Source organism: Cetorhinus maximus, chromosome 29, assembly GCF_964194155.1.
Source record: "Cetorhinus maximus chromosome 29, sCetMax3.hap1.1, whole genome shotgun sequence".
In the NCBI taxonomy this organism is placed as follows: domain Eukaryota; kingdom Metazoa; phylum Chordata; class Chondrichthyes; order Lamniformes; family Cetorhinidae; genus Cetorhinus; species Cetorhinus maximus.
Window position 1 is genome coordinate 19,769,594 of NC_135907.1, and position 131,320 is coordinate 19,900,913.

General features: G+C 45.5%; 5 protein-coding genes across 6 annotated transcripts; 1 reads left to right on the forward strand and 4 right to left on the reverse strand.

The window, feature by feature from the left end:
- Positions 1-28,375: 28,375 nt before the first annotated feature.
- LOC144669511 (uncharacterized) lies at positions 28,376-37,668 on the reverse strand. The gene is made up of 4 exons (XM_078531979.1): positions 37,393-37,668; positions 35,983-36,533; positions 32,275-32,445; positions 28,376-28,650 (listed from the first exon to the last, which is right to left on the reverse strand). The coding sequence occupies exons 2-4, from the start codon at positions 36,479-36,481 to the stop codon at positions 28,436-28,438; spliced, it is 885 nt and encodes a 294-aa protein (XP_078388105.1). The 5' UTR covers positions 36,482-36,533; positions 37,393-37,668; the 3' UTR covers positions 28,376-28,435.
- An 8,187-nt stretch (positions 37,669-45,855) lies between these two features.
- On the forward strand, positions 45,856-63,538 carry ruvbl2 (RuvB-like AAA ATPase 2). Of its 2 annotated transcripts, XM_078531754.1 has the most exons (16): positions 45,856-45,942; positions 48,389-48,443; positions 48,993-49,048; positions 49,461-49,602; positions 50,143-50,272; positions 51,374-51,440; positions 53,256-53,362; positions 55,639-55,732; positions 56,337-56,460; positions 57,929-58,023; positions 58,202-58,320; positions 59,072-59,191; positions 60,767-60,896; positions 61,439-61,553; positions 62,624-62,693; positions 63,391-63,538. In XM_078531754.1, the coding sequence occupies exons 1-15, from the start codon at positions 45,934-45,936 to the stop codon at positions 62,653-62,655; spliced, it is 1,395 nt and encodes a 464-aa protein (XP_078387880.1). In that variant the 5' UTR covers positions 45,856-45,933; the 3' UTR covers positions 62,656-62,693; positions 63,391-63,538. The 2 variants fall into 2 exon arrangements, with proteins under 2 accessions (XP_078387880.1, XP_078387881.1); XM_078531755.1 differs by lacking the exon at positions 62,624-62,693.
- A 1,767-nt stretch (positions 63,539-65,305) lies between these two features.
- Positions 65,306-69,882, reverse strand: LOC144669374 (lutropin subunit beta-like). Its single transcript, XM_078531756.1, has 2 exons — positions 69,721-69,882; positions 65,306-65,673 (listed from the first exon to the last, which is right to left on the reverse strand). The coding sequence occupies exons 1-2, from the start codon at positions 69,880-69,882 to the stop codon at positions 65,443-65,445; spliced, it is 393 nt and encodes a 130-aa protein (XP_078387882.1). The 3' UTR covers positions 65,306-65,442.
- A 14,419-nt stretch (positions 69,883-84,301) lies between these two features.
- On the reverse strand, positions 84,302-92,545 carry saxo3 (stabilizer of axonemal microtubules 3). The gene is made up of 5 exons (XM_078531743.1): positions 92,441-92,545; positions 89,102-89,302; positions 88,116-88,277; positions 87,310-87,437; positions 84,302-85,512 (listed from the first exon to the last, which is right to left on the reverse strand). Exons 1-5 carry the CDS (start codon positions 92,537-92,539, stop codon positions 85,104-85,106), a joined length of 999 nt encoding a protein of 332 aa, XP_078387869.1. The 5' UTR covers positions 92,540-92,545; the 3' UTR covers positions 84,302-85,103.
- A 5,197-nt stretch (positions 92,546-97,742) lies between these two features.
- Positions 97,743-121,052, reverse strand: snrnp70 (small nuclear ribonucleoprotein 70 (U1)). The gene is made up of 9 exons (XM_078531742.1): positions 120,458-121,052; positions 116,916-116,978; positions 116,208-116,262; positions 115,531-115,595; positions 114,464-114,526; positions 113,478-113,559; positions 102,109-102,210; positions 100,327-100,414; positions 97,743-99,061 (listed from the first exon to the last, which is right to left on the reverse strand). Exons 1-9 carry the CDS (start codon positions 120,602-120,604, stop codon positions 98,317-98,319), a joined length of 1,410 nt encoding a protein of 469 aa, XP_078387868.1. The 5' UTR covers positions 120,605-121,052; the 3' UTR covers positions 97,743-98,316.
- Between the last annotated feature and the right edge of the window lie 10,268 nt (positions 121,053-131,320).

Below are 131,320 nucleotides of genomic sequence, written 5' to 3' on the forward strand. Positions count from 1 at the left end.
GAGACAACCTGCCGCTGAGCCAGGTTGATACATGATATTGACATGAAGCTGCCACCACACAATACCTCCCTCTCCGCCACAACCCACGCTCAGAAGTGCCAGACAAGCCCAGATGGGTAGCTTTGTCAGTCAGTGGCTTCTCGGAGTGTGAGGCTGGGGAACGACATAGCTCAGAGTGGCCGGGCCGGAGAGGGGAGGAACTCTTTAGAAGTTGCTGTCTTCAGAATGAGGGGGGCACGCTTCCTCAGATCAACTAACTTACCCATTGCCAAAAAAAAAGAAAAGCCCAGAATGGCAGTGCCAAGCACTTAAGCTGAGGGAATGAGCCCTAAATCAGGAGTAAAATCCACATCGCAGAGCAGGCAAGGAGTTAGCCTGGGGAAGGATACAGGACACAAAGGAGCAAATTTAACAATGGCAGCGAGAAGGTGCATTGTGAAAGACAGAGCAATAAAAATAAAGAAATTGGCATTGCTCTTTAGCAGAGCTGAATGACCCGCCACCCCTCAGCCCTTCCCCCCCTCGCCCAACTTACCAACAGATGCCACCCTCTAGCCATATCAAAGTACACTAAATGTTTTTGCTGGGCAAGGGCACTAAGGAATAATGGAATCATGACGGGTAAATGGGGTTGAGACAGAGATCAGCTATGATCTGATGGAATGATGGAACAGGCTCAAGGGGCTGAATGGCCTCCTGTTCCTGGCAGACACAGAACCCTGGTTCTCTTCCACCCTCCTCCTCCTTGATGTGTTTTGACCTCAGCTGTAACGTCATTGTACTGTGTACCACACTTTGCATCTCACCAGTCACCCCGCCGCCAGCAACCAACCCCCCCCTCCATCACAAACCCCCTTTTACCCGAATGCGATTTTCTCCCTTGTTATTATTCACGAATCTTGGAAAAAACAATTGAATAAAAATATCACACAAGGAAATTTTCTTAAAAGTTACTTTTTCATGCCCGTGACAGACGCAAGTCAACGTCTGAACATTGTGAAAGTAGCCGAGGTCAATGGGACACTTGAAAGCGATTTATAAAATATTGGGATATTGGACACACGGGCCGGAATTCTTAGCTCGCCGGGTGGGCGCGCGCCCGACCCAACCGAGAGTGAAAGGACGCGCGATGAAGTCGGCTGTGCGATGGTTCAATCGGCAGGCGCGCACCAGAGCCGGCAGGGCGCCCGCCGACAGTTAAAGGGCCCGTTAAGGCCATCAAGTTGTCAATTGTGCTGAATTTTTCACTGCCCGTTCAACCTAACGGTCAGCGGGCAGGCGAAAAGGCCAAGCGGCCTTTGCATTTTTTTTGGAACCCTCACCCACGGGCGGGATTCCCATTACCTGCTGCTGCGTAATTTCCTTTGGGTTTCCCCCCTCCAGTCGAATCTGGGTGTATGCTTGAAGCAGGCGTAGGCAATGGGTATGCTGAATAATAAGGTGTGAGGGGACCAACGATTCCTGCCTCATTTCCCACGAATACCAGGGCCTATTCCAGGCAGGGTGACCAGATTTTCAAAACTCTAAACCGGGGCACATTGACCAGCTCATGGTAATATTTTTTTTTTATTATTCACTCATGGGATGTGTAGCATTTATTGCCCATCCTTAATTGCCCTTGTTCAGAGACCTTCTCAGTAAGGGGATATGAGAGTCTGTGTGATTGTGCCCCATTCCAGGGTAGCCCCGAGCCATTTCTCCCCAGCACTCCCGACAGCGAGAGCTTTTACCTGGAGATGCACCACCTGCCGCACATCCTCCGCCATCAGCAAGCTCATGGTTGCTAGGAGACCCTGCCAACGCCAGATCCGGGAGGGAGACCTGGACAGATTTCGCAAGAAGCCCCCGAAGCACAAGCCCGGCTGGGGGTGTCTCCCTGGGATCAGCTGACAATCATCCCAGGGTGTTCCCCACCCACCCCACCCCACCCCCTAGCCCAGCTGTATCTCATCGGTTTACATTCTGGTTACATTGGAATTTTGCGGCCATCTTGTTCCCATTGGCATAGTTTAAAGGTTGTCCAGAAAGGGAAAAGCTGAAAACTGGGACACCTGAATGATCTTGAAGGAATTGCTGGGACACCAGGTTGTTTAATGAAAACCCGAGAGTGGTCCAGCAAACCCAGGACACCTAGTCACACTAGTCCCAGAGCTGCCAGTAATTGACTGAAGGCTCCATGGGGGTGCCAGGGAGAGGTTCAAAGAAACCAAAACAAGCACAGGTCGTCATTTTTACTCCCCTCCCAATCAGGGTCAACCTTCTGATTGAGGGTCTCCATCAGCGTCCAGAGGAGCCTGTCCTCAAAAGGCCTGATTCGCGTGTAATAGGCTTGCCGGAGCCTGGAGATTTACTCAGCTGCGGCCCCATTGTTTAGTCGCAAGGCCCAGCTACGGGGGTCAGGCCTGGGACGCTTGACAGGCCGAGAATGGGAAAGGGTTTGGCCCACTGGAATTCAAACAGGGGGTATTCAACAGCAGGGGGTGGGGGGGCAGTTTTATCATTGTAATTCTCTACAGGGGAATTAGGTAGGAAGGGTTTTGGCCCACTGGAGTTCTATGAAATGAGAAATTCTGACAATCTGTTAAGTTTGTTGTAACAACCGCTGCAGAAAACTGATTCTGTCAGATTCTATGGGGGCACCATTGGTCCTGAATATTCCTTTAATGCACCGGACATCAGGCAGTCCACCTCTGCATACACTACTCTGCCTTGTGTTAGTAACTGAAGCCGTGGACAAGAATGCACACCAGTTTTAGCGCTGCCTGATTTTCCCTCGGGGAGGAGGGGGTGGTGGTGAGAGAAAAGAGGGGGGACTTTGAAATCGCTTAAGAGAAGATTTAGTAGGGCCTCGAGAATAAATAATTCAATCGGCTGAGTACTGCAACAAGACATTTTAATGTAATTTCACATATTACAAGCCGTGAAGTGCAATAAATTTCGATGAATTCCTCTTTGTTCCCTGGATGTAGGCCCAAGGTCGAGACTCTGGTGTTCCCAAGAGGTCCATGACAGCAGTAATTACATTGACGATTGATGAGGGCTTCAGTACACATAGACATGATTTATTGATTGGATCCCAGAGATGCCTGATGGCCCCCATGTACAATGCGGCTGAAACACAAGTAGGACATCAAAGGACCTCCTCGGGTGCCCCTGATGTGTGCTTCTGGGATGTGCCTGGGGTTCAAAGTTCAAAGCCAGGGTTCTCCTCTCAGCTGCTCAGTGAATAAAGCTATCCTAACCACCAGGCTTATTAACCTCAGCTTTATTAACCAACCTTTTCATAACAAATCTCACCAGGAATTGTTCTGCGTCATTACTTTTATTTCTTTCGCCCCTCTCTGTTCGTGTTTGCATTTTTTTTTTGCACGGAGCTATGAAAACAGGAGCAGCGGCTGAAGAGGCGAGAGCGTGGGAGGAGTTACAGTGGAGATGGATTAACATCGGTGAAGGTACGGTAACGCACAGCACTGGGTGAGCAGAGTTAGCGAGTCTCACAGTGTGTGGGAACTGCATCAGTGGAGATAGTCAGTAACATAAGGTGACGGCTGCCAGAGCTGCTGAGCACAACAGCACCTTCCATTACCTTAGCTGAGTGAGCAATCTTTATGCCTGAACAGAGCAGCTAATGCCAGAAGTCTGCTTGACTTTGGGAGTCATCACACCTGAATCCAATCTCATCGAATGACCACCCAGATCCAGAGCCCGTCAATAGCCAGAGGGGACTCTGGCTGACTTTTCCCCTCCTTAATAGAAAAGATGAGACCCATCCTACATTTTTTTTTTCCTTTATTCTTTCATGGGACGTGGTCATCGTTGGCAAGGCCAGCATTTGTTTGCCGGCCATAATTGCCCTTCAACTGAGTGGCTTGCTAGGCCATTTCAGAGTCAATCGCATTAAGAGTCACATGGAGTCCAGACCGGGTAAGGATGGAAGATTTGCTCCCTTAAAGGATGTTAGTGAATCAGATGGGTTTTTACAAAACCAACCAATGATAGGTGTCACAGACACCATTATGGAGACCAGATTTATTAATTGAATTTAAACTCAACCAACTACTATGGTGGGATATGAACCAATGCCTCCTGAGCATTTGCCTGTGTCTCTGGAATTACCAGTCCAGTGACATTACCACTACACCACCATCTTCCCCCATGCATTTTTTTTTCATGGGATGTGGGTGTTGTTGGCAAGGCCAACCTTTGTTGCCCATCCCTAATTGCCCTTGCTCAGCCATTGCTGTGGATCTGGAGTCACATGTAGGCCAGATCAGGTAAGGATGGCAGATTTCCTTCTCTAAAAGGCGTTAGTGAACCAGATGGATTTTTATGACGATCGATGGTATTACTGGGACTAACTTTCAATTCCAGATTTATTAATTGAATTTAAATTCCAACCACTGCCATGGTGGGATTTGAACCCATGTCCCCAGAGCATTAGCCTAGGCTTCTAGATTACTAGCCCAGTGACATCACCACTGTGCCACAATCTCCCCCCACCCAACCCTACCCTGCATACAGATAGATAGATGATGGAGAGGTGGCGACAGACAAACAGTCATAAAGGGTGGGAACCCGATGCCCAAATGAATTTAGTGTCCCAACCCCAAGCAAAGGCCCTACTTGGGCAGGAGGTACCCAATTATGGTGCCAGGCATCTCCAGGAGGTGGGAGCTGCCTGCCTGGCGCCATTGACAAAGGCAGACGGAAGCCATGATGGAGCCTGCCGCTGCCTTGCCAAAAAAGAACAGGCAGCTCCTCAGAGAGCCAGCAGCACAGAGGCACGGGAAGAGGCTGCCAAGGGACAAAACTAAAGGAATGCCCATGGTCTGGTGCAAGAGACCAGCAAGGTCAGAAACATCAGGAAAAAAAAACTTTCCCTTTGTCCTGAGGCAAATCCAGACAGCTGTGCGCTAACATGGAGCAGATTGTTCAAGTTTGCCGTATTCTCCTCCGAAAATTACAGTCCTCGCCTTCCCCAGCCCGTTCGTGAGCTCCTAAAAAATCCGGCCATTGATTGGGAGTGAGCAGGTTCTTCATTCCCTTCCCCTCCTCCAAACATCGGGGACATTGCAGACTGTCACCAAAGCATTGGGACCCAGAGATGACCTCTGGGACTGTGATCCTTAAATCGAGCCCACACCAGACCCCCAACCCCACCAGCAATTGAAAACCTGACCCATTCTTAGACAGATAGGTACAGCGTATGGACAGATAAAGAAAGAAAGGACGACAGGATGAAACCTGAGCCAGAGCTAAAAATAAAACAGATAACGATTGACAGCCACCCCTGGCACCATCTACACCCACTGATCAGTCAGATTATCTCGGGAAGGACAAAGTCCCGTTAAACCCCTTCCCCGCGCTGACTGACTGACTGGACCAGATATAGTTTTTATGAGGTTTGTGCTGCGTGAATACATGAGCCAAGTGGAGCTCTCACCCTCCAAGTGGAACATCATGAGCACGAATGGAAAGGAAAGGAGAGAGGCCAGGACTCGAGCAAACCGGGATCTCATCGGATTTAACAGATGACACATCAGGGAAAATTGCAAAGCAAATCCTGTAATCCTTGTGTTTACAGGAGGGGCGGGAGGGTGTGGGGGGAGATACAGCACGCAGTTGCTACAATGCAATGAATAAATTATGGGGAGAACTGAATTCTTGTCAATGCATTGTTCATAGAAACGAGAGGAACCAAGCCATCAGTCCCTCACTTTAGGTTTTGCCAATCCCTCCAGCAGTGCCCTGAAGGCTCCAGGAATTAACGATTAATCTCCACTACACTGCTCTGAGCAACACCCAGGAGAAAAATCATTAGGGACCTTAAAAACATGTGTTCATTTTTGTTCATTTTCTATCATTTATAGGTTGTAGACATGGGTGGAGAAAGGCTGTTTGACGAATAGCCAAGATTAAACTGATTGGGTGAAAAAGAGTCTGCTCGCTTTCCTGTTGGCTAACGCTTTCGGAGGATAGACCAATGGCAGGAATGTGGGGGCAAGGGTGATTCTGAGGCAGTTGGTCATGTGAAGAATCCTCCAGGAATGTGTCCAATCAGAGTTGGCAACCAAAGCTAACATCCAAATGCCATTTTTTTGCAGAACCCCACCCACCCCCACCCACCATGGTGGGGTCTTGCCTGACAGAAGTGTAGGTGAGAGAATTGGGGGTGGGGGTGTGCACAGAGGGCTGACTCTGATTCGCAGGGCCTCTTCTGATCCTCCATTTGTGTGTGTTTTAATCCTTCTCGGCTGGAAAATCTATAACGCTGCCAATCAGAAATTCTCATCGCTGCGTCCATCAAGAGGGGCTTACCAACATTTATGGGGTGATGGTAGCATGGTGGCAATATCACTGGTGCTAAGGCTCCAGAGGTTAATGCTTTGCGGGGAATGGGCTCAAATCCCACAATGGCAGCTGGTGAAATTTAAATTCAATTAGTATATTTTTTTAAATCTGGAATAGAAAGGTATTTTAGGTAATGACAACCATGAAACTATCGTTGATTGTCGTAAAACCCATCTGGTTCACTTTAGGAAAGGAAATCTGATGTCTTTCCCTAGTCTGGCCAACATGTGACTCCAAACGCTACAGCAAAGTGGTTGACTTTTAACTGCCCTCTGAAATGGCTGAACAAGCCACTCAGCTCAAGGATGATTGAGGATTGGCAACAAATGCTGGCCCCTTGCCAGCGACTCCCACATTCCATGAAAAAATAAATTGAAAAAAAAATCTATCTCGGAGGCTTAAAGTCAAAGGGTGCTATCATAGAAATAGATAGCACAGAAGGGGGTCATTCAGCCTATCACACCTCTTCAGTTCCTCCCTTTCCCACGTAGCCTTGCAGTTTTATTTTTCGTGTTCGGGTATTTATCCAATTCCTTTTTGATAGTTACTATTGAATCTGCTTTCATCATCCTTTCAGGCAGTGCATTCCAGATTATAACCCCACACTGCATCAAACAGAAATCCCCTCATTCTCTTCCCTGGCTCTTTTGCCAATTATCTTAAATGGTTACCGAGCCTTCAGCCAGTGTGAGCAGTTTCTCCTTACTTTCTCTGTCAAAACCCTTCATAAGTTAAATCTCCCCTGAACTTTCTCCATTCTGAGGGGAAACAACCTTAGCTTCTCCAGTCTCTCCACATAACTGAAGTCCCTCGACAGCCCTGGTACTATCGCTGTGCAACGCAGGATGGCAAAATAGTCAACACGTGCCAAAACAACAATAAAACACAGAGTTCTTGAGGTTCAGGTCCCAGGAATTTATGAATGGGGTCCTCTCATTTCCCTTTTGGGTCACTAGGTAAATGGAATGTTGGCGTCTATTGCTAGGGGGAATCAGGTATAAAAGTATGGAAGTCTTGCCACAGCTGTACAGGGTCTTGGTTATTCCATTATTATCTAGGGCGCTGTGTACCGTTTTGGTCTCCTTACTAAAGAAAGGATACAATTGCATTAGAAGCAGTTCAGAGAAGGGTCAGCCAACTGATTCCTGGGATGAAGAGGTTGAGGAAAGGTTGAGCAGGTTGGGCCAATACCCACTGGAGTTTCGAGTGCTTATACTCTACACGGGTATCCTATTCCATCCCCTTGTTTTGATTTCGTGGGCAGTAAGAAATTCTTTGATTCCTCTGCGTGGTCACAATTAAAATCATCCCTTGGCACTTCTTAGTGAAATCCTAAGAGCATGGGTGTCGTAGGTTTCGAGGAATGAGAGATGATCTTATTGCAACTTATAAGATCCTGAGGGGGCTTGACAGGGTGGGTGCTGAGAGGGTGTTTCCCTTCATGGGGCAACCTGAATGTAGGGGACACATTTTAAAAATTAGGGGTCTCTCAGGTGAGGAGGAATGCTTTCTCTCAGAGGATCCATTGGTCTGTGAAACGCTCTCCCTCAGAGAGCACCCAATCAGTTTAATCTTGGCTATTAGTTAAACAGCCTTTCTGGTTGGGTGATCGACTATATTCAAGGCTGAGTTGGATAGATTTTTGATCGACAAGGGGGTCAAGGGTTGGGGGGGGGGGAAGACAGGAAAGTGGAGTTGAGCCCACAGTTAGATCAGTCAGTCACCATCTTATCAAATGGCAGAGCAGGCTTGAGGGGCCGAATGGCCTACTCCTGCTCCTAATTCTTGTGTTCTATGGATACAGGCAAGCCCCATAGCCTTAATATGGTGGATTGCTCTGATTACAATTGCTGGAGAAATTATGACACCCATGCTCTTAAGATTTCACTAAAAAGTGCCAAGGGATGATTTCAATTGTGGCCACACGGAGGAATCAAAGAATTTCTTACTGCCCGCGAAATCAAAACAAAGGGGATGGAATAGGTGTAGAGTATAAGCACCAGCAGTGACTAGTTGGGCCAAATGGCCAGTTTCAATGCTGCCTATTCTATATAATTCTCTGTGGATTATGGGTGACTGCAGATCATACTAGGGATAGTCAAACGGCTTTAGCAACCCAAAATGGCAGACGTGGCAATCATGAAATGAGCAATTAGGTAGTAAAAATAATTGCTCGACGGAACAAAAGCCACTGAAATAACTTAAAGTTTTAATTATGATGTTGAACTCATCTGAAAGAGCCCGTCATTTAGATTTCCCCTGGTTGGAGTCCTGCCCTAAGCCTTCCTTCTGTTTAAACAGGGCTTAAGACTTCAAGACAGAGAGAGAAAGAGAGAGAGAGGTAGTGAACAGCTGGGGTCTGGTGTCATCAGCACCGTGAGTCAACATTGCACTAACCCACCCACCCATCCACCCACTCATACACACACACACAACCCAGTCCAGGCCAGACTCTGACACAAGCCTGGTGCGTGCCCTTGACAGCAGTAGCAGGATAATCTGCAGAAGCGCACGGAGACCATCTGTGCCGTGACAGGAGGAAGCAAGAGCTGGCTTTCTGTTTAACTGAAAGCATGCAACCCCTTTCCCTTCCTGGTAGTGGCCGTGTGGGGAGCGACGGCCAAGCGCAGCACATCTCGCATGACCACTTCAGCATAACATGGAAGGGAAAGGGAGAGAAGAAAGGGGAGGTAGCCAGGAAAGAGGGGACGGGGGTTGGATGGAGGGGAAAGGAGGGGAGGAATATAATGACGTGACTTTTGCACCAATGATTAAAACTCTATTTTTTTTAACTGAGGAGGGGGGGTCACATAATTCTTATCAATGCTGGGGATTAGAATACCTGCCCACTTCTGGCAACCCAGGTTAACATCGAGCACTCCCAGATGACCTCTATCGATGGACAAGATGCATAATAAAGCTCCCACCGCCTCACAAGCTGTCTACATTTTATTTGCAGCCATGCCCTGCCCAGTCAGCTGTGGCTCAGTTCATAGCACCCTCGCCTTTGAATCAGAAGGTTGTGGGTTCATGTCCCACTCCCGGAAACCAAGAACTGTGAATGTACTCGAAAGAGTTACATGCGATCTGTCGATAACTCAAAAGAGTTACTCTTCAACCAGCCCAGGTTCCTTCAAAGGCAGCGTGTTACTCTCGCTGCTGCCAGGGGTTGTAGGACCTGCTTAAAGCTACCGTTACCCCTTTTTCATTATGGTACTTGCTGCGTTGGTGCTTTTCCTCCCATGTGCTACCCCAATTAGTTCCGAATTACGACAGATGGGAAGGTAAATAAATCAGATAACGAGCGACAAACACAAGCGGCTAGCAGATTGTGTAGATCACCCCCTCAGGCGGTGCTGGGTGAACTCATGGCAATAAATGTGCAAAAGAGAAAACATGCAAAGATTCCTCGAAGATGTAAAACCCCTTTTGTCGTTGTTGCAAGCAGCTGCCATTCTCTTCAAAACGCACATAGTTATGTACATTATCGGTGGAAAAGCAACAACAACAACTTGCATTTAAATAGCGCCTGGAATGAGGCAAAATGTTCCAAGAAAAGCATGTCAAGAAATGCTCAAAGTGCATGAGTGTGAGTCTGGCTTCTTTTCTCTTCACCTCCTCACGTATCTTTCACGCTTTCCCCAATTCCCTTTTCTTCATCCAGAATTCTACCATTTCCTCACCCATTTTTAAATGTCACTCTCAGTCTTTTACCTGCCTTTATTGAGATTCATTCATTCACTTTCGTCAGCCTTTCTTTCCATCCTACTTTGTTTTCTTCCTCCGTTTTCCATCTCATTTCTTCTCTTTTTTCCCCCCTCTCCCCCCTCCTCTTTCTTTCCTCTCAGGGGAGTGGAAATCTGGAATTCCCTCAACAAGAGCAACTTGTATTTATGTAGCGCCTCGGACGTAACATTAAAATGTCTCCAGGGCGCTTGGTAGAAACGCTGTGAAATAAAATTTCACACCAAGGCAAAGGCAGGTGATCAAAAGCTTATTGTGAAAGCTGTGGAGTGTCTTGAAGGAGGAAAGAGAGGTAAGAGGGGTTTGGGAAGGGAATTTCAGAGGCTGGGGCCTCTGCAGCTGAAGGTGAGCCACCAATGGTACAGCAATTAAAATCGGGTCTACCTAAAATAGCTGTTGGGGCTGGAGGTCAATTGCAAATCTCAAAACTAAGACTGATAGATTTTTGTTAGGCAAAGACAATGAGTCTAACTAGATGGTGCAGTGAAGATATAGATGAGTTGTGATCTAATTGAATGATAGAACAGGTTTGAGGGGCTGAATGGCCCCTGCTGTCCCTGCTGCCCTTATTTCTGTTTCTACTTCTTTCTTACCCGGCACAGTGTTTTTTTTTTTGCTCACTGTGTTCCAAAGACCATGCAGAAGACATTTTACAATACATTAAGAGTTAATTTCCCAATCCAGAGAGAAAGCTTGTGACCAGTGCCCCATCAAACCATGCTGAACATTCCTGTAGGGCAGTGAGACCTCAGCAACAACATTAACTTGCATTAATATAACACCATTAACTTGGTAAAGCTTCCCAAGATGCTTCATAGGAGACAAAATTTGGCACCGAACCACTTAGGAAGGGTAGCCAAAAGCTTGGCCGAAGTGACTGGTTTTAAGGAGTGTCTTAAAGGAGAAGAGAGAGAGGTGGAGAGGTTTAGGGAGAGAATTCCAGAACTTAGGGCCTTGGCCACTGAAAGTTTTATAAAATGAAACATGCAACACTGGTCATGCATTTAGTGCAAAGTCACAATATACCTAATCCCAATGGGAAAGCAGCCAGAGTGTAAAGAAGGTGTAAGAACATCAATTATTAATAAAAGTTGTTACATCAGTCAGATCAACAAGTGAGCTTTCTTTAAGGAGTGGGGTAAGCCCATGGTAATTGGTGATGGTATGTTACAGTTCACTCAGGGAGTCTGGGTTGCTGTGGCAACATGCCCTTTTACATGCATGTTGTAGCCTGGAGCTATGGATAGTGATGGTAGAGGCTCCAACATTCTTTCCATCAGATGGCTGACCAGGAATCTCTCCCGCTCTTACCTCCTGTGTGTGTTGGAAGGATTTACATGTTGATATTCAAGCAGTTTGGCTGCATTATGAACGGACCTTCTTGGCCGTCATGTCCACTCAAACCTGAAGCTTCCGGTTCCGTGGTTGGGACAGTACCCACTGCATCACAAGACCTACCCCACTGTAATTAGAGACATTTAATTAAGAGGTAGGATAAATGAGATCTTTCCAGTCAACAGGCAAGGTGTTAGTATTTTGTGGTCCCCATTGTTCCTTGGCTGTGTCACCTGCTGAGTTGCTAAGTAACCCAGTGCCATCAACAGAGCGGGTTGTCAGTCATGGCTCAATGGATAGCACTCTCGCCTCGTGAGTCAGGATGTCTTGGGTTCGTAGCCCCACTCCAGAGACTCGAGCGTAGAATCTAGGCTGACCGGAATACTGAGGCAGGGCTGCACTGTCAGGGGCGTTGTCTTACAGACGAGGTGCTAAGCCTCTCATGATGGATGTAAAACATCCCATGATGCTATTTCGAAGATAGGCGGGAAGTTCTCCCCAATACCCAGGGCCCAGTATTAATCCCTCAATCAGAAGCACTAACAACAAACCCACCGATCGCCTAGCCATGATCACATTGCAGTTTGTACGGCTTCACTGTGCGCAAATTGACATGTGCATTTCCTACAACACTTGAGGAAGCTAACTTAGGACAAAGAAGAGAAATAGAGACTTTGTTGCCTTTTTTGGAATTATAGATGTATTTATTAATTGTAAATAAGCACCAACCAGCATCTTGAACTGACATGGAACTAAGGAGCCTAAAGAGGACAATCACTCTGTCCCAGAGAAATTCTCTCTCTCGCACAGTTTCATCCTTGAACTTTTGTCCGGCTACCGTCAGTGTGCAAGTAAAAGTGACGCCTCACATCCCAAATTCCCAGAGTGGACTAAAATAATGGTGAAGAGAGAGCCCCACCTCCAGAAGCTGCCTCACATCCAAGTTACCAGCATGGAATCATAGCAAAACCATGCAGTGTGGAATCCTATAACTTCCTTTGGCTAGGCCATAGGTCAATATACAATCTATAGGGTTATGTATACCCAAAATACCCTTCAGATAAACTATAGGGGCAAAAACATCCCATAGGGACCCAAAACATTCTTAAGGTAAACTATAGGGGCATATATACAGCACATAGGGATCCACTGTATGCTTTAGATAGGCTATAGAAGTATTTGTGCTCTATAGGTACCTATAGCATGCATTAGATAAACTATAGGGGCATATATATCCTATAGGAGCCCATAGCATGCTTTAGGAATACATATCTGTATACATACTTTTGAGTAGACTATAGGGACACATCAGACACATGAAAGGTTTTAGAGTAAGAGAGCCAGGAGTTACTCCAGAAACTAACCCTTCAGCTGCCCACAATATATCTTAGACTGGTTTCCATTAGCTTGGGTCAGCAGGGATGCTCATTGACTTGTCCTCACGCTCTCTCTCTTAACACAGCACAGTATTTACCAATAATTGTAGCCACTTCCATCTGCGGGATAGTACATTTGGAAATTGCTGTTGTTGTACACAGGTCCCGTGCGGCTGGAACTGAACCTTGTGGCCGTGATGTTGGACTCCAGGTAGCCGTAGGCGGGCTGGAAGAGGCACTGGGGCCCGTCGCCCGCCATGGGAGGAGGGTTGTTGCCACCACCGACCGGGGTCAGCGGCTTGGGGGGATTCCGCGCGGTGTAGGAATACTCTGGCACAAAGGACCAGTACCCCACCAGGGGCGCGTAGGTGGCACGGATGTACGCCTGCCGCGGAACATACTCCTGCGCCATTTGGCTGTAGTTGTACGGGTTGGTCGGCCGCACGAAGCAGCCAGCTTGCTGGTACGTAGGCTGCTGGTGGGGCATCCGCATGGTGCGCGGCTGGTAAAACGGCTGGTGTTGGGCGTAGCCGGGGGTGGACGGGGCAGCGGGAGGTGCAGCGGGCACCGGAGGGTAGTTCATAAGGGGTGGCCTGCTGGCCATAGGCAAGCTGCCACTGGGGAAGCGGGTAGGGTACATGTTGGCACCGTACTTGCTACCACAGTCGTACGTGGCCCCGGGCAGCTGGAGGTTGGAGCCAGCCGGACTCTTGTCCTGGTAGCTGATGGCCGCGCTTTCCAAGCCAGGAGGCTCGGCCTCCACTTGCGAGGGGAATAAGCTGCCGGCACACCTGCTGTCCCCATCTTTCCCTGCCCCGGGCGCCTGAAGGCTCTGCCCGCAAGCACTGTCCTCCTCCGCGCTGCTTGTCGTGCATTCGGACCCAACCGAGTCTGAGCTGGCATGTCCGGGCCCAGGCTCAGCATCCTGTACGTCAGGTTTCTCCAGCAGCAAACAGTCTCTCTTGGCAGCGGCCATCTTGGCGTCGTCCTCGTTGAGCGTGAAAGCCGCCATCTTGTGACCCGCTTCTTTGCCACCTTCGCCGCCTTTGGCCAAATTGAAATCCTCCTTGTGTTTGACTCCCGCCAGACCGCCTGAAATATCTCTGGCCTTGCCTGGCTCCTTTAGGGCTCCTTTTCTGGTGGAAGAAGCCATTCCTTTCAAGGCGTGGCGTGAGGTGCTGTAGCTATGTTCAGATTTGACGCAAGTGCCACTCTGGGCCTTCTCCTTCGGCTCTGGAGAGTGGGTGTCGGGTGACTCCTGGCCTTCTGGTTCTTTCTGGGCGGCCTCCTTTTGGCCAGTGCAGAGCAGCTTGACCAAGTCATTGCCAGAGTCCAGGATCTCCTGAATCCTGGTGTCCGAGGGGGCCACGTGGCCCGTGGCCTTTGCGGCTGGCTCCTCGCGACGCTCCACGGTCCCGGGCGCCATGACCAGCTGGCGGCTCTCCGGCTTCGGGGCGGGCACCGGCTCCTCACACAGCTTAGCGAAGACGGGCAGCTGCCTCCGGGACTGCTCGTCCTGCGATTCCCCGGAAGTCAGGGGCGGGGGCGACGCCTCCACCTTTTTGTCTCCAGCGGAGCTGAACATGTTGTTCTGGAGGAAATCCTTGATGATCTGAGCCTCCTCCATCACAACCTTGTTGTCGGGGGCCTCGGCCTCGTTGATGTGCTTCAAGGAGAACTGGGCGAGGAGTTGGCAGATCTCTTTGTTCGAGGCCACCGAGCCGCCCGTGTTCGCTTCAAGCTGAAGCAGGTCCTTCGGGCTGCATTTTGCGGGCTTCAATTCGGTTGCCTCTTCCTTGACGAGGTTACTTTTCTTGGACATCGGGCCTGCGCCACTGACAGATTTCAAAATGTTGTTTAAGAAGTTGCCCTTTTCCAGCGGCTCCACACTGCAGCCTTGTAGCTCCACGTCTTTCCTAACGGAGCGCTCCAGGACAGACTCTGCCTGACATTTCTCGCCTGGCTTGGGCTGATGAAGTTCTATGTTGGCGTTTTCGCCCATTATACTCATGTATTCCAAATGCACCAGCAGAGAAACGTCATCTTTACCACAGCTGTCCGGCACCTTCTCTTCCAGAGTTCCCTTGGCGTTTTCGCCGGGGTCCGCCATCTCGAGGTCGACCTCATTTCGGCTCGGCGCGGACTCCCCCGACTCCTTTTGGCTGGAATCGAGCTGGGCGGTGAGCTGCTGGACCCGCTTCCAGATCTCGTAGCAGGTTTTGTCCAGGCCGTCCTCCGGAGTATCCTCGTGGATCCAAGTGTAGCGTGGGTACGGCCCTAGAGGGAAGGAACACTTGGCATCTTTCTGGGCATGGACCAACTCGAGCTTTGCCAGCATAGTGTGGAAGGGGTGGGGGGGAGTTGGGCGGTGGGTGTGGTGTGGGGTTGCGGGGGTGGGTTAGGAGCCGGGCGGATTGCAGCAGTGTGATCCAACTTAGCTCTGCGTTTGCTTAACAACTTTACTGTTACTGAGCAACAGCCTTAAAACTGTAAATAAATAATTACGACCTCACAATATTGCACTCCGATAGAGGATTCCGTGCCTGTAGGGCTCAGAATGTTAATAAACATCTTGTCCTTTGTGACATAGGATAATTTTGTCACTGTAACAACGGTGTTTAAAAGGATACAGTCGGTGAGGTCATAATGTAGTGTTAAAATAAAATGCCCCTTTTAAGAATTTTGAAACCATAAGGCTAGAAGCTGTTTAACACTCCTATGGAATTCCTGTCTCTGCTATTGCAAGGGGTGTCTAATCCATGATCCAATGACCAAATGTAGCTCCTGAGCCTTAGAGATCTGACCCAATATGACAGACAATTTATAGAGTCATTAAGGCGCCAAATGAGGCCATTTGGCCCATCGAGTCCATGCCAACTCTATGTAGAGCAATCCAGTCAGTCCCGTTTCCCCGTTCTGTCCCTGTATCCCTGTAAGTTTATTTCCCTCATCCAATTTCCTTTTGAAATCATTGACCGAATCCTCTTCCACCACACTCATAGGCAGCAAGTTGCATATCTCTACTGCTTGCTGCATAAAAAAGTTCTTCCCCACATCCCCTCCCCTGTATCTATCTCTTGCCTAAAACCTTAAATCTGTGTCCCCCTAGTCCTTGTACCAATGGGAACAGCTTTTCTTTGTCCACCTTATCCAAACCTGTCATGATCTTGTACACCTCGATCAGATCTCCCTCAACCTCCTTTGCTCCAAGGTGGACAACCCTAAGCTTCTCCAACGTACCCTTGTAACTAAAATGCCCCCACCTTCCCATCCCTGGAACCATTCAGGCAAATCTCCTCTGCACACTCTCAAGGACCCTCACATCCTCCCTAAAGTGTCCTGACCAGAACTACATGCAATATAGACCAAGTTGTGGCCTAACCAAAGCTTCATAAAGGTTCAGCATAACTTCCCTGCCTTTGTGCTCAGTGCCCCGATCTTATGAAGTCCATGAACTCATATGAACATAAGAATTTGGCCCCTCGACCCTGCCCCTCTATTGGATAAGATGACGGCTGATCTGTATGTGGCCTTATGTCCAATTTCCTGCCTGCCCCTCCCCTCAAAACCTTTGAGTCCCTTTCAGACCCTTTAATGTCCTATAGGGAAAGAAATCTGCCGTCCTTACCCAGCCTGGCCTACATGTGACTCCAGACCCAGAGCAATATGGTTGACTCCTAACTGCCCTCTGAAATGGCCAAGGCAGCCATTCGTTTCAAGGGCAATTAGGAGCGGGCGACAAATGCTGGTCTTGCCAGCAACAGCCACGTCCCATGAAAAGAATAAAGAAAAAAGATCAAAAGTCTGCCTAACTAAAGTCTTGAATATATTCAGCAGCTACTGAATTATACTTTGCTAACGACTCTCTCAAAATGTCCTGCTATCTTCATCCGCATGAACCTCCAGGTTGCTCTGTCCCTGTATACTCCATAAAACTGGGCCATTAAGTCTATATGGCCTCTCCCTATCCCTACTGCCAAAATGCACCACCTCACACTTCTCTGTATTAAATTCCATCTGCCACTTGTCTGCTAGACTATCTATGTCTTGCTGTCAATGGGTATCATCCTCATTGTCTGAGGCAGCTCCGCGTTTTAGATACCTTCACATTTCTGCTTTGTTCTTGAATCTTTAGAATCACAGAAAGAGGCCCATCATACCTTACTAGCTGTCTGAAGGAGCTTTCCAATTAGTCCCAAGCTACTCATTCTCCATAACCCTGCAGTCTGTTTCCTTTTTGAAGTATTTATCCAATTTCCTGTTGAAAGTTATTAGTGAATCTGCTTCCACCACCCTTTCAGACAGTGAATGAATGAAATGATAGTCACCATAGTCAAAGAGGGCCATAGGCTGCTCTCTCACTAGAGAGAGAGAGAGAGAGAGACGATTGGTGGTGAGTTTAACCTGAGGGTCACCACACCTCAGGCGAGGGGCGAGGTTGAGAAGGCGGGGCCTTCATGGATGACCTCAGCCGGTATGTGTATTGATCCCACACTAAATCACTCTGCATCACAAACCAGCCATCCTGCCAATTGAGTTAACCGACCCCCCACCCCACCCACCCCCCCACCCACTCGGGCAGTGTAATCCGGATCATAACAACTGGCTGCTGTTAAAAATATTCTCCTCACCTCCTCTCTGGCTCTTTTGCCAATTATCTGAAATCTGTGGTCACCAACCCTCCTACCCCAGTGAAAACAATTTCTCCCTACTTGCTCCATCAATTTGGAACACTCCATTAAATCTTTCCTTAACCTGCTCTGCTCTAATGAGAACCATCTTGGTTCCTCTATTCCCTCCATATTGTTAAAGTCTTTCATTCCTGGTATCATCCTAGTAAATCTCCTCCGCACCCTCTCTAAGGTCTTGACAGCCTTCCTAAAGTGTGGTGCCCAGGACTGGACACAATCATGTTATTAGCAGTTAGGCTGAGTCCTAACTAGTTATTTGTTGAGGGTTAACATTACTCCCTTGCTTTTGTACTTGCTACCTCTGTTTACACAGCCAAAATTGATCATGTTTGAATTTTTTTGGAGGGTTGGAAGAGGCCACTTTCCTCTCTAATGTTGCTTATGGTTGACAATAAAGTGGACATCAAAGAAAATCAAAATCCTTTCCTTTGTTAACACGGTCCTATGATTATTTATTCCCTGGGTTGCCTGCCACTGTGACAGTACCCTCACTGAATCCCGCATCCTCAATATTCTGGGGGGCACCATTGACCATAAGCCTAATTGGGCCAGCCATATAAATACTGTTACTACAAGAGCAGGTCAGAGGCTGGGGATTCTGCGCTGAGTAACTCACCTCCTGACTCCCCAAAGCCTGTCAACCATCTACAAACCACAAGTCAGGAGTGTGATGGAATACTCCCCACCAGCCTGGATGAGTGCAGCTCCAAGAACCATCAAGGGCAAAGCAGCCCACTTGATTGGCACCCCATCTACCACCTTCAACATTCACTCCCTCCACCATCGACGCACGGTGGCAGCAGTGTGTACCATCTACAAGATGCACCTCTGCAAGGCTCCTTCAACAGCTTCTTCCAAACCCGCGATCCCTATCCATTAGAAGGACAAGGGCAGAGATGCATGGGAACACCCACCACCTGCAAGTTCCCCTCCAAGCCACACACTATCCTGACTTGGAACTATATCGCCGTTCCTTCACTCTGTCGCTGGGTCAAAATCCTGGAACTCCCTCCCTAACAGCACTGTGGGTGTACCTACACCACCAGGACTGCAGTGGTTCATGCAGCCAGCTCACCACCACCTTCTCGAGGGCACAGAAACAGAAAGTGCTGGGAAAACTCAGCAGGTCTGACTGCACCTGTAGAGAGAAAGGCAGGGTTAACGTTTCGAGTCCGTGTGCCTCTTAGGGCAGTTAGAGATAGGCGATAAATGCTGCCCTAACCACATCCAACATCCCAGGATTAAAAAAAAAATCAGTGTCCAGGGGATTAATCGCTTGATTTCTGGAGACACCGGGACAATCCTGGAGATGTTGGCCATCGATCTGCCCTGAAGTTGTGCAGAAAGTGCAGCAGTCACTGTGTCTGGGAAATGAGTGCAGGCCTTCTTAAGTGAGTAGGTGGGTGTGGGTAGGGCTTGGGTGGTGGAATGGAGTTGGGGGTGGTTGGGGGTGCGTTTGTTGACAGACTGGTGACAGAAGGTTTCATCACTTGCCAGCAGAGTGACAGGTGAGGAATGAGCAGTGAAATGTGAGCACAGTTCCTGGCAGGGGAAAGCACACCCACAGTGCGTGCGTGATGAAACTGGGACGAGACAAGCTGAGAGGAATCTCATTAAAACCTTGAGCCCATGAAGCCTCCAAGAATGTGCCCAACCACCTTTGCGATGCTCACTCTTTATTTTCGAGTCTGCCTCATTGTCGACATGCCATCCTGAGTTGCCTGACCCGCCAGAGTTTGTCCGCTTTCAATCCTGAAGGAAAAAGGGGGTCAGCTTTTGCAGGGGTGGGGAGAGAGTTCCAGCCGTTTGAGGACTCTTTACCATATAATGTCTCTGCCCGCTCACTCAAGAATTGAACCTTTTCCAAATTGTATAATATTTCCTTCCCTTTGATAAATTGACTCCCTGATTCATTCAGCACCATCATGTTGACGTCTTTTCTTCCTAGTTACCATGGCAATGTCAGGGATAATCCTTTTTTTTTTGGAACGAGCTCAAGGACTTCAGAGTGAAGACAGAGACTGGCCTTGTCATGCCAGCGGGAGGGGTGAATTTAATTTTATATCGACAGACCAGTCGGCTGCTAAACCTCACTGGCTTGTGCTGACTTTGATAGCCTTGCAACCATCCTAGTCATTCTGACGGGGGCCGAATTCACCCAGTTGCTGCCTTGAGCCGGTTCAGTTAAGGGCTGTGCATATCTTTCATTGGGGAAGCAAGGATGAAAGCAGCATTGTAAAACTTAACAGCTCAGGAGGCCATTCAGCCCATTGTGCCTCTGCCAATCCTCCCAAAGAGCTACACTATTAGTCCCCTAGCAACATGGGAACTGGAGGTGGGGGGGGCGTGGTGCAGTCAGGTCTTCAACACTGCTCCACCATCAACTCCATTCACCCATCTTAGCTCCATGCTCGTTGATACTGTTACTTGACAAAATAATTATCAATCTCAGTTTTGAAAGTTACAATCGTCCACCAGCGTCCACAGCATTTTGGGAAGAAAGCTCTGGATTTCCACTACCCGTTCTTACAATCAGAGAATTAGAGGATGGTTACAGCACAGAAGGAGGCCATTCAGCCTGTCGTGTCCGTGCTGTCTCTCTGAAAGAGTAACTCAGTCCCACGGCCATGCCATTCTCCTGTAGCCCTGCAATTTTCTTCTCTTCAGATAAGCATCGAATTGCCTTTTGAAAGCTGTAAGTGAATCTGCTCCCACCAACTCTCAGGAAGTGCATTCCAGACCCTAGCCACTCTGCGTGGAAACAGTCTTTTTGATTTTGTTCCTAACGTTCGAACTCTAATTTTAAGCAGTTTCTCCATGTCTACCCCGTTGAGTCCTTTTAACCTTTTAAAGGTGTCGATCGGATCATCACCTCAGTCTTCTAAATTTATGGGAATATAAGCCGTGCTTTGCAACCTTTCCATGTAAGAATGCTCTTAAACCCCGGTATCATTCCCAAATGCTGCACCTCCTCCAAGCTCAGTATATCCTTCCTGAGGTGCAGTGTCCAATTAAAACAGAAGGCAGGTCTGACCAAGGCTCTGAGCAACTCTCCCTCCCCTTTGTATTCCAATCTCCATTCTCTTCTATCTCATTAGTAAAGACAGTTCTTGTTTGAACTTTCCTTCGTGATTTTAAACAGCTCTGTCAGATCTCCTAACTATGGGTTTATCAAAGGTTATGCACATTATTTTCAGTCTTCCAAGGAATTGCTTAGATGTGCGCCTGCCTCTGAAGGTTGCAGGTTCAAATCCGCTCCAGGGACTTGAAGACCTCATCAAGGCTGACACTTTTGTGCAATACTGAGGGCATGCTGCCCTGTCAGAGGTACTGTCTTTCAGTTGAGACATTAATACAATGCCCTGCCGCTCTTCCAGGGCAATGTAAAATATTCCACGCTGCTGGGAGAGTTTGATAGAGCTTTACTCTGTATCTAACCCCATGCTGTACCTGTCCTGGGAGTGTTTGATGGGGACAGTGTAGAGGGAGCTTTACTCTGTATCTAACCCCGTGCTGTACCTGTCCTGGGAGTGTTTGATGGGGACAGTGTAGAGGGAGCTTTACTCTATATCTAACCCCGTGCTGTACCTGTCCTGGGAGTGTTTGATGGGGACAGTGTAGAGGGAGCTTTACTCTGTATCTAACCCCGTGCTGTACCTGTCCTGGGAGTGTTTGATGGGGACAGTGTAGAGGGAGCTTTACTCTGTATCTAACCCCGTGCTGTACCTGTCCTGGGAGTGTTTGATGGGGACAGTGTAGAGGGAGCTTTACTCTGTATCTAACCCCGTGCTGTACCTGTCCTGGGAGAGTTTGATGGGGACAGTGTAGAGGGAGCTTTACTCTGTATCTAACCCCGTGCTGTACCTGTCCTGGGAGTGTTTGATGGGGACAGTGTAGAGGGAGCTTTACTCTGTATCTAACCCCGTGCTGTACCTGTCCTGGGAGTGTTTGATGGGGACAGTGTAGAGGGAGCTTTACTCTGTATCTAACCCCATGCTGTACCTGTCCTGGGAGTGTTTGATGGGGACAGTGTAGAGGGAGCTTTACTCTGTACCTAACCCCGTGCTGTACCTGTCCTGGGAGTGTTTGATGGGGACAGTGTAGAGGGAGCTTTACTCTGTATCTAACCCCGTGCTGTACCTGCCCTGGGAGTGTTTGATGGGGACAGTGTAGAGGGAGCTTTACTCTGTATCTAACCCCATGCTGTACCTGCCCTGGGAGTGTTTGATGGGGACAGTGTAGAGGGAGCTTTACTCTGTATCTAACCCCGTGCTGTACCTGTCCTGGGAGTGTTTGATGGGGACAGTGTAGAGGGAGCTTTACTCTGTATCTAACCCCATGCTGTACCTGCCCTGGGAGTGTTTGATGGGGACAGTGTAGAGGGAGCTTTACTCTGTATCTAACCCCATGCTGTACCTGCCCTGGGAGTGTTTGATGGGGACATTGTAGACGGAGCTTTACTCTGTATCTAACCCCGTGCTGTACCTGTCCTGGGAGTGTTTGATGGGGACAGTGTAGAGGGAGCTTTACTCTGTATCTAACCCATGCTGAACCTGTCCTGGGAGTGTTTGATGGGGACATTGTAGAGGGAGCTTTACTCTGTATTTAACCCTTGCTGCATCTGCCCTGGGAGTGTTTGATGGGGACAGTGTAGAAGGAGCTTTACTTTGTATCTAACCCATGCTGAACCTGTCCTGGGAGTGTTTGATTCTGCCTTTGGATCTCAGCCATTGTTCCATTTCCAGCATTGACATTGCTCACACAGAAAAAGAATTCTCGATTGCAACAGACCAGTGAAGCTGTGTTTCAGGGATGGAGTCACAGTGCAGAATGTCTCACGTACAGAGGTGATGCATTATTCACATCGAGTCTCTTTCAAGCCCTGCAGCCTCAGCTGTAAGGGGATGTGGAGAGCTTTATTTAATTTAATCACGAGGAAGGCAATGTTTAATCTGGTTGACAAAGACCAACTAAGCTTTAGACAAGGGTGGTGGTATAGTGGTATTGTCACTGGACTAACAGTCCAGAAATCCAAGGTAATACTTGGGGGAACCTGGGGATCAAATCCTACCATGGCAGATGGTGAAATCTAGAATTAAATTGTAATTGTTGTTAAAAACTCATCTGGTTTAGGGAAGCCACTGTCCTGGCCTGGCCTCTAGACCCACAGCAATGTGGTTTACTGTTAAATGCCTCCTGGCCAAGAGCAATTAGAGGGGTGGGTAATAAATGCTGGCCTAGGCAGCAATGCTCACATCCAATGAATAAAAGAAATAAGCTGAACTAACACAATAAAAGGATGTCCAGACACAGCAAGAGGCTTTAAAAGCACGGCTTTCAATAAGTTTACCTGATGCCTCCCTTCCAACTGTTGTAGTTCAAGTCATGGATCTGAGATCCATACCTTACATGGATAGGGTTTAACTTAAGGCTGACATTTCTGAATCACGGAATGATACAGCACAGAAGGAAGCCATTTGGCCCATCATGTTTGTGCTGGCTCTATTGACATTTCATAATGAATCTGCTTTCCATCACCCTGTCAGGCAGTGCGTTTCAGATCATAGCAACTTGTAACCGTGTGTGTGTCAGAATTGTTTTCCCACTGACCTTGAGTCCAGGAATCCAAGAGCATAGTCCATTAAGAACAGAAAGTGATTTGTCAACCATAAGTCCAAAGGAATATTCTATGTACCAACTGCTGAATCATCCATTGAATCATTGAGCTGCTACATTTTTAATGAGACTCCAGCTTAGTTCATGCTATTTCAGCTCCAGCTTACCTTGCCAGTTTTGATTTTTCTGTGGTATTACCTCTGTGAGTTTCACTCAGCCCGTACGTCTGCCTCCCTCTCAGGGGTCGAGTGGTGCGAATCACCAGCCGGGCTTCCCACTTCCCCTGCGTGCGAGTGGCCTTCGATGGGAGGTCACGGTCTAGATTCGGCAGCGTGAAGCCTTCCAGAGCCGGACAGCCTGTCAATGCTCAGAGTTCCAAAGTGTCCATTGTGGGGGGGTGGGGGGGGTGGTGGGGGTGGTGGGTGGCTGTAGAGTGGGGATTCTGCCTGTCTCAGAGACCGGGAGAAGCTTGTCCACATGGGGAGACTATCGTCAGCCATCTGCGCTGTTTCTCCGGGAAGAGTCGGCAGAAGCTGAGGAGAACCCATTCGGCCCAACAGGTCCGTGCTGGTCTTTATGCTCCCCATGAGCCTCCTCCCACCCAATTTCATCTCACCTTACCAGAATATCCTTCTATTCCTTTGCCCTGCATGTGTTTATCTATCTTCCCCTTAAATGTACTTCTGTTATTCACCTCAACCACTCACTATGGCAGTGAGTTCCACATTCTCACCATTCTCTGAGTAAAGGCATTTCTGAGTTCATTCATTCTTCCTTCTTTCTTCCTCCCTCCCTCCTTTATCCCTTCCTTTCTTTCTTATTACTTTTTTCCACTCTGCCCCACAACTCTCTATTTCCTTCTCCCTCTGTGTATGTATCAAGCTTTCTCTTCTAGTACTTCAATGCTATCCCCTTCAACCATTCCAATCATTCAGTGTAAAAAAAAAATGTTAACAGGCAAAAGTACTGCATTATATACAGGTCTGGTAATGGTGGTGTTGTGGTAATGTCCCTGGACTAGTAATCTAGGACAAGCCAGGTTAATCAATGTGGGTTCAAATCTCACCATGGTGACTAGTGGAATTTAAACTCAATTAAAACAAAATCAAAGTTGATAGCTAATTATTGATGATCATAAAAACCCATTTGGTTCACTAATGTCCTTTAGGGGAAGGAAATCTGCTGTCCTTACCTGGTCTGGCCTACATGTGACTCCAGACCCACAGCAATGTGGTTGACTCTTAACTGTCTCCTGAAATGGCCCCAGCAAACCACTCAGTTCAAGGGCAATAAACGTTGGCCTTGACATTGTCCACCTAAGAATATAAAAACAGTTTTCTTGAGATAGAAGGGGTAGGGCAATCAATGAATGACACGTTGGTTGGGTCAAAAGTCTGTGCATCCTTTTAAGGTGACGTTTTCAATTCTCCCCTCTTCCTTACAGGGCCATCCCCTCCCCAGCTATGATATGCAGTCACGAACTCTGCTCCCTGTTGAAGCTGTCTGTTCAGAGATCTTGTGAATTTTTAACTAGTGCCTCGAAGGCGTCAGCAGTTACACTTTATAATGATGTCAGCAAAATACGCAAGAGGCATCTTGCCAGTAGAGAAAGATTACTCAAGTGCTATTGGGTCTCAAAGGCCTTGATTTAATAACAGAATGATTCTGACCTATTGTCACGATCACATGCAAACGCCTCTGTCGCTCTGGGATATTTTAGCCCAGGGAAAAGTTACAGCGGATTGCAAGAGATTAGATCTTTCTGCAGTCACCTCGTGCATGACCCTGGGCTGATGCTGCAGTACAGGAATTAGCATGAGCAGTAATCTCCCCAGCCTCCCACATTCTCTTGTGTGTATCCTCTCGCTGTACCAATTGCCCTCTCTCTCCTTCACGCTTTCATTTCTTTCCTTTATTTTTGCCTTTTTTTTTTCATTTTCCCTGTCGGTTATCTTTCTATCTAATCATTTTTTTAAATATTCTTTGTCCTTTTCTCTTTCTAATTTTCTGCCTTCCTCTCTGTCTTTCTGTCCCTTTTCATCTCCCTCTATTTCTTTTGTCTCTCCCTCTCTCTCTTTCTCCATCCCTTTTGTCTCCCCCTCTCTTTCTTCATCTCTTTTTGTCTCTCTCTCTCTCTCTATCTCCATGACTTATTGTCTTCCTCTCTCTATCGCTATCTCTTTTTGTCTTCTGCTTCTCTTTCCTGCCTCTCTCCTTTTTCCGACTCTCTCCTTTTTCTTTTCCTCTCTACCTTTGTCTCTCTCGCTCAGTCACCATTTCTGTTTGTGCGTCTAATTATTTCTCTCCCTTTCTGCCCTCTCTTTCATTCTACCTCATTGTCCTTCTCATCTCTCTCTCTCTCTCTTCTATTTTTCTCTCTCCCTCTAAATCACTATTTCTACGTATTTTGTGTTTCTGTCTTTGACAGTCTGTCCTCTCTTTCTCTACCCCACCTCCCCCTCCCATCTTTCTGGCAGCCCCCGCTACAGGAATACGCCTCCAGTACTCTGCTCGGAGGGCAGAAGCAGTATGCGTCATCCTCCCTTAATTAATGACTGGTGTCTGACAATTACACAGCCAGGGAACATCACGCAGCACCTGAGGACTAACACTCCAGCTGACGCCATCTCCCTCAGGATCTGATACCAGAGCTGTGTGTTTGCGAAGTAAAATCCTTTCCCCTTCGCTTTGATTGTGTGTGGGGCCGTTGCATATTATTTGGCAACACAAAAGCATTGACCTATGCAGAGTTCTGCCTGTGGCCAAGAGTGTCAACGGCAGTGACATTTTCAGCAAGAGACCCAGGCTGTTGTATGTCCCTGGGCCTCCCAAAGACCAGCGAACGTCACAGCGTTCCCTCTCCGAACCATCTTTCTCGTGAGAGTTAGAAAGAGAAAAGAGGGTCAAAGAATAAAATAAGTGATTAGCTGGATGGATAACCAACTAAAATAGCAATAAGGAGAGAATGTACGTAAGAAGGAAAACAAAAAGAATTGGTATAGGGAACAGATACGGGGAGATGGTGGTGTAGTGGTAATCCAGAGGCGCCAAGCTGATACTCTGGGACTATGGGCTCAAATCCCACCACCACCACAGCTGGTGAAGTTTAAATTAAAGTAATAAACTCTGGAATATAAAGCTAGTCTCAATAGCTATTATCAATTTTTGTAAAAGCCCATCTGGCTTACTGATGCTCTTTAGGGAAGGAAATCTGCCATCCTTACCCGATCTGGCCTCCTTGTGAGTCCGGCCTCCACAGTAATGGGGTTGACTCTTAACTGCCCCCTGAAATGGCCGAGCAAGGCACTCAGTTCAAGGGCAACAAATGCTGGACTTGCTGGCGTTGCCCACATCCCATGAATGAATTAAAAAAACAAGAGACTGACCATGGTGACTGAAGACGTTGGCTGGGGTGGGCTACTGAGTGACAGTGTGAGGGAGCTGGATTAACATCAGTAGGGATATCCTCAGTAACACAGTGCGCTGGGGGGGGAGAGGGGTTACTGAGTGACAGTGTGAGGGAGCTGGATTAACGTCAGTAGGGATATCCTCAGTAACACAGGGCGCTGGGGGGAGAGGGGTTACTGAGTGACAGTGTGATGAAGCTGGATTAACATCAGTAGGGATATAGTCAGTAACACAGGGCGCTGGGGGGAGAGGGGTTACTGAGTGACAGTGTGAGGAAGCTGGATTAACACCAGTGGGGAAAGGGTCAGTAACACAAGGCACTGGCTAGGAGAGGTTACTGACCCTCTGCCGAATGGCCTCCTGTGCCAATGAAACCTGTCATTCTATACAGGGAATAACAGGAGCACATTTCAGTCGTGCAGAGCAGCGAGTCCTGGGTTTGATCCACAGCCTGCGCTGATCCTGGCAAGGGACCTGACCTTGGTCCTTCAGATTTAGAGGAGGTACCAATCAGGTCAGGCCCCTTGACTCTGAGCAGTGACACCCCCTCCCCTCTCCACTGGCAAGCGTATGCCTGCAGGAGTCACACAAAGGCAGCATTCGACTGCACTGCGATGGTGACTACAGTTGAATAGCCCACTCCATAGGCTCAGTGCAGAAAGGCTGCACAGACAAGGAGCAATAGGGGATGCCAGTGACCATTGCACAGTACTGCGTTTGCGAGGAGAAGAGGAAAATAACAAGCAAGAGAGGGCTGGCAGCCCCTCTTTCAATAATCAGCGTTCACAAGATATTTAATTTGTAACATCACACATTTGAAAAACCACCCAAGGTCAGTAAATGTGCAACCAGAGCTCCGGGGTGGGGACAGGTTGGACATAATCTGTCAATCAAGCCCCAGGGGAGGAGATGGAAATGGCGGGGGTAGTTAAGGAGACGGGGCATTAAAGTATTATTTTTAAAACCTACGAACCGAACATATGCAGGAAGCAATAAATCAGGATTGATGTGGAACCTTCCCGTTCGAATGCAGCTTCTGAGAAGGTTCATATTCGTTTGCCTGCCCCGCTCGTTTGTTCATTTTATTCCCCAGTTTGCCGACTAAAAGTCGGAGATTTACGATCCTAGGGATGACCAGCTGTTAGCTCTGAAAATTGAAATAAGCTCTGAGATGAGAGTCTTGCGCCATGTGGAGTAACTCCTTAAAAAAGGACCCAAGTGTTTCGGGTCACCTTGAGCAAGATGGGTGGGTGTTTTACACCACCTTGTGTCTGCAGTGAGTTACTGCAAGCCAGGGATGAAAGACGTGCATTTATATTGCGCATCTCACAACCTCAAGGAGTCCCAAAGCGCTTTACAGCCAATGAAGTGCTTTTGTCGTGTAGTCACTGTTGAAATTTAGGAAACGCTGCGACCAATTTGCACACATCCAGCTCCCACAGACAGCAATGTAAGAATCTGCTCTTTTTTTTAAGGGATGTTGGTTGAGGGATAAATCTTGTCCCAGTCAGAACTCCCCTGCTCTCCTCTGAAACAGTGCCATGTAATCATTTACGTCCGCCGGAGAGGGCAGATGGGAGCTCGGTTTAACGTCTCACCTGAAAGACAGCACCTCCAGTAGTGCAGCACTCCCTCAATACAATACCTGGGGGAGTGTCAGCCTTAATGTTTGTTCTTAAGTCTCTGGAGTGGGACTGAAGCCCTCACTCAATCTTCTGACTCCGGGGTAAGAGTGCTTTCTACTGAGTGGTGCAGCAAAAGTCGAAGAAAACTGATGGCGAGGCGGGGAGAGGAGAGACTCAGAGTTCATACCTCAGCCCTCACTAAATATTACACGAGTCACTCTCCATGGATCTATTGTCATAACATTTATTTGCATTATTGCTTCTGAGTGGAAAAAATGTAAAATATATTTTAGAGAAATATCTTCACCGAGCTTTCGGACATGGGTTTCAGCTGAATCTCGTCGCGGGTTTGCGGCTGGGAAACAGGGGCTTTAACCTCCCCCGCTGCCTGGTTCAGGGCTCGCTGTGACGTCACATGGTCTCCCTGACCCACTCGGCCAAGGTCAGGGATCAGGCTGCCGTAGAATCGATCAGCGGGCTCCACCGACACATCAAGGCTGAGAACTGGGAACGAAGCAGTGAGTGTTAAAGGTAAACTCGCTCCGCAATCTAATTCTACCTCCGGTCACCAGCCCCCACCATCAGCTTCACTGGCACAAGGTAAAGGTACCTCTGTGACCTCTGAAACCTGACCTTACAGCCTCCATTTGACACGCTATGGCCTCACCTTGTGACCTCTCAAACCCGGTCTCGGTTACGCATTACTATTGATGATAACTTAGAATCATAGAATGGTCACAGCGCTGAAGGAGGCCATTTGGCCCATCGGTCTGTCCCGGTTCTTTGTAACAGCAACTCAGCTAACGCCACTCCCCTCCCCCGCCCTTTCCCATAGCCCTACAGTTTTGAAACCCACGATTAAACCTGCCTTCACCACACTCTCAGGCAGTGCGTTCCGGCGGAGGGAATGAACGTTTGTGGATGGGGGGGACAATCAAGCGGGGCTGCTTTGTTCCGGATGGACGGTGTCAAGCTTCTCGAGTGTTGTGGGAGCTGCACTCATCCAGGCAAGTGGAGGGTATCCCATCACTGTGTAAAAAAAAAGTTTTTCCTCATGTCACCGTTGGTTCTTTTGCCAATCAGCTCAAATCGATGTCCTCTGGTTCTCGATCCTTCCACCAATGGGAACAGTTTCTCCCAGTCTAATCTGTCCAGAACCATCATGATTCTGAGGCAGTCCACACCCAGATGCAGCAAGACCTGGACAATATCCAGGCTTGGGCTAACAAGTGGCAAGTAACATTCACACCGCACAAGTGCCAGGCAATGACCATCTCCAACCTGAGGGAATCTAACCATCTCCCCTTGACATTCAATGGCATTACCATCATTGAATCCCCCACCATCAACATCCTGGGGGTTACCACTGACCAGAAACTGAACTGGATCAGCCATATAAATACTGTAGCTACAAGAGCAGGTCAGAGGCTAGGAATCCTGTGATGAGTAACTCACCACCTGACTCCCCAAAGACTGTCCACCATCTACAAGGCACAAGTCAGGAGTGTGACTCACTTGCTTGAATAAGTACTGCTCCAACAACACTCAAGAAGCTTGACACCATCCAGGACAAAGCAGCCCGCTTGATTGGCACCCCATCCACAAACATTCACTCCCTCCACCACCGACGCACAGTAGCAGCAGTGTGTACTATCTACAAGATGCACTGCAGCAACTCACCAAGGCTCCTTAATCTGCACCTTCTAAACCCATGACCCTCTACCATCTAGAAGGACAAGGGCAGCAGACACATGGGAACACCACCACCTGGAAGTTCCCCTTCGAGCCACTCACCATCCTGACTTGGAAATATATCGCCGTTCCTTCACTGTCACTGGGTCAAAATCCTGGAACTACCTCCCTAACAGCACTGTGGGTGTACCTACACCACATGGACTGCAGCGGTTCAAGAAGGCGGCTCACCACCACCTTCTCAAGGGCAATTAGGGATGGGCAATAAATGCTGGCCCAGCCAGCGACGCCCATATCCCATGAATAATTTTTTAAAAACCCATCTCAATGTGCACAATATGCCACCCCTGTCTCCATTACATTAAGGGGCTAATTTATTGTGTTAAAATGGATAAACACCTCTGCTGAATGCCCAGGTTAAGTGCCTGTCTGCAGTTTTTAATCATTTGCAGGTAGGGGCTTGGAGGACACGCTTGGCCTGTGCTACAGGTCCCAGATTTGCCAGGGCATTCCTGGCTCTTCACTAAACCAGGACATCTCACAAGGTCTGTCCGGGCCATTGTCCTGGACGTGGAGTTGACTGCGTCTCTTGGCAACCATGAGGTCGCGTTCGGTGGAGGACGTGCAGCAGGTGCTGCAGCTCCAGGTCAAAGCACTCAATGAGGGGAGAAACAGCTCGATAAAAATTTTGGAATGGGGCACAATTGCATAGACTTTCATGCTTTAGTGTGGAACTCAATATTACCGGTAACTGGTCAACATGTCCCGGTTCTGACTTTTGAAATCTGGTCACCCTCGCCTGTGCAGCTGGGCGATGGGAGAATGGGGCTGAAGCAGGGCCTGAGGCTGTCAAGTCACCCAATGCAACTGCCACTGGACATGAGGCCAGAGGGATAGTCACGGGGCCCAGGAAAAGTTAGGAATTGGAGCTTCTGCCAAAGGCGCAGAATTTGCAAAGATAGGTAGGAAAGTTTAAATTGTGAAGAGGACGTAAGGAGGCTACAAAGTGACATCGTTGGGTTAAGTGAGTGGGCAAAGATCTGGCAAGTAGAGTGTAATGTGGGCAAATGTGAAATCGTTCATTTTGGCAGGAAGAATTAAAAAGAAACTTATTATCTAAATGGTGAGAGTTTACAGAGCTCTGAGATTCAGAGGGATCTGGGTGTCCTAGTGCATGAATCACAAAAGGTTGGTATGCAGGTACAGCAGGTAATTAGGAAAGCTAATTGAATGTTATCATTTATTGTAAGGGGAATTGATTACAAAAGTAGGGAGGTTATGCTTCAGTTGTACAGGGTACTGGTGAGACCACATCTGGACTATTGTACAGTACTGGTCTCCTTATTTAAAGAAAGATATAAAGGCGTTAGAACAGTTCAGAGAAGGTTTCCTAGACTAATATCAGGACGGGTTGTCTTATGAAGAAAGACAGGACAGGTTAAGTTTGTATCCACTGGAATTTAGAAGAGTAAGAGGTGACTTATTTGAGACATTTAAGATCCTGAGGGGTCTTGACAGGGTAGATGTGGAGAGGATGTTTCCTCTTGTGGGAGAATCTAGAACTAGGGGGTCACCGTTTAAAAATAAGGGGTCACTCGTTTAAGACAGAGACGAGGAGAAATTTTTTTCTCTCAGAGGGTTGAGAGTTTTTGGAACTCTCGTCCTCAAAAGGCGGTGGAAGCAGAGTCTTTGAATATTTTTAAGGCAGAGCGAGATAGATTCTTGATTAACAAGGGGGGTGAAAGGTGATCAGGAATGTGGGGGTGAGGTGACAATCAGATCAGCCATGATCTTACTGAATGGCGGAGCAGGCTCGAGGGGCCAAGTGGCCGACTCCTGTTCCTAATTCGTATGTTCGATACCGGGAGGAATGTGAGGTGGGAATAATAAGGAGTGAGGGGAACGTGTGGGCTGGGGGAGTAACTTGTTCTTTCCAATGACGGTGCACTGCAAATAATAAAAAAGTCCTTCCTCTGCACTGTGTGACAGTCCTCCTTCTCCGGCTCCCAGCCCTACAGTGGGGAACTCTCTAGAAAAGAGGGAAGATGGGGTGGGGTAGCTAGTGCTTTCAGCCTGTGTGGCTTTGACGAAGGGAGTCTTAAACTCGGTCACCAACTCTGGCTGCGCACCTTCCTGGAGGTTTCATCGCATGACCAGCAGCCTCCAACAGCCCCACACCACCCCCCACACCCCGCCCCCTCACTACTCCCTCACACCCACCCCCTCAAACGCAACCGCCCCCCACCCCACCCCCCAGCATTTTTTTAACAGTCCCCCGTGATTTTTCTTTTTTCTGGGTGTTATTCAGATGGCAGTGCCCCGGAGATGAATCTTTAATTCCTAGACACGCCAGATCAAAACTTTGAGGGGTTGGCAACCCAAGCAGTGAAGCCTGAACGAACAGGCCCGATTTTGTAACCCAACCGCCTCTTTTACCTGGGTCGCTGTTGTACAGCCTTTGGTGTGAGAAGGGGTCATCCTTTTGAGTCCTGTTGTAAATCAAGTAGACCAGCCCAAACACCAGCAGCAGGACAACCGCTAAGCCAACAAAGAGCCCCAGTGTTTTCCCGGACTGTCTCTTCTTCTCTGCCTCGGGATTGTTCTGACCTGAAACCAGAGACACAATGTCAGTCAGCTCCTCTGGACAATGTCCCACCGTTCATCCTCCATAAGCTTAAGCTCATAGAGTTATAGAGTCATTAAGGCACGGAAGGAGGCCATTTGGCCCATCGAGTCCATGCCAGCTCCCCGTGGAGCACCCCAGTCAGTCCCACTCTCCTGCTCAGTCCCCATAGCCCGGCAAGTTTATTTCCCTCAAGTGCTCATCCAATTTCCTTTCAAAATCATTCATCGTCATCAGCTTCCATCATCCTTGTGGGCAGCGAGTTCCAGCAGTCACTACCACTCACTGCATAAAAAAAAGGTTCTTCCTCACGTTCCCCCCCTACATCTCTTGCCCAATAAACCTTAAATCTGTGTCTTCTGGGACCTTGTTCCTCCACGACTCTGTTGGCCAAATCGCGCCAAGTCCCATTCGCCCATCACCCCAATCTATGCACGTGACCTGCATTGGTTCGCAGTCCAGCATCGCCTCAATTTTAAATCCTTGTTTTCAAATTCCTCCATGGGCCTCACCTGCACCGCCATTCTCCCTGGGAGCAGGAACCCTCCGAGATCCCCAGGCTCCTCCGATCCCAGCTCCTTGAGCATACCCAGTTTTAACTGCTGCACCAGTGACGATGACCATGCCTCCAGGTGCCTGAGCTCCAAACTCTGGGATTCCTTCATGAAACACCAACTGTCCCCGTGATTTTTCTTTCTTTCTGGGTGTTTGCCATGATGTCGGTGCCCTGCAGATTAATCTTTAATTCCTAGACGCTCCAGATCAAAGCTTTGAGGGGTTGGCAACCCGAGCAGTGAAGCCTGAATGAACAGGCCCGATCCACCCCTCTCTCCTCCTTTAAAACCCTCCTTAAAACCGGCATCTTGGACTCAGCTTTTGTTCACCCCTCCGAATACTTGCTCTCTTTGTGGCTCGGAGTTACATTTTATTTTGATAATGATCCTAAGGTTGCCTTTCTACACTGAGGGCTCTGTGTACATGCAAGTTGTTGTACTTCCTGTTTTCATGTGTCCCCATTGGACAGCAAGTTAGTCCAGTAATAGCTGGTGATGTGGAGGCTCTGCTTCACCCCACCCTTACGTTCCTCCCACGTCTTGAGTTCCTGCATGCTAGACCTCTGTCTTATTTCTCTTTGCCCTTCCACACGCCCCCATCTCATTTTCACTTTGCTTGTTCTGGCGGGGCACAATTCCATTGGCATGATTAGCACCCCTCCCCCACACCCTGACCTCCAATCCCTTCAAAGTGGAACCTCCTACCCACCACACCACCTCCCCACCCCCCCCAACCTCCTCCCACACTTGGCAGAGGCTGAGAGATAATGTTAGCAGCTCATTCAACCAGAGAGTCCATAGCTGAACCCAAATCTCCCCTCACCCGACATTGACACAGCCTAGAAGAGAGAAATGCCCAAGAACTGCAATTGGCATTGGGGCCTGGTATCTGGAGATCATGGAACATAATTTTTACAAGAAGTTGTGTAAGTGTTAGAAATGACTTCATATAAAAGGGTAAGGGACAGAGAAATAGGGTTAGTTTAAAAAAAACATTTTTCTATTTCTATAGCATCTTTTTATATACAGAACATCCCAAAGTACTTTACAACACAAGCCATTTGGCCCAATTGGTCCATGTTTATGTTCCACTTGAACATCCTACCCCCTCTTCATTCACCCTATCAGTATATCCCTCTATTTTTTTTCTCGGCCTCGTTTACTTATCTAGCTTCCTCTTAAATGTAACTACACTATTCTCCTCAACCACTCCCTGTGGTAGCGAGTTCCACCTTCTCATCGTTGTCCGGCTAACCAACTTTCTCCTGAATTTTCTAGGAACATAGGACTTAGAAGAAGGGGTAGGTCATTCAGCCCTTTGAACCCGCTCCACCATCCAATAAGATCATGGCTGATCTGGTTGTGGCCTCAACTCCACTCTCCTGTCTGTCCCCCTTGACCCTTGACTGTCAACAACCTGACTAACTCAGCCTTGAGTAAATTCAATGACCTCCGCTGCTTTCTAGGGAACAGAATTCCACAGATTAACAACCCTCAGAGAGAAAATACTTCTCCTCATCTCCGTCTGAATCGATAATTTAGTTTCCTATTGGATTTACTAGTGACCGTCTTATATTGTGGACCCATTAATACCCAGCTCAGCTGAGATCAAGCGTCTTCTTAAATCCAGTCGCGGTGCCACATTCTCAGCATTCCCTGATTTACCTCTTTTCTGTAATGTCCTGTGATCAGGTCACAGCCTTATCCCTTCAGTGTCTGATGCATCTTACAATGATTGACTTTCACAACTGCCGCATGATCCTTATGATGTGACAATGCTCCCCCATTTCTGCATCACAGGAGTGTCTCTGTGACATAATAGGAGCAATCTAAAAGGGCCAGATCCTCTGATTCAACATCAAATCAAAGTCCATACCCTCTCCCAGGGTGATTGTGAGGATTTGCTGGTGGCTGGCGGGGAGGGTGGATTTAAAATCGACCAAAAATTACAGCTCATCCTGTTGAGTCGGGACATTATCATCCCTCTGCCCAGCTGGCTCACTCACTTGCAGTCCCGCTCAAATCACAGACTTAACCCTGGAGACTACCAGGACCAGTCTCTCGCTGACCGACGTAGAGATACGGGGCAAAAGGCATCCCTTAAGGGTGACAAACAGTCAAACTAAGGGAGGATACCTTAAAATAAGGGACTCATCGCCCCACAAACAGACCCAATGTTGCTTGAGGGGAGCACAGGCCAGAGAATCAGACTACGGGAGATAGTGAAATAAAAGCAAAATTCTGCAGATGCTCGAGATTGGAAATAAAAAAGGAAAATGCTGGAAATACTCAGCAGGTTCGGCAGCATCTGTGGAGGGAGAAGCAGAGTTAACATTTCGAGCCCAATATGACTCTTCTTCAGAACCCAAAGGGAAACAAGAGCCAATCAGGCTCAAAATGTTGAACCTGTTTGTCTCCCCACAGAAGCTGCCAGATCTGCTTAGTTTTTCCAGAGCTTTCTGCTTTTATTTGCGAGAGATCTCCCCCTGCTCCTGGCTCACCTCCTATACCACACAGAATTTATACCAGCCGGTAGCATCATCATAGTTAGCTACAGAAAGCTGTGGTGTAAATTCTAGGCTGCTCCTCTGTGTGCCGTATGGGGAGTGCTGCACTGTCAGAGGTGCTGTCTTTTGGATGAGATGTTAAACTGGGGCCATGTCTGCCCTCTCCGATGAATGGAAAAGATCATAGTGCCAGTTGAAATGAGGGCAGGGAGCCTTCCCCCCAGTGTCTTGGCCCATATTAATCCCAAAACTGACATCACTGGCCATTGCTGCTTGTGGGAGCTTGCTGTGCGCAAATTGGCTGCCACACTTCCTACATGACAACAATGACCGCACTCCATTGGCTCTAAAAACGCTATGGGACGTCTTTGTATGGTAGAAGGCGCTATAAAAATGCAATTTCTTTAGTTTCCTATTTAACTTAAAACAATGGCAGCCGAACCGAAATGGTTTCATTTACCTGGAGCGATGGGGGGTTCACAAGAGACGTGTTCCATTTCCCGGGCGGTACTCGCAGGCGTTCCTGTCAGCGTGGTTGAGGGGACTCCGGGTTCCCCCGACGGAGAGGCAGGCGGCGGGGTGTCCTCGGGTCCATGAGGGGCCACGGTAGGCCGAGGCTCAGCGGTCGGACTCCCCGGCTGCGCGGCGGCGTTCCCCGTCCCAATCTCGGGAGCTTCGGTTCGCCCCGCCGGGAGGGGGTTGCCGTCGGGTGGCGTCTCGCTCTGGGCGGCCGGGGAGCTGCCGAGAGAAACGGTGGCGTTGGCCGGGCCGGCCTCGCTTTGGTCCGGCGTCGTGCTTCTGTTGTCCGGGGAGCTGGACGACGCTCTTACGGTGGAATGGACAGTGGCGTTGGCGGTGAAGAACATTGTGAGGGTGGAGTAATCCGGTGACTGGGCCACGGATGCCGAGTGAAGGCTGCACAGGAGCATAACGGAGAGCGAATGCACCAAAGGACTCATGGCGTCGTCGCTATTCCTCGGTCCCTAACCTCTGGTTCCTTGCCTTGAGAGACTAAGGTGAAGAAAGACAAGACAGAACAATCGCCTGCCTGATTATCTTAATGGAATACTCCATACTGCAATTCTAACCTCCTATCTGAGCCATTCTTACTGATAGGTCCCACGACCGATAGCTAAAGGCCGAAAGACAGGACTGGCATTTCTATAGCGCCTCAGGATATCTCATAACATTCTACAGCCAATGGCATTGCTTTTGCAGTGTTGGTCACTAGGAAACACGCGAGCCAATTTGTGCACAGCAAGCTCCCACAATCAGTGGATCTGACCAGTTAGTCCATTTTTAGCGATGTTGGTTGAGGGGTTAACTGTGGGCCCCAGGACACCGGTGGGAGAACTCCCCTGCTCTTGTTCCAAATACTAGAGGTTGCACCGCTCCTGTTCCCCTGTCTGGGCAGACGGGGCCTCAGTTTAAAGGTCTCATCCGAAAGCCAGCACCTCCGACAATGCAGCACTCCCTCTATACTATTTCCCGGTGGGCCAAGTGCCCATCTCATTTTGAAATCACCGGTTGCCTCTGCTTCCATCACCATCGTGGACAGCGAGTTCCAGGGTCATTGCCACTTGCTGAGTAAAAATGTTCTTCCTCACATTCCCCTCCACCCCCTCAACCCCACACAACTGCATCGCTTGCTCCAAACCTTAAAACACCGTCCCCAGTCCTTGTAGTGGGAACACTTTTCTCTTTGTCGACCTGATCTAAACCTGGCACAATCTTGCATACCTCTCTTAAATCTCCTCTCAGCCTCCGTCGCTCCAGGGTGAACAGCCCCAGTTTCTGCAACCCGACCCGTGTACCTGTTTCGATCTGAGAATGCACGAAATCAGTTTCCTCAGCAAAAAGCCTTACTTACTTACACTGTGGGGCGTGGAATCACCCCCACCGTGAAGCCCAGGTATCGTTTGGTGGATGAAGACTCAGGCGATGGACACTTGCTGCTTCTACAGGTGTCTCAGGCCCCTCCCCGATATTCTGAGCAGGTATGACATCATTTCGAAGCTGACATCTCGCCGCTGAACGAGGAATGGGGGAGGGAGCCATGCGAGAACAAGGACGTGCAAAGCAAGAAAAATTCGGAGCAGGCGAATCAATGTGGTGGGGCTTTCGGACAGCTGGCCCACTCCTTAACAAACTACATGTTTAAAGAGTTGAGTTAAAATCTCGTCTTTTTTTATTCGGCTGGCTAATTAAAAAGAAACTGAGCAGGTGGCAGGAGAGGTAGCAGGTTCACAGGAGACTTCCTGCTGAAGTTGTTGACATTGTACAAGCACACTTTGCGTAGAATCCCTTCGGACATGAACGATTTTCAGTCCATTAACCCCTAGTACAATTCAATCGAAGTCCCAGAGGCTCAAAGCCACGGTAGCATCGGATATCCTGTTGCTTTTGAGTTGAATGCAGCCCATTCTCTCCGCCAGGCTTACTATATCTTAATTTAGTTTCATCTTTAATTAAAAATAGGATTTTAAATGATATCTAAATCGCTGTTGGAACATAATAAAAAGAAGGATTAAAATATGACTTGTATTCCATCAGTGTCTTTCACAACCTCAGGATGTCCTGAAGAAGCATTTTGCACCCAATGAAGTATTTTAGAAGTGTATTCACTGTTGTAATGTAGCAGACCCAGTCGCTGATCTGTGCACAGAAAGATCCCACGAACATGGTGATACTGTCCAAGACAACCTGTTCTAGTAGTGTTGGGCAGAGGAATAAATATCGCACAGGACCACTGGAGAGAACTACCCTGCTCTTCTTCGAAATGGTAGCCGTGGGATCTTGGATGTCCACCTGAGAGGGCAGACGGGGCCTCGGTTTAGCATCTCCATCCAAAAGGTGGCACCTCCAACCGTGTGGCAATCCTCAGTATTGGCACCAGAGTGTCAGCTAGATTTTGTGTTCAAGTCTCCGGAGTGGGGACTTGACTCAGAGGCAAGAGTGAGACTGAGGCACGGGCTGACACTCAAATTATGTAGAACTCACTGTAGGAAACATTGGGCAGTCAAACCCCTTTACCCCCATTGACTCTTAAATGCCTCTTAAAATGACTCTTAAATGTGGTTGACTCTTAAATTCCCTCTGAAATGGCCTAGCAGGCCACTCAGTTGTAACAAACTGCTACAAAGTCCCAAAAAATGGAATCAAACCAAATGGGCCACCCGGCACCAACCTAGACACCGGAAACAACAACGGCAAACTCAGCCCTGTCAACCCTGCAGAGTCCTCCCTACTAACATCTGGAGGCTAGTCCCAAAATTGGGAGGGCTGTCTCACAGACTAGTCAAGCAACAGCCTAACATAGTCATCCTCACGGAATCAAACCTTACAGATCATGTCCCAGACATCCCACCATCACCATCTTCTGTCCCACTGGCAGGACAGACCCAGCAGAGGTGGTGGCACAGTGGTATACAGTCGGGAGGGAGTTACCCTTGGAATCCTCAACATCAACTCTGGACCCCATGCAGTCTCATGGCATCAGGTCAAACATGGGCAAGGAAACCTCCTGCTGATTACCACGTACTGCCCTCCCTCAGCTGATGAATCAGTGCTCCTCCATGTTGAACACCACTTGGAGGAAGCACTGAGGGTGGCAAGGACACAGAATGCACTGAAAGGGGGAACTTCAATGTCCATCACCAAGAGTGACTCGGTAGTACCACTACTGACAGAGATGGCCTAAGGGACATAGCTGCTAGGCTGGGTCTGCGGCAGGTGCTGAGGGAACCAACGAGAGGGAAAAACATACTTGACCTCATCCTCACCAACCTGCCTGCTGCAGATGCATCTGTCCATGACAGTATCAGTAGGAGTGACCACCGCACAGTTGTTGTGGAGATGAAGTCCCGCCTTCACATTGAGGATACCCTCCATCGTGTTGTGTGGCACTAGCACAGTGCTAAATGGGATAGATTTCGAACAGATCTAGCAACTCAAGGCTGGGCATCCATGAGGTGCCGTGGGCCATTAGCAGCAGCAGAATTGTACTCGAGCACAATCTGTAACCTCATTGGCCTGGCATATCCCCCACTCTACCATTACCATCAAGCCAGGGGATCAACCCTGGTTCAATGAAGAGTACAGGAGGGCATGCCAGGAGCAGCACCAGGCATACCTAAAAATGAGGTGTCGACCTGGTGAAGCTATAACACAGGACTACTTGCGTGTCAAACAGCATAAGCAGCAAGTGATAGACAGAGCTAAGCGATCCCACAACCAATGGATCAGACCTAAGCTCTGCATTCCTGCCACATCCAGTTGTGAATGGTGGTGGACAATTAAACAACTCAGTGGAGGAGGCTCCACAAATATCCCCATCCTCACTGGTGGAGGAGCCCAGCACATCAGTGCAAAAGATAAAGCTGAAGCATTTGCAACAATCTTCAGCCAGAAGTGCCGAGTGGATAATCCATCTCGGCCTCCTCTGGAGGTCCCCAGCATCACAGATGCCAGTCTTCAGCCAATTCAATTCACTTCATGTGATATCAAGAAACAGCTGAATTCATTGCATAGTGCAAAGGCAATGGGCCCTTCCAGCAATAGTACTGAAGACTTGTGCTCCAGAACTTGCCGCGCCCATAACCAAGCTGTTCCAGTACAGCTACAACATTGGTATCTACCCAGCTATGTGGAAAATCGCTTGGGTATGTCCTGTACACAAAAAGCAGGACAAATCCAACTCGGCCTATTACCGCCCATCAGACTACTCTCGATCATCAATAAAGTAATGGAAGGGGGTCATCAACAGTGCTATCAAGCGGCACCTGCTTAGCAATAACCTGCTTTCTGATACCCAGTTTGGGTTCCACCAGGGCCACTCAGCTCCTGACCTCATTACAGCCTTGGTTCAAACATGGACAAAAGAGCTGAACTCCTGAGGTGAAATGAGAGTCACTTCCCTTGATATCAAGGCCACATTTGACCGAGAGTGGCATCAAGGAGCCCTAACAAAAGTGGAGTCAATGGGAATCAGGGGAAAACTCTCCACTGGTTGGAGTCATACCTAGCACAAAGGAAGATGATTGTGGTTGTTGGAGGTCAGTCATCTCAACTCCAGGACATCACTGCAGGAGTTCCTCAGGGTAGTATCCTCGGTCCAGTCATCTTAACCTGCTTCATCAATGACGCTTCCTTCCATCATAAGGTCAGAAGTGGGGATGCTCGCTGATGATTGCACAATGTTCAGCATCATTTGCAACTCCTCAGATACTGAAGCAGTTCATGTGCAAATGCAACAAGACCTGGACAATATCCAAACTTGGGCTGACAAGTGACAAGTAACATTTGTGCCAAACAAGTGCCAGGCAATCCTTATCTCCAACAAGAGAGAATCTAACCATCGCCCCTTGAAGTTCAATGGCACTACCATCACTGAATCCCCCACTATCAACATTCTGGGGGTTACCATTGACCAGAAGCTGAACTGGACTAACTACATAAATACTGTGCAAAAACAAAAATACCTGGAAAAACTCAGCAGGTCTGGCAGCATCTGCGGAGAGGAACACAGTTGACATTTCGACTCAGAATGACCCTTCAACAGAACTAAGTAAAAATAGAAGAGAGGTGAAATATAAGCTGGTTTAAGGGGGGGTGGGACAAGTTGTCCCACCCCCCCTTAAACCAGCTTATATTTCACCTCTCTTCTATTTTTACTTAGTTCTGTTGAAGGGTCATTCGGACTTGAAACGTTAACTGTGTTCCTCTCCGCAGATGCTGCCAGACCTGCTGAGTTTTTCCAGGTATTTTTGTTTTTGTTTTGAATTTCCAGCATCCGCAGTTTTTTGCTTTTATCTTAGCATATAAATACTGTGGTTACAAGAGAAGGTCAGAGGCTAGGAATCCTGCAACGAGTAACTCACCTCCTGATTCCCCAAAGCCTGTCAGCCATCTGCAAGGCATAAGGCACAAGTCAGGAGTGTGATGGAATACTCCCCACTTGCCTGGATGAGTGAAGCTCCTACACCACTCAAGAGGCTTGACACCATCCAGGACAAAGCAGCCCCGCTTGATTGGCACCACATCCACAAACATTCACTCCCTCCACCACTGACACAGAGCAGCAGCAGTGTGTACCATCTACAAGATGCACTGCAGGAATTCATCAAGGCTCCTTCGACAGCACCTTCCAAACCCATGACCACTACCATCTAGAAGGACAAGGGCAGCAGATAGGTGGGAATGCCACCACCTGGAAGCTCCCCTCCAAGTCACTCACCATCCTGACTTGGAAATATATCGCCGTTCCTTCACTGTCGCTGGGTCAAAATCCTGGAACTCCCTCCCTAACAGCGCTGTGGGTGTACCTACACCACATGGACTGCGGTGGTTCAAGGAAGCAGCTCAACACCACCTTCTCAAGGGCAACTAGTGATGCAAAATATGCTGGCCCAGCCAGTGAAGCCCAGATCCCATGAAAGAATAATCTTTTTTTATTGTCCTGTCCTGGCGCCTGTAGCTGAAAAGGCTGTACCCAGCCACCAGGAGGCAGCAGCCTCTGCCCTGACTAGACCCATTCTTGCTCTGAAGCTGAGGAAAGCGAGACTCCATTCTATGCCCACCTATACCCCCATCACAACCCTTAAAAGACAAGCGTCTGGCTATCAATCTCCAGCAATGCCTCGCGGAGGAACTGCAGGGAACAAGAGGCCGGAAGGGATCACAGATTGGCCTGCAGCTCCATTCCCTACATCAAATCCCAACACTGAGGCACAACAGTCACCATGGCAACACCACCCCCGGAGACGCCTGATGGAGGCTTGTTTGTGCAGCTGGGTCATGTGACTAATCTGGTGTAATATCCTGGGTTTTAACAGCATTAACTCTTTAAGACCCGGATTTATCCCATTCACAGTTACTGAATAGTAGGAATTTATCAACCTCTTGTTTGACTTAAAACTTTAATGGATTAAAGGTGCCCGGGCCTCAATTACATCAAGGGGAATGTAGGTAATGAGATTTCCAACAGTTGCTTGAGAGGACAGAACTTGAATATCGCTGAAAAGAGAGACATGTTGCTGAAGCTTTTCATCTTGCACCCATCAGGACAAATGCAAGAATGCCAAATTTCAAACGATCACAACAATTTATACTACAGTGGAAAAGGGTGCTGATTGGTCATAATGAGACTTACAATGTTAGACTGTAAGACTGAGGCAGATTGTAGATTCGCTTTATTTTTAAGAGTGAGATGCAGCAAATTTTGCAATAGGAGAGATAATGGTGTAGTGGTAATGTTGCTGGACTAGTAATCCAGTAAATCTAGGCTAATGGTCTGGGCACAGGGTTCAAATCCCACTACAACAGCTACTGGAATCTGAATTCAATTAATAAATCTGGAATATTTATTATCTGGAATAGTTTCAATAATGGTGGCCATGACAACTATCATCAATTGTTGGAAAAACTCATCTACTTCACTATGTCCTTTAGGGAAGCAAATCTGCTGTCCTTACCCAGTCTGGCCTACATGTGACTCCAGACCCACAGCAATGTTTTAACTGCCCTCTGCAATGACCTAGCAAGTCACTCAGTTCAAGGGCAGTTAGGGATGGGCAACAAATGCTGGCCTTGCCAGCGATGCCCACATCCCAAGAAAGAATAAAGGAGAAAAAGAATTACCATCGCTTCTATTGCCAATTTGCCACTCCTGCTGTGCCCCAACCAATTGCCCCCTTCGCTGGGGCACAGTTCAACTGGTGTTGCCTGGGTCGAGATATTGATTGGCAAGGTATGGAGAGGTGACAATCATCACAACCGTGCTCAATCACACTATGATCCTATATACAGAAAGGGGCAGAAGTCACTGGACAATGATCAGGCACTGGCTCATTTTGCCCTCCTGATTTCCATGCTTGGTGGTTAATTCTAGTCTGTGGGACGAGGGATTTTAGCTGCAAGGTTGGAGAAGCTGGGGTTGTTCTCCTTGGAGCAAAGGAGGTTGAGGTGAGATTTGATAGCGATGTACAGGATTGTGACAGGCTTAGATAAGCCATACAAAGAAAAGCTGTTCCCGTGAGCTGATCATAGAAGGACTAGGAGACACAGGTTTAAGATTTCAGACAAGAGGTGCAGGGAGGGAGTGGAACTTGCTGCCTAAGAGGGTGATGGAAACAGAGACGATCAATAATATCACAGGAAGCTGGATGGGTGCTATTTGTGGGAAATAAACTTGCAAGGGATAGAGTTGGGGAATGCAACTGACTGGATTGCTCTACAGAGAGCTGGCATCGACTTCCAATGGGCAGAATGGCCTCCTGTGCTGTAATGACTCAATGACTAAGTTAGAAAGAAAGATAGAGAGAAAGAGAAAGCAAGTAAATACATTTTTAGAGGACTTTCCATGCTCAGTGAATGTCCCAAAGTATTACACAGCCAATGGAATGGCTTGTGAATGTAGTTAATGTTGTTATGTTGGAAAATGTACCAAGATAGATGTGGTGGAGGAACGAATGTTGACCTAGGACAACGGGAGATCTTCCTGCTCCTCTTTTAAGCAATAGAATGGGATCATTTACCTGTTCAGATTAACATCTCATCTGAAAGGCAGCACCTCGATGGTGCAGCACTCCCTCAGCATCTCATTGGTCCACTATTCGGGAAGGCTGACCATCATTTAAAACCAGGAGGAAGCAAAGTACTGCAGGTGCTGGGAATTCAACATCAAAATCAGAAAATGCTGGAAATATTCAGCAGGTCAGGCAGCATCTGTGGGGAGAAAAAGGGCTAACGTTTCAGGCTGATTACCTCTAATAGTGTTATCCACAGGATCTTGTTAGAATACTCTAAGCCTTTTGTCTGGTGACACTGCAGTGACAGCATGATTGCACATCCCCCATCATTGGTCCATTAAAAATAGGCCCAATCTCCAAAGTGGTGCTGAATTCTCTCGCCTGAATCCCCTTTACATGGAGTTACAGTACAGAAACAGGCCTCTTAGGTAACATGCCAGGGTTTATGCTCCAGAACAGCTTGCTTTTCATCTAAATTTATTCAACATTATATTATTATATTCAATATTAAAATATATTCAAGACTGAGATCGATAGATTTTTAGATTTTAAGGGAATCAAGGGATTTGGGATTGGTCAGGAAATTGGAGTGAGGTCAAAGATCCGACATGATTTTATTAAATGGTGGAGTAGACTCAAGAAGCCACATGGCCAGTTACTCCTATCTTTTATGTTCTTAAATGGAGTTAAGATACAGATCAGCCATGATCTAATCGAATGACAGAGTAGGCTAGGGGCTGAATGTTTCCTAATTCTTACGTTCTATAATTTATGTGCTTCAATTTCCTCACTCCTGGCACACTATTAGAAGAGATCCTCATTAAATCTACTGTATTATTGAAATATAATAAATCCCCGCCATCAGATGTGTTGGAAATCAGGAGAACTCGACACTCTCTATCTCTGCAATTTCCTCCAACCCCACAACCCTCCTATAGCAGAAGGACCCAGCATATTAAGGGTAAACCTGGGACTGAGTGCAGCGCTGACCACCGGTGATGTAAGAAGGTACCTGACCCAGAGCTCAGGGCAGCCTTATAGAGCTAGGTAGCAACATGTAAGGACATGCCATGAAGCCCTCTACTGTAAATATGTATATAGCTGCTTAATGGTGTCCAAGCAGTACACGTCATGAGTATCAACAACAAAACAACTCCCCATTCGGAAAATCCAGTACAATTTGGAAATGACTGGTACTCGTCCAAACTGGAGTTTTGTTTTAAGGTATACAAGAGAAGTTCAGATCAGTACTAGTCATTTCCCAAGTTTTACTGGTTTTTCCTTATCCTGCGCTCCTCTAATTCTGGCCTCTTGCGCATTCCCATTTATAACCGTCCCACCATTGGGTGACAGCGGCTTCAGTTGCCTGGGCCCCAAGCTCCGGAGTTCCCTCCCTCCATCCCTCGTCTTTTAAGATGCTCCTTGAAACCGATCTATTTGACCAAGCTTTTGATCATCTGACCTAAAATCTCCTTATGTCTCCTGGGGTCAGATTTTGTTCTGTAATGATCCTGTGAAGCGTCCTGGGACGTTTATTGTGTTAAATGCATTGTGTATATTGTGTATGTTATTGTGTATATCTATTATACGTATATATCTATAAAAAATATAAATATATATTTATAAATATTTACTAAATGTATATTTATAAATATATATAAATACACATTTATATGTATTTATATTAAAAATATATACATTCATAAAGATGTGGTTGAGGGTATATGTAGTCATAAAGTTGTTGTTGTTGTTGTAAGGGGGCGGGGGGAAGTTTTCTTGGACCGGACCGGAACCTTTGTTCGGGACACGGGTTTCCGGGTCGGAGCGGAGCCGCGGACGCAATCGGAAGTTGGATCAGTCGTTAGAAACCGGCAACCGGCAGCATGGCAACGGTAAGGGGGGGTGGGGAGCGGGATACAGGCGGCAGCCGTTTCCCCCGGGGGGTGGGGAATAATCACCAGGAAACAATAATCAACCGTTGCCCCATTGATAGAAATTCACCGGCGGAGGGAGCGCGCGACGGCCGCAGAAGGTTCTAGATCCCGGGAGGGGGAGGGGGGAGCAGAAACAATCCGATCTCCTGACCCACCCCCGTCCCCCACCCCCACCCCCACCCCCGTCCCCCACCATTCGCTCACCCCATTGCTGGAAATACGGAGTCGGTGCCCCCCCCCCTTTCTGTTCTATTTGATTAGTGCCCCCCCCTTTCTGTTCTGTTTGATTAGTGCCCCCCCCCTTTCTGTTCTGTTTGATTAGTGCCCCCCCCTTTCTGTTCTGTTTGATTAGTGCCCCCCCTTTCTGTTCTGTTTGATTAGTGCCCCCCCCCTTTCTGTTCTGTTTGATTAGTGCCCCCCCCCTTTCTGTTCTGTTTGATTAGTGCCCCCCCCTTTCTGTTCTGTTTGATTAGTGCCCCCCCCTTTCTGTTCTGTTTGATTAGTGCCCCCCCCCCTTTCTGTTCTGTTTGATTAGTGCCCCCCCCTTTCTGTTCTGTTTGATTAGTGCCCCCCCCCCTTTCTGTTCTGTTTGATTAGTGCCCCCCCCCTTTCTGTTCTGTTTGATTAGTGCCCCCCCCCCTTTCTGTTCTGTTTGATTAGTGCCCCCCCCATTCTGTTCTGTTTGATTAGTGCCCCCCCCTTTCTGTTCTGTTTGATTAGTGCCCCCCCCTTTCTGTTCTGTTTGATTAGTGCCCCCCCCATTTCTGTTCTGTTTGATTAGTGCCCCCCCCCATTCTGTTCTGTTTGATTAGTGCCCCCCCTTTCTGTTCTGTTTGATTAGTGCCCCCCCTTTCTGTTCTGTTTGATTAGTGCCCCCCCCCTTTCTGTTCTGTTTGATTAGTGCCCCCCCTTTCTGTTCTGTTTGATTAGTGCCCCCCCCTTTCTGTTCTGTTTGATTAGTGCCCCCCCCTTTCTGTTCTGTTTGATTAGTGCCCCCCCCTTTCTGTTCTGTTTGATTAGTGCCCCCCCCCCTTTCTGTTCTGTTTGATTAGTGCCCCCCCCCTTTCTGTTCTGTTTGATTAGTGCCCCCCCCTTTCTGTTCTGTTTGATTAGTGCCCCCCCCCATTTCTGTTCTGTTTGATTAGTGCCCCCCCTTTCTGTTCTGTTTGATTAGTGCCCCCCCTTTCTGTTCTGTTTGACTAGTGCCCCCCCTTCTGTTCTGTTTGATTAGTGCCCCCCCTTTCTGTTCTGTTTGATTAGTGCCCCCCCTTTCTGTTCTGTTTGATTAGTGCCCCCCCTTTCTGTTCTGTTTGATTAGTGCCCCCCCCCATTCTGTTCTGTTTGATTAGTGCCCCCCCTTTCTGTTCTGTTTGATTAGTGCCCCCCCTTTCTGTTCTGTTTGATTAGTGCCCCCCCCCCTTCTGTTCTGTTTGATTAGTGCCCCCCCTTTCTGTTCTGTTTGATTAGTGCCCCCCCTTTCTGTTCTGTTTGATTAGTGCCCCCCCTTTCTGTTCTGTTTGATTAGTGCCCCCCCTTTCTGTTCTGTTTGACTAGTGCCCCCCCTTTCTGTTCTGTTTGACTAGTGCCCCCCCTTTCTGTTCTGTTTGACTAGCGCCTGCAAGTCCTCCCCTATTGAATAGTCGAATGTCTCAGTTTAATGATCTGACCATCGCGTGTGTTGCCCTCTCTTACTGCTATATTAAGAGTGTCAGCCTAGACTAAGCACTCAGGTCAGGGCTTGAACCCATGATTTTTCAGCTCAGATTTGCAGGGCTACCCACTGCCCCAAACTGCTGCTGCTTTTTATTTTGTTTCAGGCCTCCTGAGCCACATTAAAGCTGTTTGGTTGCTGCAGTGCAGTCTTTTAACTGAATTGTCTGGGCTGCAGCCCCAGCCTGAGCTCCAGTCTTAGAGAAGCCGGGTTACATGAGGGACAGAAATCAGCCACAGTGAAATAAAATAAACAGCCGTCCTTCCAATCTGGACAGGGCCAACCAGTATATTTTGAATGAATGAATTCACTTCAGCCTGAAGGAGCCCCCACATTCACTGAGGGATGCAGTACCAGGGAGTGCCCCACTTCTCTTAAACAATGTGGCCCTGATGGTTGCAAAGCAACAATTGGAGAGCAATATTGCTGCTGTTACTACAAACACAGCTAGCAATGTTGTATTAGCTGAAGCAAGAAAAACAGTAGCTGCTGCCGAATTATAGAACACAGATACCGTTGGTAAAATCCTACAGTCTAAGCTTTAGGGATGTTCATTGATGCAGCTGCTTCATAATTTATTTTACAATGTGCTTGTTGAAGTTACAGTGAGGCCACTGCTTGAATTCACTTTATACCATTGTTAAAACTTGTTCCCTTTTTCAATGTATTGTATGGATCTATATTGTTTTTCAGACCACTGCAACGAAGGTTCCTGAAGTGAGGGATGTCACCAGGATAGAGAGAATTGGTAGGTTTTCTTTAAATCTCGTCCATTGTTAGCTTCTTACCTCCAGTGCTAGGCTGCAGACACCACACCTCTCCCCCCAACTCCTCCCGCCAAGCACTTGACTGAATAGCCTTGCTTTGCCCCTTGAACCTAGACAATGAGTATCAGTGGGCTGTGCATTCAGGGCACCTGACAGCTATCAGAACAGAGTGCTGCCCAATTTTTACCCTTGCTAGTCCTGAAGTGTTGAGGCCAAACATAACTCCCCCTACTTGTACCCTGACAGCAATCAGCTCAAAATTCTAATCTGGGATCACCTTGTCTCTGGTTCATTGTCACATCAGGTGATGCTTTGACCCAATGAGACACTGGGGGAGAAACTCTTAATTTATTACAAGTGAAATTCCATTTGAGGTGCACGTCTCCTGTGCGCACAATTGTGTCTTGTGGTCACAGTCAACATCAAGACCTTTTTTATATATTAAAAAAAAAATTCCTGAATATAAAATTACTGGTCCTGGGAGTTGACTCAATTATTTGAAATAACTGGTATCTTTCCACTTTCCACAGGTGCCCATTCGCACATCCGTGGCTTGGGACTGGATGATGCCTTGGAACCCCGACAGGTACAGTACGGAGGCACTAAGTAGTTGGACTTGGGACTGGAGGGACTTACATAGTTTCTTGCAGTAGAGGAGATTGCAGGAGGCTCATATGATGCTGACTCCTCGAATTAGACACCACTAGCACATTTCCTATGCAAGTTTCTTTCTTGATGGTTCAGAATGGGTACAGTTCCATCAGTGTTGGCAAGGTTTCCTGCTCCAAATGGCTATTCTTGAAGCAGTGTGTGTTTTAGGCAGCCTAATTAACTCTCAAATTTATTTACATTTACTTTCCAGTGGAGGTCACTGGTTAGCAATCAGGAACAGGGGCCCTGCTCTATTGATTTGTTTAGCCCTGATATACATCAAATTTGCCTATTTTGTGCACTGTGAATGTTTCCTTATTGAAACATTGGCTGTTCTCTCTCACCAGGTCTCGCAGGGGATGGTAGGACAGCTGAGTGCTCGTCGTGCTGCTGGAGTCATTCTCGAGATGATTAAGGAGGGAAAGATCGCTGGGAGAGCAGTCCTCATTGCTGGTCGGCCTGGAACAGGGAAAACCGCCATTGCGATGGGTATGAGATCCTTTTCTGACTGTGTTCATGGACTCCTGTGGCACAGCTAGAAACTTTTAGTTTGTTTTTGAAGTGGTTCAGAAATACTTGCATTTGTAGAGTGCCTGATACAATCTCAGAAACATCTCAAAGCACTTCTATGATAAATTCTGTTTAAAATGTAACACTTCATGAAAAAAAATATGGTTAAAGGAGACCATTCAGTCCAGTTAGCTCCTCTTTTCATATAAACATGCCATCTTTCCCAAAGTGGATGTAACTGCCTCTTGAATGATACCTGAGTTTGTTCCCAGCTCGCCTGGGGATCATTCCAGGCATTTACCACCCTGTAAGAAAAGGGCGTTCCCCCTGGCCTTTTCCCAGTTTTATGCCTGTATCCCACAGCTATGGTTTAGCCCCGGAAATCATGCTCCGGATTAATCCTTTCACTCCGTGCCTTGCGTCTCTCTGCAAAGCCCATCTGAAGAGTTCACCTGTCTGATGAGCCTGCAGTGTGTGTGTTTTCTGCTTACCGTTGAAAATGGATTCTTGTTTCTGCAGGGATGGCGCAGACCCTAGGGCAGGACACTCCGTTCACAGCTATCGCTGGCAGCGAAATCTTCTCTCTGGAAATGAGCAAAACGGAAGCGCTAACCCAGGCTTTCCGCCGATCCATCGGTGTCCGTATCAAGTAAATACAGTCTACCTTGCTTGTCATGGTCACTTGTTTTAACATAATGTTACGCTAGCCCCTCCCCATTGCAGCCTTTGTTGTCTCACTATCTTATCAATGTTACCGAGCCCAAGGTCACCTGAAGCTTCCTTTCCTGCGCCACCCCCCACCCCGAGCTGTAAGCATGCTGTCCTACACTCTCCTCTCCTGCTCCACTTTCCCCTCGACTGTATCGAAATGGAGACTCGTCACCCAGCCTTCCAGAAAACCCAAACTTGGCATCATCCAATAACTGCTCATCCTTTTTACTTTTGCCAATCTGGATCCGCACCATCTTTTTCTAGAGAAGGATTAATGTTTCAAGACTGCTCTGTAATATGGCTTTTCAATAGTTTGTAACGTAACTTGGTTGCAGATCCACGTCAATCAGATTATTTTGTTGTGGGGTAGTGTAGGCAGAGGGCCATAATTAGCATTCAGGAGTCTGGGATTTGGCCTTGGTAATATTCTTATCCATCTTGCTGTGAACTGGGATTAACGTTTAATCATTATATTTGTGCAATAGTGCTGGAGGATATGATGAAGAGGGAGAGGTTAGCTCTTTCCTCCGCTGTCCATACTTAAAAACTACAGGGTAGACCTTTGGCACTGGGGCTTGTGAGCTTTTAACAGGATAGAAGCCCTTATCACAAAATTGAACAGTGCTTGTAGTCCAATCTGTGCCCAACTTTGTGATGAGGACTTTTGCTCCACCAAAGAGAAAACTCTGCTCTCAAGACTGAAAGTATGTTGTAATATCTTGGAAAAAGGTCCCTCCGTTAGACTTCTGCAGTTTTATTTTAAGTCCTTGCCCATCCTTTTGAATGCACATTAATACCAGATAATGTGCTGCAGAAACAGATGAATGCTAGATTTTTGAGCACAATAGATCAGGGTAACTTTCAGGACAAATGGAATTTCTGAGTGACACTGTAGATATAAGGTAGAGAGATCAGGAGCTTATGAAGTGGTGAAATGTGTATCTGCAATTATGTGACGGGAGGCTTTAATCTAGGAGAAACTTAATGTGCTAATTTAGGATGAATTTATTTTACTAAGAATTTTCTTTCCCTAAAACAGAGAAGAGACTGAAATAATAGAGGGAGAAGTTGTGGAAATTCAGATTGACAGACCAGCCACTGGCACGGTAGGTTCAGACTAATGAACGAGTGTTGGAGAAACGTCTTTGTGTTTCCTTTTTTTTTTAATGCAGCATTCTTAAAAGGAAATTCTTTATTGGAAGCATGTTTCTTATTTCTTTACCGGTCTTAAATGGGGGAGCAAAACTTCCCAGTGGTGCAATTGGCCTTCGTGTCTTGGGAGAAGGAAAGGGAAAATCGGTCAGGGCTCCCACTGCTGATTTCTATCAAGTGACTGTTGGTTGAATGACCTTTGTCCACAATGCCTCACATGATTGAAGAGCTGGCTGGCTCTCACTGTCGCTGCATGTACTCGTTTGGGAGAGGTACTGGAAGGCAACTGGCAACCCTGGCCCCACGCCCAGCAAAGATTCAGCATCTTTGAGAGGACAGATGGCAGTAATAAGCAAAACAGAGCAACAGTAGCAAAAACATCCAAGTGCACACCCCAACCAATGCCACCATTTAACAGTGCCCACTGAAATTTGAATTTATTGGGATGAAAATCACTGGTCACCCACCAGGACTAAGAATTCTGATTCAGAAGTGCCAATGAGTCCTGTGGGATATAGGGTTAGAGCGGGAAGGTGATTGAGGTAAAAGATCAGCCATGATCTTATTGAATGGTGGAGCAGGCTCGAAGGGCCAAGTGGCCTACATCAGCTCTTATTTCTTACATTCTAACAACTTCTAAATTTTCCAAAAAGGTAAAGCAGGTTAAAGGAGCCAGCCAGCCAGTCCTATGGGGTCCGAGACAGGAGCTAGCCCTCAAACTAACAAAAGCCAAGAACTATTGATGGGTTGCTCCTGCAGGTCATGTAAGTAGACTAAGAACATGTATGGGTTGAAATTACCATTAAAAGGGGAATACATCTTTAAAATATAATTTTAATGTGGCAAATTTTGAGGATAACATTGAAGTATGAGTTATCCTGTCTCTGGCACTGCCTTATCAAAGAGTATGACCCCTTTTTAACGAGTTGAGGTGTAACTGAGTAAGAGATAGATGGTGCAGTTTCCCTTTTAGTTCTGGGACTTCATTCAGCTCCTGCCTAGACAAATGGGAACTAAGTCTGCTAGTTAGAATCATAGAATGGTTATAGCATGGAAGGAGGCTATTCGGCCTGACAAGTCCTTGCTGGCTCTCTGCAAGAACTATCCAGTTAGTCCCACTCTACCCTTCCTGTGTAGCTCTGCAAGTTTTTGCCTTCATGTGCTTTCTGATTTCCTTTTGAAAGCCTTCATCACCATTTCAGGCAGTGCATTACAGCTCCTAAGCACTTGTTACATGAAAATATTTTTCCCTTTAGTTCTTGGGCCAATCGCCTTAAATCTCTGTCCTCTGGTTCTCGTCTCTTCTGCCGTTGTTAAATTTCTGTCCAGACCACTAATGATTTTGAACACACTATCAAATCTCCCTTCAACTTCTGCTTTAAGGATGACAACCCAGCTTCTTCAGTGTCTCCATGTAACTTGAGTAATTATATGAATTCTACATGAAGTCTGTTTGAGTCAAGAGACAGTTTCAAGTGGGTGTGAACCTATAATACAAATTAGTACAGAATCAACAGTCGCACTCAGGACGCAGTGAGAAATGGAGGTGACAAAAGTGAGTTGGGAAGCTGCTCTGCAGTTGGGGCTAAGGCACGTTGCTGGGACAAGAGTACCTGTGTTTTCCTGATGTCAGATCATTTTAACCCTGACCTGGAAGTTTCTATAATGCTGTCCGTGGGTGCAAACACTGAAGAGTTTCAAATTCCCCAACACTGACATAATCCATCCAGATTAGCAATGAGCATAATTATGTATTTTCTTTCTCATAGGGTGCAAAGGTTGGAAAGCTAACCCTGAAAACAACAGAGATGGAGACAATTTACGACCTGGGGACGAAAATGATCGAGTGTTTGACAAAAGAGAAAGTGCAGGCTGGGTGGGTAGCTGCTAGCGTTAAACTGACAGGAGAATGAATGTGGCTAATAACCAAGCTACACTGTCCACCTACTCTGTCTTTTAAGTCTTCTCCTATTGCCCACAATTTCTCTTTCTCTCCCAACTCCCTATCTGAGTAACAGCGCTATTTAAAATAGAAAATCGGTAGTATTGTCTTTGGAGTTACTGCAATTACTTTATTTTAAATTCCTCCCTTTCAGAGCTCCTTTAAGGAGTTGAACAGGTCATTGTGGAAGTTCATGAAAGTTGCCTATTGCAACTTGCCCATTTCCCTTTACCCCCTCCTCAAGAGGAGGTAACCCCTGGCTTCTGTTTGTCTTCTGCCCTGAGAACTGTATTTTTTTAAGCACATGGAGTGCTTCTTATTTTGCCTCCTTTTTCAGGCTTTTCCAGCTTGTGCACCTTCAGAATTGGACATGCTACTGCTGCCATATTTTAGCCCCCACCCTGCAGGCCCTCTCCAGCAGGCATGCAACAGAAGCTGATGATCATTTTGATTTTCTGTTTCCACGGGTGATGCTATGGCTAAGAATTTTAGCGCTCACAGTGGCTCAGTAAGTTCTCCTGAGCCTGTGGCTAAGCTGCAAAGTTTCAATTTCAATTTTCACTTTTAAGTTAGTGAGTCTGAGTCAGGGAACTAGGTGAGACACTATAAATAGCCTCACTCAGTTACCATTTCTGCCTTTGATAGCTACTCAGTGTCCCCCCCCCTGCCACCACCACCACTTTTGTGGGTGTTGGATGAGGGCTGGTTTGGCTTGGCTATGATGCTCACCACAAATAGCATGCTGATGCTGACTGACGACCCATACATAACAGATCGCACGAGGTAAGCTCATGGAACTGTGTTACACTGGAAAGAAAATCAGGGAGCACTTTAGCCTGTGGCAACTGCACATCTCGCATGTGCCTCCTAAGGTTTCTGTCATACGGTGGAATCTTGTGTGGGTCTCAGCAGCAGGCTAGACAGCCAGCATAAACTCGCCTCTTTGCAGGAAGAGTGCATCATGTGCCACTCAGGCACTTGACAGGTCAATGGCTGGCCATCCCTGGGCTCGTGGACCCTAGCGGTGGAAGTTGCCCCCACTCCACCCCATCCGCTTATTGAATGGCACCGCTGTGATGGTGGGGGTGGGGATTGGCAGCAAGGGCAGGGCAGTGGTTCTCAGTGGTCCCCCAGCTTCCCAATGCCGGGTCCCGTGATCAGGCACTGAGTGCTTTCCCCCTACCCCCCCGGGGAATGGGATGTGAGCGTCACTACTAGGCCAGCATTTATTGTGTGTTAGGCCATTTCGGAGGGCATTTAAGAGTCAATCTCTCACGATGAAATAACAAATATCATCCTTTCCTGGCTGGACCAGGGAAGGATGATATTTGTTAGTAAGCTAGATAGGCTTTTCCAACAAAAAAATGGACAATGGTTTTTATTTTTAATGGTCATCATTAGACTTTTAATTTCAGGTTTTTATTGAATTCAAATTTCACCATCTGCAATGGTGGGATTTAATCCCGAGTCCCCAGAGCATTACCCTGAGTCTCTGGATTACCAGGCCAGTGATAGTGCCACTATGCCATTGCCTCCCCTTGCTTGTTGTGATCCCCCAACCCAGCCATGGGGTAATACCAGCAGCAGTGGGATGAGGCCCCTAATGGGCATTAATTGCTCACTTAATGGCCTTAGTTGGTCATATCCCTCCTCACCACAGAGTGATGTCAGGCTGCCACCCTCCCGCCTGATTTAGTTCTGCTCTCTTCCCCCCCCCCCCCCCCCCCCTCCCTGCCCCAGAAGGTTCCCCTTGTCACCAAACTCACCATGGGGGAGAGGGCACCAGATTTTGTCCGTAGTTTCTTGCAGGTGATCAAAGATAATGGAGTGCTGTGTGTTGGTATTGTTGATAATTAATGCCACAGCAAACTGGCTGATGGCCATCAGAGCTAGTTATGTTTAGTTTGGGCTACACATTTACAACAAACATAACCATTGGTCCTCATAGATAAGTGTCAAAATTACCAAGTGTTTCCATGTAAACTTCAGTTTAGTAAATGTGATAAAACATGTTAGCACAATCAAACTCAAGGTGAAAATAATAGTTCAGGTTGTTGCAATGTGTGAACTCAGCAACAGTACTTCAAATTCTGTTCAATTTAAATAAAATAGCTTCATCGTATTATATAGAACTAAAGATTTTTATCAGCTCTCTGTCAAACACTAATGGAATTATGTAAATTTGATTTCCCTGCTTTTTCTTTTTGTAGAGATGTGATCACCATTGATAAGGCGACAGGCAAGATTAGCAAACTTGGCCGGTCCTTCACACGAGCTCGTGATTACGATGCCATGGGGGCCCAGGTATGCCTTGTTTTGTGAGTGTTTGTATGTTTTTTGGTTGATATGTCTGCCACCTTAGCCACCAGAGAACTGAGAGGCTGCTGACTGAAAATACAAGTGTGCAGCCTGAGAGTGTTAACTATTAATGGAGGTTTTCAGTATGGGTGAGGGGGTGGGGTGTACACCATATCTAGCGATTTCTATCAAAGCACATCAGACTCTTCCCCTTGAAGAGCAGGAGGCTGATTGGTTGGTGGTCACTATCTAGATGGTATCTGTGTGTATGTGTTGGTTTAAATTTGGCTGTGATGCTGTCTGAAGTTGAATAGCTTTCATGCAATTGCTGTCTTAGACTCACTCAGTTAGTTGGTTGAAGTGCAACTGTACCCCAGGAGGTTTGGTGGGTGGGGGGGGGGCTATTAAAAGAAACAAAAACTAGAAAAAAGTTAAAATAAAAGCAAAATACTGCAGATGCTGAGAATCTGAAATAAAAACAGAAAATGCTGGAAAAACTCAGCAGGTCTGGCAGCTTCTGTGGAGAGAGAAACAAGAGTTAACGTTTTGAGTCCGTATGACTCTGCTTCAGACAAAAAGAGCAATTCTGTGAAAACATTCCTTTCTGCAGACAAAATTTGTGCAATGTCCAGACGGAGAGCTTCAGAAACGGAAGGAGGTGGTTCACACGGTGACACTGCATGAGATTGATGTGATCAACAGCAGGACACAGGGATTCCTGGCGTTGTTCTCAGGTGAGACCTGTGGGCCCAGCGAAGCCATAAGTCACGAGCAGCAAATACAAATTGCAAAAGGTTCAAAAGACCAAGTGTCCAGCATGTCCCCTGCAATGCCTCATTAGGAAAGCACTCTACTTGGTGTAGAGCTGAGCTCACTCAGAGCTGGAAAGCCCGACTCTGTGCAGCTTGTCTGCGCTGTTAGTTGATCTCAGCCTGCACACTGGTCGGGGCACTGCAATTGACCGTGCGCATTAGCTGAGGAGAAAGGGGGGCGAAATCAGCCCAGGATTCCCACCTAATCTCTATCCATTGGGACCCACCCCACTGAAAGTTTTGTAGACTTCAGATGAAAATAGAATCCGACTTGGCTTTAAGGCCCTCCCAGGTTTCATATCTTGCTAACGCACACAGTGGTCACCTGGCTAAACTTATGTGACATTACCTCTGAAAGAATACCCCTGAGACAGGAGAGAAACGCAGGGAAATCAAATGGAAAACCTAGGATGCCCCTCAGCTGCTGTCCTGCTGAAATAAATTTGTGTGTTTGTGTTTCATTCTGTAGTCACAAAGCAGTAAGTCATGGTCTCACAGGGTGGTGGGCTCCCTGGCCTGAGTATGGTCTTTTATTTGTGGCTTGGAGCTCAGCATGAGAGGGGGAAAGAAAAATACATCAAGCCATGCCAAATTTTGTATAACCCTTGTATACATTTCCCTCGCAGCCTTGTAGGATATGACTTTCGCAACATAACCATGTGTGTAGCTGTCTTAATTTGTGGCTTGGATGCAAAAACACTGTACACAACACCTCACTGCTACTTTAATGCTTTTTTATTTTATTTTAATTCTCTCTTCCTCCGCCGCTGTAACCGTAGTACTTGTAGGTTGAAAGATTTTGTACTGTACTGTATTTCAAGGACCCCATCACCTAGAACAGAGGGTGTCCAAACTACATTCTGTGGACCATATGTCACCTTCCCTTTCCCCAAAGCCTTGGCAATCTGGGTCACACAGGCATATATGTCACAGTTTTGCACCTATTTCATGTTTGTTGCTTTGTCCTGTTTTGATTTTCGTAGGCCTGAAAGTTGGCCGATCTTGTGGCTCATTTGTTCATTGTCACCATAGCTCTAGAGGGACCATTGACATTGTCTAGCTGTTTCTCTGGCTTCCTTCAAGCTTCCCTCAATCCATGTCTCAATGTTATTCACCCCTCCAATTTTTTTTCTTCCCCTTCCATTTTTACCCTCAATTTCTCCTTTAATCTTGTGGATATTGCCTCATAAGTCCTGGATCAGAACATAGAGCTGTTGGTATCATCAACTTGAGATGTATGCAAGTTGATTGGAGCTTGGATTTCAGCTTTGTACCCCCCGAAGGCTCCATGGTTTGCACCCCTGTCAAGTCACAAAGGCATGAAGCTTGAACAAACCTGATCTGTAAGTGTGAAGTTTGCCTCAAATGTTCTTGTGGGTTGTCTTCGCAGGCGATACTGGAGAAATCAAGTCTGAAGTTCGTGAGCAGATCAACGCCAAGGTGGCTGAATGGAGGGAAGAAGGAAAAGCAGAGATAATCCCCGGAGTAAGTTTGCAGGGATTCAGTTCTTTCTGGGAGATGGAAACCACTCCTCTTATTTGGTTCCAACCAGTGTTTAGTTAAGTAATGTCCCTCAGCATTGGCTTTCCTTATGGAGGGCATTACATTTGAAATAACTCTGGAAGTACAATATGTTTACTTGTCTTGTGCTGGACTTTTTCAGGTGCTGTTTATAGATGAGGTCCACATGCTGGACATTGAGTGCTTCTCCTTCCTAAACCGCGGTTTAGAGAGCGACATGGCCCCAGTGCTGATCATAGCGACAAACCGTGGGATAACCAGGTATGGCTACTCTCTAAATGAGAGCTGTCCAAATCATTTATTTTTGGGAGGTTCACAATGTGGATCCTTGGGACCACCAGTAAAACTGTAAAGCCAGTTCCTATTGACTGTAAGTTGGTGATCTTAACAGACCTTGGTGTTCTAATTGAAGATAAACCAGTGAACAATGTTTCTTTGAATTGCCTTCTCTCTGGAGGTGGTTTTGTTGTTCAGGTCATGGTATAGACTAGCAGACTTTGTCTGAAGGCTGTGGCAATGTGAGCACTTGGTGTTCATAAAACCATGACCCCCGCATGGTCAGCACATTTAGGAGAGAAGGGAGGGTTAGCAACTCACCAAGGCTCCTTCCAATCCCGTGACCTCTACGACCTAGAAGGATAAGGGTAGCCGGCACTTGGGAACACCACCACCTGGAAGTTCCCCTCCAAGCCACACATCATCCTGACTTGGAAATATATCACTGTCCCTTCACTGTCCCTGGGTCAAAATCCTGAACTCCCTCCCTAACATCAATGTGGGTGTACCACTGCAGCGGTTCAAGAAGACAGCTCACCACCACCTCCTCGAGGGCAATTCAGAATGGGCAGTAAAAATGTTGACCTAGCCAACGACACCCACATTCCGTGAAAGAATTTTAAAAATCCATTTCAAAAGGAAGACCATGCTCAGTGATTCTGAGCTGGGAGTCCTTAATGTGGAAATATAAGAAGAGTCAGAGAGTGCATTCCACTTAATATCTTTTATTTTTCAGGATCCGTGGTACAAACTACAAAAGTCCTCATGGAATTCCAATTGACTTACTGGATCGATTGGTAATCATCTCAACATCACCCTACAATGAGAAGGAAACAAAACAGATTCTAAAGATCAGGTAAGGCATTCAGTGTGCTGGTCTCAGGAAAAACAAAGGAGGAACTCCATGACTCATAAGTACTATGCAGCAGAATAGTAGCATTTGGGTTTGTGATTGCCGTCCTCCAGCACAGTGAACCTCCATGGTGACCATCTCTGAAGAGGTGTGGGAAGAGATCCCTAAAGAGAGGGATGAATTAATCACTGAATTACCCTGCGCCCCACACTGTTGTATCTCCTAGTAGCTCTTATCAAAAGTGCAACAACTGGCCTCAGTGCCCCTGGGTTAAGGAGAGGCCATTTGAGTCAGGTACTCGAGGGTTGCGTATAGTGCTCGAACTGTATCCCTGCAAGAGCCGATCAGGAGATTGGAGAAAAACAGTTCCACAAGTCATTTGTGCACTGAAAGAGTTCACTGGTTCAGGCGGCACTTAAATAAAGTCAGTCATAGATGCTGTAAAGATGACAACTTGCTCTGAGGGCCGATGAAGCAGAGTTCACATTAAAACTTAGGTGATGAAGGGAGACAGGACTATTTCCTTCCCATTTTCACATTGACTTGCCTCCTCAGAACAGGATTAGGACGCTCAGACTCTTGAATTTGTCCTGCCATTCAACAAGGTTGTGGCTGATCTATAACTCCATTTACCTGCCTTGGCTCCATATCCCTTAATAAACTTAGCTAGAAAAAAATAGATCAATCTTGGACTTCAAATTATTGATTGAGCTAGCACCTACTGTTTTATGTAGGAGAGACTGAAGAAGTGTTTCCCAAATTCTCTCCTGAATGATCTGGCTTTTCACATTATGTCCCCTTGTCTGAGACTACCCCACCAGCAGAAAAGGTTTCTCTCTATCTACCCTATCAATTCCAATCGAAATTTCAATCAGATCATCCCTTGACCTTATGTTCCAGGGAATATGTCTATTTCCTTTCCCTAAAGAAAACTTAAATCCAACCCTCAAAAACAGGAAGCAAGCAACAAGAGGTAGGTAAGACTGTCACTGGATGACTATTGCCCTTTCCTTCTGAATGGATGTAGAGGATTGTAGGATTGCATTTGTGATTCTCAGATATTAAACACGTTAATTATTAATCTCTGCCTCATAGGACATTGTCCAAAGAAACTGGGGAGAGAATAATGTACAGGGTGAGGGTACGGAGGTTCTTATATTACCACCAGCTCCATCCTGTACAGTGATGATAATTCCGTTCCCTCCATCTTAATTCACAGAACAAGTTGTCTGGGAGAATTAAGCACCAAACTTTGTCCTTGACTTCCTTCAGACTGTTGCATAGCCTGTCTCCACTTGATGTAGCCTGGTAAGCCAGCTAAGGTCAGTAGTTCAGCATCAGAGTAACAGCAGGGACACTGGGGTTTGTACATGTGTCAGCTTATTTGGGGTACAGTGAACTGATGGTTAAGGAGATATATTTTCAGAACAGAGCCACATTCGTTCCAATTCAGGCCACAAAGGAAGTTATGATTGTGATAAAACAAAGATAAATTTAGCAGACTGGGGTTAGTTTAGAATCTGTAGGTTTTTATTAGTACAGCAGACCTTTGGTTAAGTTTTGTTGCCCTGTGTACAGGTGCGAAGAGGAGGATGTGGAAATGAGTGAGGATGCATACACAGTCCTGACACGGATCGGCTTGGAAACATCACTCCGGTATTCTATCCAGCTGATCACCGCCGCTAACCTCGTCTGCAAGAAACGCAAGGTAAACAGTGAGCAGGCACATTTCCTAAAAGCTCACTTTCCTCTTTTTATTTAAAAAAAAATATTTTCTTTGTCCCCTTGTGTTCATTGAGATAAGTGTTGGTGCTGGGAAATGAAGCACCTTTTGTTTTTTGCCAGCCAGTGTCAGCATCAAGCACTCCTGGGTCAGGCAGCGTCCATTAGATGCAAAGCAAAGCTCCTCCTATTCTCCCACCAACAATGTGCCTCAGCCCCAAGTGCAGAAGAGCCAATACCCCTTTTACTGTGACATTATTCAATTTGACGCAATGTCCTCCATGTTGCCTCACTGCTAAAGTAGTGCAGAATTAGGTGCTAGAAGATTGCAAAATTCATCTCAGTTGGGTTGTGCAGCTAACAGAGAAAACTTTCATCTCCTCCAAGTATCTAGCCTCGATCTCAGAGGTGGAAATACTTTTTCTCACATGCTACATGACATGATCTGTTCCCCTTTCCACTCCTCTCATAGATTTCTCTCTCATTTTAGTGCTGGTAACTATTGGTTTCCCCTCTTGTTTGCACCAGGGAACAGAGGTACAAGTGGATGACATTAAGCGGGTTTACTCCCTCTTCCTGGATGAGTCACGCTCAACACAGTACATGAAAGAGTACCAGGATGCCTTCATGTTCAATGAAATGAGTGAGTTCAGTTCATCAGTGGTTTATTATTGAATTATTATAGTGAATTATTAATAAGTGTAAACCTTGACTGTAACAGTTTTGTCAGAGGCTGTGGGGATATTAGCAGTCACCTCTCCACTGAAATCCAGAGTATATGAAATATGGTCAGCTGCTGTGCAGGCACAGTACTTCACTGTACTAATAATGCCGAACACAGCATTAATGTGGGCTTGTTTCCCCTCTTTCTGATCATCCCTCGTGGTAAACATCCCTGCTGTCAGCCTCCCATTAAGAGGACACTCTTTAATTGAATTATGTACTTCTCCTTTCGCATTTGTTTCTGGGTTGTGGGCAACAATGGCAAAGGTGGCATGCAGTGCCCATCACAAATTACCGAGTGGGTGATGGTGGGCCTAGCCCTTGTGGTGATGGTGCTCCCACAATGTTATTCAGTTGGGAAGTCCAGGATTTCGATCCAGGGATGAAAGCTGCCTGTCTGAGGCAGGAAGCTGATGATGTTCCCTGGTATTGCTGCTCTTAACCCTCGTGTTGGTGGAGTCATGGGGCTGTGAGGTGCTGTTGATATAAGCTTGATGAGTTGCAGTGCATTTTAAACAGTAGTGGGGCACCAATCAAGCAGGCTGCTCTGCTCTGTTCCGCATGATGTCCATCTTGTTGAGTATATTGCAGCTGCAGCCAACTAATAATTGTAAGTATTTAGTTGTGTTTGTAGATAGAGGAAAGAATTTGAGGTTTCAAGATGTGAGACACTTGTCACATAGCATCCAGCACCTACCCTTCTCTTGTAGCCACAGGGTTAATGTGAGCCTAGTTAAGCTCCTGATCAGCTCCAAGATGGAGATGGTGCTGTTGTAAATCCAGAAGACTAGGTTGATTTTTGTCTTTTTGGAGGTGGTCATTGCCTGGCACTTACCAAGTTGATAGTTTTTGGCAAAGGGGAAAGAGGGGGCTTTCCATTTTAGACAAGTGCTGTTAGGGAGGAATTTCCAGATTTTGACCTAGTGATGATGAAGGAGCACAATATATTTCTAAATCAGGATGATGTGTGACTTGGAGGGTATCTTGCAGGTGGTGGTGTTCCCATAAACTTCCAGGTATAGAAGTCATGGATTTGGAAGGTGCTGTCAAAGATGCCTTGGTGAGTTGCTGCAGTTCATCTTGAGTAACTTGCCTGCCTGCCCAGACTCTCATATAGAGAATGGTAACTCGGTTGAAATACCAGAGGGCAACTGGGAACCTCACCCCAGAAAGTCAGTGTCTTCTGCAGAGGATCAGGGGATAAGAACTGGGTGGATATGGGGGTAAAACAATAATGTGAGACACTTGGTGTAGCACTTTGTAACTAGACAGTCAATTTGAAGATTGCTCACCATTGCCCATTCTCCTGTGCCTCATTTGAGTGTTAATGCCTAGTATTTTAAGATATATAGATTGCAAAGCCGTGCTGTATCGGTAATGCTCAGCTATCAAATGGTATTTTATAACAAGCTTGGACTGACTCTGCACTGTAACTTTCTCTCCATCCTGTTTGGAGGTGGAATGAAGTATTTCCCTAAGGATTTCTCTGCATGTCTGTACTGCAGCAATAAAGTAATGCGCCACATCAGGGACAGGACATGATGTCATACTTGAGTCTGCTACCCTCGCATGGAGGTGCTCACACGTGTTCTCCCACACTGGTGTGCATGCACTCGCGGGCGCGCGCTCTCACACACGCACACCTCCCTGCTGTGGTAACTGGACAGCAGTCAGAATAAGGGACTTTGGCTCCATTGCCTAGGAAACAGTTTTACATATTTACACTTAACTCCTTTTTCCCTTTTATTCGTTTACAGAAGGCGAATCGATGGACACTACTTAAGTCTTGATGATGTGAATGCTGTGACGATGTTTATTACAATGAAGACCTGATCATTTTGTTGATTTGATGCATATTTTTATCTGTCCCCAAAGTTTTTTTTGTACAATAAATTCTGAAAGTTTTGAGTTTTGCAGTGAAATTTGCTGCGGGTTTTGATAATCTGCACTGTTAGTCACTACATCCCTGTGAAGTGATGGCTGGACTGGTGAAGAACCCTGCTGTAGTGCACCAAGGGGCTGAAATATACCTCTGTTCTGGACACCAAGTCCCCAGTCTCAGTCAGAGGGGCATATCTCCCCTCCTCTTGCAGCTTCTGGCGTACAGTTCCATGGGTACCAGCAACATCCGAGAGGCCATTCTGCATGGGTACACCTGGACAGTGAGGATGCCAGCTGTTTAACCAAGGGAGGTGCCTCTGCTTATATCCTGTTCTCAGGCTGACCTCTGCACATGCACAACACCAAGCAGGCCTTAATGAACATTGATCAGAACACTGGCTGCTATTTCCCTTTCTTAGCCCAGAATTGCTGGGGTAATTGCAGCATTATAACTGCTGTCCCAGCCTGAACTCAGCAAGTTCAATGCAGACCAGGGAATGAGCCTTAGACCTTCTGTCTTGTATGCTGAGTGCTATCTGAATGCTGTGAAGCTTGATTTGATAGGTCTACTTTTTGAATTGTCTTTATTAGGAGTCCAAGCCCATGAGTCCTTGATTATGCAGGATTTTCAATTCCTACTTTCAACATATACAGTGAGTTATGCTGTACTCTTTAAAAAGTGTTTAATATTCCAAGATGTGGTAGTGTCATAGTTCTGTTTTACACAAAAATGTACTCACATGAGCAACCAGTTTAAAGGAGCAATGTACCTTCACATCTATTTTTACTCCACATTGACATTTTCGGTAATATTTTCAGTTATTTGTGTTAGGGCAGTCAGTTCTAGTATTATACAACTTTCTTACTTGTGGCATTCTGTATTTCCACATTAGATATAGCCCAGGTTTGATGAGGGCAGAGTCCTTTTACACTGGTTCATAAAGTTCTCTAGGATGAGGTAGATCTTGAGTCCATGCAGAGTAAAGTTCCCTCTATACTGCCCAGCGTAGCTCAGTCCAAAAGCAGCACCTAACATGTCAGTGACATTTCCATTTCTGACACTAATCATTCTTACAGCAAGGAAGTGGTGTTCACTAGCATTGGAATTTGGAAACTGTCCCAATTTCATGTGGAACCTTAGAAACAGGAGTCTTTCATCCTCAGTATGGAGCAAGTTCAGACCCAGGTTCCTTATGTAAGAGGACTGCAATTTATCTCTCTGCTGCAGATGAAGGTGCAGCCAGCAACATTTGTTTATTTTTTGGGACTTTTTTAAAAAAGAAAATCGAGATTTTGAATTGAAATATTTTTGATTACTGTGCTGTTTCCTCCATTTTGGGAGTAGCCCGGGGTTACCACCTGTTCCAATTTAAACAGTCAAAACAATTTTGGGGAGCCAGCTGGAATTTGTGTGGTTAAATATTGGAAAGCAAAATCTGGTTTTGCAGCTAAAAGACCACATTCCCTATGGATAACTGCCACAAAATCTATCTTTTCACGTTAACAGTTTGAATCACTTTTAGAAGATGACTTCACCTGTTCCTTTGCCCACATAGCGTCCCCCTTCTCCCAACCCTCGCCAGCTCCCTTTGTTGCTTTGAAAGCTGGTAATTCTATACTGTTTCCAAAATGGCCACCATTTCAATCAGAATTCACATCTATAAAACAATTTCTTTGTAAAACTTCCAGTGAAACTTTTTTTTTAATCACAGTGTTTTGAATGTCAGATGTATAGTGCTTTACTGTTGATTACAGTTTAGTGCTCCTTTTAAGCGGGTGAGTACAGGAAAACACAGAGCACCTTCTTTAGGATGTCAAGAGAAACCGGCTCTGACACCACAAAGAAGACTCTAAATGAGCAAAGTGCAGCAGAGAAGGCACGAGAGTGGTGAGAAGAGAGGCGATGGGCGCTGGTGAAGAGGAACGTCTCACAGCAACACTCTCCTGGCACTGCAGAAGTCCGGTTTGATGCTCTGCACCGTGCAGTCAGTGTAATCCATTTTACAGCGGTTGCATTCACAGCTGACTGCCACAGGGTAGGTGTAGGTGGAGTCAACACCCAAGGGGCAGCCTGGCAGCCTGATGGCCTCATATCGAATCTCCTTGTAAGTACACACATGCTGGTAAACTGACAGGAGAGGGCTCTTGTATACTGATTCCTGCAGTCAAAGAATATGTTCTTAGTTAATCATTACAATGTTTCAACCTTGTCTCCAGACATTGAGTAAGATTCTTATTTTACAACCTTTGGGTAGAAAGTTCTTCCCCGTTTTATTTGAAATCTTTTGTTCCCAATCTTGGTACAATCTCAAAGTCTTTCTGTTTGCACTTCCTGTAAGCATTTCCCCATGGAACAGAAGGACAATTACTTAATGCTTTTGGCTATATCATTCACAACTAATTAATTATTTTTGAAATGTAATCGCTGTTGTTTTGGAGGGAAACCAGGCAGCAAGGTCCCATGAACAGCAATCTAATAATGACTAGATCAACTGTGGTGGTTTGAGGGATAGATGGTGCCCAGGACGCTGGGGAAATGCCCCTGTTCCTCCTCATTGGATCTTTTGCATCACGTGAGCGGGCAGAATTTTAACATCTCACCTGAAAGATGATAGCTCTGGCAGTGCAATACTCCCTCAGTACTGTACTAAAGTGCCAGCTCAGATTACGGGTTCAGTCAAGTCTCTGGAATGGTCCTTGAACCCTTCACCACCTTGTTCAGAGGTTTAATTACATCATTTCCCCAAGGAGGCACTACCACCCATGGTGGGAGGATGTAACTAAAGTGTGACAAGTTATAAATATGTATTTAGGAACTCATGCATTAGTTTGTTTTTCCAGTATGAATGAATACCAGGCCCAGTTACCTCACATTTACCCCATTGTAGACTTTCCATGACAGGATATTAACTAGTATTTTCTAATCTTTTTCCCTTTTCCACATTTTTATTTCTTCCCCCAAAGGCCATTTTCAAAGTGTGCAAAATTACACATGTTGTACAATAATCTGGGCTTCGGGTAATAACATTTCAATTTGCGTTTCAACCACCGATGTTTTAGCCCCAAAAGTAACAGTTTCCACCTCAGATATTTCTGAAAGGTGACTCTAGTTTTAGATTTCATAGAATCAGACAGACCACAAGGAGGCCCATCATGTGTGTGTCAGCTCTGTGAAAGAGCGACCCAATGAGTCCCACACCCTCGCTCTTTTCCCATTGTCCTATAATTTCTCCCCTTCAATTATTTATTCAATTCCTTTTTGAAAGGTACAACTGCCACCCTTTCAAGCAGCAACATGCATTCTTGCTTTATCAGGTAGACTGTTGGATGCTGGATTCCAACTTAAGGAAATTTGTCAAGTTCTTCTCCAGCATAACTGCAGAAATGAACCCTGCTTTCCATATCCATGCATCTTCCTAGACATACGTAAGGTCCCAGCCCTTGAAGGCAACTCACCACCACTCCTTTCCCACCCTGGTGAGTGTCAGCACAATATTTAATCATGAGATGTGAATCCTACTCTTTCTCCATCTCACACCCACCACTGCACTTCTCAAGCTAGATCATTGGGTAATTGTCGTGCAGGACTCCAATTAATCTTAGCCCCTCACTTAGTCAAAGGGTGCCAAAGCCAGTAGTGATTCAGCTGCTGCCCAGTACAAAAGCAGCTACCTCAGGTATTGAACATATGACCACTGCTGTGGGCAACACTATTTGTGGCTACAAGGGCAGGTCAGAGGCTGGCAATGCTGTGGAGGGTAACTGAATAATTTTTGGAGGGTACCTCACCTGATACCCCAAAGCCTGTCCATATACAAAAAAAACCCATTAGCATAGAAAGGGAGGAGGTTCTAAGTGGTCTGGCAGGATTAGAAGTAGATAAATCTCCAGGCCCGGATGAAATGTATCCCAAGCTGTTGAGTGAAGCAAGGGAGGAGATAGCAGGGGTGCTGGCAATAATTTTCAATACCTCTCTGGCCACAGGAGAGGTGCCAGAGGACTGGAGGACAGCCAATATGGTACCGTTATTTAAGAAGGGAGGAAGGGATAAACCAGGGAACTACAGGCCAGTCACTCTAACTCAGTGGTGGGGAACATATTGGAAGCAATTCTGAGGGACAGAACTAATCTACACTTGGAGAGGCAGCGATTAATCAAGGACAGTCAGCATGGTTTAGTTAAGGGGGGTGTCATGTCTGATCAATTTGATTGAATTTTTCGAAGAGGGGACCAGGGTATGTAGATGAGGGAAATGCATTTGACGTAGTCTATTTGGACTTCAGCAAGGCTTTTGATAAAGTTCCGCATGAGAGACTGATAATGAAGAGCCCATGGGATCCAAGGCAAATTGGATCCAGAATTGGCTGAGTGGCAGGAAGCAGAGGGTGATGGTCAGGGGGTGTTTTTGTGACTGGATGCCTGTGTCCAGGGATCGGTGTTGGGTCCCTTGCTGTTTGTGGTATGTAGGAGGGTTGATAAGTAAGTTCAGGGATGATGAAAATTGGTGGGGTGGTAAATAGTGAGGAGGATAGCCTTAGATTACAGGAGGATATAGACGGGCTGGTCAGATGGGCTGATCAGTGGCAAATGGATAAGTGTGAGGTGATGCACTGGGGCAGGACAAACAAAGCACAGGAATACACGATGAATGGTAGGACCCTGGGAAGTACCGAGGATCAGAGGGACCTTGGTGTGCATGTCCACTGGTCTCTTTAGGTAGTGGGACAGGTAGATAAGGTGGTTAAGAAGGCATATGGGATACTTGCCTTTATTAGCCGAGGCATAGAATATAAGAGCAGGGAGGTTGTGCTGGAACTGTATAAAATGCTGGTTAGGCCACGGCTAGAGTATTGCATGCAGTTCTGGAATCCGTATTATAAGAAGGATGTGATTGCACTTGAGAGAGAGCAGAGGAGATTTACCAGGCTGTTGCCTGGGCTGGAGAGTTTTAGTTATGAGGAGAGATTGGATAGACTGGGGTTATTTTCCCTGGAGCAGAGGAGATTGAGGGGGGACATGATTGAGGTGCATAAAATTATGAGGGGCATAGCTAGGGTAGACAGGAAGGAACTTTTCCCCTTTGGAGGAGGGATCAATAACCAGGGGGCATAGATTTAAGGTAAGGGGCAGGAGGTTTAGAGGGGATGTGAGGAAGAATTTTTTCACCCAGAGGGTGGTGGGAATCTGGAACTCACTGCCTGAAAGGATGGTAGAGGCAGAAACCCTCATAACATTTAAGAGGTATTTGGATGTGCACTTGCGATGCCATGGCATACAAGGCCTAGTGCTGGAAAATGGGACTAGAATAGTTAGCTGCTTGTTTGACCGGCACAGACTCGATGGGCTGAAGGGCCTTTTTCTATGCTGTACAGCTCTATGACTCTATAACCATTGGATTTGCCTGTTAAACTTTCTAGGAACTTGGAATTGTTATAAATGAGGATCTAAGCCTCAGCAGTTTTTTGGGGGAAAGAGCTCTCTGAGAAGGCTCCTTTGGTGTTGGTACAGAACAAGTAAAGGCCAGTCAGCCCTTCCAGCTCACCATGTCACTCACTTTCAGATTCACTGCACTACTTCAGAGAGGGAGACAGGCTTCATTATTTCCATCAATTCCAAGCCCAAACTGTGGGTCTTCATGGGGAGGGGGGGAGAGGGGTGGGCTGGTATATCACCAGTCTCCACCTTGTTTAATCTTCCCCAGGTGCTTATGGGCTCACTTCACTCAGTCTCGATGGACCCTGAGTAGTTTAAAAGAAAATTATTCAAGTGTTCCCAATGCTGACTGACAGGTCCAGCAGCCTTGTGCTAGCGCGCGGACACTCGGGTGAGGAGGGTTGTTAAACTTTGGAATGCTCTTCCCCTGAGAACAGTGAAGGTTGGGTCATTGACTACATTCAAGACTGATTATCATTTTTGATTGATAAAAGAGTCAAGGGTTATGGAGGGAGCAGAAGGAAAGTGGAGTTGATCAGATCAGACATGATCGCATTGAATGGCAGAGCAGGCTTGAGGGGCTGAATGACCTCTTCCTGAGTAGGATAGTAATAAGAATGGCTGCTTGCACAAGGTGCTGGGGAAAACCTTTGGATGATGGGGTGGGGTGGTGGGCGGCGGGGGGGGGGAGCGGTGGTACAAGTGGCAGGGGATGTGAGTAGGGTGTACAAAGAAAAGGCAGAGGTCCCATTTCCCCCCCCATCCCCCATTACCTTTGTTGGACAGTAGCCACTGCATATGGAAGTAGTGAGGCTCACACAGATAGGGCACTCATCCTTTTCGGCAGAGATTGTCACGTTGGTCGGGTGGCAGAGGTGTCGGCTTTGGACAAAACACAAGCACAGTGCGAGGAGGAACAGCTGAGAGGAGCACATGCTGCAAAAGAAAAAAAAAATGATATTTTCCCCACATTTTGCCAGTTAGATTATATTTTCAGACTCTACGTTCTGCCAACATCGGGCGAAGGTGTCATATTAGACTCGAAACGTTAACTGTTTCTCTCTCCACGGATGCTGCCAGACCTGAGTCATTTTTTTTCTCCCCGGCACTTCCTGTTTTTACTTCAGATCTCCAGCATCTGCAGTATTTTGCTTTTACTTTAGCCAAGGTGGGGCACTTGGGCTGCTGGGTTTTTTTTTTGAAAAATATACTTTATTCATAAAATATCTGGAAGAACATTACAAAACATTTCTAAATCGCCATCGCAAAAAGTGCAATCAGATTCAACTTTTACACATGGATCGAGAGGTGGCTTCAATACAATCAATGAATATTACAGTCATTTCAATATGGTCATTACAGACAGTCAGTCAGTGCAATGGGATTGGAGTTACCAACATACATCATGTTGCACTCTGAGGTGCTTCAATACAATTATAATACAATTAGTATTCAATGCATGCATTCATTGTACAGCCCGAGGGGGTCTATACAATTCCCAGCCCCTCGGTGCACTATGGCAGAAAGGTCTTAGACAAAGACCCTTCCCCATCCCAGAGTGTGTGGCAGACACTCTGAGTTTCCCTTCCCTGTGGGGAGCAGCCTCTACATAATGCTCAGGACCCCTTGGTAAGAAGAGTGATTCGGCCAATGGAGCCTATTGCCTTAAGTATCACACCAACCTGAGAGAACCCATTTATTCATCAGTGTAAAAAACAAAAATAAAAATAACTGGAAAAACTCCAGCAGGTCTGACAGCATCTGCGGAGAGGGACACAGTTAACGTTTCCAGTCCGCATGACTCTTCAACAGAACAAGAGTCATAGGGACTCGAAACGTTCACTGTGTCCCTCTCCGCAGATGCTGTCAGACCTGCTGGAGTTTTTCCAGTTGTTTTTGTTTTGGATTTCCAGCATCCGCAGTTTTTTTTTTGCTTTTATTTGTCAGTGTAGTTTTTCGGACTGACCCCCAACATTAAAAATTTCGACCAATGATATATAAACCAGCTGATAGGTAACCCATTGACTGTCTGACTTCAAATGAAAGCGTCTCATTCGCTTTTGCCCGTTTTGTACCATCTCTACAAGTTGAAAATTACCTCCCCTGCCCCCCACCCTCCACCCCCACCCCACAGGAGGGCTGTGCTGAAATGAAGACTTATCCTACTCTTAACGCAATCTTTCCCAGAAGCTCCAAAAACTGTGCAATCGTCGCTCTCCTCGTGCTGTCCAGATTTAAACTTGGCTTCAGCCACTTTTCGTATTTTACCCTCCGCTGGGCTAAAGACAAGAACTGCCGGTGACCTCCTAATATCTCCAACCCCTTCTGCAGTAGGACCAGCAGCAGCGGAGTCCTGGTCCCCAGGTGCCTGGGAATGGAACTAGACAATATGCTATAAGATGACCTTTACCTGATTTCGGCTGTGTTGCTGTGGTGTGGACTGTTGCAGATCTCACCCTGAACGCTCTGGAAGAATTGCGTCAACCTTTTATAGGGATATTTTTGCCCCGATGACCATCTTCCTAGGATTTAGTCCACAAGGTTACCAGACAGTATTCACTCGATATCTGGAATTAAGCAGGCACATTGGCCGCTTTATGATGCTGTTGGTGTTGCAGGCTCAGGAGGTGGATTATGGTCATGTATCTTTACGCAGCTCCCTCAATGTGAAACGGGCTCCAAGGCCGCGAACCTCGAGGAGTTGCACTTAGTTAAAATTGGGAATCAGGCGCGCAGAGTGATATTAAAACAGGTGATCCAAAACGCGGACAAAGAGCTGAGTTTTAAGGAGGAGAGTTTTAGGGAAGGAATTTTTAGACCCAGGAAATAAGAATAGACCCTAAGGTCCCCCCCCCCGCCCCCCCCCGCCTCAAGCCTGCTTCGCCATTCAATACCATCATGGTTGATCTTGGGCTTCAACTCCCACTCTCCAGCCCGCAATCCCCAATTCCCTTGATCCCCTGAGAGACCAAAAATCTGTCCATCCCAGCCTTCAATGAATTGGTCAGGAAAGCAAAAGCCCATGGGATTCAGGGTAATGTGGCAAACTGGATAAAAGGTTGGCTTTGTAACAGGAAACAAAGGTCGATGGATGCCCTTGCGAATGGAAAGTTGTCTCAAGTGGTGTTCCACAGGGCTCGGTGTCGGGTCCCTTGCTGTTTGTGTTATATATTAACGATTTGGACGTGAACGTGGGGGGCACGATTGGGAAATTTGCAGTTGACACAAAGATTGGCCGTGTAGTGGATAGTGTAGAGGATAGCCATAATCTCCAAAACGATATAGATGGGTTGGTGGAGTGGGCGGTAAAGTGGCAGATGGATTTTAACATAGAGAAGTGTGAGGTCATACATTTAGGGAGGTCAAAAAGTTACAGGGATTACACAATAAATGGGAATATACTAAGAGGGGTAGATGAAGTAAGAGATCTTGGTGTACAAGTACACAGGTCCCTGAAGGCAGCAGTTCAAGTAGACAAGGTTGTAAAGAAGGCATATGGAATGCTTTCCTTCATTGGCAGAGATATAGAATATAAAAGTAAGGATATAATGTTGGAATTGTATAACACACTGGTGAGGCCACAACTGGAGTATTGTGTGCAGTTCTGGTCACCACATTACAGGAAGGACGTAATAGCTCTGGAGAGAATGCAGAGGAGGTTTACAAGAATGTTGCCAGGGTTAGAAAAGTGTAGCTACAAGGAGAGGTTGGATAGGTTGGGGTTATTTTCCTTAGAATAAAGAAGGCTGAGAGGTGACTTGACTGAGGTGTACAAAATTATGAGGGGAATAGGTAGAGTGGACAGGATAAAATTGTTTCCCTTGGTGGAGAATTCTAGAACCAGGGGACATAGATTCAAGATAAGTGGCAGAAGGTGTAGGGGGACATGAGGAAGAATTATTTTATGCAGAGGGTAGTGGGTGTCTGGAATTCGCTGCCCAAGTTGGTGGTAGAGGCAGAAACTCTAAACTCTTTTTAAAAATACCTGCCTCTGCACCTTAAGTGCTGTAAGCTGCAGGGCTATGGGCCGGGTGCAGGAAGGCGGGATTAGAAAGGGCACCTGGTTGTCCTCGGGCTGGCATGGACAAGATGGGCCGAATGGCCTCCTTCTGTGCTGTAACTTTTCTATGGTTCTATGTTCAACAATGGAGTGTCCACAATCCTCTGGGGTGGAGAATTCCAAAGATTCACAGCCTTTTGAATGAAGTCATTTCTCCTCATATCAGCCCCTAAATGATCCTTGGGGCCTCAGCAGCTGAATGGAGGGCAGGCGATGGTTGAATGAAGGAATTGGGGTTGTGCATTGCCTGGGGCACTGGAGAGATGCAAAGCTCTTGGAGGGTCCTGGGGCTGGCACAGGTTACAGAGATAAGGAGGGATTTGAAAATAAGGATGAAAATTTGGGTTTGGGTATTGTGAACGACTGTATGTTCCCAGTATTGTACCGTCGTCAGAGATGGTCCACAATGACCTCTGACCTCTTTGAATATTTCACGGTAAAAACTGATTATGCTGAGAGTTAGAGGCTTAGGTTCAGCTGAAACAATTCAGTTTTTAAGACAATTCTTTTCCAAACTGTTGCTTCCATTAATGAGCAATATGGCAGCAGAAGACAAAGGTCTCGTTTCACAGAACAGTGAAATCAGTGATAGGACGACTATCTCAGCTCAGAGTGAGCTTTACTCTGTATCTAACCCCATGCTGTACCTGTCCTGGGACAGTTTCTGGGACAGTGTAGAGGGAGCTTTACTCTGTATCTAACCCCGTGCTGTACCTGTCCTGGGAGTGTTTGATGGGGACAGTGTAGAGGGAGCTTTACTCTGTATCTAACCCCGTGCTGTCCCTGCCCTGCGAGTGTTTGATGGAAACAGTGTAGAGGGACCTTTATTCTGTATTTAACCTCGTGCTGTACCTGACTTGGGAGTGTTTGATGAGGACAGTGTAGAGGGATTTTACTCTGTATCTAACCCCGTGCTGTACCTGCCCTGGGAGTGTTTGATGGGGACAGTGTAGAGGGAGCTTTACTCTGTATCTAACCCCGTGCTGTACCTGTCCTGGGACAGTTTCTGGGACAGTGTAGAGGGAGCTTTACTCTGTATCTAACCCCGTGCTGTACCTGTCCTGGGAGTGTTTGATGGGGACAGTGTAGAGGGAGCTTTACTCTGTATCTAACCCCGTGCTGTCCCTGCCCTGCGAGTGTTTGATGGAAACAGTGTAGAGGGACCTTTATTCTGTATTTAACCTCGTGCTGTACCTGACTTGGGAGTGTTTGATGAGGACAGTGTAGAGGGATTTTACTCTGTATCTAACCCCGTGCTGTACCTGCCCTGGGAGTGTTTGATGGGGACAGTGTAGAGGGAGCTTTACTCTGTATCTAACCCCGTGCTGTACCTGTCCTGGGAGTGTTTGATGGGGACAGTGTAGAGGGAGCTTTACTCTGTATCTAATCTCGTGCTGTACCTGTCCTGGGAGTGTTTGATTGGGACAGTGTAGAGGGAGCTTTACTCTGTATTTAACCCCATGCTGTCCCTGCCCTGGGAGTGTTTGTTGGGTACACTGTAGAGGGAGCTTTACTATGTTTAACCCCGTGCTGTACTTATCCTGGGATTGTTTGATGGGGACAGTGTAGAGGGAGCTGTGCTCTGTATCTAACCCTGTGCTATACCTGTCCTGGGTGTATTTGATGGGGACAGTGTAGAGGGAGCTTTACTCTGTACCTAACCCCGTGCTGTACCTGCCCTGGGAGTGTTTGATGGGGACAATGTAGAGGGATTTTACTCTGTATCTAACCCCGTGCTGTACCTGTCCTGGGAGTGTTTGATGGGGACAGTGTAGAGGGAGCTTTACTCTGTATCTAACCCCGTGCTGTACCTGCCCTGGGAGTGTTTGATGGGGACAGTGTAGAGGGAGCTTTACTCTGTATCTAACCCCGTACTGTACCTGTCCTGGGAGTGTTTGATGGGGACAGTGTAGATAGAGTGAGCTTTACTCTGTATCTAACCCCGTGCTGTACCTGTCCTGGGAGTGTTTGATGGGGACAGTGTAGATAGAGTGAGCTTTACTCTGTATCTAACCCCGTGCTGTACCTGTCCTGGGAGTGTTTGATGGGGACAGTGTAGAGGGAGCTTTACTCTGTATCTAACCCCGTGCCTCCTTCTGTGCTGTCACCATTCTATGATATTGTGCTTCATACTGTGGCCGTAAAGATGCACTAAAGAGGTGAGATAGGCAGCAGGTTTCTGAGGATCAAGCAAGTAGTAAGCTTGCAAAATATTTCAATTAAGTGACCAGGAATTTGTTTCCTGCTGCTCCCAAAAGTTTGGTTGCAATGTTGGGAGCTCCCTCCCCATCTCTCCCCTCACCCCCCACCCCACCCCCACCCCAATCCCACCCCCTCCCAAGCACAAACAATCCGAGGATACTTGACTTCAAGAGTTGAGGCTTTGGTCTGTTTTGTGGTCAGAGATTCCTTCAGAACGATGTTTGGATGGACTGTTGTAGAAGATCGGGGAGACTATGGCATATTGTAATTACACAGGAAACACACTGACGCCCAAAATTTCATGGTCTTGAAAGAAACATTGTATGTTTAATAAAAAGTAAAGAAACTTCAAAGAAACTGTTCCCATTGGCAGAAGGATCAAGAAGCAGAGGGCACAGATTTAACGTGATTGGTAAAAGAAGCAATAGTGATATGAGGGAAAATATTTTCACGCAGCGAGTGGTTAGGATCTGAAATGCACTCCAAGAGAGTGTGGTGGAGGCAGGTTCAACCAAGCCATTCAAGAGGGTATTAGATTATTATTTGAAAAGAAGTAATGTGCAGGGTTAGGGGGAGAAAGCAGGAGAATAGCACTAAGTGAAATGCTCATTTGGAAAGCTGGTGTAGACACGATGGGCCGAATAGTCATAGAGTCATAGGGGTCTACAGCACAGAAAAAGGCCCTTCGGCCCATCGACTCTGCGCCAGTCAAACAAGTATCTAACTATTCTAATCCCATTTTCCAGCACTAGGCCCATAGCCTTGTATGCCATGGCATCGCAAGTGCACATCCAAACACTTCTTAAATGTTATGAGGGTTTGATGGGGGCAGTGTAGAGGGAGCTTTACTCTGTATCTGTACCACCCTTTATTCTATACCTGTACCACCCTCTGGCTGAAAATATTCTTCCTCACATCCCCTCTAAATCTCAAACAAAAACAGAATTACCTGGAAAAACTCAGCAAGTCTGGCAGCATCAGTGGAGAAGAAATCAGTTAACGTTTCGAGCCTTCATGGCCCTTCGGCAGAACTGAAGCATAGTTAGAAGAAGGGAGATATATAAACTGGTTTAAGGTGGGTGGGGAGGGGGTGGGGGGGAGAGAGACATTGAGGGTGTGGTGATTGTGGAGATGAGCAGATAATCAAAAGATGTCACAGACAAAAGGGTCAAAGAGGTGTTGAAGGTGGTGATATTTGTCTAAGAAAAGTGCTAATTAAGAATGGAAGACAGGATATTCAAAGTACAGCTCTAGTGGGGGTGGGGTGGAAAGACTAACGAGGTTTTAGTTTTAGATTTAAAAATAATGGAAATAGGTGGGGAAAGAAGAATCTATATAAATTATTGAAAAAAAAGGCGGGGGGGGTGGGGGGGAGAAACGGGGTGGAGATAGGGGGAGGGGGAGTTTAAGATCTAAAGTTGTTGAATTCAATATTCAGCCCGGAAGGCTGTAAAGTGCCTAGTCGGAAGATGAGGTGCTGTTCCTCCAGTTTGCGTTGGGCTTCACTGGAACAATGCAGCAAGCCAAGGACAGACATGTGGGCAAGAGAACAGGGTGGAGTGTTAAAATGGCAAGCGACAGGGAGGTTTGGGTCTTTCTTGCGGACAGACCGCAGGTGTTCCGCAAAACGGTCTCCCAGTTTGCGTTTGGTCTCTCCAATGTAGAGGAGACCGCATTGGGAGCAAAGAATGCAGTAGACTAAGTTAGGGGAAATGCAAGTGAAATGCTGCTTCACTTGAAAGGAGTGTTTGGGCCCTTGGACGGTGAGGAGAGAGGAAGTGAAGGGGCAGGTGTTGCATCTTCTGCGTGGGCATGGGGAGGTGCCATAAGTGGGGGTTGAGGAGTAGGGGGTGATGGAGGAGTGGACCAGGGTGTCCCGGAGGGAACGATCCCTATGGAATGCCGTCAGGGGGGGGTGAAGGGAAGATGTGTTTGGTGGTGGCATCATGCTGGAGTTGGCGGAAATGGCGGAGGATGATCCTTTGAATGCGGAGGCTGGTGGGGTGATAAGTGAGGACAAGGGGGACCCTATCATGTTTCTGGGAAGGAGGAGAAGGCGTGAGGGAGGATGCGCGGGATATGGGCCGGACACGGTTGAGGGCCCTGTCAACGACTGTGGGTGGAAAACCTCGGTTAAGGAAGAAGGAGGACATGTCAGAGGAGCTGTTTTTGAAGGTAGCGTCATCAGAACAGATGCGACGGAGGCGAAGGAACTGAGAGAATGGGATGGAGTCTTTACAAGAAGCGGGGTGTGAGGAGCTGTAGTCGAGGTAACTGTGGGAGTCGGTAGGCTTGTAATGGATATTGGTGGACAGTCTATCATCAGAAATTGAGACAGAGAGGTCAAGGAAGGGAAGAGAAGTGTCAGAGATGGACCATGTGAAAATGATGGAGGGGTGGAGATTGGAAGCAAAATTAATAAATTTTTCCAGGTCCCAACGAAACCTCCTGCCCCTTACCTTAAATCTATGCCCCTGGTTATTGATCCCTCCACCAAGGGGAAAAGTTCCTTCCTGGCTACCCTATCTATGCTCCTCATAATTTTATACACCTCAATCATGTTCTCCCTCAATCTCCTCTGCTCCAGGGAAAATAACCTCAGCCTATCCAATCTCTCCTCATAACTAAAACTCTCCAGCCCAGGCAACAGCCTGGTGAATCTCCTCTGCACTCTCTCTAGTGCAATCACATCCTTCCTATAGTGTGGATTCCAGAACTGCACGCAATACTCTAGCTGTGGCCTAACCAGCATTTTATACAGTTTCAGCATAACCTCCCTGCTCTTATATTCTATGCCTTGGCTAATAAAGGCAAGTATCCCATATGCCTTCTTAACCACCTTATCTACCTGTCCTGCTACCTTAAGGGACCAGTGGACATGCACACCAAGGTCCCTCTGATCCTCGGTACTTCCCAGGGTCCTACCATTCATCGTGTATTCCCGTGCCTTGTTTGTCCTGCCCCAGTGCATCACCTCACACTTATCTGGATTAAATTCCATTTGCCACTGATCAGCCCATCTGACCAGCCCGTCTATATCCTCCTGTAATCTAAGGCTATCCTCCTCACTATTTACCACCCCACCAATTATCGTGTCATCCACGAACTTACTGATCTTCCTTCCTACATTCAAGTCTAAATCGTTTATATATACCACAAACAGCAAGGGACCCAACACCGATCCCTGTGGAACCCCACTGGACACAGGCATCCTGTCACAAAAACACCCCTCGACCATCACCCTCTGCTTCCTGCCACTCAGCCAATTCTGGATCCAATTTGCCAAATTGCCTTGGGTCCTATGGGCTCTTACCTTCATTATCAGTCGCCTATGCGGGACTTTATCAAAAGCCTTGCTGAAGTCCAAGTAGACTACGTCAAATGCATTGCCCTCATCTACACACCTGGTCACCCCTTCGAAAAATTCAATCAAATTGGTCAGACATGACCTCCCCTTAACAAAACCACGCTGACTGTCCTTGATTAATCGCTGCCGCTCCAAGTGTAGATTAATTCTGTCCCTCAGAATTGCTTCCAATAGTTTCCCCACCACTGAGGTTAGACTGACTGGCCTGTAGTTCCGTGGTTTATCCCTTCCTCCCTTCTTGAATAACGGTACCACATTGGCTGTCCTCCAGTCCTCTGGCACCTCTCCTGTGGCCAGAGAGGTATTGAAAATACCTAGTGCCCCTGCTATCTCCTCCCTTGCCTCACTCAACAACCTGGGATACATTTCATCCAGGCCTGGAGATTTATCTACTTTTAAGCCTATCAGACCACTTAGAACCTCCTCCCTTTCTAAACTAATTTCTTTAATTATATCACAGTCCTTCTGCCTGATTTCCATACCCATGTTGTCCCTCTCACTTGTGAACACCGACACAAAATATTCATTTAGAACCTTACCTACGTCTTCCGGCTCCACACACAAATTACCACTATGGTCCTTAATGGGCTCTACTCTTTCCCTGGTTATCCTCTTACTCTTAACGTACTTGTAAAACAACTTTGGATTTTCCTCTATTTTCCCTGCTAATGTTTTTTCATGCTCCCTTTTTGCTCTCCTAATTTCCTTTTTAAGTTCCCCCCTACACATTCTATACTCTCCAGGGCTTCTGCTGTTTGGAGCCCTCGGTATCTGCCATAAACCTCCCTTTTTCGCTTTATTCAATCCTGTGTATCCCTCGACATCCAGGGTTCCCTGGATTTGATGGTCCCACCCTTTGTCTTCACTGGGATATGTTGGCCTTGTACTCTCCCTATTTCCTTCTGGAATGAGTCCCTTCTGCGCAGTAACAACCCTGTGATTTGCGATTGCGGTGATCTCTGGGCACAAATGCAGCGGAAACCTCAGACACATTTGTCTGTGTGTGCGGTGGCGTATATTTTGTGTGCTGGTGCATGTTCGTATGTGGTGTTTCTGCCTGTTCACACAATCAGTTTAAGGGTTAACAGGAATCCAAATTACAGTGAAGAAATTACACCTTTGGTGCCTTCCTCTTTTGCGAATTGGCTTATCCGCACCTAAGTCTTCGTGCAGCTGATTGCCAGCCCGAATGTGGTTTTAAAAATAAAAAATAGAAGCCAACTTTAGAAAATGCTGAAATAAAGACAACAAAAAAACCACCTGAATGAAGTTGATAACACACTGGAGGCAGCCATGGCATGTTTCCTGAGGAGGAAGAGTGAACTGTGTGTGTGCACATTTGCACATGGGGGGGTTCCTTGTTAACAGAGATTAACTTTCAAGGCTTGTTCTGTAGTAGATGCTTCTCTCTGCCGGACCTGCTGAGTTTTTCCGCCATTTTCTGCTTTTGTTACAGTTTTTTTCTTGCCTTTGATCATGTCAAGTTTTAGGATGTGCTGGTGCCTGACTAATGGGCTCCCATTGTAAAGTATGTTCGTCATTTGCAATTTCGCTGTTGGCAAGGTTTCGCGAGAACGGCAGGGCTTTACTGTATCATCGAGGTTGATTTAATAATAAAAAGGCAAGCTAAAATGTTCAAGGTCCCCAGCTTTAATCCTGTACCATTATTGCAAATTAAACTGCCTTGTTCTAATAATCTCTCGGATGTCATGTTTCCCACAAGGTTATGCACTAAAACCAACATGTTCACTAAAAGAGTCAGTGAAAAGCTGCCAGGATCAGTGGCATTTCCGCAACTACTGGTTTCTTCTCTAACATCCTTGAGACTGCCTATGATCCCTCCAATCTTAAAGAAAGGAATCCAAAGTGATAACAGATACATGGGTATAACATGTGCAAATTCAATCCCCTTGTGTTGGAAAATGGAATTTATAAATCAAGTATTCAAATTTTAGTCAACAGCTAAATTCAAGGCATATCAGGAGAAGGTTACAGTGAGGGATGTGGGAAATATCAGAGAATTTTAGAGTACAGGGTTAGATACAGAGTAAAGCTCCCTCTACACTGTCCCCATCAAACACTCCCAGGACAGGTACAGCATGGGGTTAGATACAGAGTAAAGCTCCCTCTACACTGTCCCCATCAAACACTCCCAGGACAGGTACAGCACGGGGTTAGATACAGAGTAAAGTTCCCTCTACGCTGTCCCCATCAAACACTCCCAGGGCAGGTACAGCATGGGGTTAGATACAGAGTAAAGCTCCCTCTACACTCCCCATCACACACTCCCAGGACAGGTACAGCACGGGGTTAGGTACAGAGTAATGCTCCCTCTACACTGTCCCCATCAAACACTCCCAGGACAGGTACAGCATGGGGTTAGATACAGAGTAAAGCTCCCTCTACAATGTCCCCATCAAACACTCCCAGGGCAGGTACAGCACGGGGTTAGATACAGAGTAAAGCTCCCTCTACACTGTCCCCATCAAACACTCCCAGGACAGGTACAGCACGGGGTTAGATACAGAGTAAAGCTCCCTCTACACTGTACCCATCAAACACTCCCAGGACAGGTACAGCACGGGGTTAGATACAGAGTAAAGCTCCCTCTACATTGCAATCAGGAAATGCATTGTTTGGAGTGTGACCTGGGTCCAGAAGTGGTCTGGTTCTCAGATTAGAAACTACATCTCACAGGGTCTCACAAAGGTAGTAAAAGATGTTATGAGCTTTGTATTTGTGTTTTATAATAGTGTGGAGTTTGTTTTGCTATTATTGAAACAAGCCCATGGACAGAAAGGCCTGGGTAACTGGAAAAGACAACATGCTTTGATTCACTGTCAGAGTGAGGCATGGGGAACAAGAGTGGAAATAAATCAGGCTAACAGGCTAATTTTTGGGAAGTGCATCCTTTCTAAAATTATTTTTTTCTGTCCCTTCCTCATCAGGCTATGGGATCAGTTTCCCTGTGGTGAACCAGGGTAATGAGTGTCTGTGGGTTATTAAGCTCTGAAGCACATTGAAGCTATTCCCCAACCTCTTGCCCTGGGCTTGAATTTTTCGCTCGTTGGGCACACATGATAGGCGGAGCCAGGGAGCAGATGGGAAACGGGCCCCCGACCACAATTGGCACCCCCCCCCACCCGCAATTTCAGGCCAATTAGTGGCAGGCAGCGTGAAACGCGCCCGGAGAAAGTCTCAGCGCTGGCGGTGGGAGCGGGAAGAGGGCACTGCGGGTGCTGGTGGGCGCTTCCATTAAGCTCCCTGAAGGCAGACAGCTGTCTCGGGGAGCTGCAGACCTCCCAAGTAACAAAGGAAAGCATAAAAGTGCTGCAAAAAATGTCCATGCAGCACAATCAAGCACCTGAAAGCAAACCTCACGAAAAAAATAGCCCCCAGATATCTGTCTTTATTTCCCCCACAGAGGCTTCAACCCGCAATGGGTCGAGGTTTGAGCAAAAATGTAAAGGCCGATTGGCCCATCCGCCAACCTTAAAAAATTCTTTCGAGTTATCAACAGTCACAGATTGCAACTCTTTTGAGTACAATCACAGTTCTTGGTTTCCGGGAGTGGGACATGAACCCACAACCCTCTGATTCAAAGGCGAGGGTGCTATGAACTGAGCCACAGCTGACACCTCCCCGCCAACCTTAAAAAAAAACTCTTTCGAGTTATCAACAGTCACAGATTGCAACTCTTTCGAGTACAATCACAGTTCTTGGTTTCCGGAAGTGGGACATGAACCCACAACCCTCTGATTCAAAGGCGAGGGTGCTATGAACTGAGCCACAGCTGACACCTCCCTGCCAACCTTAAAAGTGGACCACAAAAAAATCGCTTTCAATTGCCTCCTTAATGGGCTTACTTGCCTGCCTAATTGTCGGCGAGCGGTCTTCTGACTGCTGTGCACGCCTGCCGAGCGAGATATCACACGATTGCGCAATGACATCAGGACCCTCGCCCGCCCCCCAGACATAAAACTCTGGCCCTGGTATCCTCACACACGTGCACACACACACACGCAGAAACATGCACAGAGATGTGCATACCCATTCACATGCACGCAAACACCAAACAGAGACAGTGACGGGGTACCCTGGCTCACTATTCCCCACCTATGCACTGCTAGTACTGGGTATGCCCGAGGCAGACTGGATGGTGGAACGAAGCAACAAAGAATGCTGCAAATACTCAGCAGGTCAGGAAGCTGTGGAGATAGAAACAGAGTTCACGTTTCAGTTTATGACGTTTCGTCAGAACTCAGTTCACCAGCACTGTCCTCATTAAACAAAAACAGAAACAGAAATACCTGGAAAGTTTCCAGGTATTTCTGTTTTTGTTTCAGATTTCCAGCATCCGCAGTTTTTTGTTTTTATCTCTGTCCTCATTAAAGGTCATCTTGCCCTGAAATGTCAACTCTTTTTTTTGAATTTCCAGCATTTTTAAAATTTTTTATTTCAGATTTCTAGTATCCAGAATATTTTGCTTTGGTGTTACAGACTAGAGGTGGTTCGATTCCAGCTTCTTTTCCACAGGCAGGGAGGTTATGTCAGAAGGCCCCCTATCCAGCTCTACCTGTCCCACCCCTCCCTCAACCACCTCATTTCTGTATTTCCTTAGTTCTGATGAAGAGTCATACGGACTTGAAACGTTAACTGTATTCCTCTCCGCAGATGCTGTCAGATCTGCTGAGTTTTTCCAGCTATTTTTGTTTTTGTTTCAGATTTCCAGCATCCGCAATATTTTGCTTTTATCTTTATGTCAGAAGGTCCTTGCAAACTTACAGAGCAGTATTAGAGAAAGGTGGGGCATAACCCATTAGCAGCTGACTTGTCCTTCCCTCTTCCCCTTATCCAACAGAGCAATTCAAGAGGAGAAACACTCCCAGACAAGAAATAAACTTTGATCATGATTCCTCTTTGCATCATTCCTGCCAAATGAGGAACACTCACTACCCAAGCACTATGCAGCAATCTCCACAGAGCTTGTTGCAACTATTAGTTACCCTGTGATCAACTCTTCTGTCCCAGCCAATATTTCTCTCTCAACTATGATGATCTGTGTTTTGTATATATATCCTGGGATTTGGGCATCACTGCCAGGGCAAGCATTCATTACCCATCCCTGATTTGTCTTGAGAAGGTGGTGGTGAGCTGCCTTCTTGAGTCGCTGCAGTCCATGTGGTGTAGATACACCCGCAGGGCTGTTAGGAAGGGAGTGCCAGGATTTTGACTCAGTGACAGTGAAGGAACAGCGATATAGTTCAAAGTCAGCGTGGTGTGTGACCTGGAATGGAAATTGCAGTTGGTGGTGTTTCCATGCATCTGCTGTCCTTGTCCTTCCAGCTGGTAGAGTTTGTGGGTTTGGAAGGTGCTGTCTAAGGAGGCTTCGAGAGCTGGTGCAGACATGAAGGGCCGAATAGCCTCCTTCTACACAGTAACAATTCTGTGATTCTGTGCTTGGCAAGTTGCTGCAGTGCATCTTGTAGATGGACACTGCTGCCGCTGTGTGTCGGAGCTGGAGGGAGCGACTGTTTAGCGCCACTATCACATTGCTGTTCGTGGGATCTTGCTGTGCACAAATTGGCTTTTGCGTTTTCCTACATTATCGCAGCACCAACACATTCTTCAGAGTGAGATAAACATGAACAGCAGCAGAAGAACGGACCGAGGGGAATCTTCACCCCATTCCCAAGACAAAATAAGAAATTATTCAGTAAATTTTCACATTTTAAAACTTTTAATGAATCATTTCTCATTTGCTTTCCCATCAGGAACGCAGTCAATACATGGTTCGCAGGCTGTCCTTTATTTCTGAAAGGTTGTTCACTTAAAATGAAAGCCCACAGACGTGTAGTTTAAAAAAATTAATTGGTTTATGTGGGGATAAACGTTCCTGTTCTCTATTTCTTAATCTTCATGTGCTGGTAAGTGGGAGTGTAACTGAAAAGCTGACACGCTGATTGATATGGAGACCTTCTGAGCAAAATGACTAGAGCCTGGCGCATGAGAGAGATTTGATTGGGGAATTCATTTTTGAATTTTGAGTCAAGAGGGGGAGGTTTCATAGAGGCGTTTAACATTTTGAAGGGTTATAAAGTATATAAGGAGTAACTGTTTCCACTGGCACAGTAACCAGAGGACACAGATTTAATTGGCAAAAAATGTCCTGGGGGAAAGATGAACAGAAACTATTTTATGCAGCAACTTGTGGTGATCTGGAAAGCGCTGCCTGAAAGGGCAGTGGAAGCAGATTCAAACGTGACTTTCAAAAGGGAGTTGGGTAAACACTTTAAAAAGGAAGAAGAAATTGCAGGCCTATGGAGTAAGGGCAAGAGAGTGGGAATAATTGGACGGCTCTTTCGGAGAGCCAGCACAGGCAAGATGGGCCAAATGGCCTCCTTCTGCGCTGGATGACTCTGTGCTCCAGGTCCGGGTTTCCAATATCATCTCTATCGTAAAGTCAGAAATAACCACTGAGGGAGGGCTTTTTATTGGGAGGGGAAAGCAGGTTTTTTTTTTCTTCCTTACACCACTACGGGGCGCTCCCCTCCGTACGTCATAGATTCCGTCTCGTACATTTGGGGAACGGACATGATCTCTGGAGCGGAGCCCTCCCGAGTCACTACCCAGGGTGCCCGCAGCTGGTAGGAGATATCCTGCTTCCGCTTGACATCATTAGGCTGCTGGTACATTTCCTGATACTGCGTCTTGAGGCCTCGATTTGGGACGGGCGGCAAACGTCTGGGTAGGGGCGGGATCCTCGTCGCCACTGGGAACACGCTGGGGTCAATCATTGGGCCAGGTCCACGGATGATCCTTTGGGCTTCTTTGGGCAGAGGGTTTTCCTTCAGCCCATGGCCCCAGGCCTTTGGGTAGTCTTCCGTTTCCCAGTAGGTCGCTATGTCCTTCTTTGGAAACCCTTCCAACTCTTTCCTGCAAAGGAAGTAGGTGGCGGGGGGGGGGAAGAAACATATCATTAAAGTCTCACTACTTCAGAGGTCAGGAGAGCTATTGGAGAAGGGACACAACAACCTGCAAAATGTGCAGATGTGGAATGAGCATTGCATTTAAGGGGAGACTTGAAGCAGCCATGTAGGATACAGCAACAGAGGAAATACAGGGGTCAGAGTGGGAAGAGGTTTATTACAACAACCATGCACAAAGCCTTTAACAGAGCAAAATGACCCAAAGCGACTCAGTGGAGTGTTATAAAACAAACATGACACCAACCCACAGAAAGAGATATCAGGGTAGATGACCAAAAACTTGCAAACATTTCACTTTTCTTTGCAATATTTAAACCAGATGGATTTTGACCAAAAGCTTGGTTAAAGACGTAAATTTTAAAGAGCATCTTAAAGGATGATGGGTAGAAAGATTTAAGGGAGGAATTCCAGAGTTTAGGGCCAACCTCTGGGCAGAATTTGAACACAATCGAGGAAGAGGGTGATTTTTAAATTCTCATCCTTGTTTTCAAATCCTGCCATGGTCTCCCCTTCTCCCTCTCTCTCTGTAACCTCTTCCAACCACGCAATCCTCTGAGATCTCTTCTATTTCTGGAACTTGTGTATCCTCTAATCAGTCCATCATTGGCAGCCATTCCTTCAGCTTCCTGAGCCCTAAGCTCCGGAATTCACTCCATAAAGCTCTCAATCACTTTCTCCTCCTTTAAGACGTTGCTTAAAACTTACCTCTCGGGCCAATCTTTTGGTCATCTTATGTGGCTCAGGATCAAATTATGTTTGACGATGCTCCAGTGCAGTGCCTTGGGATGCTAAATGCACTATCTCCACAGATCCCCAAAGGTAGCTGGACAGGTTGTTAAGGTAGTTAAGAAGGCATATGGAATACTTTCCTTTATTAGCCGAGGCATAGAATGTAAGAGCATAGGATATGTTGGAGCTATATAAAACACTATTTAGGCTACAACTTTAATATGGTGTGCTGTTCTGGTCACCTCATTACAGAAAGGATGTAATTGCACTAGGGAGGGTACAGAGGAGATTTACGAGGGTGTTGCCAGGACTGGAAAATTGCAGCTATGAGGAAAGATTGGAGAGGCTGAGGTTGTTCTCCTTGGAACAGAGGAGGCTGAGGGGATATTTGATTGAGGTGTACAAGGTTGTGAGGAGCCTGGATAGAGTGGCCGGGCAGGAACTATATCCCTTGGCAGAGAGGTCAGTGACTAGGAGGCATAGATTGGTAGAAGGATTAGAGGGGAGATGAGGAAAAACGTTTTCACCCAGAGGGTTGGTGGCGGGGGGGTCTGGAACTCACCGCAAGAAAGAGTAGCAGAGGCAGAAACCCTCAACTCATTTAAAAGGTATCTGGACATGCACCTAAAGTCTCGTAACCTCCAGGGCCACGGACCAAGTGCTGGAAAATGGGATTAGGCTGGGAGGCCCGTTATTTGGTTGGTGCTATCACGATGGGCAGAGTGGCCTCCTTCTGTGCTGTAAATTTTCCTACATTTTTCTAAATATCTGAAAAGGACGAATGAGCAGGGGTGTGGGGAGAGGGTGGGGGAGTGGCAGTACGTGAATTGCTCCTTAGGAGAGCCAGCGCAGGCACGATGGGCCAAATGGCCACCTTCTGTGCTGTAACGATTCTGTGATTCTATTCTCTGTAAACGTAAACAGTTGTTTTTGAAGCACAATGGGGGCACAACCAAATCTCTAAGCAGGAATATGTGATCGGGCAAGTTGAAAATGTAGCAAAGAATAAACATACTTCTTAAAAGCCCTGAAGTCCTTGCTGGTTGTGGATAAGTAAATGTCGTTGAGACGCAGAACGTCTTTGTCTCGTACATAATACTCCTGTCCGGCCAGGGCTGGATTCTCGGTACTGGCAACAATACTCTGTGAAACAAGGAAGGATTAAATGTCGTCACATCACTCTGCAACTATCACTCGGAGCATGTGAATGGTGGACATACGCTGTGTCTTCATGTGTGATGTGTCCTGTAACGTGTATAATCGGCCATGAGGCATGGCATGTGTAACACAACCCAAACCTGAACCCCCAAATCAGGAGGGAGACCTTAAATATCACTACAGGAGTAGAGTCAGGGCTGAGAGGAGTGAGTAGCTCCAGCATTTTTGGAGAAATTCCTTTGCATCAGGAAAGCCTGAGGGAGACACTTTTAGTGTATGTGTGTCTACATCTAGGTGTGTGTCAATGTGTGTGTGTGTGTGTGTATCTAACTTTGTGTGTATGTCCCTAATGTGCGTGTGTGTATTTCTGTATTTGTATGTGTGTATGTGCTCATTAACATGGGTGTCTGTGTGCGTGTCCACTGCACATGTCTATGTCTCCATTTGCAGAGATGTCTGTGTGTGTTTCTGTATCAGTGCCTCTGCGTTTGCGTGTGTCCATCAATACTGCATATTTGTGTGTGTGTTTGTGTGTTGCTCATGCCACTTTTTGCTTGCTTGCTGTATCCTGTGTGTAAATAGTCATGTTCAATTTATGAGATTATATTTAAACTATCAGCCCTCTTTCAATGCCAAAGGCCAAAAGTCCTTTATAGGCCTTACTTTAGACGGTCCATTGGTGTGATGGTTGTCCAGGATGAACGGCTGTGGCCCAGCCTTAAACGCAGTGTCCATGGATTGTGGAAGTCTCCCAGTGTATTTGTCCTTCATCTCACTTGTTTGGTTAACCATGTTCAGAGGAGTCCTCCAGTCTCGTCTGCTCAGCTGCAAAATAAAGAATGAAAACGAGAATGTTGCCAGGACTGGAAAATTGCTCCATAGATATAATCTCTCCACTAATGGGATGAAGGTTTCCGCTCTCTAACTGCTTGCAGAGGTTAATGTGAAATGAATCTGCTTGAGCCTAATTAGACTGAATCATGAACTGGAACTGCAGATGGAGGTGCACATCTAAGGCTGAGCTTAAGTTTAAGACTTAATGTAAAGAGGATTTTCTCTGTACTGAACTTGCGCTACACCTGCCCATGGAGTGCTTGATAGGACTATTAGGGGGAGCTTTGCTCTGTAAATAACCCCGTGCTGTACCTGCCCTGGGAGTGTTTCATGGGGACATTGTAGAGGGAGCTTTATTCTGTACCTAACCCCGTGCTGTACCTGCCCTTGGAGTGTTTGATGGGGACAGTGTAGAGGGAGCTTTACTCTGTATCTAACCCCGTGCTGTACCTGTTCTGGGAGTGTTTGATGAGGACAGTGTAGAGGGAGCTTTACTCTGTATCTAACCCCGTGCTGTACCTGTCCTGGGAGTGTTTGATGGGGACAGTGTAGAGGGAGCTTTACTCTGTATCTAACCCCGTGCTGTACCTGTTCTGGGAGTGTTTGATGGGGACAGTGTAGTAGCAATTTTACCCTGTTTTCTCGCCCTTATTGTACCTGAGTGTATTGGATAGAAAACACAGGAAATGTTGCATTGTTAAGTGCCAATATCGATCATCACCCTGATAAACGCACATGGAAATGTCAACAAAAGACATCAAGTAAAACATTCCGATTATAAGGAGCCATCAGATGTCTTCGTTTCCTGTCCTGACCTTTTCCGACAAATCCTTCATGTAATGAACATTCCAGTGATTGGGAACCTTCATGTGGCGTGGGTGTCTAAGCACACCTCCGATGGTCTTGAGATTGTGAGTTGAGCCAGTAGTAGTTTCAAAGCTATTAAAAACCTCATCGTAGGGATGGACAGTGTCTCTTTCTCTCAGCTTCGGAGGGAGAGGATCTTTCAGAAATAACTGAAATAAGAAAGGATATAGTTACTTACAGAGACTTCCTCTATCTTTCCCTGGATGAACTACATCTCTGGCAAGAACCCCATTGAAGCATGACTGTTGTCTTCAATATCCTTGGGTTTGGAATGTGAAAAATCAGTCAAGGCATTCACTCCTGAACATTATTCTATGACTTCCTGGGTGCTTGAAACTGGGGAGGTTGGGCTTTGCTTTTATGTCCTGTGAGCTGAGTGTTTGGATTTGAATACCGGCCCAAGATTCAGCCTAAGCTCGTGGAATTGTGTCATTGATCATTCAGCACAGAAGGCTATTCAGCCCTTTGTGTCTGTTCTGGCCCTTTGAAAAGGCTATCAATTAGTCCCGCTCCCCCTGCTCTTTCCCCATAGCCCTGCAATGTTTTCCTTTTTAAGCATACATCCAACTCCCTTTTGAAAGTTACTATTGAGAGTCTGCTTCCACCTCTCCTTCAGCAGTGCCCTCCGGATCACAACTTACTAAGTTAAGAAAAATTCTCATCTTACCTCTGGTTCTTTTGCCAATTGCTAGTGGTTCAAGAAGAAGGCTAACCATCATCTTGTCACCTTGTGAGGGCAGTTAGGGATGGGCAATAAATGCTGGCCTTGCCAATGATGTCCACATCCCAAGAATAGTAGAATTTGAACTCTTTCTCAGGGTTATTAGTTGTGACCTCTAGCTTACTATTTCAGATACATATCCACAGTACAAATATAGCTTAAAGGATAAAGGTCATTCATTTTACATATGAACAATATCAATGAGCAGACTATTGTTTTTTATTCTTTCATGAGATGTGGGCATTGCTGGTAAGGCCAGCGTTCTTTGCCCATCCTTAATTGCCCTTGAATTAACTGGCTTGCTAGGCCATTGCAGAGGGCAGTTAAGAGTCAACCACATTGCTGTGGGTCTGGAGTCACACATAGGCCAGACCAGGTAAGGACGGCAGATTTCCTTCCTTAAAAGGCATTAGTGAACCAGATGGGTTTTTAACGACAGTCGATGATAGTTTCATGGTCACCATTGCTGAGACTACTAGCTTTATATTCCAGATTTATTAATTGAATTTAAATCCCACCATGTGCTGTGGTGGGATTTGAACCCATGGCCCCAGAGCATTAGCCTGGAAGTTATGCTTCAATACTGTGTGCAGTACTGGTCTCCTTTTTAAAGAAGGGTTTAAATGCGTCAGAAGCAGTTCAGAGAAAGTTTACTAGGCTAATACTAGGAATAACTCTTTCTCTCCACAGATGCTGTCAGACCTGCTGAGTTTTTCCAGCAATTATTGTTTTTGTTTCAGATTTCCAGCATCCGCAGTATTTTGCTTTTATAATACTAGGAATGGGCGGGTTGTCTTATGAGGAAAGGCTGGACAGGTTGGGCTTGTGTCCACTGGAATTTAGAAGAGTTAGAGGGGACTTAAAATGAAACCTTTAAGGTCCTGAGGGGTCTTAACAGGGTGGATGTGGGAGAATCTAGAACTAGGGGTCACTGTTTAAAAATAAGGGTTGCTCATTTAAAAAAGAGATGAGGAGAAATTTTTTTCTCTCAGAGTTGTGAGTCTTTGGCACCCTATTCCTCAAAAGGCAGTGGAAGCAGCGTCTTTGAATATTTTTAAGGCAGAGCGAGATAGAAACTTGATTAACAAGGGGGGGGTGAAAGGTTATCAGGGGTAGGCAGGAATGTGGGGTTGAGGTAACAATCAGATCAGCCATGATTTTATTGAATGATGGGGCAGGCTCGAGGGGCCGAGTGACCTACTCCTGCTCCTGATTCGTATGTATGATCCTATTACTAGTCCAGAGGCGTCGCCGCTACACCACCATCTCCCTAACTACATTAGGGTAGAGTTCAGCAGAATGAAGTGCTTTCTAGTATCTCACGGCCATACTTCATGTGTTAACACTAAGTGCATCAGGTTTTCCACTGTGATACCCTGCAGTCAAACCCAGTTTAACATAACAAAACCATTTTGCAGTGGTAGTTACTGAATAGCGAGCAGACATGTGAATTGTGGTTGATTTTCCCAAGCTGTGATAAACTGAAGCCACAGGCTGGTCTACTGTCTCAGGAAGCCACATCTTCCCCTGGATTGTTGAGGTGGTCAATTGCATCTGCCCTAGAGGTGCTATGAAATAGTGTCCACGCTACACATCTACATCATTATAAATAAAAAAATGGTATTAACACCTCAGTCAACATGGCATCATGTTATTGAATTGTGATTTATGGGCTATGGGTTATGGTTAGTAGTCTGGGGTTAGGGATAGGAGCTAAGCTTAGAGGCTCTGGTTAAGGTTAGGGTTAATTATTAAAAATTGGGGCTAGGGGTTAGGATTAGTTGAGATTAGAAGTTACAGCTAGGAGTTAAATCTAGCGTTAGGGCTATGGTTTGGTGCTAGACATGTTGTCAATGTCAGAAACCACTATTGTCACCACCATTCATACTCAATATTCATATGCAATGCGTATAATAAGCAATGCAGAGAAGAATTGAGGCTGCAGAGTTGTGGTTTTTGTGGTGAATAATGAAGGTATCTTGAACAAGTCACGCTGCCAACGAAGAGGTGTTAGTAAAATCTGAAAGCAAATGAACTCTGCTGACCAAGATCAAGAAGAGACAGTTAGAATTTCTAATAACAAATCAGGATTTAGAAAGTCTGGTGCTGATGGGAAAGTTCCACGGTGAAAGAGATCAAGGTCGACAAACAGCGCTCTTTCTAAAGAGTCTGGCAAACTGGATGAATGTAATCCCAACACAGCTCATTCAGGCCTTCAGGGCAAAATTAACATGGATCTCCATGGTGGCCATCGCCCTCTTATAGGGGATGGTACCTGTAGAGAGAGAGAGAGAGATGATAGCAAAAATATCCCCAGAAACAAGCATTCACTGGTTTAGTAGAAATCTTAGCAGCTGGAGATTTTTTTCAGAAAACGGACCAAAGGGTTGGCAATTTAGATAGCACTTTTCATTGCCCAGGAGTCTCAAACTGCTTCAGAGGCAATTTTTCTTTTTAAACGTACTTATATATGTGTGAGCAGCATGCAGGATGAGTCCCTTTCCCCTTATTTTAGGGTCAGATTCATTTAGGTGTTGGCGGAGCTTTTTTAATGATTGTAACTTACTTTGAAGTCAGAGGGTGGGAAGTATCGGGCTGGGGTATAATGCAGCCCGATGCCCGAGCTGGTTAAATGCAGGTCGTGTCTTCTCTCCGTGGCGGCCATGGCTCTTCTAATGCATTGCTCGCCACAGAAGCGGTTCCTCCTCCTTATTTCCGATCAAGTAAAGCCTTTTGGGTGTTTATTTCGTTTCCCTGGAAACGACGCAGCCCCCGACGTTGGATACAATATACACGCTGGAGAAGTCACGGTGGTGGCGGCGGCCAAAACCGAGAGCATGGCGAGGAAACGCACAGGGAGCATTTGTGATGGGGCTTGGAAGGAAGGTGGCCCCAGCTGACAGCATTCGCCCCTTTCAAAGGCTCAAGCTGGTTAAAAAGTGGGCAGCACTCGCTCCTCATGTCACCAGCCCGGGTCACAAAATATAAGCTGACACACACACACACACACACACACAGTGCAGCCCCGAGGAGATTATTAGACCTTTTACCTATACTTGTACTATACTTCAGATTTCCAGAAGACATTAGATAAAGTGCCACATCAAAGGTTATTGCAGAAAATAAAAACTCACACCGTAGGGGGTAACGTATTGGCATGGATAGATTGGTTAACAGAACTAAGAGTTGACATAAATGGGTCTTTTTCTGGTTGGCAGGATATGATGGGTAGTGTGCCACACGGATCAGTGCTGGGGCCTGAACTTTTTTTACAATTTACATAAATGACTTGGATGAAGGGTCAGAAGGAATGGTGGTTGGGAATTTGCTGATGACACCAAGATAGGCAGGAAATTAAATTGTGAAGAGGACGTAAGGAGGCTGCAAAGTGACATAGGTTAAGTGAGTGGGCGAGATCTGGTAAATGGGAGTATAATGTGGGCAAATGTAAAATCATTCATTTTGGCAGGAAGAATAAAAAGGAAGCTTATTATCTAAATGCAGAGATTGCAGAGCTCTGAGATTCAGAAGGACCTGGGAGTCCTACCGCATGAATCAGAAAAGGTTAGTATGCAGGTACAGCAGGTTGTTAGGGGGAAGAAAGTAAGTATTTATGGTAAGGGGGAAATTATTGAAAAGGAATGAATTACTTAAAATCGCCAGGCGACCAGAGTTACCAAGCACATTGGCAGTTAAAGGTTACCAGATTAACCTTGCACAGCCTTAGGGCCTGCAAACAGAAAGGCCTTGGGAGCCAGACGGCAGTCAGAGCATTGGCAATAACAACTAAGATCAAGTGTGCTCTTCAACAGATAGGGCAAGAACAGGTGGTCCCAGCTTAGATAGGAGGGAAGGTCTCTGCCTGGGTGAAAAATAGGGACATACGATGCATGTACCTGTTACAAGATGTCTGTTTAATGTAAACCTATATGTTGACGAGATCAGAATCTGGAAACTGTTCTTGTACGTGACTAATAATGTATAAATATGTTGAACATTTGTAATTTAGCAGCGTGCTATCTCAAGCTGCATTGAGATGGTTCTCCCCTTGCGATTGCTCGAATAAACGATCGTGACCTGTACCTGAGACTCCTGTGGTGCGTTTGGCAAAATAACCACAACAAGGTGATTAGGAAAGCAAATAGAATGTTATCATTTATTGTGAGGGGAATTGATTACAAAAGTAGAGGTTATGCTTCAGTTAAACAGGGCACTGGAGAGGCCACATCTGGAGTACTGTGTACCGTGCTGGTCTACGTAAAGATATAAATGCGTTAACAGTTCAGAGGTGGTTTACCAGGAATGGGTGGGTTATCTTGTGAGGAAAGGCTGGACAGGTTAGGCTTGTATCCACTGGAATTTAGAACAGTAAGAGGCAACTTAATTGAAACATTTAAGATCCTGAGGGATCTTGACAGGGCAAATGGGGAAAGGATGTTTCCTCTTGTGGGAGAATCTAGAACTAGGGGTCACTGTTTAAAAAATAAGGGGTCACTTAGTTAAGACAGAGATAAGGAGAATTTTTTTCTCTCAGAGGGTTGGGTGTCTTTGGAACTCTTCCTCAAAAGGCAGTGGAAGCAGAATCTTCAAATATTTTAAGGCAGAGCTAGATTCTTGATTAACAAGGGACAAAAAGGATATCATGGGTAGGTAGGAATGTGGGGTTGAAGTTACAATCAGATCAGCCATGATCTTATGGAATAGCAGAGCAGGCTCAAGGGGTCAAGTGGCCTACTCCTGCTCCTAATTCGTACATCTTTTGGATGGGACCATCCTCTCAGGTGCATGTTGAAAATGCCATGACACCATTGGAAGTAGGACCATTGCCCTTCCAGAATGATCTGGATGAACGCATTGGGGGGAATCTGTCAGCAGGTGATGGCACATAGATCTGTGTTTAAATCCTGGAAGAGGAAAAACAAGGCTACAGTTGGACCTAAATGCAATGGGGCAGTGCAAGGAAGATTAAATTTGTCAATAACTGCAATTAGGGATCACTGTTTAAAAATAAGGGGTCGCCCATTTAAAACAGAGATGAGGCGACATTTTTCTCTCATAGGGTCGTGAGTCTTTGGAACTCTCTTCCTGAAAAGGTGGAGGCAGAGTCTTTGAATATTTTTAAGGCATTGCTGGACAGATTCTTTGTAAGCAATGGGGTGATAGGTTATCAGGGGTAGGTGGGATGCAGATTTCAGGTTACTATCAGATCAGCAATGATCTTATTAAATGGCAGAGCAGGCTCGAGTGGCTGAATGGCCTACTCTTGCTCCTTGTTCATATATTGGTAGGGCCATATCTGGACTGTGTACACAATACATAACACCTACATCTCCTTTTCAACAGAATTAATAGTTCATGAGTCTCTAAAGTTTCATGATCTGTGCTGCGAGGCTATAGCAAAGCCTATTAAAAGTACTGGAAAGTATTGATAGAACACTCCAATACTGTAAAACAATGAGCACTTTGCTCTATTAAGCTTGCATTTATGTCTCACCTTTAATGCAGTAAAGGTTCACAGCATTATCAGGCATCATTTGACACTGAACCAGGTATGGAGATATTAGGGCAGATAACCAAAAGCTTGGTCAGAAATAGGTATTAAGGTCTTAAAGGAGGAAAGGGTTGTGGGTGTGTGGTAGAATTCCTGATCTTAGGGCCACCGATGGCAGAGTGATTAAAATTTGGGATGTGCTAAGAGGCCAGAATTGGAGGAGCAGAGATCTCAGAGGCTTGTTAGAGATTACAGATAGGGAGGGGAAGACTATGGAAGGATTTTAAAACAAGGATGAGAATTTTAAAATCTAGGTGTTTCTCAACCAGGAGCCAATGAAGGTCAGCAAGAACAGGGGTTGGGGCGGGGCAGTTTGATCGATAAGCAGGACTAATGCAGGGTGGGACACAGGAAGAATTGTGGATGACCTTAAGTTTATGGACGATTGAAGATGGGAGTCCGGTCAGGAATGCATTGGAATTTCAAGGTCTAGAGATAACAACTGCATGGATGAGAGTCCAGCTGCCGATGAACCGTGGCAGGGCAGAGTCAGTTGATGTTATGGAGATGAAAGTAGATGGCCTTGATGTGATGCAAAGTTCATGTCAGGGTCAAATATGACAGATTGCAAACAGCATGGTTCAGCCTGAGTTACCATGGAGCGGGACAGAGTGGGTAGCTAGGAAATGGAGTGTGTGGCAGAGACTGAAAACGACGACTTTTATCTTCCCAATATTTAGTTTAATTAAGTTCTGCTTATCCAATACTGGATTTCAGACAAGTTTTGGATACTAAGGGGAATCTAGGAATATGGGGATAGTGTGGAAAGGTGGTGTTGAGCTAGAACATCAGCCATGATCTTGCTGAATGGCACAGTACACTCAAAAGGCTGAAGGGCCTACTCCTATTTCTTACGTTCCTTAATATCTATTTAGAGTCAGTGGCAGGGCTGAGGAAAGCTAGAGCTGGGTGTCATGTGGAACCTGATATCAGGTTTTCAAATTACATCACCAAGGAGCAGTGTATAGATGAGAAATAGGGAGGGCCAGGGGTCAATTCTAGGGGGACTTGAGGTAACAGTCAGAAGTATTGCAAGTGATCCTCTGGCTATGACCGGATATATAAAAATGGAACAAAGTATTATACAAGCCCTTGTTTAGGTCTCATCTTGTACTGCATCCAGTTTTGGTCCCTTCACATCATGGAAGATATAGAAGACATTCACGAAAACTATCAGAATGAGACCTTGTTTAAAAGATCGGTTATCCAAGAGGCTGAAAGCACTGGACCCTTTTACTCCAGAATTCTAAAATGTAGACTTCAGGAAGATCTGATTAAGGTTTTCAAAATAATGGATTCAACGGTGTCCAGGTGGATAGACTTTTTGAATTAGAGAGGACAGGGTGAACCAAGGGTCATAAGTACAAGCAACTGAACAGTAGAGAATAGAAATGGCTAACTGTGTCTGTTTTTCCTTTTTGCTGAGGGTTACTAACCTCTGGTATATACTGCTGGCTTGTGCAGAGGGACAGATTTACTGCAAATATGCAAAAGGGACCCGGTCAAGTTCCCGACTGAGTCAGGCATCACTGCACACAAATGATACACAAAGTTATTGGGCAATGTGCCTCAGGATCATTAGCTGCCTGAACTAATTTTAACTGGGGTTGGGAAAAGAAACCAGAATTTCCCTAAATTCATTCCTTAAGCCCACATTGTTTATCTCTGCCAAATATCATGATTGATGGTGGTTTGGGGAGTTGGAGGTTGACACTACATGTTTACTGTATTAAGACTCTTATCAGACACGCTCAATGGACCAGCTAGCCTTTCCCTGCTTGTAAAATACACAAACAGTTAAAGCTATTTACAGTTGCAGAGGTCTGGCTTGCCTAGGTCATTCACAGCAAAAGCACTGTGACCAATGTTCATAGATTTTAAAGTTTCATAAGTTACCTGTTTGAAAGATTAATATATCCACGAGTTATTAGCCAGAAGTTAAAGTAACCGCATATAGTGAGGAATATGAGGAAAGAAGACTTTGGGCCCCAGGAAACAACAAAACTGTCCCCATTTTGACTGCCGATTCCCACTTCTGAGATATCTTTATTCATATTCAACATTGCTTAGAATGATTTCCAGCATGATCCAGTGGAACTGTAGTTGGGAGTTAAAGATATGTTAACAGCGCTCAGCATGCAATTACTTCAACCTGCTGGAATTCATCTGACCAGGAAGAGCCATGAAACAGCAAGGATACCCAACTAGAGCTATAGGTTCTTCAGCTAGGCAAATACTGAAATTACACAGCATTAATTTTGAAGTGCAACAGATGACAGAAATGCAAGACCACAAAAGGAGACACGTCAAGCACCAGTGACACATTTAAAGGTTTATTGTTTTAAATTCTAATCAGACTGTTTAAAGGCTGATGTAGACATCTTTCCACCAAAATTGCTAATTTTGCCCTCTGATCCATTACCTTCAAAAACTGCAATGTAGATTTATTACAGCACATAGCAACGAGAGCCTCTTTCTCCATTAAGGGTCTTATACTCACTAGAAGCAACTGAGTACCTGATGTAATCAAAGGTGCACAATGCGGCAAATGTTCACCCAAGCCAACATCTCACTGATGGACACCTGTACATAAGAGTACACAGTTGAATCGGATGGCTTTAAAACAGGGTTTATTGTGTATTAGACCATAAAAACAGATTAATAACATTTACCAACCGAGTTTCACAAGGCTCAAGGATTCCAAACCTGCTATGATACAGTCACTAAAACTTACCCACCTTAAGAAAAAGCAACGAGTACCCCGTGCTGAAAACTTCCTTCACTACAGCTTAAAACCAACAAACAAAATAAGGTTGCGATTTCTGTCAAGAAAACAGGGAAAATGAAAATATTGGTCCAATTGTAAAAGTCCACTTTGAACACAGGCCTTTTCAGTAACCCTCCGTGGGTGGCTCCATTTGATAACCATTTTCAGCCATCATGAATCCATCTCCAGATTGCATCGACTCCTGATCCATGTACATGTCCTGACTGGTTTCCTCAAGTTGCTCTGGAACCCCATTATCCTGCAGTTTGTCAGATTCCTTATTCCTGTCTCTATCCCGGTCCCTGTCTCTGTCTCGCTTGTGATCTCTATCACGGTCCCGTTCCCTATCTCTCCTCCTGTCCCGGTCTCTATCCTTGTCCCTGTCTCGGTGGCTTCGTCTACGGTCCCGATCCCGGTCTCTATCTCTATCCTTATCTCTATCTTTGTCTCGTTCCCGTTCTCTATCCCTATCTCCCCGTTCTCTATTTTTCTCCTCCGTTTCGGGTTTAGACTCAATGGGTTCAATGGCTATGTCGACGGCCTGTGCATCATTGTGAGGTCCGTCACCTGCCTCAGGCTGGTCTACATCTGTACGTTCTTCCTTCTTATCCTTATCCCTGTCACGCTCTCGCTCTCTCTTACGATCGCGACTGCGGCTGCGCCGCTTGCGATCCCGATCCTTGTCCTTATCCTTCTCTCTACTTCGCTCACGGCTGCTACGTGCTTTCCTTTCTTCCTTATCTCGGCTACGTGATCGAGGGCGGCGCCGCTCCCTGGAACGGCTTCTGCGCCGCTCACGTTCCTTGTCCCTTTCACGACTACGCTCACTGCATTCACGGCGATCCCGGTCTCGCTCACGATCCCGGTCCCTGGGGGAGAAAATTGAAATTAACATAAGAAATAGGAACGTGCCCTTCGTCATTCAATAAGATTATGCTGATCCGACTGTGGCCTTAACTTCACTTTCCTATCTGGCCCCATAATATATCAGATTCAGAAATAAATCAAACAAAACTATTGTAGAAGATTCCTGTGACACGAGTTCAGAATCTTGTTTTGCCACTGAGCATTTCCTTGTAGTGGGACAGCTCAGTGAGGTACAATTACTTACTGAGCCAAAGAATAGCACCACATGAGGTCTAAACTATTTATATAACACATTTATTGATAACTGGAGACACTAAATGAACTTCTAAGTAATTGCAGAATAGAGGGCAACCAAAAAAGAAAGCTGAAGTTTTAAGGCAGTTTTTAATCTTTAGGAGTACTGTTACTTTCAAACAGCTGGCTTCTGAATTGTTCTGAATTACAGGCTCAGTTCAGTATGGTATGGCTATTTTCTACAGTATTTGCCACTATCACCATCTGCATAGTACTCCTACCATTCGTTATTGGAGCTGAACAATGTACAGGGAGAATAACTCTATATGGTGACTCTCAAGAGTTGCAGTAAGCAGCATAAAATGGTCTTGCAATGGTCCAACTGGGATATTAGTGCACCACAACCAAAAATGATGAGGTCAGCACTTGCAGATTGAGAGTCTCCAATGGAGCACAAAAGAGGTAGCTGTCAGTTTGTTTCTCTTCCTTCTCCAACACCAAAAACTCTCAAAGTTAGCATTCAGTTTGCAGATCCAACCTTTTATGCAGCAAGTTCCCAATTTTAACAATGCAAACAAAGGCCACAGACTTTTTGGTGCTAGGTTTCAAAGCAGCAGCACTTGCCTAGAAAGCTTGCTCACTTTCTCGAGTAGGAAAAGATGTGCAGTGCCATTCATCCATTCCCACCCTCATGTCAAAATAAACAAATGGCTTGCCCCAAGAAAAGTAAAGCACACCTGAGTTAAGTGCAGCAGGAAAACCTAAGGCAGCTACAATGTTATGAGTCGAAAAGAACAAATCAAATATGGTGCCTACTGATATAGTACAACATTTTCCAAAATATCACTAAACCTCAGACAAGGGGAAGTTGGTCACATTCACAACCAGACCTCAAGTTCACTGAACACATTGACAGTCATACTGGAGATCACGAATGCAATCCAGTGCAAAGTCTCTAGTTTGGTGCACACAGAAAACTTACGGCAGGTTTGTTCACTTAGTATGTCAGTTATTGCACCTCTATGCTTCTCACCTTTCGTCATATCGTGGAGCATCATCACGACCTGAATGTTTGATATTAACATCCGCACCACCTCTGCGAGTGCCCCCAAGTCCACCACCTGCAACAGAAAGCAACGGATCTTCCTAAGTTAGCAGCACAGGATCCAGTGCAATCAGATCTGGGACATCGCCGCTACTTCCTATCAGCTTAATCAAATCAACAAGGCGGCTCAGGTTCCACACTGTAAAACTTAAATGTTTCCTCATTCTGACTTTTTGAGAGGGGATGTCTTTAAAAAAAAACTGGAGTCTGAGGAAATCAGGCCACACTACAGCTACAATGGGTCTATACACAGGACATTGTGCCCATGAGTGGTGAGTTGTAGTCTACTCTATTGCTGACCTCTACAGAGGTTCAGCTGGAGCCAGGTAAGACTGCCCATCCATTGACAGGAGCACTTTACTACAGACCCATCAAGACTTGTGTTAGTTATTGAACACAATTGTGTGCGGTCAAAATAAACCGTAAATTACTGATTATTTACTGTACGTGTAAAAAATGAAAAAGGGTAGAAGGAGCCTGCTTATTTAAGTCCACTCAGCAAAAATACTTACAGCTTCAAGTCCACTGTTCAGACTTTGTGATCAGTTAAGAGTCTAAGTTAGGCAGAAAGAATCTATGTTTGTACGCTGTTTAATCATAACTGAAATGTTTGAGCGCTTAAAAAATATAGTTGTACCTGAAAGGCAGTAACTAGAGACCTTGCTCTGCACAAAACAGCCATTTCTCTACAAATCAATAACAGCAGCGAAATGGATAACTACATTTTGGTATTCACAGAGGAAAGTTTACTTACCAGACACCAGATACAGTTGTAATCGGTCCCATGTCTGCTTCCAAAACTAAGATGGGATTCAAACCTCTCACTATGCAGAGATCATTGCATAATGCAACTCCTCTGGTTATACAGGTCTGCATGTGTGGCTCTTGCTAGTTAGGTAGGTGCAGGCACCCACCAGGTAATCACTATCTTTTGACAATAATATAGATCCATAACATTCTAGATAGATCTGGGACTGACCAGATACCTGCACTGATCTTCAATTTCAAACTGAAATGTTGCAAAAACCCTGATACACGCAGAGGAGTTCTAATCAGTCACATATGCATCATGCAAGTGCCAGGCAATGACCATCTCCAGCAAGAGAGTCTAACTACCACATTGATATTCAACATTATCAATGCTGAATCCCCCTCCATCAACATCCTGGGTGTCACGATTGACCAGAAACTTTACTGGACTAGCCACATAAATACTGTGGCTAAAAGAGCAGGCCAAAGGTTGGGTATTCTGTGGAGAGTAACTAGCCTCCTGACTATACAAAGCCTTTCCACCACATATTGGTGCCCCATTATAACCTTAAACATTTGCTCTCTCCACCACTGATGCACCATGGCTTCCGTGTGTATCATCTTTCAGATGCACTGCATGAACCCACCTAGGCTTCTTTGACAACAACTTCTAAACCCACTACCTTTACCACCTAAAAGAACAGGGCAGCAAATATATAAGACCATCACTACCTGCAAATTTCTATCTAAATCATGCATCATCCTGAATTGGATTTGTTCAAAATCCTGGAACATTCTACCTAACAGCACTGTGGGAGTGCTCACACTACATGGATTGTAATGATTCAAGGCAGCAGCCCATTGCTTACCTTCACAAGGGCAGTTCAGGACGGGCAATAATTGCTGGTCTCTCCAGCAATACCCACACCTGCTGAATGAACAAAAGCAAAACAATCTTACCCAGCCTCCTTGGGCGCCATCCTTTCACAGTACGGCCTCTCTCCACATCAACCAGAACTCTCCTCCCATCAATCTTCTTACCATCTGCGTGTTTGTATGCAGCTGCAACAGAGTGTGCCCAGAATAGCAACTAAAAGTCAGTGGGATTGAACATGGCAAAGCCCCACCCAGTCCCTCCCCTTTTTAAAGGAAAAATATACAATTAACTTTTCATGCAGAAACAAAACCTTTAGGAAAAAAAAGTTCTGTTTACCCTCCCCCTACTGCCCCCCCTCGCCCTTCCTCCTTCAACATTTGGAAGCAGGCTGTTAAATGAAATGCAAAGACCAGGGCTAGCTCCTCATTTTCCCAATACAACACTGCATTCTGGGAAACTGCCTTTTTGCTCTTCTAACTTAGGACAATCTGTTTCTAGTCTTCACAATTAAGAGCTTTAAAATTGTGTAATTTTGCAAGAATTTGTTTCATTGGAAAAGGGAAGAGCCAACCCCAGCTAGTGTACAACACTGAACCATTGAGATCTAATCCTGGAAAGGGAAAAAAAAATCTATTAGAGCAATTGTTAATTGAATCCATTACTCAAACACTCATCACACACACTCACTTTAAATCAACCAAGTTCTACTAGATTCAGGGGGAATTTAGGCCCCAAAAAGCACCAGAATAAAAACTGTCACTGGTTGCCTTGCAACAGAAAATGGAAACCAAGCCAATTCTGAAAGCAACCGAAAATAGGGCACCTATGGTTGAAAACCCTTGTACAGCGCCCAGGTGTAAGGTTATTAAACCACAGGAGTGTCAGGGCACTCAACTGAAGAAATCATTAACAGAGAGACAGTGCTTTTAATTCAGGACTGACTAACTGAAGGGTGCAGATTAAACAGAACTTGTCTACCCCAAATTGACAGTGTAAGCTACAGACCAGGCCAAGAGTTAAACGGGGAAAGTTTTAGACCCTACAATATGTTCAGCAACTCTGGCCATTTAAAGCTAGACAATGACCCAACGTAGGATTGCAAGTACAGCACATGTGCACTTTTGGTTTCAAACAGGAACTGACCACTGTGCAAGCAAACTGATGGAACAGGAAAGGGCACTTTCCAAACGGGCAAGCAATTTTTTTTTAAGGGGGCAGGGGAACATTGGGACACAGTATTCAATCACCTTGTTGAAATGGAAGGCTGTTAAACGCTACGTAATTCCCTAACTCAAATAGTCCTTGCCTAGAGCCATTATCATTGACTCAATCTCAAGACAATTGACAAGAAAAAAAAACACCATGCAACATCTTCAAACCAGTCTCTCCCACTTTTTTTTAGTTGAGCTGGCTAAGTTTTGCTTTCAAACTAACCAGCCCCCTATTCTCCAGGGCTATGTTCTTATTTAATTACTGAATTGTTTAAATACTATGGTCTTTATGAAAAAGGATACTTAATCGCTGCCCTCTGCAGAATTAGCGCAAATTCAGGATTGAAGTAAAAATACCAATTTTGTATTTTTTGTGGCCTAGATCAGCATTTTCATTCATTGCATCACTCATATCTAACGGAACAATGAGACTATGTTTCAGTCACACTAAAACAGGGCCATTTTGACCAGGGTTACAAGATCCTGCTTTAATTTTTTAAAATTGTTTTCCATCCGCTATACACCACCAGGGAGAAAGAAAAATGGATTAAAAACAGGAACTGGAGGAGGAGGGACGAAGAGGAAAAATAAAAAGTCGATATAAGCACTACACAGCACCACTAACAAAAGAAAAGAGATTTTACCTGTACGTTTACTTACAAAAACTGCACTTTAGCCCCCTGCACTCATGAAAATCGGGACGCGCTATCTTGCCAACAGATGGTACAATGTTCAGTGTTTCGACTTCCACTGTTTGTAACTTTCTGCTGCTGAGGATTTACCCTTTACTTACTGCACCTTACCTGCTTTCAGCAGCGATTTGGTTTTAAGTATTTTCTACATCGGGCGTTTGATTACTTTAACAAGCATATTCAAAAGATAATATATTTACTTAGATTTAAAAAACGGTATCAGAGAAAAATGTCTGACTTGTGGCTTTTTCCTTCTTTCAAATTTACTCCGTGAAATCACTGCAATTTGAATGTCCAAAGAACACCAACTTCTACAGAGCCGAATCCACACACACAGAAAATTGAAAATGACATTTTGGCTTTCTCTTACCACAGAATCCTTTGTATAAGACTTTTAATCACTTTTCAATGCTATATTTAATTTTTCTGCCATACACTTAGTAAGTGTCTTGTCCTCTCAGCACTTAACGTTGGCAACTGAATAAAAACATGGCTCAAGATATCAGCGGCACCAAAAAGGCCAAACGCAATCCAGAACATGCTCATCTTTTTGTGCAGCAACATGTTATAACTAAAACTGCACTCACAAAGGTAACCAACCTACTAACCAGAAGACTGCAAATATAAAAATAGAAACAGCTGAATTTCAGCATCTGTTGGATTTTCAAAGTTTTACATCATCACTGTATTCACATGATACATGATCTGGAAGAACTCGGAACCTGCAGAAATACTACATTTGCGTAACACTTAAGGCCAGCATGTAACAAAGGGAACTTTGTTTAATTTTCAACTTGCAACAGAGCAGAGCTGACTGACACATGCCAGGTAAACAATATTACTAAATTTCAAGATGAGTAGTGACACACCTAGGATGATGTAGGAAATATCTGCCCAGTTGCTCAACTCCAGGACCCTTTACCCTGTAACTTTTCATCAGGTCACAAGAGTACATAATCCCTTACAAGGCAACTAAACTTCCCAAAGCTCTAAAAATCACTGGAAGTGAAAGTGAAAGAAATTAAAGGCATTTTTACATTATAATCAATTGGGTCCTGGGAGATTGCTCAAATGGAGCCTCCTCTGTGAGCCACTTTACCATTTACCCTAGTTGGGACCATCACTCCCACTCTGGATGCGCATTCGTAGAAGGTCAGTTGTCTTTAGAGAATATCATACTTGGAGTTATTTGGCCCACGTGCAAATAAATAAATTTAACAATATTATATTTCTTTTTCAAGTATGTAAATCTCACATTCTGTGGTACGCCTAAATTTTATTATTTAATTTAGCACACTCTGTCCACATACTTGCCCAGACGCAGAGGGCTGGCTGCATATCTTTGATGAATCATCTAATTCAACAGTCTAAGGCTCACAAATATCCAGACTGCAATGCAGTCAGAACTCTGGAGATTGCTCTGTTTATGCCACACCTCTTGAAAGCGAACCAAACACCTGCCAGCAACAGTATTGTCAAGATAAACGTGCTCGGGTGAAAACTCAAGTCGACTAAATACACAAAGAAGTGGACAAATGTGCCACAATTTTTAGCGATCCAGTCTGATCAAAGAGGGAAATGCAGATTGCATGTAAAGGCTAGAAACATTAGCACAAAAAATGCTGCCAAAAGATATTGCAGCTTGGATAATAACATTTCTTTAAAGAGAGGATCTCACTATCAAGACCCCTTCTAGAGTCAAAACGTAACATGAGCATCCTTCTTTCGTTCTCCCACGTGCTTTCTTATCCAAGTGAAGAGACAGTTTCACTGACATAGATAGCCAACTTGTTTGGAGATGAGATTCAGGTGATTTCAGGGAACCAGGTGGTAGCCTACAACAGGCAATCCAAAATTTGTATGGCATCTCCACTTCACATGTTAATTAACCTCTCCACTGCAGTCAGCCATCAAATTTACTTCTAGTTATCTCAGTAATTGCCCAATAAAAACAAAAGTTTTCCCAAATGTTGAGTTTTCTCCCAAATCAAGGAGCAAGATGGTGAGAATCCCTCTTTAAAACTAGGTATTCTTTGAACATTCAAGTTAAGTATGAAAAATTCAACACAAGTCAGACAATCCCTTGTGTATTTTTTTTAAATAAAAAAATACTTTTACCACGTTTTACCAATGTAATTAAAATACCCTGTTTTACCAATCCAGCATTGCTTCTCTGTTCTCGCAAGCTTCCATTTGCTTGGAGTATCAAAGGCTCCACGATGTAGACTGGGAATCCCTTCACATCAGCTTACCTGGCTCAAATTTATTCGATGAGCACGATTTTTTTTTTTTGAGCAGCTTTTGTTTTTAAAAAGGCTCTTTGCATTTTAACATTTTTCTTTGGAAATGTTTTAAGTGTATATGAATGGGCACTGAGCTGCAGAATCCCTTTATTGAAATCCTACAGATTATTAAAAAATGTGAATACATGACATCACAGTGAAAGAATGAAAAGAGTTCAGGATTTAAAAAATGCTTTTTTTTAAAAAAAAAAGTTTCCACTGCAGTGCCAATAGCCACATTGCTCTAGACAGTGTGAACCAAAGCACATTTTATTGACCAACTTCCCAGAAATATGGTCCATTGTGGATTCCTCAAACGTGGTCTTTAGCAACAAACTGAAAGTCCGCAAGCGGAAGGAGGGGAAAAACAGAAAATCATTTTTAACCTAGCTAGAAATCAAGATAGCACCCAGAGTGCAAAATTTAAAAAAATTTTTAGGCCAGCCAAAGGTGATGTTGCAGCTCCAAAATGTGGTATGAAAATGGCTGGTATGTTACTGATGTGATGTCACTTAGACTGCTTGTAACTAAGCCAGCAATGTTTAAATTTCAGATAGGTTTTTCTCAGCATTAAAGGTTGGTTATGAGAGAAGGGGGTCAAATTGTTTTGAGAGAGGTCCATATATTTGATGGAGAATTTTATCCGATTTAACAATTCTGACAATCATGAATTCAAAAATATTAATGTACATGACTAGAACTTCCAAATTGTGTTTATAACGCACAGATTGTAAAATCTGCAAAAATGTAAAGATACTTTAGTGACTTTAGCCAATATATAAAAGGTTGAGAATATTATGATTTTAGCCTTATGGGAGTAACACTGGAAGTGTCATTACTGCAGCTTCTACATTTCAGCTTATGTTTCATTTTCCTAAACTCCTAATATTCTCAGACCTCTGCACTAATTATGCACGTCCTCTCTTCTGCTATGTATGATCTACAAATTTAACCCCAACTATACCTCTTCCAGCAAGCCCCTTTTGTTGAAAGCCCCTTAAAGTTCCTAAGGAAAGTGCAGAGTTCACTTAAGCTGAAATTGCCAGCTACGTTTGCCTAACTAGTTAAAAAAGATGCGGGTAGGTCAATTCCTGGAAAGGTGGCATTTAAATGAACCTCAAACCCAACGTTAATCCTTTCCATGCCACTGACGTGTCACCTTTCAGGAAATGCTCAGGGTCAAGAGGGACACAAGCTAACAAGTTTATCCATCTCCTGGTGACACTTGCTAGAGCTGGCCTTACTTTTGACTTGAGCCTGTTTTCAGCTGAGTGCCAAACTGCATTACACGTATTTTACTTTGAATAAAAAAGGGGAAGGCATTAGTGTCCAGAGAATCAAAGAACATTGCAGCAGATACCAGCCACCAGGCCCATTAAATTCACACTGGTGCTACCCTAAACACCAACTAGTTTAATCACACTTTCCTACTTTGAATCCTGGAATGATGCAGCCATTTAGCCTGTCACATGTGTGCGGTAGTTGGGTAGATGTGTTCAATAGGAGTTGCAATGAGAGAAAGTGGAAGAAAAGGAAAAAAATAATGTTGAAAAATGGCTACTTTAGTCAGAAGTGTTTGAGTCAGTGTGGCAACTAAATTGTTTGAAAAAAACACCACAGGCAATAAATCTAGGACCAGCAGGCAGGGACGGGGTAATCATACTCGCTCATAACTTCATAGCATTGGAGTACTATGGCATCTCTTTCCTAGGCTGTGCCCAAGTGCAAAATAGTCTGACCTGCCTTGAAATCATGATCTTTTCCTTTTTAGTGTTAGTTAACTTTACATGATATGTCCAAAGAGGAATGAAATCAAGAGCAGCAAGTTTCTCAGGTGTTTGTGCTTTTAGTTTATGCTGCTGGTTATGAAAGCTACAGAAATGTAACCCACATTCAATTTAGTGCTATTCTTCATATTTTGATTTAATAAATGTTTCATCTATGGTTAGAATAGATGTAGCACAACTCTACAAGATTTTACTGCAACCTGTTCAATTTAGAGTACTGAAGGTTTACAGTGATATCTGAAGCATGTTTTGAAGATAGGCTAGAAATTAATACCGTAATTGGAAATCCAAGCAAGACAAGCTTTTTTAATATAAAGATGTTAAAATGTGACAATTTACTTATGAAGCCAATGAGAGAATCAGTGAAAATAACGAGTTTTAGTTAGACAGATCACTGCACAACTGCAGTTAAAACTAACAAATTGCTTCAGAAAACAAGCTCCAGTTATTCCTAAAGTTACTGTTTAATCTTTATGCTCCACCCGCATTGCAAAACCTCTAGACTTTCAGCTCAGGAAATTAGAGGGGCTCATTAAATCTTATAACTCTCTGCATTAAAAATCTGGTGGGTAACTACACAATTCCTTTTTTGCAATTTGATTTTCCTACTTCTTTTCTCCTCTTCCACCTCCCTAGTAATCAACGGTTGCTCCAATGCCTTTAAGCTCAGCAATGCTTAAATCTCTCACTCCTTAGTAATAAAACCAGCAGGAAAAGCAGGACATTGGGGATGTTAACTACGCACACAGTATTAAGTATGTGCATGCACAGTTAAGTGCTTGTGCTTACCGATTAAGTGGGCTAACTGCAAGATATGACTGCAAATTAAAAAACCTACTTAGTCTAGCCCAATATCAAACAACTACCTCCCCCCATATACACACTGCAAATGCCTTTCAGAGAAAAGTAAAGCAAGAGCTCTATATTAAGTAGATAATATTTTTGAAACAAAAGTTACTCTACTTCAGTCGTTCCAGGGGTGCAGAAGTACAGTGACCTGATCATGACTGCCTCTAGGGTCTGCATATTTTGCTTTGCTCGCTCACAAGCAACTAAGTTTCCTTAAACCTCACAAAAAGACATCCTAAATTACTCATGGCAAACTAAACTCCAAGCCTAAAAACTAAACCTGACTTCAAATATCTCAAAACAGGGTCTCTCCTCCTTATAGCATGACAATGCAAATATTTATTTTTAATTCACGTTTAAATAGCCATGAAGTACTTTTTAGATTCCCATGTCCAATACTAGTAATCTCCAGGGACTCTAATAGTGCACACAGGAAAATTAAATCCAATGTCAGGGTCGTCAGTTCTAACTTTTCTGGATTAGTCTGAAAACTAAAATATGTTAATCATCATTACTCCTTAGAATTATGGACATATCCAAGAAATTAACTCCAGTATCAGACAGCACCAGCTAACAGATGCATTTATAGTACCCGACAACGCGTTCGTACATGCATCATTTAAAGGAGCATTAATAGAAAGCAGAAAAGTCCATTTGTGTGGGGAATCTTTTTTTCTGAAACAAATAAGAGTCTTCATACAAATGGTTTCCAGTACTATGCTATCTTCTCTCTTACAAGTTTCAGAAGCTATCCAAACCATCTTTCAGGTAGAAATATGGTTATCTCCATATATTGCCCAACAGGAACACCCCAATGAAGAGCCAGTCTGCAAATCTCATCCCTCTTGCTACCAGGTGCAAACCCTCTCCCACTAGAAGCATCAAACAAAGAAAGCAGCAGCTATGGGACAACACTGAAGCAATTCATTACTGACTACGGTGAAGAAAAAGCAACTGTAAGAGTTAGCAGATGCTTGGCTAGTTGTCTGTTAGGATAAACAACAAGGTCAAATCATATCTCACCACTGAGCTAGCTATTACATGGGAAGGAAAGAGAAAGGGAAGAAAAGGGGATTCTCAGCAGATTTACTCTCTCAGTCATTAGCTAAATATTCATTATACTTCAAATCCAAGCAATAGACCGATCAGTTTGAACCGAGACCTCTCAAATTAGAATTCCCACTCTGCTGTGCTAATTTTTCACTCTAGTGCAAAGCATCAACTTTTTAAATTGACAGTCTTTGTAGGTGCAGATCCCAAAGACAGGAATAAGAGACAAGGCCACTGAGTTTCTTTACCCCGGGGTTCTAAGCCCTAACAACTTTGTAGCAAAGACCCTTCCTTCCTCCAAGCACTCAAGTTTGTTTTTCTGTATCACCTCTATTGTGTTTTGTGTAGCCTCATCTTTCTGCACTTTAACTGCACTCAGCAAATCCAATGGATCTACATTCTGTATTTTAATCACTCTCTCCTCTCACTGTGGTGATGTATTGTGAGTTCTTACCCATCATACAAACCCATATACCAACCATACAATGAGATGTAAGGGGAGCATTAGCATCAGCTGCAAGCCAGCAGTGGCATTTGCCATCAGAATGGTGGCTGCAGTGACAATAGAAATAACATAGAATTAATATACCCCAGCTTGCAAACGTAGTGTACAAATTACAAACAAACTATTAAAAAATACCACACAAACAGTGAGGCCCTTTTCACAAGATGGTTTCATCCTCATTTAAGAACCAAACAGGTCAGAATTTAATTGTTTTTAAACTTCATGTTGGAAAAGCTCTCCAATGCAGTAAAACCTGTGCTACGCAGTCAACCCTGAGGGAACCAAATTCCTGCACAATTTTTTTGAAGCGTAGGCAGACTCAGCATAATTACAAGACAACGAAAATATCACACAGTCAGAACACAAGTTTGAAATGCTGACTATGTATTAAAGACGGTTATGGTCAGCCTGAAGGAGAATGGTCTGAAATTGAAACTTGAAAGAGAAGGTGGCTGCTTAACCCAAGTTATACTGAATGGAATTCAAAAGAAGCTTCTGATTATTTGAAAAACCGGGCACTTTAATCAAGGAAGACAGCCAATAGTTTTCAGTGCAAGTGTTATCCATTGCAAAATTGCAATAAAAAAAAAATGTACAGAGGGGAGAGGTTTCTCAAAACCTTTTCAGTTGTGAAAAGGGCCCAATGACGCAAAAAGTCTCTTTTTTTAAAATAAAAGAAAAGACTCATGCCCCGCACTGTTAAAAATTTGTCATAAGCATTAATTGGCAGCATGGAACTGCACTCATCAGTCTTTGCTCTCCACACAGATCATTTCTGACAGTGAAGTTAAGGTGGAGAAGACTTGAACACCTGGAATGATTGAGGAAAAGTACATAGTACATCCTCAATTAAACAAAAGAAAAATAATTTCTTGGCATTACTGTTTCGCTTGAGAAGGCTAATGGGCTCAAACCCATTCCACCAGGGAAGGAAAGCTGCAACAGTGCACTGTGAGCACAAAATAGAAGGGAATATTCTTACAAACTTCCCCAATGTCAACCCAATGCAATTTTACACTGCATTTTAGGGCAGCCAGGCACTAGATTCCCAGAATCACTTCAAAAATGGGAAACCACAGGGTTAGAATGCCTGGCCCAGTGCTGTAGTGACCCATGCCTTCAAGATTTATGTTCAGCAGTCTGCACTAGCATCAAGCAGTGTCTGCACCCATCCTGAATATGAAAAAATATGCATTAATAAAAGTGAGGACTTGATTCCAGCTGCTCAATATGAATACAAAATTAAACTAACCTTCAGTGATTAAGCAGGAGCTGTGAAGCAAGTCCTCAATATGATAGTCAAACATAAATCATTAACATTTTAATACACTACCCTTAACACTTTCAAGATACTGAAAGCTGTAGTATACTTACCACACCATGTGTCCATCATTATACAATAATAACACTGAAATAGCCCCCTACAGACCATCAGCAACACCAGTTCTAAAACAATGTACCTTGGAGTAAATACAATTGAAACTTGATAAATAATAATGAGTCCAAACATAACTGGTAAGATTGTTTTTCCCAATAACTGGCAAGATTAATTGTTATTCCCAATGCAAGTGCTAAATTAAGTGTAAACCCAGATTTCAGCCATATGTCTTGACAATAGCGTATGTATATCAGGTTTCAGCTGTATTCATCCATTATAGAACTCTCCTCCCAACCTTCTAAGGGTGACCTTTCAGCAGTGTGTTCTTTAGGTGATCGAGTGGTTGTGAACTGCTGTCACAAAACGCAGTGACTGACTGATTCACGCCCTCTTCTGGGGATAAATTTTAAATATCCAGGGAGAAGGGAAGCAGGGAAGTTCCAACCAGATTTTCTCTCCCTATCGAGACAGAACTTCCTGCTCATTTACAAATGAGTCTCATAGCATAAATAATTAGGATGTGGAAATCAAATGGTTTAGGCTTAAATATTCTACTGCCCCGAAAGCTTTTTGGGTTTTTTTGGTTACTAACCAGAAAAGGCCCAAAGGACATAGCTCAATATTCTCTGGTTTACCTAGGGAACTAAACAACAGTTTTACTGGTCAGTTCCATGATCCTGCACTACGCAAAATGTGTTTTGTCTCTGGCTTCGTATGGGTTTCAATGGGCCCATTAAACACAAGACAATGTTCATCACTAATAACTCGATACAAAGTGATGCTCACTATATCAAGACATTGTTTTGGCGGGGCTGATCTGATGGTTGATACTGTGGTTACTCATTAGTTACCAATTGTTCACCCCAAAGTAGCTCATATACAGGTGAGTTTGGAGACTGATGACTGCTTAATGAAATTAGTCAAACCCTTCAATCAATGCAGTCAAAGTTGATTTTAACATCTGTGGATAGTTCTTTTTATATTTAAGACAGTCAAACCCCAATATGAAAATTGAGAATACCAGGAATACCTGTCACTCAAACTCACTTGCTATGGATTCACCCCCTCAGCCAGGTCAGTAGTTTACACAATGAGTACCCTAAGCTCAAAGGATGCCAGGCTCACTCCAACTTTAAAGTTCATTTCCTGCCACCCTGTCAGTGTGCAATCCTATCTGAAGACAACACAAAGCTGACTTTTTTAAAAAAATCTTGTTTAAGGATCAGGCACAAATACTGCAAAAAAAAAGCTACACTAAGGTACCCAAAGCCTTTTAAATCAAGGATAATTACACATCTGGATGTATTGGATTGGGTTAAAAGCTTGGTGAGTTGTCCGTGTTTCCTCCCATTTGATTCCAGGAAACTTCCAAATACAGTCCTGAAGGCTTATTTAGTACATGTGGGTTGACACACAAAAAACGAATTTGAAAGGCTGCTCTGTATCTATTTGGGATGATCATAACCAAAGTAATGGCTTCCCATGCAGAATCTTTTCAGAACAGAAGCCCAACCTGGAGCAGATCCCAGCGTATATAAATTTTGATTCAGAGAAAACACTTGCTGTGTAAAGAAATCAGAGGCTCAAGTCTGCACCCAGCAAGCTACACAATAGCATGTTCTATATATGGGAGCTCCTGAGCTGAAACTATTAGCCATTCAAAACCTCTCCCACCCCACAAACACACAAATCACTTACAATGCATGTCTCGCTCATGCTCATATTCGATGAAAGCGTAACCACGGGGCTTTCCGGTCCGTTTATTATACACCATGTAGATCTTGAGAAAGGAGAAAGAATGCAAAACAGCACATCATGGACCGAACAAGAAGTCACATAATACAAAACAATTGATTACTTAGATTAACAAAAACCACAGTGCACTTGATCATCCAGATCCCAAACCAATCATTTTCCACAGCTCCACCCTTCACTGCCTGCTAAACTGAGTATCTTTCCAATTCCTATTTGAATCGCTGCAGTCCATGTGGTGTAGGTACATCCACGGTGCTGTTAGGAAGAGGGTTCTGGATTTTGATCCGGCTAAAATGAAGGAATAGTAATATAGTTCCAAGTCAGGATAGTGTATGGCTTGCAGGGAAACTTGCAGGTTGTGGTGTGCCCATGCATTTGCTGCCCTTGTCCTTCTAAGTGGTAGAGTTCATGGTTTTGAAGGTGTGATTGAAGGAGCCTTGGTGACTTGCTGCATTGCATCTTGTAGATGGTACACATTGTTGCCACTGCATCAGTGGTGGATGGGGTGACAATCAAGCAGGCTCCTTTGACCTTGATTTGAAAGGTCACCAACCTGAAGTTAATTGTTTCTCTCTCCAGCATGCTGTATGGCCTGCTGAGTATTGAGAACATACTGGTTTTACACCTTTTCTCTTTACAGGTACTGACTATTTCCAGTTTTACTACAAGAACCTTTTAGTTTTCTGCTCACTAACTAGGAGTCAAATGATGATGGACTTATTTGAAAGCTCCACCTCCAGGCAGGATTAAGTTTGTTCCAGCAAGAAGAATTTATTTACTTATGTGCTGTGCTTCTATCCTGTTCTGAGGTTTCGTCCCACTCTTGGCTGTCAGGACATATGCAGATTTAAGAAGACCACAGGATTAGCGTTCTATTATTCAGCACTGGTACCATAATTTGAAACAAACTCATATTATGGGATGCTTACCCTTTTGATGGGGCCATAGACCTCAAATTCACGCCTCAGCTTGGATTCTGTTGTATCATAGTTCTGTAGTGAAGAGGAAACAAGAGTCAACCATTTACACACAAAAAAAACTCAAACTGATCAGAAGTGGTTCAGAAAAGTATGTTATTTCCAATGACCAAGTTACAGCTGATTATAGATTCATATAAGAAAATCAGTAGTCAGTCCACCAAAGTAGTTCAGCCTCTACTCCTCCACTTGTCTCAGTCTGGCAGCTATCTTGCTACATGTCTCCCAACAACCCAAATTCAGCACCCAAGGTCAACTCTTTCTTGTTCAATACCCAAGGTTTCACCTTAATAAAACAGTAACTCGACTTTAAGAATATCATATCCAACACTAGATAATTAGCCAAGATCTTAAAACAGTTTTTCTTAAGGATAAAATAGTTAACTCAAATGCAACTGGTCCTGGGGGCCAACAAGCCACCAAAACTAGGCTTTTAAAAAAATTAAATGACAAGGAAAAGGAGGTTTAACATCCACCATCATGCTGGCATGATAAAATAAAATCTGAGATAACTGTCTTTTTCACTGTAATATAATATAAACAGTGAGTGGAATTGGAAATTCGCAATTATAGTTCTACCAAAGATTCTAAACTGTTGCCTTGTACAATATGCCTCTGCTTGGGACTTGTTTCATAACAGTTTTTGGAACTTAAAAACTCACAAGGTAGTTGGATGACCCTCTTAACATATGGAGCAAAACACTCCTCAGTTACATGCACAACACATGCAAATGATCACATAACCCAAGTGGATTTCTTTTCTCTCCTGCAATATTTCTCTTCTCCCTTTGGAGTCGGTAGTGCACACACCCCAGGATATTTTGAACAAAAACTACACAGCAACGGGGGGAATAGTAAGTGGGTTTCAAGCTGCAGAACACGGGCTATTGAAGTGATACATCTGTCCATACACACTGGCTAAAAGGTAATCAGAACTAGCAGCCCACTAAATTGGTATCCATTTTCTAATACAGTTCTTTTCCCCCCATTGGAAAGCTAAAAACAAACTGAAAACTTACCACCCTGGCAACAAAGAGTGTCTTGAAAGCATCACCCTGTGCATTTGGATCATTGTGAGGATCCCCTGTAGACCAGAAAAAATGTAAACTCTCAAATGCTGCAGAATCACAATTGGCATTTGCTTCATTAGCTCTGGAATTCCCTCCATATATCTCTATCCTCCTGTATAACATACCTCTTTGACCAATCTTTCGGTCACCTGTCCAAATATCTTTTGCAGCTCAATGGCAAATATTGTTTGGTAATATTCCTATGAAGTGCTTTGGGTCCTTTTATCATATAAATGCAAGTTGTTGATCACAACAACTAAGTTCAACTATTCATATATTAAACTTACTTATTTTCTGGAGCATAACATAAGATGACAAGCAAAACTCTCTTAATATGCCATTGCCACCGTTTAGTTTACTTGGCCAAAAGTATCTGCAACCCATCAATAATTGCATAATTTTGTTTTGCTTTAAAGGATGTGAAAATTAGAGTGCATTCCCAGGGGTGGAAAGACAGCTCTCTATGCCTAATTAAGCAACCCCCTTCTAAAAAGCTTGTAGAGAGATGACAGGTGCAGACAGGATCAAACTCCCTAAGTTAAATATCCATTGTCATTATACACCTTGTCAGCCTTGGTTTTAATTAGGTACAAGATTCAATTCCACATGCCCTCTGGTAAACTTACACATCTTAAGCTCATTTTCAACTTCCTGCTGTCTTCTCTCGATCTTCTCACGCCTCTGCAAAAGGAAAATCACAATGTTTTGCATCACACAGGAGAAAGTCAGCAGAATCACCAGGTAATAAGCAGAACCACTCACTGGGTAATCCATAGGAATTCCAGAAGTAGAATATACCTATGAGGACTTCCAACATCTTACATTCTGCAACTGAGCTTGATAATATTTGGAACAAGATGAGTCAATAGCTCCCCGATAATAACAACTGAGGTGACCACCCGGCGTACCACTAAGATTACAATGGTAGGTAAAATTTTTATTGTATGTTGAATTAACCGATTTGTGTTAAACAACAGCCAGGTGGCTTCAGATAGCAGCAGGAAGGGAAGATAAACATCTATCCAGTGACTACTACTGAAAAGTTGATGCATACACGATACTTGGGAAAAGGGTCAGACTCAGTGAAAACCCTGTAACAAAATCACATGCACTGAATGTTCTGACTGGCCATGCATAATGGCAACTTCAACAAAGTGCTGAAAAGCTTAGAGCTTCATGGATCCATATTCCTAAAGAAAACAAACAAAATAACTTTTCAATGAAAGAAAAATAGCAACAGAGGCCCTCAAAGTATTACAGCAAAGATATTTTCTGACATCACCCCGTCCTACTATACTTAATCCCGCATTGTACATCTGGCATAGATTTCTCACCTTTCTTTCCATGCGCTCCTCCCGCGTCTCGGCTCTAGTTGGAGGCGGGGCATCTCTAGGGTCCTACACAGCAGAAAAAGGCTGCAATTAAAAATTCAGAACTACACATGCAGGATCCTACTTTATTAAGTCCAGGAGACTAGCTGATCTTCCCTTTCCCTGGACAGAGGCCAGTTAAATTAGGAACAATAGTGTGAATACATTGCATAATGCCTATTTGGCAGCATGCTGCAGAATATAAGCAACACTATGATCAGACTGTGACATAATTACATATGAGAATTAATGATTCCTGTGAAACAGCAGAGCACCAATATAATTGCAGGTTAATACCAAATAGGACTTGAGCATATCTACAAGAATTGTCAGGCATTCCAGACTTCAATACACAGATACTTTCCCAAAATGTGATGTGTGTCGTTTTGAGGTCTCTATGTCCTGGTCGATGTCATTAACAGCCTAACTGATGATTTATCTTTTCTATGTACAGGTGGGCTGCCTCATTTCCCAAGTTCCTACCTTTCTCAATGAGCCACAGTTTACTTTAGATGCCGCAAAGTCTCAAAATTATGATCTATAAATAAGTTATTTATTCACTGCACAAATATGAAAGTCACAAAGGAAATTAATCTGGCCTAATTAATGCCCATCCCCAGAACAAATGGGGATGAGTGTGGTACAGGTCCTTCATGATACCATTAGCTTCTTTCAGGTGCAACCTCCATTGGGAATCGTTGAATATAAAGGCATTAAAACAATATTAAAAATATCAATGCAGAGTTTATATTTCAAGTTAAGGACTTTTCTAAAGGTTTTTTGAACACGCGCATCTGCAATAATTGATTAGGAACAGAATATTGTATCAAGTCTTGATTTCAGCAGACTGGATGGATGAATAGATAGAATGGGAGACCTAGGAACAGAGAAAATTCAGAAGGTCCAAATGATTACAAGTTGCTGCAAAACAAGAATGAGGGGTGAGGAAAAGACATGGATTATATATGGGTTAAGCAGGGGAGGTCAGGGGCACTGCCTCACAAATCTTCGCTCCATCCCCGAAAATTCATTAACATCAACCCTCCTCCCTCCATGATTGCCCCCACACCCTCTATTCCAACAAGAGGCAAGCCACTCCTTCACACACCCACCTCCAACCCATTTCCCCCCCATTAACACCCTCAAACCTCATTCTCCTTCACCCAATCACTTCCCTCCACTCATGCCCCAAACCCCCACTCTCTCTCCCTCCCTCAAACCCCTCTCACCCACCCCAACATCATGTCCCTCTAAACCCCATCCATCACCTCCGAGTCCCTCAATCCCCCTCCCTCACGCACCCCTTCCGCCCGACTCCATCAACCCAGTTTCTTAACTGATCCTCTCATCCACCCCCCCCGCCACCCCGAGTCCTTCAACCCACTCAACAATCCCCCACCCCATAACCACCCTCTCTCATTGCCTCCGAGTCCCTCAAACTCCCCCTCCCTCCAAGCCCCCTTCGAGTCCCCCAACCTCCTCCCTCACCACCCCTCCCTCACCTTCTCCGAGTCCCCCCACCCCCAAGTCCTCCAACCTCCTCCCTCACCACCCCTCCCCGCACCCACCTCCTCCGAGTCCTCCAACCTCCTCCCTCACTACCCCTCCCCGCACCCACCTTCTCCGAGTCCCCCACCCCGTCCCTCAAACCCTCCTTCCCAAGTCCCTCAAACACGCCCATCCACCCCGAGTCCCTCAAACCCACCTCACCCCGAGTCCCTCAAACCCTTCTCATCCAGCTCCCAGCCTCACGTCCCTCAAACCCACCCTCCCCAAGTCCCTCAAACCCTCCACACCCATCCCCCAACCTCACGTCCCTCAAACGCCCTTCCCAAGTACCTCAAACATGCCCACCCACCCCCCCCACCCCGAGTCCCTCAAGCCCACCTCAGTTCCCCAGTCCCTCAAACCCTCCTCACCCATCCCCAACCTTGCGTCCCTCAAACCCATCTCACCACCACCAACCCACCCCCTCCCCCCGCCGAGTCCCTCAAACCCACCTCTGCGACCCCCCCCACCCCAAGTCCCTCAAACCCACCTCAGCGCCCCCCTCCCGAGTCCCTCAAACCCACCAGACACCCACCACCCCCTCAAACTCACCAGACACCTACCCCCCCACCCCCCCGAGTCCCTCAAACCCACCTCAGTGCCCCCCTCCCGAGTCCCTCAAACCCACCTCAGACCCCCCCCACCCTCAAACCCACCTCAGCCCCACCGCCCCGAGTCCCTCAAACCCACCAGACACCCACCCCCCAAGTCCCTCAAACCCACCAGACACCCCCCCCAACCGAGTCCCTCAAACCCACCTCAGCGACCCCCTCCCGAGTCCCTCAAACCCACCTCAGACTCCCCCCCTACCCCGAGTCCCTCAAACCCTTCTTCCCAAGTCCCTCAAATCCTCTCATCCACCCCCCACCCCCGAGTCCCTCAAACCCTCCTTCCCACGTCCCTCAAACCCTCATCACACATCCCCCTACCCCCCCCCCGAGTCCCTCAAACCCTCATCACCCATCTCCCCACCCCGTGTCCCACAAACCCTCTCCCCCCCACCCCGTGTCCCACAAACCCCCCCTCCCCACCCCGTGTCCCACAAACCCTCTCCCCCCCCACCCCGTGTCCCACAAACCCCCCCTCCCCACCCCGTGTCCCACAAACCCTCTCCCCCCCACCCCGTGTCCCACAAACCCTCTCCCCCCCCACCCCGTGTCCCACAAACCCTCTCCCTCCCCACCCCGTGTCCCCCAAACCCTCTCCCCCCCCACCCCGTGTCCCACAAACCCCCCCTCCCCACCCCGTGTCCCACAAACCCTCTCCCCCCCCACCCCGTGTCCCACAAACCCTCTCCCTCCCCACCCCGTGTCCCCCAAACCCTCTCCCCCCCCACCCCGTGTCCCCCAAACCCTCTCTCCCCCCCCCACCCCGTGTCCCCCAAACCCTCTCTCCCCCCCCACCCCGTGTCCCCCAAACCCTCTCTCCCCCCCCCACCCCGTGTCCCCCAAACCCTCTCTCCCCCCCCCCACCCCGTGTCCCCCAAACCCTCTCTCCCCCCCCCACCCCGTGTCCCCCAAACCCTCTCTCCCCCCCCCACCCCGTGTCCCCCAAACCCTCTCTCCGCCCCCCACCCCGTGTCCCCCAAACCCTCTCTCCCCCCCCCACCCCGTGTCCCCCAAACCCTCTCTCCCCCCCCCACCCCGTGTCCCCCAAACCCTCTCTCCCCCCCCCACCCCGTGTCCCCCAAACCCTCTCTCCCCCCCCCACCCCGTGTCCCCCAAACCCTCTCTCCCCCCCCCACCCCGTGTCCCCCAAACCCTCTCTCCCCCCCCACCACAAACCCCCCCCACCCCGTGTCCCCCAAACCCCCCCCCCACCCCCCGTCCCACAAACCCCCCCCCCCCACCCCGTGTCCCCCAACAGCCCAACCCTCTGCAAACGGCCCCACATGGGGCTTCACCTGAGGCCTACTTCCTTTACCACCCCGCACCCCCACCGCCGCCGCCCTCTCTCACCTCGAACTCCCTGACGAAGCCGGCGATGCCGGAGTAAGGCTGGTTGTGGTGTTTCTCATGCGGCAGCTTCTCGAGCGGCGGCAGGTAGGGCACCGGGTCCCGCGGCGCGAACAGCGCCAGCAGGTTGGGCGGCAGGAATTGGGTCATGGCGAAGCCGGGCCGGGATCAACAACAACAGCAAAAAACCCCCTCCCAACCGCCCCCCCCCACCACCTCCACCTCCTCCAACGCGCCCCCTCCCCCGGGAACCGGCCGGGGTTAACTCGCTAACTATCACTCTAACTAGCTTAGCCAGCGGAGTCGGCCACTCGCGCGCGCCGAATGAGCGAGAAAAAAACAAAATGGCCGCCGCGCCTCTTCACACGGCTCACCCCACCCTCTGTATCAATGCGTCGCCCCTCCGCTCACTCACAATCGGAAAGGGCAACAAAAGTTAGAACGCCAAGTCCTTCATGATAGTTCTTTGCCCTCTGATTTTATATCTAAAGCGCACCTCTCTTCCTTTGGCTTTCCGTTCGCTTTATTTTTCCATTTTACGGTGGGGACTATTTTTTCTCCTCAGCGTGGCGGTGGGATATCACCCACCCTTTATTTCAAAATAACGATCGCCCGGAATTGTGGGCGGGGCCCCTCCCCCGCGAACGACCGGACGTCCCGCCTCTGCTCGCGCCCGATTGGTCAAAGCGACAGCCTCGCATTCTCCGCCTTTGGATTGGATGGCACATCGACCGACAAGACAGGCCGCCGCTCACCCTCAGTGCTGCCTGATTGGCTTCTTTGCCTAATCCTTCACCCGCGGGCGCTGCTGATTGGTCTTGTTGGATTGATTGGCAGGTTAGGTTCACCGCCTCCCTGCCATTAAAGGGGCAGCGTTGCTTCGGGGCTCCTCAGATTAAAAAGCAAAAAATACTGCAGATGCTGGAAATCTGAAATAAAAACAGAAAGTGCTGGGGGAACTCAGCCGCTCTGGCAGCATCTGTGGAGAGAGAAACAGAGCTAAAAAGAAGTAGAAATGTGATGTGATGGATTTTATACTGTTTAAAGGGGGTGTTCCAGGTGGAGCAGGATAGAAGGTCAGGGATAGGTGACAGCTAAGGATGGATGGACAAAGATGTCATGGACACCAGACCAAGGGAGTGTTAATGGTCAAAGCAAAATACTGCGGAGGCTGGAAATCTAGAACGACATTAAAAAACAGCTGGAAAAAACTCGGCAGGTCGGACAGCGTCTGCGGAGAGGGACACTCACGGAGTTGACGTTTCGAGTCCTTCCCACCCTTCGTCAGAACCAGAGTGTTAATGGTCGCGGTAAAGCGTAAAGAAAGTGCTGATGGTGGCACAGATGTTAAGATGGGTGAGGCGCTAATGGAAGAACAAGGGTCAGCGCTCTGTGAAAACGCAAAATAGAAACAAGTGACAGATGGCCCTAATAATAAAAACAAAAACAAAAAACGGCGGATGCTGGAAATCCAAAACAAAAACAGAAATACCTGGGAAAACTCAGCAGGTCTGGCAGCATCGGCGGAGAAGAGCAAAGTTGACGTTTCGAGTCCTCATGACCCTTCAACAGAACTAAGTAGAAATTTCACCCCTTTCCTATTTCTACTTAGTTCTGTTGAAGGGTCATGAGGACTCGAAACGTCAACTTTGCTCTTCTCCGCCGATGCTGCCAGACCTGCTGAGTTTTTCCAGGTATTTCTGTTTTTTGTTTTGACAGATGGCCCTGTTGGGGGAGGCAGGGTTGGGGGACAAAGGGTTAAAAAAAATGAACGAATAAATGAAATGATGAAATTTAAAAATAAATAAACACACATTGGATTAAAAAGGGGTGAAAATGGAGGAGAGTGTTCATGGTCTGAAGTTGTTGAACTTAATGTTAAGTCCAGAAGGCTGTAAAGTGCCTAATCGGAAGATGTCTCACTCTCAGTTTTGATGAATGGTTATCCTTGACCTGAAATGTTAACTCTGTTTCTCTCTCCACAGTTGCTGCCTGATCTACCCTGAGTATTTTTAGCATTGCCTGTTTTCATTTCATACTAGCACAGTGCCGTAAATGGTGCTGCTGAATTAAAGGACCATTTATTTGCTTACAATTTGCTATTCAACATGCATCTCTTTATTGGGAAGGTCAAACACAGATTGGGGCCATTGCTTTGCTGAGCATCTCCGTTCATTCCACAAGCGTGACCCTGAGCTTCTGGTCACATGCCATTTTAATTCTGTGCCCTACTCCTGGCCTGAAACAAAATAGTGCAAATGCTGGACATCTGAAGTAATATCAGAACATGCTAGAAATGCTCAGCAGGTCAGACAGCAACTGCGTGAGAGAAACCTATACCAATTAAGAGAAGAATCTTGTTGCGAAATAAGCACGGGCACTCAATGATAACTTAGATTTATATAGCACCTTTAACGTAATAAAACATCCCAAGACATTTCAGAGAGACATTATACATAGGAACAAGAGTAGGTCATTTTAACCCCTCCAGCCTTTACACCATTCAGTGAGAATTTGGCTGATGCATGACCAATCCTTCATATGTATCTGCCTCTGTCAACTCATTGTAAAGAGGTTACTTTATTTCCAGAGGAAAATTAATATGATTTCTGCTGATGTGATATAGGGCACCATATGAACATACAAATTAAGAGGAGTAAGCCTGCCCCGCCATTCAATAATATCTGATAGAGACCTCGATGCCATTATCCTGCCTACCCCCTATAACCTTTGATTCCCTTGTTAGTCAAGAATCTATCTACCTCTGCCTTATAAATATTCAATGACCCCGCTTCCATTGCTTCCTGGGGCAGAGAGTTCCACAGACTCACAACCCTAAGAGAAAAAAAATTCTCCTCATTGTCACAACATACTGGGGATAGTGCACTGTAATATCAAGCCCCACTGCTCCCTGGGCCGCGACAAGTGTGAAAAGATTTGATCAAACCACCAGATTGCCCCAATTCTACCTAACTGTTTAATTTAGGTTAACAGAATACGAGCACCAGGTTTGTAAACTTAATAAGTAAATAACTGTTTATTGAACAAATTGTCATTAACCAGTGGCAAAAGAAAGAAATATGAACTGCTGATTTCTAACTCTATGACCTAAATGCTACCCCTTCTTAATTCCCTTTACACACACACATGCAAGACAAATAAAGCATACAGAAACACGGATTTTAAGGGTGGGATAAAACAGTTCAATAGCACCAATTCTAGAGTATAGGATTCGATGGGTTGATTTTGAGCAATGTCTTCCAAATTCCTTTCAGTTCTTGTTGATGACACAAGGTGGTCTTCCAGCACTTTCAGTATTTAGTTCACTGGTTGAGCACTTGCCTTTCAATGTTTCTAATAGTGATTTTCCACTTTGCCTTGTGATAGGGTTTTTTCAGAGAGAGAGCAGGTTATAAAGATATGAGGAGCAAAATCCAGCTAGCTAGCATTGTGGAATTACTGGAATATTCCACACACAGGAAAAAGAGGCTTTAGGTCTTGTTCCTTTCAGGCTAGGAGCTAATCTGCTGCATTGCTCTCACACAAAACCTGGCCACCTGGTCAGGAGCCAAATAAAAAGTTGTTACCAGGCAGCTCCCTTGGTCCAGAACTTCTTTCTGGCACCATCCTGTCTTTCATGGCACACTCTGTTCCAGGACTGCAAGATTGTATGTATCTTTCATCTTGTTCCAGTGGACATGTCTTTCAAACTGCAGCCATTGTAATTTTAATCCACAGTCCAACAGAAAATAAAAAGTTATGTTCCCTACAACAGGCCAACCGAAATAAAAAGATATGTTCCTTACATTCCTCCACCCTTAAAAGAGATGAAATGCCACTTCTAAAATGTGTTTCATCACAAGGTATGTGACACATGGACAACATAACACAAGACTTACTTTCATTCATCCTTCCTCCCCCTTATACAATCTTCAACATTTCTTACTCCTTTAACTTATTTTAGTGTTTTGCACCCGGGACAATGCATCCGCGATCACATTATCCTTACTAGCAATATGAACAATCTTTACAATGAATGGTTGAAACAATAGACTCCATCTAAACATTTCGAGTCTCGCATTTCGAGTTTTAAACTTTTCAATGAACACCAGCAGATTATGGTCAGCGTAGATTAGTGTTTCTTTGTTATCGTGTTGGACATAAACTTCAAAGTGTTGAAGAGACAACAACAATGCTAGAGTTTCTTTTTTAACTGTAGAGTACTTCCTCTGATATTAATTTAGTTTTTTGGAAAAGTACCCCACCGGCTTCTCAATCCCTAATTTATCATCTTGTAATGGGACTGCACCTACCCCCAAGTCGCTAGCATCAATTGCCATTTTAAAAGGTTTGATAAAGTCAGGGGTGGCCAACACTGGTTCATTTATTAAGATTGCCTTCAGCTTTTCAAAGGCTGCTTGGCATTCTGCTGACCACTTTTGCCTGTTTTCTTAACAAATTGGTGAGAGGTACAGCTATTGTGCTGAAGTTAGGCACAGACTTCCTAAGTAACCTTATTAGATCTTTCCTTGGTCTTTCCTCTAAATATGAGAACAGAGTGTCTTAACTACCCCAGTATTATCATATTGACTATTCGAATTGTAGGAGGTTCGCTTTGGGCACTGTCTATTTCTCCTCCTACCTTGCCTTTACTGTCTCTGTCATCCTCCATTACTCCTACCACCTGGCACACTTGCTCTGTCTTATCTTCTCTGCAATGAAATTGCTTCAGCATGTTCATGTGACATAACCGTTTCTTCTTCCTATGCTCAGGAGTATCTATCAGATAAGTCACTTTATTAACTCTCCTAACTGTCTTGTAGGGGCCACTGAATTTCGTTTTCAGGGGTTCACCCTGCAAAGGTAATAATACCAATACTTCATCTCCTGCTTGGAATGTCCTAGTTATAGTATGTTTGTTTGCCTATACTTTCAATTGGGTTTGGGAAATTTTTAAGTGCTTTTGTGCTATTTTACATGCTCCTGTGAGTCTTTCTAGAAACATGGACCAACATGGTATATTCATCTTTCTGCTTTAGGAACTTTTCCTTAATCACTTTTAATGGACCTCTTATTTCATGACCATAGATCAATTCGATTGGACTAAATCCAGTGGATTCACTCGAAGAATCTCTGGTAGCAAATAGTAAGAAATCTAATCCTTTGTCCCAATCCTTTGGGTATTCATAGCAATAGGTCTTGATCATGGTTTTGAGAGTCTGATGGTATCTCTCTAAAGCTCACTGTGTCTGTGGGTGACAGGTGGTAGACTTTAGTTGTTTGATACCCAAACTGCTGATTATGTCCTGGAAAATTTTAGACACCTTGTTAGAACCTTGGTCAGATTGTATTTCAATTGGTAGGCCATAACGAGTGAAAAACAGTTAACTTTTCCACTACCACCTTTGCTGTAATTGTCCTTAAAGGAATAGCTTCTAAAAATCGGTTTGTCATATCCATGATTGTAAGGATATACTGACTTCCTACTTTTGTTTTGGGTAATGGTCCTACACAATCGACTAATACCTGACTGAATGGTTCTTCAGAAATTGATATGGGTATTAAAGGTGCTGGTTTGATTACATGTTGAAGTTTACCTACTACCTGACATGTATGACAAGTTTTACAAAATTGCACTACGTCCTAATGAAGTCTTAGCCAGGTAAAAAGTCTGTTTATCAATGCTTGGGTTTTCCATATTCCTACATGTCCTGCTATAAGGATTTCATGTGCTACTCAGTATTTGGGCACTACCAGTATCTGATGAACAACTGTCCATTCCTTATCTGTAGGTCTGTGAGGGTGCCTCCACTTCCTCATCAGAATTCTGTTTTCAATGTAATAGCACTCTGAAACTCCTTCAGCCTCAGCTTCAGTGTGAGCTGACTGTGCTAACTTGCATAACTCTGGATCTGCTTTCTGAGCCTCAATTAATGAAGATATGCCAAAGGCTTCCTTTGAATTATCCTCATCCTGAAAGAAAGTTTTGGTTACTCTAACATCTGCTTGTGGTATTACTTTGATCCCCAGTGATGGACTTTGTTTAGCCATTGCTCTGGTCACCACACACGATGGAAAAATACCAGGAACCTGTTCTTGTAACCGTTTCGTCTCTTTAGCCTCTCTCGGACTTTCCATAATTATGGGAGAAGCTATAACCTTCACTCCTGCCAAATCATTCCCCAGGAGTAAATCAACTCCATCCATGGGTAATTTCTTAACCACCCCTACAACCATCGATCCAGATAACAAATCACAGTCTAATTGCACTTTATACAATGGAACTGGGATATACTCTCCACTTATCCCGTTTACAATACTTTAGCTTTCATTGAACTCTCTGGAGGGAAAACTAGGTCCTTCTCCAGCAAAAGAATTTGAGTAGCTCCTGTGTCCCTTAATATAGCTATGGGTTTAGCTGCATCATTTGATGAAAAAGGGGTTATCTATCCTTTAGACAAAAAGCCTTTATATCTCTCTTACGTTATTCACTTCACCTGCATTCACAGCAGTGTTTAGCTCCAGACCCTCATTTGTAGTCAAAGTTACAATATGATCCGTGGCATTTTCTTTTTGAGTTCCCTTTTCGGACTCACTCTTACGAACTCCAATAAGTCCCATGGGCTTCCCTCACAACTTCCAGCATTCTGAATGAATGTATCCCGCTTTATTACAATGGAAACACTCAAGTTTCATCTCCACCCTCAGTACCTTCCTTCCTGATCTGGGGAGGAGATCTCAAGGTATTCCCAGCTATCCATTCTTTACCCTGGCTACTTGCCTTCCTTTCACACTCCCACTTTCTATCCTTTTCAAAGTTATGGTTCAGCTCATTATCATCAGCCATTACTGCTGCCTGTCTAGCAGTTGCAACCCTTTGGTCTTCAACATAGGTTATTACAGAAGGTAGGGAGTTTTTAAATTTTTCCAAGAGAATGGTCTCTCTGAGGGCTTCATAGGTAGTTTCAACTCTCAATGCTCATATCCACCTGTCAAAGCTACTTTGCTTAATCCTTTCAATGTAAGTTTGCCCAGGCTGTTTCCTTAAATTTTGAAACTTTTATCTGTATGCTTCAGGGACCAAGTCATCTGCACTCAAAATGGCCTTTTTCACCACATCATAATCCCTACAAACCTCTGACAATGAAGCATAAATTTCCTGTGCTCTACCTGTCAATTTGCTCTGTATGGGCAATGTCCAGTTTTCCTTTGGCCAGTTCATCTGTTTAGCTATCTTCTCAAATGAAATAAAAAATGCTTCAACATCCCTTTCCTCAAATTCTGGAAGAACTTGTACAAATTTAAACATCTCCCCACCGAGTTCTGATCTGGAAATAAATCCTGCCTCACCGACTGGTGTCCTTTTTTTTTTAAACTGCCAGTATTTTAAGCTTGAATTTGCTCTCTTTTTCCTCTTTCCTCCTCAACTTCACCATTTCTAGCTCCCTTTGAAATGCCCTTTTTCTTTCCTTTTCTGCTGCCCCTAGTTCCAATTTTTTTTTATTTGTAACTGAATTTGAGCCCATTCCAATGAACCACTCCTTGGAGAACTCAAGTTTCTCGGGTATTCCCTCCAATTTCAAATGCTGTGCCATCCCTTCGATTATCTCTGCTTTCCTAGCTTTTGCAGGCAATCCTACTCTTAATTTACTTGCCAATTTAATTAACCTGGCTTTTGGGATCCCTTGTAAAATTGTCAGGGACATTTCCTCCACTTGCATGAAAGCTTTAGCAGTTTCCAGTGCCATCTTATTTTTGACAGTAGAAACCTGGTGTTTCCTTTTAGCTTTTATTACTTACTAAATCTGCACCCAAAATTGCCGTTGTCTTTTGTTCCAAACCATCCAGGACTGAGCCCCCAAACTTTGTCACGACTTGGCGTGCGTTGGAAGGATTTGCAGATTGATACTCAAATGGTTTGGCCAGGTAAACATAGAATCATGACAGCACAAAAGGCCATTCAACTATGCTAGCTCTCCTAAGGAGCAATTCATGTACTATCACTCCACCACCCTTTCCCCGCATCCTTCCCTTTCAGATATTTAGAAAAATTTACATCACAGGAGGCCACTCTGCCCATCGTGTCTGCGCTGGCTAGAAAACAAGCCACTCAGCCTAATCCCATTTTCCAGCACTTGGTTTTCAGCCTCAACCTTTTGGGACTTCAGGTGCATTTCCAGACAGCACCTAAATGTGAATAGGTTTTCTGCCTCTACTACCCTTTCATCCAGACCCCCACCAGCCTCTGGTTGAAAAATGTTTCCTCATCTCCCGTCTAATCCTTCTACCACTAAGTCTATGCCCTCTTGTCACTGACCACTCTGTTAAGGGAAATAGCTCCTTCCCCTCCTGTCTATCTGGGCCCCTCACAACCTTATACATCTCAAATCTCTCCTCAGCCTCCTCTGTTCCAAGGAAAACAACCCCAGCCTGTCCAATTTTTCCTCATAGCTGCAATTTACCAGTCCTGGCAATGTTCTCTTAAATCTCCTCTGTCCCCTCTCCTGTTCAATTACATCCTTTCTGTAATGAGGTGACCAGAACTGTACACAGTATTCATACTGTGGCCTAACTAGCCTCTTATGGAGCTCCAACAAAACCTCCCTGCTCTTAAATGCTGTGCCTCGGCTAATAGAGAGGATTCCACATGCCTTCTTAACCACCTTATTGACCCGTCCTATTTTCAGGGATCTGTGGACATTTACTGCAAGGTCACTCACTCCCTCTACACCTCTCCATGTCCTCCCATTTACTGTGCATCCCTTTGCCATGTTTGACCTCCCCGAATGCATCACCTTACACTTTTCCAAGTTAAATTCCATTTACCACTTTTATGAATGTACCTCCCCAGGGCAGGACTCAAACCCAGAGCTTCTTGTTTAGAGGCAAGGGTCTACTGCGTTACTGGACCTCCAGTCTGTCAATAACAGTAAATTAAGATGAAAAAGACTACAGTTCTTGGGACAACCAGTAACCACCACAAATCCAGTTGAGTTGTCCCACATTACATTAATCTACAAAGTTTTTACAGCACAAAAACAGGTCATTTGGTCCAACTGGTCCATGCCTGTGTTTATGCATACAAACGTCCTTCCATTGTTCATTTAACCCCATTAGTGGCCTTATTAACCTGCATTATTACTTTTAGCAATTGTTTATCTGTAATCCCAGGTCATTTTCTTCTACTCTATTTAGACTGTTAACTTTCAACCATCGCTCTGATATCCATATTGAAGTTCATTTGCCAAATGCTATGTGCATTTGCAACGGAATAGAGTTTTCTTTAAGCATTTTGATCAATCTATAACCAACGCTTTTTATGGACTTTGGATTAATAAAGTTAGACCTTATACTTTGAATGTGAGATCCCTGCTTAAAACGGGAAGAGGATTATCCTGGTCAACAAACCACCAACTTGGTAAACAAACTGCACATTTCTTCAGGCTTTGTAATGTGTGAATTCACATACAGCATGTCTTTAATGTCACAATGACCTTTTCATGGCTGTTCTGCAAATAGTTTCCATAGAATCCATCAATTAAGGTGTATGGAAGACGTGGTGTTCCATTTTGTATTTAATTATAAATATAAAATCAAAGTGGTATATACAAAAACAAGGACAGAATTTGTAGCTTTAAAAATAGGAGCTGAGTGACACCTGTCCAATTATTCTCAGTCCTCTAACTTACTTTACTGCATAACATTTTATCGTCTTCCAAACCCTCCACTTGCCCCTCCCTATATCTGTAACCTTCTCCAACCCTCCAACCCATTGAGATCTCTGCACTCAAGAGAGTGCACTTGGGCGGATGGTGGTGTAGTGGTAATGTCGATGGACTATTAATCCAGAGGCCCGGGCTAATGTTCTGGGGACAAGCATTCAAATCCCACCATGACAACGGGTGGAAAATTCAATTAATAAATCTGGATTTAAAAGCTAACCTCAGCCACCTGGTTCACTAGTGTCCTTGCGGGAAGGTGTCCTTGCGGGAAGGAAATCGGCCATCCTTATCTGGTCTGGCCTACACGTGACTCCAGACAGACAGTAATGTGGTTGACTCTTAAATGCCCTACTGAAATGGCCGAGCAAGCCACTCAGTATATCAAACCGCTACAAAGTCTAAAAAAGGAATGAAACTGGACAGACCACCTGGCATTTTGCCTTCCTAACAGCACTATGGGTGTACCTATACTACATGACTGCGGTAGCTCAAGATGGCAGCTCACCTCCACCAGCTCAAGGGCAATTAGGTACGGGTAATAAATGCTGGCCTAACCAGTGAGGCCCATGTCCCGTGAAAGAATAAAAAAGAGAACATCTCCAATTCTGGACTCTTGCACATCCCCAATTTTAAATTCTTCGCTCTATTGGTGCCATGCCTTTAGCAACTAGACCCTCAACCTCTGGAAGTTGCTCCCTGAACTTCTCCACTCCGCCTTTCAGACACTGCTTAAAATCTACCATTGATCAAACTTTTGGTCATGTGAGCTAATATTTCCTAGATGAGCCAATGTCACATTTTGCCTGACAACACTCCTGTGAAGTACCTCGAGATGGTTCACTATATTTAAGGCACAATATCAATGCTGTTCACCTGCTGAAATCTACGTCTGGTCTCGACCAACCCGGCATAACGCCATTGGACATCAGCTGGTTCTTGAAGCCATAATGTCTACCTATATTTTTGAACTATGCAAAGCAAAGAAGGTTGGAAAAAGCTGGAGGAAGAGCAAGAGTTCTAAAGAAAGCTCAGTTCTACTCAACTCCATCTTCAGTGATCCAGAGCCTTTATTCACTTGGAGAGGCTGGGCAACAATAAATAAAATTAGGAATTATATATTTTTTGAAGCAGCTTTGTATTTGCT

Coding starts and splice junctions, on each gene's coding strand:
- ruvbl2 (XM_078531754.1), top strand. Junction 59,192..60,766: donor AAACAGATTCTAAAGATCAG/GTAAGGCATTCA, acceptor CCCTGTGTACAG/GTGCGAAGAGGAGGATGTGG. Junction 61,554..62,623: donor CTTCATGTTCAATGAAATGA/GTGAGTTCAGTT, acceptor GGTATCTTGCAG/GTGGTGGTGTTCCCATAAAC.
- LOC144669374 (XM_078531756.1), bottom strand. CDS start 69,882: ATGTGCTCCTCTCAGCTGTTCCTCCTCGCACTGTGCTTGTGTTTTGTC. Junction 65,674..69,720: donor GTGGCTACTGTCCAACAAAG/GTAATGGGGGAT, acceptor CTTTGACTGCAG/GAATCAGTATACAAGAGCCC.
- snrnp70 (XM_078531742.1), bottom strand. CDS start 120,604: ATGACCCAATTCCTGCCGCCCAACCTGCTGGCGCTGTTCGCGCCGCGG. Junction 115,596..116,207: donor TGAAAATGAGCTTAAGATGT/GTAAGTTTACCA, acceptor TCTGGTCTACAG/GGGATCCTCACAATGATCCA. Junction 99,062..100,326: donor GCTCCACGATATGACGAAAG/GTGAGAAGCATA, acceptor TTTCTCCCCCAG/GGACCGGGATCGTGAGCGAG.
- saxo3 (XM_078531743.1), bottom strand. CDS start 92,539: ATGGCCGCCACGGAGAGAAGACACGACCTGCATTTAACCAGCTCGGGC. Junction 88,278..89,101: donor TGAAGGATTTGTCGGAAAAG/GTCAGGACAGGA, acceptor TTTATTTTGCAG/CTGAGCAGACGAGACTGGAG. Junction 87,438..88,115: donor ACACCAATGGACCGTCTAAA/GTAAGGCCTATA, acceptor CTTGTTTCACAG/AGTATTGTTGCCAGTACCGA.
- LOC144669511 (XM_078531979.1), bottom strand. CDS start 36,481: ATGAGTCCTTTGGTGCATTCGCTCTCCGTTATGCTCCTGTGCAGCCTT. Junction 32,446..35,982: donor TGAACCCCCCATCGCTCCAG/GTAAATGAAACC, acceptor CTCTGGTTTCAG/GTCAGAACAATCCCGAGGCA. Junction 28,651..32,274: donor GCTGTACAACAGCGACCCAG/GTAAAAGAGGCG, acceptor CTTCGTTCCCAG/TTCTCAGCCTTGATGTGTCG.